Raw genomic sequence first — 143,399 nt, 5'->3', positions numbered from 1 at the left:
GAGGTCAGTTTCCTGCTGCTCACATGTACACAGCAGCACGCGAGAGGAAAACGATGAAGCCTGCCAAGGAAAGTACCAATAAAGACAGCAATACAGACACCAACGACGACGAAAAAGAGGAGCTGTGTGCCGGCTTTAAAGACGTGGACGCCTTCGTGAAAGTACGTGAGTCCGGGCGTAGAGGCTTTAATCTTAAGCTAGCCATCAGGTTAGCAACGTGGTTAAGCCTGTGCCTCTGGAGCTGAAACTTTACAACATCTGCGGGGTGAATGCAGTTCAATCGATCAGTTCACAGGATATTTAATACTTCAAATGTCAACTAAGTGCAGTGTAAAACGACAAACTGCATTCATGCACAATAACGAGCTTGAATCCACAACCCCAGCTGTGAAAAGGTTGAAATTAAGTGCTATAAAAAAAATGCCTCAAAATGACTCAAGTTACATTAAACATGTTGTTGGTAGTTGTTGTTGTTGTAAATGTATTGTTAAAGTGGTCCCTGTCTTTCCTTTGCAGTATGGATTGGGTGCAGTATTATCAGCCACCAAAGCCTCTGCAGGCCTGCCTAAAACTGGAGATGAATATGATTTCTACCGGAGCTTCCCGGGATTCCAAGAGTTCTGTGAAAGTCAAGGAGATAAACTCCTCCATAGGTGAGAGTGGTTAATGTTACAGCTCGGTCAGGCTTCTCTGCACTCAGTCTAGTTCATTTTCCCAGAAGTCAAAACAAACAATAATTTTGACAATATGTTTACTCCTCTGTTTAAAAAGTAATCTTCCGTTGGATCATCCATTTTCTATGCAGCTTCCTCTAACTCAGTGGTTCTCAATTATTTTCTGTCACGCCCCCCCTAGAGGACAGAATTTTTTTCAGGGCCCCCCCCCCCCTCGAATTGTACTACCATTGAGAACTTGATAATATTTATTTATTTATCTGTATAAACCACTGTATGAGTTGCTGGCACCAGCATTCTGCATACAATCGCCTGATTATCAAAATAAATCTGCTATGGTGTGAGGTTTTATGCACCTTGTGATGTGGTGGGCAACTTTGTAAGAGGCTAACAGGGCTTTTTTGTTTACTGATGCCGCGCTGACGAAATGAGCGGCTTGTTGGCGATACTCATGGAGTTTACGATGAAAAAACTCCAGTGGCTTACTGACATAATGGGTGTATGGTCTCCAGGTGTATGGTGTATGGTCTCCAGGTACCGTCTTAATTTATTTGGTTTCATGCTGTCCGCTGCCAGAGTTTTTAGGCATAAAACACAAACGGGTGTTTCCTCGTTTCCGACCGTGTTCACGGTAAACCCAGGGGCTATGTAGGCATCGTCATATCTCCTGCTCTTACTAGGTTTATGTTTACTCTCACCTGTTTTCTTTTCCTCTGACGCCTCATCCTTTTTTCTTTTCACTCCTGTCAGAAACTTCTCCACCTCTCCTCCTCCTCCGCCAGCTCTGTACACTGGTGTTCATGTGTAGTACTTCTTCTACTCTACTGGGTTGAACAGGCAGCCTGTTGATTAGTTTGAGCACTGCTGCCACCTAGTGGCTGGAGGCCCTTTTTTTAATCCTTCAAGCATGAATAAAGACACTAATAGTCGCGCCCGCCTCGCCTCGCCTCACGCCCCCCCAGGGGGGCGCGCCCCACCATTTGAGAAGCACTGCTCTAACTTGTTTTTGGATTGTGGGAGAAAACCAGACAGTACTCGCAGAAAGTCCATACTTGCACAACAGAACAAGCAAACTCCACACACAACAACTCTTCGCACCAGGAATATTGTCATTGTGAGGCAATCACTTCATCACCTTACATCCTCTTCTATGAGATTGGGATGTATTTTTGTATCTAAACTACTGAAATAGTTTTTAAGCATCTCAACCCTGCTTACTTCATAACTTGTGTGTAGTGTTGGTCACAGGTGATGGAACGGAGGCTTCCGGGCTCACAACATTGGCTTTTCTTCATGTTGACGTACCGAACAACTCGTGTGCAAGATGTAAGGTGTATCCCCTATCGATTGAGACATTACTGCATTAAAAAGTGATCGTGCTCTGCATGAAATAGAGTTCATTCAAAGTTACCTGGTTTAGTTTTTTTTTGTGTGTTTTATTTTAGGACTTGTTATATACTATTGGGAACCTTTAACTATTTGTTTCCTGCGTTGTCTCTGCTGAAATAACTCAGCGTGTGCATTTCGCATAGCTGTGATTCTGAGACCGTTCATGGTTCGTAGAAATTCCATACTTTAAAAAAAGGCAGAGAAATAGATCTACATGTAGTCACCTTGTTGCCCATCAGTCATTTGTAACCTCTATCAGAAACACACAGTGATATTATATTGATAGAACTGTCATTTATTGAAACTTGGATGTGTCTTTAAAAAAGGAGCTGAATCAATTTTTCTACATAAGAATAAAAAAAAAAAAAGCCTCAAAATAAATCCAGGTGGTCTGAATACGATTTTAGTCATGAGGGTTAAGTTTTTATAAAACTGTTAAGAACCGACCAATAGAGGCAACATTTGAGCAGAGAGCCTGACCAAGCTGTGTCACTTGTCGCATGCTGCGCTTCGATTCAGAAAATTAATATGACTTGCTGTCTGTGTCCCCGTGGCAGCATGAGTCAGTTGATGCAGTACCACGGCCTCAGGTCCCACATGAGGGACCGAAACAAACTGACAGGACTCGAGGAGAGGTTTGACTTGGTTGTAGACTCGAATGATGTCATCCTGGAGAGAGCGGTAGGACCCACAGCTTTGTTATTCAACAAATGACTTCTTGGGGGAGGAAAAAGTCTTTGCAAACTTCTTGTATCTGATTTTCAGGGTATTCTTCTTGATGAAGCTGATGGGTTGAACAGAACCCAACAACCTGTTATGCCCGTGGGCTTTCAGCCTCCCAAAATTGTTGTTTCCAGCTGGAACCGCAAGGTTGGTGAATTAATCTCCCTTGGCATTACGCAGCAGATTTCATTCTCTGTTCTTGCTTCTCCTTCAAGTTTCCTGAAGCATTGAATTGCGTGTTCCTGTTGGAATGTCACACCTGTCTGAAAAGCGTGGTATTATTGATCAGGGTTCCAGCTCTGGAAGTCGTTCGGAGACGTTTCGATTGCTCCACGCCAAGAATGTGGCGAGACCTCAGCTGAAATTTAAGGAAAAAGTTGACAACAGCAACACACCTTTTATTCCCAAGATCTTCATCAAGCCCAACGCAATAAAGCCGCTTCCCCGTTGTGAGACATTCTTTTCACTCTCATCCTTAAATCTGATTCTCGTTGATAACATTCCCCGGCTAGGTATCTGACGTATTTCCTTCCTTGATTCCTTTTTGTAGATTTCACCAACAAGCAAGTGCGAAAAGAAAGGCCAGAGGATCTTGATGTGCCAGCCGCCCTGGCTGATTTCATTCACCACCAAAGAACTCAGGAGCATGTTGAAGATATGTACGGCCTGTTATTTATTTACCTTTTTATTCTTTTATCTTTTTTTTAGTTGACATTGTCGAAACTAACGCATTTGGTCCCTGCAGGTTTGCACACCCATACCAATATGAACTGGACCATCTGTCAGTGCCAGCGAGCCTCCTGTTGAAGCCAGATCCGCAGGTAAAGTAGTGTGAAATATTGATCCTCTAATATGTTATTATTTTCACACAACGTGCTATCTGTGGGTTCATTTTAGATGTACAAACCGATGACGGAGACCAAGCTCTCTTACATCGACGCCCTGGAGGATCTGGTGGCCCTGAATGAGAAGCTCTGCAAATTGTCTGAATTTGCTGTGGACCTTGAGGTAAGAAGATAAACCTTAATAATTTGACATGGCAATTTTGAATAATACCTTTTGTAAAGCTTATAATGCCATTTTGTATGATAAAGGCCTTGATTTGGTACTTTGATTATTTCTAAGTTGTTTGTGTTCCATCACAGCATCATTCCTACCGCAGCTTCCTCGGCCTCACGTGCCTCATGCAGATCTCCACCAGAGACGAAGACTTTATTATTGACACTCTGGAGCTCCGCAGCGAGATGTACATATTGAACGAGGCATTCACTGACCCGTCCATTGTCAAGGTAATGAAACTGCTCCACGAATCAATCCTTTGCTGGAGCCTGTTTCACGACTTTCACTGTGTAAAATTGAAGATGGGATGACACGAATGATTTGATTTGTTATTTGGTGAATGATTGCATTTTTTTTTTTTTGTTAATTTTGACTTAACATATCTCCTGTGGTGCAGTTGGTCTTGGTTTCCTCCAAACATACTTGGGTGCAGTTTGAATAAGCTTCAGTTGAAGGCTGAATGCAGCTGAACTAAACACCTTGAAACAAGGTAAAAGCTTTATGCGAGATTCTGTCCCTGCAATCCTAGTGCACAATGTTGCTGCTTTGAAGAGCTTCTCAAAACCATCAAACACACAGAGGTGAATTGAAATAAAAGCGGAGGTTATCTCTTGGGTGAACAAACTGAAACAGTTATTACACATCTTTTTGTGAAAATTTCAAAGCCATAAAACCCAATTCAGTGGAAGAATACTCCCAGAGAGCTGCTGCTATGGCACAAATTAGCATGAGCAAAATGCTTGTATGAAAGGCTTTGGGTAAGTTGGTTATTAGTTTACTTAAAAAAAATAGGACTGGGACTAATTTCAATTAATTACTGAACATGCCACTTAAAGGAAAAACAAAAAAAAACATGCCTGTCTTTTCTTAACTAATTTATCCACCAAAATTGGCTTCAATTAAAAAATGTGGCTTATTTGTATTAACTATAGAGATGGATAAATTAGAATTAATTAAAAGTAATTTCCTAATTTGTTACATTGATTAGCTTTTTCTAAATTGAGTCACATCAGTTGTAGAAATCCAACCCTGACGGGCTTGATGCAATGTTGACAATACAACAAACCTGACGAGAGTTATTTGGGGTTGTTTTTTTTCCTCTTTGGAAACCACACCAAGTTTAGACAGCCGTGGAGAATGATGACAATTAGTTGTGGTGTTTTCCTGTTAAGTTACTTTCAAGTAAAGCAGCTTAAACAGTGGCGCTGAGGATATTTATTTAAAGCGACATGAAGCAGAATCATCACATTTCCAAAACCTCTCTAATGAAAATGGAGTTGATATTTCCTTGAAACAATACGGTCCTCCCTCGATTATCAACACTGTTGGGCAGACGCACTTTGTCGTGTGTCTGGAGAACACCAAATAGTCTGGATCAAAAAGATGATGGCAACACAGTGTGTTAACATGCTCAACAACAGTGTGTTGTTCATTTGAAACTTTTTATTAAATGACAATAAATGTGCGCATTTAACAATACAGTATTCCTTATATGAATTGTTTATCATGGCTCTATTACATGGAGTAAGACCTCTTCAGACACTGTCCGGCCAGTCCAAAGAAAGATTATGTTGCTTAAAACCAACCTGTGGTGTTAAAAAGGTCAGTGACCGCTGATCTATAACACCTCTTGGCTAAAAGTTGGAACTACGTCTCGGCCACATGACCACAGGCGGTTAACACTTCGAGGTCTGGATATTGAAGGTGCTACTGTACTTGGATTTAATACTTCATCGATTCATCATTTAGAATTCATATAAATACCAAAAGAAGAACACCTCCTCGGGGGTAATAACTGAAGTTGGTTTCAGAGCCGAATCAGTTTGAGACATTTTTGACAAAGTTGGAAAGTGCCCAGCAGTGTGTGGGAGCCACAATGACTCATCCTCTATTGGACACTATTATTAAAAAAATTTTAAAAAACCTGCGTGAGCTTGAACGACTCAACAGATTTTGGGGGGAAAATGAGATTAGAGGAAGATCTTATCCTGAGTGGGTTGGGTTTGTTGGTCTGGCACAAGAATAAAAAGCCTTAGTGACAATAAATGTTACAACAATGGAAAGAATTGATTGTTTTCCTTTTTAAATGATGCCAAATCTCTGAGGAAGATGCATTTGTGGCATTGCCCGCAAAGCCAAGTATGTGGGTGTCACCAACGAATAATTGTACAAATCCTTTGCTAATGCCACACGGCGTGTGAAGAAACAAGGCGTATCGGCCGTGTAAAATACATGAACTTTTTAAATCAACGCTGAGGGTTGTAATCAGTGAAGAGGTTTCATTTGATATGTGCGGTCTGTCTTCTCCTCAGGTATTTCACGGTGCCGACTCTGACATGGAGTGGCTCCAGAGGGACCTGGGTCTCTATGTTGTCAACCTTTTCGACACACATCAGGCGAGCCGAGCTCTCAATCTGGCCAGACATTCCCTCGACCACTTGCTCAGGCACTTCTGCAGCGTGGAAGCGGACAAACGTTACCAGCTGGCTGACTGGAGAATCCGGTATGTTGGCACCACAACCGCATCATCTAATGCTTAACTTTGCAATTTCAAAAGCTGCATTGAGCCGATGTTCTTTTTTTGAACTAGAACAAAAAAAACACTTCGTGGTTTTAAGCTCGTGGGATTACTGAAAAAAGAAGTTTGATTTTGAGGAGCTGAAATAGAAATCTCTCTATAAAATGTCTTTCTAGGCCCCTGCCTGATGAAATGGTTGCGTACGCACGGGCAGACACCCATTACCTGCTCTACATCTACGACTGTGTGAGGGTGCAGCTGCTGGACTCTAACCACGGCCAGCCTGGCCTGCTTCAGTCTGTCTGGAACAAAAGCAAAGACATTTCTCTGAAGGTAGGCACAGATCTCACTTTACGCACCGCAATGATCACAAATGGTCAGATAATTCCACCGCGTTCGTTGTCACGTTACATATTGCGTCTCCTCTCTCTCTCTCTCTCTCTCCCCCTCCCTCCCTCCCTCCCCCCACAGAAATATGTGAAGCCTATATTCACAGAGGAGTCATACCTGGAGCTGCAGAGGAAGCAGAAAAAGTCTTTAAACACCCAGCAGCTTACTGCCTTCAGACTGCTGTTTGCCTGGAGGGACAAGCTAGCCAGGCAGGAAGATGAAAGCACAGGGTAGGAAGTCTGGAAATGGACGGACCAGCTGTTCTGGAAACGTGCCCCGGCTCTTGTCATAATTCACTTGCCGTTCAGCCATATTTTGTTTGTGGCCACCTCCTGGCGGTTAAAATTCACCCTTCTCGTTGTTTTTTGTTTTTTTGTAGATACGTTCTGCCCACTCACATGATGAGTAAAATATCCGAGGAGCTGCCCAAGTAAGTGGATGAGTGTTCCCACTTGACTTGTAATTCATTTTTAATGTTGGTTGCTCTCACGTCGGCGCTGATGAATTTATTGCTTTGATCCTTCTCTCGTTCAGAGAGCCTCAGGGCATCATCGCTTGCTGTAACCCCGTGCCCCCCCTGGTGAGGCAGCAGATCAACGAGCTTCATTTGTTAATGCAGCAGGCCAGGGAAATGCCCCTCCTGAAGGTGAGGAAAGACAAACGGCAGCAGTTGGAATTTGCACTTTTTTGTTTTTTCCGAGAGGTCTCTGCATTGTCAGTTGTAATCTGAGGTGCCCGTGTCTCCTCTCCGGTTTACACAGGCCGAGATTGCAGCTCAGAAGATGAAAGGGCTCACCCCCATTAAGAAGGTTGGCTTACACCTGATTGAATTTTCAGTCCTCCCTTGCAGTGGTTAAAGGAATGTCTGTTTAAATTTGAAATGACTACATTTGTGTTATTTTACAGCCAGAGGTCACACTGTTTGGTCCACATGATATATCAAGAATTTCTGTGATGGACCTCCCTGCGACATCCTCCGACGGTGAGCTGATCCTCTGCATTGAGGCGTTATACAAGTGGCATGTTTTTATAAGTGCTGTTATACTTGTAAAATGTTTAATAATAAAAGTCAGATGTGGACGACTCAAGCACTCGCTCATCTTCTACATCAGAGATTATGTTGTTCTTCTCCCAAACCGGTAGTGGAGGCGTAACTCTTCATTAGAGTGTTGATTTATATCAAAGTTAAGTCCACAGTACACCCTAGCCTTCCTTTGTTGAAACTGGCAATGGGAGTTTACCACACTTAAGATTTTAGCAGCGGTCCGTAGGTGCTTTAACTTTAACGTCAAGATAACACCCGGTTAAATTTAACCCAGTTTTGAACAAGACAACAGTGCTGTTAAAAGTTAACAGTCGGATAAATGTATTTAACGGCTGGTTGAAAGATGAACAGCCGGGCTCTGGTCAGAAAAGCGCTTCTAGATAGACAGCAGGGTGCGCTTCAGTGGTTGCTCATAAACTTCTGTTGTTTACCTGGTTTAAATTGATCACTGCAGTGGTGGTGTTGATCGTCAGCCCTCCGTCATCATGAATCGTCACAAAATAAGTCCATGTCAAATTTATTTAGCACCGTCTGCCGATAAACAACTGATGATTCTAATGTACATTATTTTAGAGGCACCAGTTAAACAAGGACAACTTTTCTCGGAGGAGGAGCACACGATGGACGTTGATTCAGAGAAAACAATTGGTCTTGTGGCAGCAGCTAAAATCACAATGTTTCAGGTAAACATCAACGTTTGGTTTGTTGTATCCATGGATACACGAGCACAGTAGCTAAAACGCTTGCTTCTCTTTGAAGGAACCAGAGATCAAAGATGACCAAGAATCAACCTCTGCAGCTCAAATGAAAGCCCGACGCATCATAGAGTCTTTTGAGAATCCTTTCAGAATGGTAAGTAATTAACCTGTGGTTGTTTGTCTTTAATTTACATGATCACACGTCATTTTTTTTTAAAAATCTCTGTGGAATTTCAGTATTTACCCTCCACTGGTGTGCACATCAACAAGAATGCCAAGTTCGACCCGTCTACAAAAATATTCGAGGTGATCAAAGTGCTGAAGTTATTGATCAACATGCCGTTTGCTGTTGACCTGCTCTCTCTCACTCTCTCTCTCACTCTCTCTCTGGATGTTCATTTCTCTGCTCTGCGTCTCTACAGATCAGTAAAAGGTGGAAGCTGCAAAGTATTGAACAGCAGCAGATGGAGCTGGATGCCAAGAAGAAAGCCAAGGCGGATGTGAAGGAAAAGGCAAAAAAAGAGTCAGGTATGGGGTTGAATTAATTTGTTCTTTATTGAAGTTTCTAAAGATTAGTTTAAGTGTATTTTTTTTATTTTATAATTCCACAGAGGCGAGAAACAAGGCTAAACAAAGCTACCAGGAGTCTCTCCAGAACGTCTCCACTGTTCGCCAACAGGCAGCGGTGAGTCATTCGCTGTCCCCTTCTTGTTTTTTTACTTTAAATGGGATTTGCACCCATGTCAGCATCACCATTGCTTTCCCTACTGGGGAAAGTATGACACTCATCCTAAAGTCACCCCTCAGCCCAACACAGAATATTGAACACAGTACATTATTAGCCAGTCTAACCCTCTGCTGTGCCCCCCCCCCCCATTTCCTTCAAGTGCTGTTGGTTTTCTTCACATAAATACGGTGACTCATAAGCGAGTGAACCACTGCTGTCAGTCCAGAGCATAGTAGTGCTTCTCTTAATATAATAATACCTGTTACACAATGTGTCTGGGGAGGAAGAAAGCCCAGCATGGGGCAGCAGCATTAAGTACGTGTCCTGTACCCATCAAACACTTCTCCGTTCTCCTGGGTAGCAACAACAGATACTTAATGCCCAGGAACTCATTTCCAGCTACCTTCATGTCTCAGGGGTGTGTTATGGCTCCCACATACGTAGTCCTACATTTTCTACCTTTTTGTCCACTGTGCTGGAGAACAAGGAAACACTCACATCTATCCCTGCCAGTGGCTCCTCTTCCACCACATCACAGTGTCTGAAGCTCCTGCAGTCATTCACTGGAGCACGCCTGCACAAGACTCCAGCGCTCTGATCATCGCTTGAGCTTTAACTCGTTTTAAAGCTGACATGGTAGCGGCTTCAATTCAGCATGTTTGCACCATCTGGTCGTGTGTATCACAGTCGGAAATGTTCGCAGTCGCTTTTCAAAGTAACAGGCGTTGGTTGTACCTGCCAACAGCATGCGAGTACCGGCTGCTGCAGCAAGCCATCATATTCAGCCTCCATTTTTGCTGTTGGGTTTTTTCTTTTTTTTTTTTTACTGCAAATTGAAACTTTCGTGGATTTGAACATTTCCTTTTGCTCTCATATTGTGTTCAGTATTGGGTTTGGGTTAGCTCCCCAAAGTTCCCCAAGCCTGGTCTCAAACAGGGGATTTTCTCACTGTGCACTCTGCATAAAAACTTACACTTCATGCCTTTTGTTTCTTTAATATCAGAATATTTTGTATTTCCTCAAATAGGGGATAGGAGAAATGCAGAAATGAAGTAAAGATTAAAAATGAACTCAAATCAAGATGTTAGACTGTATAATAAGTTCTAATATATTAAAAGTACAATATATACATTCGATAAAACAATGTTAGCATCTGACATGTTAGTGATACTCAATAGTGTACTCTGGTGGAATGAAGCTGACTGAAGGAGCTCTAGTGCAACGTCACAGGAAGTCATTCTTTAATGTTGCACGCAGCTTTGAAACGGTTTTCAAAGTGACCACCTCCTCTATCTAATTTAAATGGAGCGCCCCTTGACCTGCCACTCAATGGTGATCACAGAAGATTCATTCATACATTTACCTGCATATGAGAAGGAGAGGGTTGATACTGCTGGAGTAGAGCTATATCCAGCACGAGGCATGCGTGTGTTAAATTGTGTATTGTTTGTGTAGTACATAAAGTGATGTTACTCACCAACTTCATCAGGAATCTGCAAAAGGTGGAGGACCGAAAAGAGAGCACGTCACCAGTGAAACTGGAGAGTCGACTCCCAAACCAAGTAAGAAGCTGAAATCTGCAGAGACGCCCCAGAACACAGAAGAGACTCCACAAGGCAGCTTCAAACCCTTCGACTACAGTCAGTCAGACCTCAAAGTCTTTGCCGGTATGCATACCTAAGCATTACTATTGTAATTAATTTTTAAATAGACCAGTTCATGTTTTATTCTGTCAGTTTGTGTATAAATATAGAAATGAACTTGAAATCTTCCCTCCACAGGTTCCAAATCAAAAGACCATACACAGTTTGATCCCAACCGGCAAGGCCACAACTCGAAGAAAAAGGTACTTGTTAATTAACTTATTCAGTGTATTATTTGTCGTATAAGTGCTTCACAATATTCTATTTTGTCCAACAGAAAATGCCGAAGGGACAGAAAAACAACACGGGAGCTGGAAACCGAAGCATGTCGTACCTGGCTGGAAAATCAGACAAGTGAGTGATTATATTCAGGACACAGAGTTTTTCTTTGCTTCTCTTAAATGGAGTCGTATTATATTAACTGGCCTGCCTCTTTATTCCCCACAGAGGATTTCGACACAACTGGCCTAAACGGTAGATTCTTTTTTGACTGCGTCTTCTTTTAGATAGTTTTCATCTTTCAAAAACAACAGTTGACTTTTTTTTTTTTTTCATTTTTCAATTCAGTATTTAAAATCTGACTGAATTTCAAAGTGTATTTTTTCAGCTGTGGAATTGTTTAACATGTAAATATGTGGAAACACAGACCTCTTTATTAAAAATTAATTTAGAGGAAAAACTTGTCGACTTTTTTTTTTCTTCCCCCTTATTAATGCATGCTACTACTAATTTACCAAAACGTACAATGTGTGGAAACACTGATATGTTAGGGCTGCAAAAAGATAATTATTTTGATGGATTAACTTGCCAATTACTTTTGGGTCATCAGATCATAAAATTAGAAAACGGGTCGCTACTTTAATATTCTGATAAGATGATATTCAATACAGAAATCACTACACATTTCTCAAAAAGCTGCAACTGAAATCACCTCTCACAACTTCTCACTTGTACTCACTGAATTCTAATATACATGTGCACTTTTGTATTGTCATTAACCAGCCAACAAGCAAACAGACTGATGTGGAGCCGATGTGTCCATGCTGCCGCCATCTTCAATAGTTCCTCTCTTTTCTTGCGGTGCATTATTTCTATTGAAGAAGTAGGTCTGAAACAAAATGTTTCAAATGTAGAAAATCATCATACATCATATATATAGATAGATAGATGTATAAAGATATATATCACGGGGTGGACACGGGGATAGTCGGCACCAGGCAGCAGCTGCCTGCTCTGTCAGCTCTTTATTCCTGGACTGGAATGTGAAAGTTGGATATGAACATGACAGTCAATTCAGTCTTGCGCCTGGGAAGGGTCAAAGTGCGGCCCACAGTTTTCAGTGAGGACTGAAACTTAAAGTCGGGGAGGTTCTTTTGAACATTGCGCAATGGCCTTATTGGTGCATTCACACACACACCCTGAAACTTGATCAGCAATGGTTTCTTTGGGCTCGTCACCACTGACATCACCAAACTGGATAAACCGCTCCTGCATTCTGCTGCCACTGGTTTAATACAGGACATACGACACGAGGGTCGCGTTACTCGTCTTGGTGGCCAACTCAACAAAAAAAAAGTTTATACAGCGCTAAAGTACAACAGTCATCTCAAGGCACTTTTACAGAAGAAAAGAAAACCCAATAAATCCACATGAGAAAGCATAAGCGATGGTAGAAAGGAAAACCTCTTAACGGGAAGAAGCGTGCAGAACCAGACTCGAAGGTGGAGACTTCCTGCTGCTCTGGTTGGGGTGAAGAAATAAAAAGCGGGGAAAAGCAGAGGCCAGAGACGGCAACACACAGATTGTCATAAATCCACTCGCTGCAGACTGAATGGGTCCCCCCTCTGGCTTTATGGCCTCTGTCATCGCCCACCAACTGCATCTCGGGCCATTCCGAATTTTGCTGGATGTGCCCATTAACACTCAATCCTGACGATTGCGCGGAGGGCCGTCACACTCCGCCAGAAGCTCCAGCTCGTTTTCAGAATCTTCACTTTCATCATGCCCTTGAAATGTCAGCCGTTTCTATCCAAGAAACGTGACGAAACTGACGAGATGTTTCAGGATCTCTCTTTTGTGCCCAACCTTGTCATGTGTTGAACGGCACTGCTCATCCAGCTGAAGATCAATTCTTGTATTTCCAAAAGTTTTTAGACAGTTGTACTTCACAGTAATATTTTTTTTCTCCTGCACAATTCAGTTCACAATTTTTAGATCATTTTCTTGGAACAGTTTTTTTTTTTTTTTTTCCTCCCAGTGTTAACAGTTCCAGGAGACTGGAGTCTCTCCCAACTGCCAGCATACATTCTGGATGCACACATTCCCACCTACAGATCATTTTGTTGCCTGATGAACTCTCAAACACTCACAAGAAATGTTTCCTTCTCACAAAGTTCAAAGCAGATCCAAGTTGTGGGTGACAAATTTGACATGATGCAGTAAACCAAATCTGCTTTGAATTTGTTTTTTTTTTTTAAGTATGGTGTTTTTTGGCAAACGGCCTTAGTTTTGACTTTTACTTGCAGCCTTTTGCCACGGGTACCAGATGGAGTGTGAAATGTAACACTTTTTCTTGAAAACCACTTCTTCATCTGCTGTGATCTGAACTTTTTTTTTTCATTTTGGTCAAAAATACCAGTCAAATGGGTTTTAAAAAAAAATATAGATATATATTATGCTTACATCTTCAGATGTTTCCCCTTCATTCACTTTACTATATATTCTCTATCCTAAAATGTATAAATTATGTATTTCAAGAAAGATAAACTGCAGCGCAGTGTGAACCGCAGGATAATCTCCTTCATGTCTCTTTAGCCTTGGTAGTTTGTTCTGTGAAGATTTTATTCTCTCTATTTTTGCAGGAGCCCGCTGACTTTTTCACACCCTCCATCCAACGCGGGTCCTCGCACATGGCACGACAAAGTAGCGGCAGCGTATTAATCAAGCTTCATACCAACTGTGTGGCTGCCGCACAATGATGATCAAAACGAGTGGTGGTGTCCAACGAGAAAGTAACAGTTCTGTGAAGAATAATGACACGGACAATCACTTTCTCAACATCATTTAGCATCTGAGCGTCTGAATAAGTGGGTGGAAAGCAGCTGGAGGAGACGAAAATAGATGGGACAAAAGTTCTGGATATAAAAGAAGTTTGAACATGTGATTGTAGAAGATAAAAGTTGAGAGGACGTCTGCAAGTGGGGTCACAAAGTGGATGCTGAAGATGAAATCGGCATGTGACAGAAGCAAAACAAATGGATGTTCAACAGGATGTACAGACATTTAAGGATTAAGGTAGAATCAATCAATCAATCAATTAAGTCAGTCAATCAGAAATGGGAAAGATTAAAATGAAGGAAATCTTCAGTGAGACGTACACATGGCCTCGTATTTTTTTAAATAGATTATGGTCACACCTGAGAGTGGCGGGTAACGCTCACAGTGAGAATACCCCTTGTTTAAGTACAGCCTGATTCGAGGACAACTCGCCCACGAATGAAATCTCAGAATGTTTTTGAGAAAATAAATCCTGTATTGATATTTTAGATATGTTTCATATATCTAGTAAATGTCTATATATATTTAGTATAGTATCATATGGCTTTTTATTCTTGCGAAGAATGGCCGTTGCGCACATGACGCCTACTATATGAGGAGTTTTCACACGGTTCAAAAGCATACTTTTGAGGTCAACTGGTGACTCTATTAAAATTGTCCCTGAATGTGAATGCATGATTACCTGTTTGATCTATTTTGTAGATGGACGTATTAATCATGAACCTATTCATGGTCAAATACATTACGGAGTACAAATCTCTTACATTCATATAAGATAAATCAATGACGGTGTGGCTTCACAATAATCAAGCGTGATCATTGATCTTGGTTTCCATTTTTGTGTTCATTCTAATGTTTGATATTCTGTTTTTTTCTTTATATTTTGTGTGGTTCTTACAATTTTTTTTTTTTTTTAAAGGGAGTACTTGTCTGTATGCATTTTCTCTTTATTCTCATTGGAGAAATATTTATTTTTTTGTATTTAGGTTGCCATATTTAAAACAGGCCGGTGAAAACGGATAAAAGTTTAAAAACCCAAAGTTTGGGTTTATCATTAAACCAATAAGACAGTCCCCTTGCTGACGCTGGTTTTTGTTTTCAGCAGAAACAATAAATTTATCCCAGAGGCGGTTATGATTCAGCAAACATGTTGTCCAGCAGTCAAATAAATTACATGGAAATGCTCTAAAACAAAACATGAACAGAGGCCTTATTCAAAAAAGAAAAACAAAAGTAGCTTGTTCATGACTTTTTTTTTCTCCCGAGGAAAACTAGATCTTTAGATATGAGCAAAGAGCTCCATTGTGTTTTCTATCAGGGAAACGTTCTCTCTCATTCATGCTGTGCTCTACTGGGGAAGCAGCATTAATTTGCATGACAAAGACAGCACGAATAAAACCAGCAGGCTTAAAAATGATCAATACCATGGAGTTCATTTGCTTGCCACGGACATAGACAACAGGTCAAAAATTAATATCTTTTACTTATTTGTTTTGAATGGCCATAAAAATAAAAAAAATCTGTATGTGCCTGCTGATAACAGCTTCACACTAAGCAACTCAAAAGGTTATGAACCATAACTCACAGCAAGATTTCAAGGACCTTCAAATAAGAATTGTTCAATTGCTTAAATCTATAGAAAAATATAATCTTCTCAAAGGCTTAATCCACAGATCAAATGTTGACTGTACATCCTAAAATGGGGTAATTTAGTAAGATGTGTAGTCTTCCTATTTGGAGACACTCAAATTGACTCCAAAAGCACAATGCAAAACTCTGAAATAGGTAAAACAAAACAAAGAAGTTTACTGTTTATGAGTTCACTAACCTGCACTTTTGTTCATTGAGAATCTTGTGATCAACTGCACTGTGATTTAATTTTCTGATGAGTGAAAGTCTATTTTGAGAAATCACATGTCACTGGGGTCTTTTGTGTCCTAAAGACCGTATATCTCCTCTCAAGCCTCAGCATTGTGGGCAAACATATCAAGTTGTAGCAAGAAGATAAGACAAGATTAGTTCCATACGAATCATGTGAGCCTGCCTGCAAGTTGTCCTCTCCATGTACAATAGTCTGTTTCTGACAACCACCATGTTTGTGTTTGGTTAAATGCACAAAGTCAAAAGGATAAATACATCAAGAGCAACTGTGGTGAGCAGAATTGTACCTGCATTTGGCATACCTGATTCCAGCTCCAGTTCTAGTGTGCATTGGGAAATGTTCAATTGTCTCATCTATAAGCTCATATATAGCTGACTGAACCTTCCTGAGAACATTCTTCACAATACCTTTTTGGCAGCACTCAAAACTTCTATCTCCATTTTGTAGAATGGCTGAAGACCAATATTTTTTTTTTATGACTTAGTGCTTCAGAAAATTCTTCCCCCAGTTTATTTAGGTATCTGACAACATATTGTGATGGTGGCTTTCCACACAATGAAGCTCTTTAAAAGTTATTTGATGCCGCAAGACACGGATCCCAAATATGAAAGAGAATCTAGTGCAGAAAATGAAAGAAAAGAAACACCTTGAACATGTTGCGGAATGATTCTCAAGAGTTCACATTAGATTATTATCGATCCCAGATAACTTGAACAGACAGCAAAGCACCTTTTCAAACAGGCTGCTTCAGCTATGCTGACACGAGAACCACAAGAGAAGATATATTCTCCCAAATGCAATAACCCTACTTTTTTTTTTAACTGTCATGACTTTTAACATTATAGTCCACCCACTGACGTTGATATCAGAGTATAATAATAATTTTCTACGTTGTATATTGCACATATGTGCACTGATCATTGTAACTTCTTTCAATTTCATTTCTATTTTTGAGTCATTTCTTCTATGCACATTTCATTTCTGTGTACAGCTTCCAGCATCTGGAACCTGGAGTGTGAATGTGGGTATGTGTGCTGTTCAATTAAATTAAATTCACTTATATTTCTGTGGCAAACAAAATACAAGTCATTCGAAAGGCACTTTCACAAAGAAAAATCAAACAATTCTACATGAGCAAACATAAATGACCGTAAGAAGAAAATACACTCCCTTCTAGCAAGGATAAACCTGCAGAATCAGACTCACAGTGGAGACAAAAGGAGAAGACAGAAAGACAGATTCAAACTCTCCTTCGGGGAGGGGGAGGGATTCAAACTCTGCACTGCACAAGATACAAGCAGCATAGAGACCGGATGGATGGATGGATGGATGGATGGATGAACTTCAACCAGGTGATTTCATTCACTTTTTGCAAGCACAGAAAGTAAACAACTGTTTGATAAAGACATTAAATACTACATTTGTTTGCGTGTTGTTGGGTTGTGTACATTGCTGTTGTTGTTTTTTTTGTACAGCTGAGAGTTAGGATTTAGATTTCGTTTGTAGATTTTTTTTAAATTTTTTATTAGTGCTTCTTTTTCCATGCTCGGTGGTCTTGGTGTGTTATTTAAAGCTGCACTTTGCGCATGCGCACCGACGCCCCGTCGTGTTTTAGCTTCACGTGGGCTCTGGCTAACAGGGCGGTGCTGCCAGTGAAGTCAACCAAAACGACCACGGACCGGTACAATCCTGTAATCCTATTGGCTGATACGGCTGCGAGGCGGACACGTCAGCAGCGGCCCATTGGTTATAACTGGAGGCAGCAAGTTGCCCTGCGCGGTAACGGCTTTGTGGTAACTTCCAAACACGTTACTCTTCTGTTACTTTGTGGCTGCGAGCAGCTGAGATGGACCAGATTAAGGATGGGTGGTTCACCGAGTCCTGCACTCTGTGGCCGGGCCAGGCCATGAGCCTCCAGGTGGAGGAGGTCCTCTACCACAAGAAGTCCAAGTTTCAGGATGTTATGGTCTTCAAGAGGTGAGTGCGTTAGCCGCTAGCTGTTAGCACCGAGGAGCAACACAAGGCTCCTGGTCTCTCCCTCTGGGTCTACATGTGACTCCTCGCGTTGTCTCAGACAGGCTCAGCTGGCCGGCACAGATCGGTACACGAATCGGTACAGCTCCGACTGAATGACATAGTTAGTTACAGTTAATGCGAGTTAACGCAAATCAATGGAGCTATATTTTTACGATTGTTTTTTTTTTTTTTTTTACGATAGGAAGACAACGTGTTGGAGAATCTGCCTCCTGTGTAGCTTTTAGGTGTTTATCTACAGAGTGTGTAAGCTGGGCCTCACGCCGTTCTTTTTGCTGAATCATTACTTTCTAGTAAAACCTATGGGAATGTGTTGGTGCTGGATGGAGTGATCCAGTGCACAGAGAGAGATGAGTTTGCCTATCAAGAAATGATTGCCTACCTTCCTCTGTGCAGCCACCCATGCCCCAAGAAGGTAATAATAAAAAAAAAAATAAACAACATGAAACTGCGTGATGAGTAAATATTTGTCCCAAGACTCAGCAATGCTTCTCTCTCCTTTCATTTCTTTTACCCAAGGTGTTAATTATTGGTGGAGGTGATGGAGGCGTGCTCAGGGAGGTGGTGAAGAATCCGTTGGTGGAGTCGGTGGTCCTCTGTGAGATAGATGAGGTGGGAGCAACAAGACTGACACTGATTGAGTGAATATTCTCCATAGAGGGATACACAATCTGATTTTCTCCTCATTACTGTAACTGAATAGCAGGGATATTGGTCGCAGCACTCGCCACTCACATCTGCCTCTCTGCAGGACGTCATTAACGTATCAAAGAAGTACCTCCCAGGGATGGCCAAAGGATTCTTCAGCCCCAAGCTCACTCTCCATGTTGGAGACGGCTTTGAATTCATGAAGCAGAACCAGGATGCCTTCGACATCATTATAACAGATTCCTCAGACCCAGTCGGTTGGTGGCATTTTTTTGTGTGACTATTCTCCTTTTTTTATTAATTTTTTATTAGACTTAACCATGCACTCAATAATGAGCTGCTGTTCTTTCCCATAAGTTACCGGCATTATGTTTCAGCAATTCCATATTTTTTTTCAGCTCAAAGTTTAAAACCTCTGACATCAGAACAGTTTTATTCCGAGTCTTAACTCATTTTCATGCGTCTTTGTTGTTGCAGGACCTGCTGAGAGTTTGTTTAAGGAGTCTTACTATCAGCTGATGAAGGCAGCATTGAGAAGTGGGGGGATTCTTTGCTCTCAAGGTAACTCCAAAGTTGTGCGTTCAAAGTTAAAGGCTGGAATTAACAGCATGCAGTTTAGCAAGGACTTGATTATTTCCACATTGACTCAACATGCTTTTCTTTTTCTCTTGCTTATATCGTTTCTACAGGGGAGTGTCAGTGGCTCCATTTGGAGCTGATAAAGGAGATGCAAACCTTCTGCAAGACCCTATTCCCTGTGGTTGACTATGCCTACAGCACCATCCCCACGTACCCCAGTGGCCAAATTGGCTTCATGCTCTGCAGTAAAAATCCTGTAAGTGCGCTTGTCGTCCATTTGTGATCCATTAGACAGCCGGCTGTTTTTGGACCACCTCCCAAGGACTTTTAAGTTTATTTTTGTACCTTTCTACAGCGCAGTAATTCTTCTCTTTGTTCAGTAATAAAACTGAAGTCACTCGTGTCTCTCTCTTCATTTTCCAACTAGGAGACAAATTTCAAGGAACCAGTGAAGGCACTGACACAAGAAGAAATGGAAAATATGAATCTAAAATATTACAATCCTGAAATCCACAAAGCTTCATTTGTCCTCCCAGAGTTTGCAAGAAAGGTATGTGAATATTTGATTGGTACCCATTTGGTGCTCGAGAGAAATTAACTTTTGCAGATGTTATTGCTATTTTCTACTCAGCATCTTCTTGGCTGTTGGCAGGTCCTCAATGAAGCGTGACCAGCACCGACAGGCCCTCATTGTCTCCACCTGACCCTCAACCCACAGTGAACCTTGTCCTCCACCTCCTGTAACATAGTTCAGCATCACCCAAAAGAGGGAGCGTAATTGATGGGACATTGCTGAATTACTCAGATGAACCAAAAGTTTGGTTTTTCTTCTAACCTTTCATAATATCCTGATAAGTTATTGTCGTGGTCTGCTTTGTTTTTCCAATTTTACTCTGTAAATCTGTTATATCAGAATGTTATGAACAAAGTGATGCACAAATCCGAGTGGGTAGAGCATCAACATCATCACACCTGACGTCACTTTGTTTTATCTAAGTCATACATGTTGCATACCATATAGTTTTAAGTATATGTACTTTGTCAGTAATATAATGCTGCACATTTATTTGTAATGTTCCAGCATCTGCTTGTGCTCAATGGAAAGTTGGCAGTTGCCATTTGCCACGGCCGCTAATTCAGAATACTGATCCCTCTGCTAACCATGAACCCTACAGTGCCTGATCGAAGTTGTTAAAAAAGAAAACTAGTCCTTTTCATGGCAGTGTCCTCAGGAGTTGACTAAACGATCCTGTTAAAAATATCATTGAGTGACAATGAAGTCGATTTTAAAGTTGTCATTTTAGGATGGTAAAATGCATATTAAGTAAAATACATAGAGTGAAGAAATTAATGCAACGCCAGGTGTGTTGAGGTGTGAATTTTTTTTTTAATGCAAATATACCTCGCAGTGTTGGGTATTGACCACTGGTGGTAGTTAACTTGTACTGCACTCGGCCTGCTGTTGAGTCTTACTGCAGGACGAGGGTCATTTCTCTCAATGGAAAGCCAGTGTTTCAGTGTGGTTTGTTTGTTCTAGACCGAACTGTTCGTGGAGTCCACGTTGCGTCTTTATTGGGACATGTCATACCTAAGCAATGCATTTGTTTTTATAAGAAATATGAACTGTAATAAATTGGTAACACCAAAGGGATATCTGTGTGTCGGTGCATTTGTTTACATGAATACAAGAATTGGCCCAGAGAAGGATTTTACAAAAGGCCAGTCCTTAAAAAAGATTCTGGTAAGATTTGACTAAAACTGAGAGCACGGGTCTGTGATTTTCCCTAGTGTTCATGGGTTATTTCTGTGTTCTCACTTCTTTCAAGCCAAGGTTGTACTTGGGTTAATGGTTTACTCTCAGGCAATGTTCAACCTTGTGTAGCATTCCCCTGCTCTTTACTAAACTTTGCATTGGGGGCTCAGTGAGTGAGTGAATCACTCACTTTAGCACTTAAAATAAAAAAGGGAAAACATGCTGAACTGCAGTTGCACTGTACAAAAATGCAAAGTGAATGGACACAAGGAATCTCCTTGGTAAAGATCATTGTTTCTTCTTGGCACAATTTCAAACAGCTTTTGAAGATCCTCCTCAGGGAGGTTCCAATCGTCTTGTGTTTATAGCCTTCATGAAACTCCCGTTTCTTTGTGTAGCTTGAGATAAAGTCCCACCCCATTGAGACAGACCCTTTGTGGGGGCTGCACTCTTCCAGGACTCCCTTGTCTTTACACTGAGGATGGTTCTTGATATTGGCTGTATGTTGAGGGTCGCTGTTTTCGGTTGCGGAACATTTTTTGAAGTCTTATCATATTCAGATTTTTACATCACGATGTACAAGTGGCATCTTTTCCCATACATGCCTACAAGCCTTAGACAGAGCTGACTGTACATTACACAATATTCAACAAAGTTGTGAGTGGCACCAAGTGAAATGCATGATTATTATTTAGGTGGGATTTTTATCTGCCAAGAACTTAGATCATTGAAGGAGGAAATGATATGCAACTGTAAAAAGAATATATATATATTTTTTTTTTTTGGGGGGAGTAGTTGGATAGGTTCACAAATGACACTGGGAAGGTAGACCTTTTTCCATTCAAAAGGGGCCCAGATGCTTCCAACCTTTTAGATTTCTCTTCTCTCTTGTGTGACAGCTGATAAAATGTATCGAGGAGCTAAATTGTAGCAGGAATTCCTCCATATGCACTTTATTTTGTTTGTTTTTTGCAGCAAACCTCAAGAATGCATCTTGTTTTTGTTTATTCAAGCTCCACTTGAGTACATTTGCAAGTGAACCAACACCTACTTTATTCAAGCAGATTCGGCTGTCATTTCAGTGCGGTTGGTACCAAAGTTGTGAATACACCTTGTACTGCCTGAAGGTGTGCTGCGTGAACTGGTTGCTTTTCTGCTACGGGTTGGTGAACTGTTCTGGTCGTACCACACCCTTTGAACACTGGTGGCAAAATAACAGAAGATGGATGGATGGTAACTTTGAAAAGAACGATGTGTGACGGCAAAAAAATCAGTCCAACTGTGCTGGAGGACAAAATGAAAAAGTGAAGCTGTTTTAATGGGTCTCTTTCCAATACTCTGTAATGGTTGTGGGTAATTCATCTTCCAAAGGCAGTAATGCTGAGGATTGCCAAGCCATAGGTCGAACTCATTCCTGCCCATTATTAATATATCTCCTAATAAAATGTGGTACGTTACTTTCTCTGTTTGATGAGCTTCACGTTCCTGTTTGCATCAGTCAAATGCTTGATTTTTGTCTGGCAATGGTGATACAAGTTGTTGTCGTTCAACTCGGCTATCAATTATCCACAAACTAAATGTTTTTCATCGATTCCCCTAAATGAGTCTTTAGATACTTAAGTCTCATCAAAAATCCCCACATTTAACTTCTATCTTTCCTCTACTGTTCATTGCATTGTAACAATAAACTGCTGGTGCCAGTAAGAGTGGCGAGACTGTGCAGTGTCAGTATTCAAGCACAGGGTGGCATCCTTGACTCTGCAATGTTTCAGCCAGCCCGAGCTATTGTAGCACGAAAAAGGAGAACTCATTCATATGCATTTTGTTCATATTCTTTGAATTGAAATGAAAAGCCTGCTGGACTGCAGTGAATTGCTCAGTCAGTAATCCCGCTCTGCGAGGGGTCGCTGCAACACTATTGCTGTTCAGTTGCATCAACATTGTGTGTCAATCCTCACTGGTTTTCTAATAAAATATAAGCAACTTGTAACATGTGGTACACACTCTGTGTTACACAGCTTTTATCATCTGTTGCAAGGCAAGTTTATTTTGGAGAGCACCATTCATACATGTTACTGGAGCTTCACACAAAGCAATACTTCAAGGCTGTTTTTCCTGTAATAAGGAAAATGAAACATGTCTCCTCTGGTTTACAATAACACCACTGAACAATTAACCATAAATATTTAATTTGATGTTTCTGTATTTTAATAATGACATCTTATGTAAGTCTGATTTAAATGTGTTCAGTGCACTTCAAATGGACGCACCAACGTGTCTAGATCTGACTTGATCGTATAACTTCAGCATGGAGTCCTGAGGTTATCAGTGAGTCAGTGTTCCCCAGTGAACACTTTCATGCACGATGTCAAGGTGGCGCTGGATCATACTACGGCAGATGGAGAGAAAATACAGACTTCTACACACATTAGTACAATCTGAGAGCAGCAGGCCCGACTGCAGATACCTCCGAGGCAGCCCGTTGTTGTAGATTCTTCAAACACATTGAACTGCCAGTGAAACCGTATCAGCAAGTTGTCAAATCTTTGGATTGGCTTTGAGGCCCCTCTTCAGATCAGAGGAAAACACCCCAAAAACTGTTGTGGAAGCGTGACAAATCCATTGGAACATATCAAATGAGACGTATGGGAATGCCAGTTCTGTATGTTCCTTGCCAGCAGCAGCTCAGTAAACCCCGTAAACACTGCTAATTGTGCTATTTCAGCCATATGTCTGGGAGGTTGATGGCAGAACTTCAGACATTTCAGAGTGGCTCCACTCAACATTAATGGTTTTATACTGTAATCAACTCCACTCAGATTTGGAGGTTCCCTTGTGATTAACTGGATTCACTGGTGTTATTCAGCAACAAATATAAAATGTATTAGTCATATTTACAACACATTTTTATGCCAAATGTAACCTGTCAACCCAAAATCATCCAGTTGTAACTAAAGTTGTATTTGTTGTAAAGAGAGCAAAGCATAGTTTAATGTTATTTCTTTGCTGAGAACAAAGCTAATTTAACCACTTTGAATACAAACTCTGAGTGAGGAAAGGTTTCCTCACCTTCTGATACTAAACCGCGTCTTCAGCCTTAAGTGGAATATGAATAATTTTCAGTTCTTAGTATCTGTAGGATGAGATTCCATATACAAGCATGAATTTTAGGAAACCAAAATATTGAATAAACAATATTTAAAAAAACAAAAAAAACAAGCAGCAGTGTTTTGCTCTGAAATACAGCAGTGATATTCAGTCTAGTGTTTTCTGAATATGGTATCAAACAAGGTGAGCGATGTGCTCTGTCTCACATACAGCTCCACATTGCCAGACAATTGCTTATGCTTTTTATAGCCGCTGTGTTTACTGCAGCAGATTAGGTGATGTGCATTTCCTGAGGACCCCTCACCAAGCTTCAGGGAGTGTCAGACTGTTCAATTGTAGTATTTGACACCTGTAATCAGATGTCAAGGAGACAAACAGAAGCACTATGGCAGCAATCAGATGTGGCCTGAAGTAAAACAAACACTGTCCAGTGTTGATAGTGAAAGGTACTCGAGCTCATGCTCAATTTGCATTTCTTTTGGACTTCTTGATTGCTGCTGAGAGTGAAATTTGACAATTTGTTCTAAGTATCAAGGTTTGGATAGAGGTGGTTCATGAGTCGTGAAATTGTCCTTCTACCAGTAAAGGGAATTGTTAGGGCTGTCTCTCACACCTATCAATGCATTGATGCCAAAAATCTGGTTGCTGACGCCGACGGCCGCAGATATTTCCTGAATGAATCGAGCGTATCCACCTCACAATTTGTGAAAAAGGGTTAACTTTTAAATGCTTCCAATTGTTGTGTCCTGACCCCCTCGTCTCTTCCCTCCTCCTTCATGCTCACGCTCACACACACCCCCACAACATGCACACATACACCCTCCGCCCTCCGTCATACACCCACCACCCTCTACGTCAGTGGCAGACCAGGGGAGAGGCGTATAAAAGAGTGAGGGACTTTGGTGGAGGAGCAGAAGAAACACCTCTGGTTTCCAGACCTTATGAGCTGCTGCCTCCAACTGCGCTGCACTTTCTCCACCAGTCTCCTCTGGATCTCTGGCTGAGCTGCTCAGGCTTTCGCTCCACACTCTCTCTTTCACACACTGCTGTCTTTGCCAGCCTCCTGCTCCTGTGACTGTAGCCCTGGCCGGTCACCTGCTCACCTGTCACAGCATGCAACTCCTGGTGGTTTTAGCAGCTCTCATGGGGATCCTGTTCAGCGTTAGAGCAGCTGCCGTGCTTCCTGTGGAGGATAGGAGCTCCATCCATATGAACAGGGTGAGGCGATTATCATTGTTTATTTGCAGTTCATTGGAAGTTTCTGTATAAATCCAGCTGGATTTTTTTTTAATATGAAAAAATATGTGTTGTGGGAAAGTAATTTCAATAATTAGCTTTCACTCAAAAAATAATTCTGATATTTTTGGAAATCGTATTTGAATTTGAAGATGTTGGTGTTCACACCATTGCAGCTAAGAAAAGAAAATTGAGCTCCACTGTAATTTGTAAAATTCACATTTCCTTTCTTCTCGTCTCTAAACTAACACGCTCTCTTCCTTTCTGATCACCGGACAGGAGCTGAGCAAAGAGCGTAAGGAGCTGATCCTGAAGCTGGTGTCTGGCTTGCTGGATGGAGCCCTGGACACCAACATGCTGCCGGGGGAGGCGGCGCCTTTAGATCTGGAGGAGCCGCTGGAGTCTCGTCTGGAGGAGAGGGCCTTGTACAACAGGCTATCACTGCCTCAGCGTGACCGCAAAGCCCCCTGTAAAAACTTCTTTTGGAAAACTTTCACCTCCTGCTAACAGTGCCACAAAACCACCCCGGCTCTGCCTGCCTCCCAATGCCTCTAACCCCTCCGTCCCCGTCCCCGTCCCCGTCCCAGCTACATGAACTGTGGTGGACCTCAGCTGTACATATCATCTACACCTGTCAGTCATGTGCCATCGATGAACTTCACTGAGACAGTGTGTCTGTTTAAATATTCATAATTTATTAAACTATTTATGTATACTATATATGTATTTATGTATGTAACTGTTTCTTTCAGGGTCAATAAAGCATGGATAGACTATTTAAGATGGTAACAAAAGAAAATTGCTTTTGTAGATTGTTTGACAAACACAGACAGTCATGTTTTCCACCTGCTTCTACAATATAAATGCAAAGTTACATGTCTTGCAAATATTATGGCTGTATTTTTCTTTGTGACTTGAAACACCTACTTCACAAATATATATTTTTATCCCCCAGAAACTGAGCTGCGGTCGTGAATTGCACAGAGTGGACTCACACGCTGGCTTCATTCAAAGCCAATAAATCAGTGTATCTAATATTTCCAGTCTTTTTGGTTTGTCAGCATAGCACCAAAAGGAGAAGAAATATATTCTGCTCCATGCATCAAATTATTTTTACCAATTTTATGTTGAAGTGCCCATGAGTACGGTAAATGGCTTATGCAATAAAAAAAAAAATATAGTAACTTAATTCAGACAAATTCATATTATACCAAATGTTTTAAGAATATAAAGTATTGAATTTGAGAGTCTGCCAATGATGTACGAGAATTGCACATGCATGATTTATCAGTTGCCGAACTGTGTTCCTTATTAATTCCTCGTCACAGATTGAGGAAGCTGTTTCAGTGACTTATCACAAGCTGTAAAACATGTCAGTGAATCGGGGAACTAAATAAATCAGGAGCTCTGCCCTCTATTCAGCGTGTGCTGTCACTCGATGGCCGTTAGCAGTGACAGTGCACTAGCGGCCTGGAAAGTGGGAAAGCTGCTGCACAATGTAACCATAAAAATAAAACATTTGACAGCAAAGATGAAGAACTTCTCCGGTAATGCAGAAATGGAGAGATGGAATCTCGCCGCTGCTAATCTGACCTCGCTGTTCAGTGGAGAAAGCGTGCACTCCGGCTTCTGCTACATACGGAGATAATGAAGTGTTCCCTCTGTGACCCTATCAGCACGAGTTTATGATTCTTGCAGCAAACAAGATCTCGAACTGGCCACTGGCTGCTGAGTTCTCCATAAGTCACACTACAATTACTGCACACTCTCATAGCCGTACCAGGATGTGCGACCTTTGTGATATGTGAGTTGTTTTTTTTAAACCATTTACCGAGGGAAACTTGGAGTGGATGCTAGCTGCAATCATATATCGACTTTCAACCAAGGTCCATGGTCCCTATTAGAGAGAGCTGATGCATCTCATGTACTTAAATTGCATGCAAGGTGAAGCATCTTGCTGCTGTGGCCAGGTCAGGCAAATAAAGTTTTCCTCCGCCAGAGTCGAGAAAAGAAAGCATGAGCGATCATCACAGCTTTGTGTTTGGATGACGAATAATGGGAGTAGATTTCCAACAGTGAAAACTCAAATGAACCCTCTGAAGTCTGCGTAGTGTAATATTTTAAAAGTTCATACTTTCCCAGAGCTGGTACATTCATGATGAAACCAGCACTGCAGATTTGAACAAATACTCACCTTCATATATAACACAAAACAAAGTACACAAATAGCATAAAGACTACCGTCTCTTTTTTTTTCAGCTTTATAAAAAAATTTCAGGCATAGCAGGTGTCCTGCGCTGATGTCAATAAGAAGAAAATATATACAACTAATCCCTGGTGAATGTTCTGCCAGCAAGAATTAATCCCTATTTCTACGCAGAGATTTGGCACTGGGAAATAAATACATAAATAAATAGATAATAAATATATAAATGAAAGATTTGCTTTAAAATTTCAGAATTCCTAAATAAAGGCTACTAATGTATTTCCAGATTCCACAGAAATCCACTACAATCAGAGAAAAGGTGAATCAGTGGAGGAGTTTTCATGCTGTAATGGGTTACTGAACTCAAAGAATAGTGGTAAATGGCTGATAATGATGCCTATTTTAGAGATGCAGAGACGCAAGTTAACACCCATGGTCTTGATTCAAGTCCAGGTGGAGCTGGAAAGTGATGATATGTCGGCTGTTTCTTCTTGTTGTCTCATTCCTCAATTGTATGCAAGTTTTTTTTCTATTGATTTGGACAATGTAAAATCCCCAGAGGACACTAGTTGATGATGAGTAGCATGCGTTTCAGAGCAATTTAATTACATGGCTTTCACAACTCCTGGGAACTCTGCTCTCTCTCCCCCTGATGCAGTGCTGCATATAAAATCCTTCTGTGGGGTTACTTGATTACAGTTCAGCTTCATTTTTTCTGACGTAGCTACAGTTTCTTCCACAACAAAAAAAAATCACTCTGAAATAACACATTTTGAGGGTCACAACTAGTAAGAGAACTACTTGATGATAATCAGCTTAAATAATATCAATTTTGATTTAGAAAAAATAAAGGGTAAATGTCAAAAACAAGATACGGTTTCCCTCCTATAAACTGTATCTGACACCAATCCATATCTCAGGGCAAGAGGTTATGGACACAATACAATTTGATGTCAGTAAAGGTGCTGTCCACTTCTGACTTCATGCCGCGGGCATCAAATGAGCACGTAGAGAGGGAACATCAAAGCTGATGCCTGCAAGCCAAGCATTTTATTGGCTTTCCTTTTGATCTGAAGGAGGAGGTAAAGGAGTGCTCGGACCTGACTGTGCAAATCAAATTTAGATGTGACTTCGTATGTGTTTAAAAATAACAAAAACTTTGGCATTGTTGGTGCGTTTCATAGGAGAGAAAACAACTTCAAACACAACCTGCCATGGTTACTGTGCAGGAGGAGACTTGGAAACTTTAGATGTTTGGACTTATCATCATCATCGAATGATTTTGGTTGGTTGTTCATCGTGACATACGACATGAGTTTCTAGCGATTTAGTTTTGGACTATTTTTATCTCCCCAGTAAAAATAAATAAATAGATGGTGACCTCTACTGCCCTGGATTTATGTAACTGCTATCTCAATAGTATTTACCAACTCACAAGGAATGACACAAGTTTGAAATTTAATTTAATAAAATATCTTTCAAATAAACTTGCATCTAGTTTCTCATTAGCAACTACGCAAATTACAAATAAATATACTGAAATAGGCTACAGGACCTGTTGGCTGTAATAATAATTAATGTCATAAAGCTCAGTAATGTAATAGTATTGGCCACTATGAATGTAATGGAGTCACAAAAAAGAGAAGAGTCAAAAATGTAATAACTTGCCAATAATGGAATATATAGTAAAAAAAAAAGTTTTTTTATTTACAATTGAAAGACAACTATACAGTTACTCTAAGCTTTATTTCAAACAAATTAAGCTCTATTTATGTTACATTATAGGCAACCACATTTTAAAATGATTATTAAAGCTCTTCAATCATCTAATAACATATTTCATTATTAGCAAGTTACTGCATTTTGAACTTTATTACACTGAAAGAAATTACCACATAACTGGCAGTTATTACATTATTTCCCATTATTTATGGGCATTGGCTTTAAAAATGAGCTGTTAGCTTACTGGTGCTCTCCTGCTCATGAGGCCTGCACTGTCTTGGGAAACAGGAAACAATACATTTTGTGAGAAGACGTGACTCCTAAATAACGAGGCCTTTTCTGAAAAATAGATGAAAATCTGCACATGAACTGCATGTGCTATTTCTTTTCACAAGAAAAACATATTGTGCTTTTCACCCGACAACTGTGGGATCACTGTCTTTGTCCTTGTATTTCACCAAAGTGTCAGAGCTCATTTTCATCCTGCAGCGGTGACAATTTAGTTGCGGTTAACATCAAATGGATCCTTAACCTGCCCCCTCCCGTCACTCAGCCAAGACAGGCCAAATTAACACTCGGCGCTCGGCTCAATGCTTCATGTGAAGGTGTGAACAGGCAGGTTAACAGTGGCGATCGCCCCCTGAAAGCAAGGGTTTGCCCTCCTGTGTACAACATACACAAAGACACCACTGAAACAATGATTTACATCAAAGAAGCTGCAAATGAAATATTTTAACATCCATCCATTCAACAGGGAGTGCTGTGTAGGCCAAGCATGCAATGATGTAATGTACCGAAGTGGATGAGAGGTATAAAACGCTGTAGATGGATTAATTCAACAAGAATAAGAAAGCTCCATGCAGATATATTCACATGGAGTTTATTACGGCAGCATCGGCGGACTCACTGCCTACTGCAGCCTTATTCATCTCTGTCAAGCCTGGCTCAGTTTGTTTAGCCGAGTGATTTTATATTCAAGTATTCAGAGCCCAGAACAAATGCAGTACGGTTGAATAGCTGAGGCATCCTGAGGTAAAATAAATACAGAAAAAAAAAACAAACTAAGAGACTGTATTGGAAACAGGATATGCCCAGTAGGAATAATAGGCCAGTCTTTGTGTATGCACCAGGTTTGCCTCACTCAGTTCGCAGATCATTAGTGCCTTTCAGAGGGGGCTGTTCTCCCCTCAATAGAAAGTTATGCGACTTCATGACTTCCTGTTTTTGATCGCGCGCCGCTTCCCCCCCCCTTTTTTTTAAACCAAGAATTCAGCACAGTGAAGACTTGCAGGTGTTAACATAAACTGACACGCAGATGTTTCAGATTTATTGAATTGGGCTTTTCAGATGTACGATAAAGAGATTACATCAGCAGGAATACGACGTCTTTGACTGCTGAATGACACCCACTGCACACGAGTGAAGCATTCACACAAACGCACACACACACACCCACACGCTGAAGTGTCTCTGACGTATTTCTCCCAAAGAGTTCCCCTGTTTGGGAGCACCAGTAGGAATGAGGAGATTGTTTTCCCCAGCAGGGCCTAATGATGCCTGATGGCTTATTCAGCCGCCCAGTGGCAGCGCTAAAAGCTGATCATTACAGGGCCCCTCTCCTCTCTCAGTGCTGAAGCTGCGGCTCAGAAAATGAGCTGTCACCCTGCTCGAGGAAGGGATGCAGCACACTGCTGGTCACTTACGTGACCCTATTCGTTCTGGGTGCCACTGCTTTGGGAAGCTGCCCAGGTCTCTGACATGAAAGTAAAACACAGGGTTTAAAGGCTTTTCGTGGACTATGATGCTTAAATGCATGAAAGTGCCAACGACAGGCTACGTTTTTCATTGCAAATAAAGCCAGTAATAATATTTATGAAATGATGGAGAGTACTGTAAAAATACAGCGTATAAAGAAATTAAAATACTGGCTTACATGAAGATGCACACTGATTGATGAAAGTGCATGTGTGGTTGTTTGTTTGACCTGGAGATCATCTTGAGTGTGTCAGGGTGTTAATTATTGCTGAAGTAGACAAAAACAACCTCTAATTTCTAATTTATTTCATGTCTGGGAATTTAAGAGAAGGGAACAGGTTGAGGAGATCCTGGAAGGAGGACGGGGAAATGCTGAGGATGCAGGGAGAGGAGGTAGCAAAGAAAAGTTATGTGGGATCAAGAAGAGAGAACAGGACTTCAGACTTTTTTTTTCACACTGCATGAGATACATGAAAAATCCTAAATGACAAGGTAATAAATACTAGATCATACACAACACTTCTCAACCTTTATGAATCTTCTTATAACTTGTTATATATCATCATGAACAGTCCCAACCTCCTTTATAAAGCAATATGCATCATGCATCATAATGCTTTTCAGATGTGCTCATAATGAATTATACCATAGAGCTGCAGACACAATATTAATAAATCGGTTGATTTTAATAGTCAGCAGCGTCAACCGAAACACAGGAGATTGTCATGTAGGTGGCAGGTCTAAGGATGCTGATGTTTTGGACATGTTTTCAGAAGAGATGACAGGTAGGGAGAAGGATTCTGAAGAGGAAAAAAGATCGTTCTTGCAGTGCATTGACAAAGTGGAGAAGATGTGAAAACCCCAAACTGGAAAAAGGAGAAGTCTGTCTGTGAACTTATCATCAGACTGTGAGTCTGGCAAAAACATGCTTGTCACGTCAGTAAAACGTTGCTTCCAGACTCCACCTCAACCTACACACATGCGTCATCTTTATATCTGTAAACGGAACACACTTTACATTATAGTAATTTAAAAAACTTGAGCGAGAGAGAAGCAGGTGAACAAATGCTTTTCATGTGCTACATCCGGTTTGGTCATGGCATCCTGCACCTTTTATGCTCTACAGCCTATTTACAACCCTGTGGGGTGTAACTATTGGTGTAGCACTTTAGCTTAAAATTGCTCTGCTGACCACCGGTACTCTTTTGTGGATTTAACAGGTCGGGGCAATTTGATACTTACCAGACCTATAAAAACAGGCATATTGGGATTTATATTTGGATAAACCTGATGAACAAGGCCAATATAGAAAACCCACACACCTTCTTTCTCAGAAGACAAATGCTACCTACTGTTCCAACATGTCAAAACCAGTGAAATGACAAAATAATAATGCTTTACTTCAGGTTTAGACTTTTAACTTCTACAATTCTTGTCCATGCTGCTATCTGCTCTTTAGTTATGTGTCTCACTCTATTATATTTGCTCCTTCGCATAAAAGTGTGCGATTGCAGCTAAACAAATCTGTAACTGCAGTTATTTTTAATGAAAATATTCAATCAATGCCTCTTTTGTAATTCTTACACTTTGCAAAGTCATCCCATTGGACCTGAATGGCTCCTTTGTGGGCCGTTCATTTGGTGCATTAAAGAGTCTAAGGACTCAAGTTAAAAGATTACCTGATCTAAAACTAAATGACCTGAACTTTGTCAGTGTCTGGCAAACACTAGCGCCCAGTGAATACTATCTGAATGATGAAGCATGTGCCGTAACGGGAAATTAATATGGTGAGGCTTTTTAGAGGCAGAACATTGGTCTATGTAAGAGAAGAATAAACGTGGTTGAGAGAAAACTTGTAGCAGAACAAAAAGCCTAAACCTGGAAAGACAGTTCATCTGTCTGCTGTGAATTAAAGCATTCAGACATGGTCACGCTGGAGTGGCTTCAAGACGAGTCTCTGACTGCTCTTGAATTGTGTGGCCAAAGCCCAACCTTAAAAGATCTGGAGATCTTTGAGTTAACCTATTTGAAACTTTCACAGTATGTTTCTGTGCAAACTGTTAAAATCTAATCAAAGTTAGCCTACAATGTGGAGGCAGAGAAGCAGAGGCATTGCTGTGAGGAGTTGGGGTTGTGACTGGGTGACAGTACAAAAGATGTAAAGAATAATTGTTTTCTGCTTCATTGAACAAGTGAACGAATCTTGACATTTTTTAAGAAGGAAAAAAAAAATGTAATCCAGTAGTGTTATGATGACCACATTTCAAAGACTCCAGTGGACAGTGACCTCCAATTTTCTCTTTGGTGAATGAAATACTGTTAAAGTGAGAAAACGTCATAATCTTATGCCTTTCCTCTGGCCGGAATGACAAACAATTAAAACATTCTTGTGAAAAGCTGTTAAGGACACAGCCTTTAAATGCAGCAGGGCTGCTGTGTTTCGTAAAGTGTGCAAACTTGGATCACAGTAAGTGTAATCCATCACGAGAAAGTGGTGGGTGTTGCCATCACAGGTTCATTAGTTTGGTTTTTCTACCAAGTGTCACGACCACGAGCCAATCACGTTGACAGTATCATTAGAGGAATTGTCTGCAGAAAGGGGAAGAAAGTATCATACAATGATATTGACTCTCTTGTTGAAGTGCTGCATTGTGTACAATATAGGTCTCTAATCACAAAGGTGACCCTTCTTGTGATTAGCAACCAGAGCTGTCCTTGTTTGGCTTAGCCTTTGCACCTGTAATAGATTTGTTGCCACAGCAGCAGATGAGAATCTGAAGTAATGTTATTTTCTCCCAGCGTGTCGTCCTGCTTTTGACTATTTTCAGGACAATTGGACCCTTGTGGGATGGCAATACACCTGATTGCAGTTGCTCTAACAACATGAAATTCCCTCATGTCAAATGTCCGGGCCTCTATACTGAGGGAAAACAAGCGATATAAGCCATCAAGAACTTAAATGTCACCACAGCATTAAGGGTGACAGTGATGGGTTTTGGTTATTAATGGCATGTACAGTCCGTGCTGCTGCTTACAAGAGAGTCGTGCCATCACTCTTATTGGAAATCCATGTCTAATGTTCAGGCTGACAGTCATTCTTTCTCATGACTAACAAATGTTTAATCAATTATACACAAAATAACCCCTCATTAATATCACTATTGAAATCTTTTGAGTCCTGGCTAGTCAGCACTATTCTATTTGGGTGTGCTGATTGGGAGTCTGGCAGGAATATCAATTGAGGTTTGGAGGTATTTTGTGAGATTTAAAAAAAGTTTTTGTCTTGTTTAAGTGAAAAACAAAAAGTCACTTGCTTTTGAACTATCTGGAAGTAGGATTGTATAAATATATAAATAAATATCTAAACAAAAGAGCTGTTTGAAACACAATTAAGGAGAAAGCACGGCGCCGGTGGGATGCTGTAATGAAGGAAAGGATTCAGGCGCGAGTAGCAGCACCTGCGTGCCATTTCTCATCATTGCTTTCTCACATCGCCGTCACTGACTGCTTTACCGCCTTATGGCAGTCTGCTGAATTGCTGAAGCTGGAGCCTGTTTGAATTAGCAAGGAAATGACCATATTTGTTATCTGTGAAAAAGAGCCAAGCCGGGCCAAATTGAAAGAGTAATGGGCCTGACGTCAGGAACGAAATCCTGCACAAAAGGCTCAGCATCAATTCATCAGGAGACATTCTCAGTGATTAGCATCTGTGGATGCTGGGATCCAAGACGAACAATAAAGTCGGAGCGGAACATGTGGGTTTAATGTTTGGAGTACTTAAAAGCACTGAAGCGCATGCGTCTCCCTGTTTATATATCGTGCAAATTTTTTGAAGGTAAGTGATTACGATACTAAAAAAGCTCCATTGGCCCAGTCTGGAGAATATCTCGTTATACAGATATGCTTTCAGAACAAATGTGTGCCACTTTTTTTTTTTGGGTGGGTGGGGGGGTAAAAAAAACATTCATATACCTTCCACCATTTTTCATCGACCTTTGTCCAAAAGCAGGCTTGTTTGACCCTGGCTGGTACAGAAAAGCAAGTAAGTCGGTAAAAAATGTTCCCCAGTTGAAATAAAGGCACAAAACTCACTTGAACAAACAGAGGGGGAATTCTCTTTGAAAGCAACGCATTCAACTTTTACAGATTAAAGTTCAATATGATTGGAAGCTTTCCTGTTTTACCAAGTTTACACTGCTGATAGGAGAGGAAAGTTTAATATTTACTATTCACCTCCACGTTTTAAAATGTGTGGTCATGAGTAACTTTCTCCCTAAAAAACTTTGGCAAAGCATGTGCAGAAAGTATTTACTCTTTGTGATCATCTGATCGAATCATGCAAAAAAGTGACGTGTTTGTTTTTTTTCTTTCTTTCTCCCCCCCCCCACAAGAAATCACTGTGAGACATTTCCAGGTGCGTTTTTGTTGTATGCCATTTTTTTGTTCCTGCGCCCACACACAGGGAACAGGAACAATGGGCGTGTTGATGGAAACATTAAACTGAACTTGCTGCTCTCCTCAGAACAAAGAAAAATGTTAATATATATTGACTCATTCAATCAATTCTGTTTCTATAGCTAGCGAACATCTGGCCTTGGGGCTCAAGTGAAAGCAATTGTTTACGCGTATGAAAACAAGAGTCAGGCCCAGGAACTGAGTGGTCTTCAAAAACCTTTTCTATCCCCTCTTTCCTCAGAATTAAAAGGCTCATGTTTGTGCCGGCGGCATTTGATGTGTCTGCAGGAAATCGGAACCCGGAGAAAGAGTGAACCTGACAAAAGGAACCTCTTGGCCTGTGTTGCGTTTAAACTATCTGTTATTTGCAGCAGGTAGTGTACTGTGCAAGCCTAAACTGTCTTTTTTTTTTTTTTTTGCATAACTACAGTGGACGAGCAAATTACAGTGGATTAACTCCACATTGTTCCTCGGTGTTCAGCTCAACTGACACATCCCCACTTATTCAAGTCCTTAATTACAGTTTACAGCCTGTGGGTGGTTGGGACTGCTCTGATTGTCGCTGGTGGAAAGGAGAAAGAGGATGAGAGTGAGGATGAAGAGGCAGAGGGATGTCATAGTGGGGGTAAATACACTCACAGAGTGTACCAGCATGTCTAGTAGGAGAAGCACAAGATGTTCAGAGAGATTCTGTACCTTAGAAAAACTACAAGCAGCTTATTAAGGTCACAGAAAGACCAACGAAGAGATGAGTAAAATATGAAATAGGAAGGTTTCATCATGCTTCTCCTTCTAGTGTCTCATATATTACTGAATTAAAGCTCTATACATCCCTATTCACGTCTTTACTTGAGTCTCGAGGAACAAACAGCCGCCATCCAGTCCTCATTTCCACTGATCTCAAGTGGCCTATTCTTCTTTTAATGACTCACTGGCTTGCTATAAGGAAGCACTTCATTACTGCATGGCACAGCAAGCAGGTGGAGCAGCACTGTGGGGAAAGTGTTCATCCTGTGCACATGCAGGATTTGATCAAGCTGAAATCAAAACAGCCAGTGTCTTGTGTCTCTGCACGTTTTGAGTACATGCCCTGCTCTGTGTGTGTGTGTGTGTGTGAGCTGATTTTCTATGGTGCATGCACAAGCACAAAGCTGAATTTTATTCAATGTTCAGCAAATGTTTTACTTTCATGACGCACATGTACAAATACTTGACCCAGTATTAATATGTCCCCTGAAGCCATTGTATTGAAGATTGGTGCTTTAAGAATTGCATTTTCTTTTTGTCTGATTAAGTTATAGCAAATAAATGCTAAATGACTGATTATTATTTATTGACTTCATGTTATTGACTTCACTTCTCAATACAAGAGCAAATTTACTCTGATATTGGCTTGTCATTTGAAACACCTTCAGATTTGACTTTTCAACAGGTGACAATACGAAGGAATCAGCTGTTTTACAATGAAATCAAATCTGGGGACTTACGGACATCACGCATGAGACATTACATCCATCCCCAGTGCATCTTATTGAAATGAAAGTGTCCTTGCTGCGACTCATGATTCTATATATACTATAGAGTTGCTCCAGTTTTTTTTTGTCTACAGCTTCACCTCAGTTTTTATTTCTGTTATTTGGCCTAAAAAGGACTCTTGTTTATATGATATATGTGCACAGCTGTTTTATAGCATTTAATTAAATCAAAAGAAAAAAAAAAAATTTTTCTTGGTTTTTGCTTTCAATTATTTCATTTTGGCTTGCGGTTACGTGTATTTAAACTCCTCAAATGTTTGTCTCCATTTACGTTTAAGCTTTGTATGTTAATTGTGCTTTTCTTCTCTCATTTAATTTGTGTGCTCTGTAACAAAGGGTGTTGCTTCGGGTCCACGGTGAGCCATAATGAAAGGAAAGGTTTTTCACACCTTAAAGTTGTGACCTTAGGATGTGAAAAGGGTATAAAGCTGAGAAGCTATAAAAAGCCTGCATTGGAAAACATGAAAAGGTGCCAGGGTGTATACCTGTGGGCCAGGGACGAGTTTGCCTTTTATATTTCAAAATAGGCGGAGGATACCTTCTAAACACTAAGAAATCTTTTTCAAGTCAATAAGGCAAACAAGCAGCAAAATATGAAGGATTGGTTGGTTTGCAACTTCTAATTATGACAGCTATAGCATTTCAATGCCAATCACTGCAATGACATTTAAAATGCAGAAACACCCTCAGCAAAGGCTGAACTTAAAACACGCCTTCCAGTTCTCAATGCATGAATACATAATACAATTAATTGTAGCAAGAAAACAGGATTTTTTAAAAATGCAACATTTTTTTCCCATTTTGGTAACTACTTTATCTAATATATACTTTAGCTAATCTGAATAATAAAAGGATATGACAATAACCCTTAGTATTACAAGGACAAAAGAAAAAATTTGAAGAGGCCATCAACAACAAAGTCCCAAGTTGTGGTGTTTATTACACAGTAATGTAAAATTATGTGTGCCGGGTCTGAACATTAAAGTATACCAAAATCAAAAATTTTTATTCTCCCATTCATGTTACAAAAAAAGGAGGGGGGGGGGGTTACACATTTTATTATATATTTTATTACCTTTATCTTAATAAAGCTATTAATTACTTTACTCTTTTTATTTTATACTGTTTTGAATCATTTTGTTTTAATTAATTTCTTTTATTTCTTTGTAAAGCACTGCAAATTGCCTTGTGTTTGAATGGTGCTCTATAAAGACATTTCCCTGGCTTTTCCTTTATAAAGGCAACATATTGTTTCTTGAGTTAGTACAGAGAAGCTCTTTCTGATGCAGAGAGTAAAACGAGGGAAAAAATACATTTCAGCCTGGAGTACAAAGAAATACAGAGCCAAATATAAGAAAGCTGTCAGGATGTTGTGACAGGTGATTCAGCTCCTCAGAGAGTAAGAAGAAAAAAAACCAACAACTGAGGATATTTCTCGTTTGTCACCTTCGAGATCCATTTGAGTTCTCTAGAAAGCCACCTGGAGGCTTTATATCTCCCAAGCTCCATGAAACATAAACGCCATAGCAATTATTAATTGTTTCCATGCTGAAAGTAAATTTGTCGAAACGCTATGTTTAGGGGTCGTGGGTGGCATTTATGCCGGTGCGTCATACCGGCTCATGAAAGCCTGAGCAGCAGCTGGATGATTTTCGAGCGGAGAACATCTGCAGTAGAGTAGAGACTCCAGTGCGGCTCCACATCCCACCGGCACAACGTCAGAATGCAAAAAGGTTAGAGATGAAAAAGAGCACCGTAAAAAAAGCTCATTTGTACATGGAAATTAACATTGATGCTTATGTGGATGATTATTGTAATTCACTTCAAATAGTAGCCATTAGGGCCTTAAGTGTCAGGCAAAACAGAGGTTTGGTTATTATAAAGTATTTATTCTCCAACTGCTGCTGGCTGAAAGGCCCTGGTCACTTATGAATAACAATAATATCCACATTCCATCAAAAGAGACAGGACGGATACTCTGCAATGCCCCCATTATCATAGCTTTTACAACGAAGTCTGACCCTAAAGCACAAAGCAAAGTGCAGTTGCAGACATTAGAGGAGAGGAAAAATATAAAACAGAACGTGGAGCAATCTGGTTTCATTCATTGGTGAAAATGCTGTTGATTCAATGCTGTTTTTCTCGTTTTTAATCCCTGATACATTAATTAGGTGCACACAAAAGGGCCCGACTGACAAATATTGTGGGTATAGTGCATTTATTTTTTCCAATGCTTTTATCTATTAGGCTCACAGCTCAGCCATCACACGAGCAGGGTCTAAAATAATTAGATGCGTGAGTCGGCTCTGATCAGCCTCACTGTCTAAACAGGAATCACAGGGGGCTCGAGTGTTGGGGGGTGGGGAGTGTGGGGGGGGGGGGGGGGGGGGGTGAATATTCCTTCAGTGTTCAGGGTAAATCCAAGACATTTCACCTGATCAAAGGTGATGAAAACTGTGTGTTCTCAGACAACGATTGCTCGGGGAACTTCAATAGTTCAATAGACGCTATCATCAATTCCCGGTTAATGCAGTGACAAAAATAACATTGAGATAAAGGGGCTCGCAGATCATGAATGACAATAAATTGTTCTGGCATATATTAGTCTAATAGACTTCTGTGGGTGAACAAGGTGGAGAATGATGACAAAGTGATCATGTGCATGTCCCATTTGTTTACTTAAATGTCAGCCGGCCAGGACAGAGTTCATTTACCTTCAGCTCGGTGGGAGCGAGACGACCAAAGCACGGACTGTCTGAGGACTGAAGAGCCAGTATGGCAAGGTGAGTGTCACTTACTCATTTTGCAGCATTATCCTTGAAACGGCTCCCATCACACAGCTTTTTTCTCTCTCCAGTAACCTCTATGTATGTGTCCTTTTCTCCCTCCTCCATGTTTCACTGAGTGTGGAAATGGCAGGATTATACGGCAGCCTCACCTCCCCCGGTTACCCTCAGCCATACCCAAACAACCAGCGCATAGTGTGGAACATCACAGTCCCAAATGGCCACAGGGTCAAACTCTACTTCACCCACTTCAGCTTGGAATCCTCCGACCAGTGTGAATACGACTACATCCAGGTACACGCAGGAGAAACTGCTAGACCCTAGTTATCAGAGCTCGAGACAGGAGCGTGCTCACTTAAAACAAAAGCCCTCTGACCTTGTCAAATCAGGTTTTGGCAGAGGGGAATGAAACCTTGCGGTTCTGCGGAGAGGAAGAGAAGAACCATGAAAGCACCCCGAGGAACACCGTCATCCTGTCGGCCGGGAACCTCATGTCAGTGGTCTTTAGGAGTGACTACTCTAACGAGGGCCGATTCACCGGCTTCCAAGCATTTTACACCTCAGAAGGTGATGCAAAATAGTGACATTGGTTGCTAGAAGGCAGATACATTTTTGGAAAGGGGTTGGAGAGTCTCTACAGAAATAATACCACAATTTTAACTTCACAAGCAGTGAAGTAGGGGTTTTCAAACTGCGGGTGAATGCACCCCCCCTCACACAGAGGTACATTGCATCTTGATCCACCTATGTAGCTCTACCAAGTTACATGATTGGCTATCAATGGTAACAGCTGTATGAATCTATAGGCACAAATATTGCATAACGCCTCTTGCGATAGATGCTTTTCATTGAAAAGTAATTATACAGTGTAGTCTGAAACTGTAGCAGCTGTTACTCTGAAGGCGTTCCATTAAAACTAAAATGTTTATTTACTTTCATTCCATCATGATTTCCTTTCTAAAATCAAAAGAAAAAAAAAAATCAAGCTGGGACATGGCTTCACTCAGACCTCCAGCTTTTTCCTGCTGCTTATGTTTATCATTAAAAAAAACAAGCTTCTCCAACAAATGTTTATTCCCTCTGAATCTGAGATTGGCAACAACTGTTCCCTTGAACTTTTTGGTACAAGTCAAAGGGTGTGTGGAGTTAAGCATTTAGTTGGACTAGTTTCTCTCTCAATATGTGAGAAGAGACCGTGCTTACATTTTAAAAGCATTTATTTCCAAGGTTTTGTCTGCTCTGTGGAAGTATCACTATGTAGGATATCACTTTTTTCAGCAGAGAGGGGGTATATATCCCTTCAAATCATCCAAAGCACACCTTGCATTATAATAGTGACACAATATGGCAGTCAGGTGAAGCACACGCTAATAAAGAAAAAAGTCAAACATTCGGATGGCAGCTGAGTTTGAATTGTAGCTTCAAAAATCAAACTAAAATGTGAATTTCTTTACCTCTATTCTCTACTCTGTGGTTAATTTCTAAGGGAAATGCCATTGAAAGGAAAAAACAATTTCTAAATGTGGGGTATGTTTGTATCATTAGTTAATTTTTCAATGGAAACATAATTTAATTGGCTGTTAAAATAACACCTCAGACCCTTCTGCAGCCCCTTTGTTTGAATCATTTGTTTGGTCATACCTTCAGCCAAGCCAAAACTAAAATGAACCAGACTTAATTAGCTTCTGCTTGACTTGCAAAGGCGAAGCAAATAATCAAGCAAGAGAGGTAAATAATGACGCTAACTGAGGTATTACAAAATGTGAAGACAATTCCCCATCCTTTAATTTGAGTGGGCTCATGGAGAGAAAATGGAATGTTTACTTTGCTCTTTCCTGTGTCTGTCTGTCCCAGACATCGATGAGTGTCTGTCCAGGGTGGATGGGGAGAGAGTGTGCGATCACTTTTGCCACAATTACATAGGAGGCTATTACTGCACATGCAGACAAGGACACCTTCTCCATGACAACAAACGATCCTGCACAGGTAAGAGGGGAACACACCAGAGCTCAAGAGGCACGCTCATCTGAGTACAATCACAGGCAAGCTGGATGCCGAGGGGCACCGCTGAGAGTGTGGCCTACACGGTGTTTGACTGAGTATTGATCTCTGTAATTAGGGTATGCAGTGTTTCTCAAGGGAAATGCACTCGCGCTCAACTCCTCACATCCACACGTCACAGATATTTGGTGGCAATACAGCAAACTGGTTCTCATTATTGTGTATTGACCTGTGTGTGACTTTCGACCACACTTTTAATTTCCCACATTTACGGATGATATTTACATAAAAGTCTTTCAGCTGCCACAGCAAACTGTTAAAGTAGTTCTGACGTGTTATGGAGATAATTAGCATACATATTTGTGGGTCATTGCCGACTTTTTGAGGAGGAAATTAGATCTGGTTGCTGTGTTTGTAGAGACACTTAATTATCCCAAGGAAAAGCTATTTGTCCTTTTAAACGTGCTCATTATTCCTCTGATGCACTGTGAAAAGCGTCTTCATAAAACAATTTTGCAACATTTCACACAGGGCACGCATTACATATTGGATATTTATTCTGTCATCGCTGGCCAGTGCTAACTAATTTCAGGCTGAAGAGGCTGACTGATGCATAAAGTACTTGATCTCTGCCAGATGGAGTAAGGCAAGGTTAATTACTGTTGATTCCTGAGGGAAAAGCAACTTCAAAATGGCATTAAAAATTGATACCTGTGTGCAGCGCTAATAGTGTGCTGACAATTGGTAATTAATCACAATTACTAGCTGATGTGCCTCCGATGATTATTCTTTGCCAGAGGAAAAAAGGTGACAAAACAAATCATGCAACGAATAGGCAAAAAAATGATTATCTGCCTACAGATTGTTCTAATTATATGAATTACAGCAACTCTGCCTCTTTGCAATGCTCATTTGTTTCTGTCTCTAACAACATCTGCACATTTGCCAGCGCATTAACGCAAGGCCAAATGAATCCCATCATTCATGAAGTCGGCAAATGTTTCAAATGATGTGAAAGTATGATTTTATTCTGATCAGAAAACTTTTTATAGCCGACACTTCATAACCCAGCAGCTGTTGGTACAGGAGTGTGTTGTCAACCGTGTTAAAATGAGCAGGCAGTACTTTCCAGATGTCCAAACGTGCGTGTCTTCTGCACAGTGCCATGTCCTGGTCAGGTGTTGACATCACCGTCAGGAGTTTTGACCAGTCCAGGCTACCCGAGCCCCTACCCACCCATGAGTCGGTGTGATCACACCATCCTTCTGCCCCAGGGCTCCAGAATAATCCTGGACTTCCTGGAACCCTTCGACATAGAGGGACACCAGGACGTCCCCTGCCCGTACGATTCATTGAAGGTCAGTAGATTAACGCGAGCGTCCCTAATAGGCACAAGGCAATGTATTCCTCCTCATGCTTGTGGAGGCTGTTTGTCACCGACTCGTGTCTCCTTTGGTGATATACTGTATGCTCATACGGTTTCCTGCATATTGAACCTTGCAGAGACATCAGTCAGTGAGACAATCAATTAATCACCGTCCTTTTCTTTTATTATCTGTTTTGCCTTCTTAAGATTTCCACAGTGGGACAGGAATACGGGCCTTTCTGTGGCTCAACCCGACCGGGCCGCATCGACACAGGGAGCTACCAGGTACATGTCTCCTTCAGGTCGGACGCAAGTGGGAAAAACAACGGTTGGAAGATCCAGTACACCAGCACCAAGGTGGAAAGCCTCAGTTGATTTTCACCCCAAAATAAAATCGTATTCCAATTGTGATCAGATTTTCTTCTTTTTGTTGTTTCTCACAGAGAATGACCAAATGAAATTAACATCATAAGGCAGCGATCACATTATTAAATAAGCAGTACAACACTGTCTGGCTTCATGTATGGTCAGACAGCCACTGTGTCTGAAAGTGATTAAAGAGACACTGTTTTTTTTTTAATGTAAAAATGATTAATTTGTCGGGAAATCATTCTGCAAGTCAGTCAGTCAGTCATAAATTGTAGTTATTTAACCTTCATGCATTATGCAGCTTGTTCTAAGCAATCCAAGCTCTTCTCCTATCAAAACAGTCATTAAAGGGTTCTTCAGTCCTATGAAATTGCCTCTCGTTTGTCTCTTTTGCATTCACTTACTAATATTTCCACCATCTGTGTGCCCCCATGAGTGGCATAAAAGACCACGTCTGAATGTAGGAACGTGTGAAAGAAAAACACTTATGTTGGTGTTGCTTCTGTCATTCATTATAAAAAAAAAAGAAGGAATCTTCAAAATGACGCCTTCTTGAGGTCAGCACCATTTTGATGTGAACTCTATGACCTTATGAAGCCAGATTATTCCAACTTTGAATGAACTGTATTTGCTGCTCCATATGTTGAAGTTAGAAAGGACGAGACATGTGTTGACCCGTGTCTGACCCCAGCATTTGCTGTCCAGCAGAATCATCTCCGAGAGCCATGTGATAAAATTGGAAGAGCGTGGACTAAAGTAAGAAATGCTCAGACGGTCCTTGGGGTACGTGGGCGCTTACCGAGCAAACCTGCACCATTAAGTCATAATCTGATCCTCACAAACTGTGTGACACATGATAGTACAATTGACTGCTCCTGTGCCATATTGTACTCACCGCCAACAGTTCAGCTTCGTCGGCGTTCTCTTCCACAGGAATTACGCACAACATGAAACCCATTAAACAGCCGTTGGAGGAATATCCAGCAGCAGCATGCTGCCCACAGCAAGTATGAACACCTCTCATCTACTCCAGCAGGAGCTTAGTGTGATAGTGTAGAAAAACATGTACAGGTAAACAACTGTCACGCATTATTTATTATGATTAAATTATTTGTCGACAAAGAAAAGCTCTCAGTTTTAAGATCAGGGGTTTTCAATGTCATTCACCTTTGTCTCGGGACAAGTAGAGACTTTTGGTTGAATGCCGATTTTCTTTTTTCCCCAACCACAATAGAAATAAATAAACAAAACACAAAGTCAACAGAACAAACAAAGACAATAACAACGGAACGATTTAATGGAAGATTTGAACATGAAGTTTTATGTTTTTGACATGTTTTGTTAATAGCTCTATCAATTACATGGCAATAAAAGGCATGAATCTTTGTCTGCCTCTTTTTAATCCAAGAATAGTTGGCAACTCTTTATTTACACATAGCTTGGAACTGTGAAAACAGTTTGCACAAAAACTTAGTTTCAGTTATGCTTCCAATGAATTCAGTTTAGTAAATGATAATTTCAATAAAATAAATCAAGATCTTTTAAACTAAAAGCACATAGTTAATGCAGGTTAAAGTCATCCTCCTGACCCTCTGATTATTCCTGAACTGACCCCCAAGGTGGCCCATCCCAGACTTTGAGAGCGGCTACCCAATATGATCTTCAACTTTTGTTTTTTATTTTCTAAAGGTGACACAAGAACATTTCTCTCTTGAAGAGTGTGAAAATATGTAAGTAATAATAAAATATGACAATAAGGAGACTGAAAGCTCATTTATTAAAAAAAAAAAAAAAAGAAAGAAAATACCTTTATACAATAAAAATACTTTACCTCACATATTGTTGAATAAAAATCTTTAGCAAAAACAAATGGAATGTTCTGGGATAATTGCACAGCACAGTTCCCATAAAGTTGAATATGAAAATCCTGATGAAACTATGTCACGCTGCAGCTCCAAATTTTGTCTTGTACATAAACACAATACTGAGTAATAAAGAGATGTCTGGGATTGCTGTACTCTTCCCCAATAGTGAAATACAAGCAGACAGTGACATCTCAATTTCACCGCGGCACAAAAGAAAGAACTTTCCACGATCTGGAGTTCATCATTTGTATTCATTGTTCAAAGACGGATGGGATGACAGGCGATCTCCAACATGAGTCACACAGACCTGCACACATTGTCCACACGGTCTTACATCACACAGCCACCAGACTGATACATAACTTGTATAATACTATATAATAGACCGTCTTAAGGAGCGCTCATCCAGTAATATTGATTTAGAGATGACGCTCTCTCATTCTGACCCATAATGTTGGCTATAATGTGTTCAGCCAGGCTTATACGTACGAAGAGGTATACGTCTCATCCCGTCAAAGCCTGAATTGTTTGAATGATAAATTAATATGTGAAAGTCAGTGAAATGTTGCTATTCTAACCCACAGGAGGTTAGCTATTGTACAAAGTAGTTGCTGAGAATATCTCTCTCGAAAATGTGACACTGTGTGGCCTTTTCTGTACATTTTCTTTGGTGTGGTGCCCGGGATAGACAGTCTCTGCTCTCATCACGGTTCATTTCTCATCTGTTAATCTTTAAATTTCACACTCGCGTGCACATTTATTTTAAAATGTCAAAAAAAAAAAAAATTTTTTTAATTACACTGTGACATCCTCAAAGAAATTTCAAAATACAGTACTTGTACTTTTCATTAGTCAGGAAACTGCTTAATGACAGACAAGAGCAAACAGAAAAGCACAGTATTTGTCTGGCTGGCAATTGTAAATTGACTGCAACAACAACTGTAGTTATTTATTCTGATGCACATTGATAAGTTCCCTCTAGTTTCTTTTTTTTACATTTTTCTATCCCAACTGGCTGTGTTTAATGGACAAAGGATACTAAAATTAGAATTGATATGCAACAAATTATTATGCTAGTTCAAAACGTTTGGACAAATTTATTTTTGCTGCTGCCTCCGCGACCCGGCCCCGGATAAAGCGGTAGCCAATGGATGGATGGATGGAAATTTATTTTTGTCAATTGTAGGTCCCACATTATACAGTTTTTCAACAATTTTACACGGTTGTCAGAAATCCAACAACATTGTATTCAAAGGGTATTGCCCCAAATTCAGCCGGTCTCAAAGTCCCTCCTGTGAGCTCTACTGAGAACAGACCGTTTCTGTATCTGTACCTTTAAATGCTAATGAACGAGTCTGTCCACACATACTACCCCTCTGTTTTCCAGTATAGAAATGGCAGCAGTTTGTAATTTTAGAGGGCAGAGCTCATTTTTATCTGTGGAAGGGTCAAAATCCAGTATCCAGTAGCAGAGGGTGTGGTTATTTCCCTGCATGAGGTCATGAAGGGAAAAATCTGATTCTTGGGGCCTTTAAGACTACTTGCGTTGAGTCTGAAACTGAGGACTTGTACCTTGGAGTATCGTAAAGAATGGAAAACAGTAGAAACAGCAAGTCTGGATATTTCTAGTTGTAGACAGAAGAGGAGAAAAGCTCACAAAGGCTCATCAGTGGGTGAGTCATTTCATTTGGAAAACTTTTTTTTCTTCTTTTTTGGAGGTATAAGATTGTCGGACATGTATTATTGGATTTTTTTATACTTTGTTTTCCCTCTTTGAGAGATGTGCTTTGACCTTTAGCTTCTCGAGGTTCAGGATCTTCTTGTGCAGATCCTGTCATTTGGTGAGGTTAATGACGAACCAGCACATTTAACCCATGAGCTAAAGTTTGATCAACAATCACGAATAAAATTACTCTTTCACATGATGTTACACCATGGTTTTGAGTTCTCATGATATGTTTATCTGTACTCTTTTCGGCTCACCAAAACAAGTAAACAACCAACAAAAAAGCAAATGCCAGAGGTTAACGTCGCCATGTCTTTGATAAACATGACTGTGTAAATCACCCTGATTTCCTCTTGAGGCCAATAATTCCAAAAAGGTTAACTAGTTTTATAAAATGATGCAAATGCTCACATCTTCAGCATTCATGTATTCCACTACTAAAGACACCATCAGTAGCATGGGGACAAATCCCATTCTGCTGACCCCGAGGCAGGCCACGTGCATCCGTATCAGTCTCTGCTCAGGTGGAGCCTCAGCCTAGTCGCTAGCATGAGCCGGCACTTCAACGCCCTCCTCCTTGCTCTCCTCGCTGGGCGGCTGGCTGCTGTCCGGCTGTGAGCTGCTCCTAATGGACTGCACAGCCTGAATCTTCTGCAGACGCGTCTCCAGCTCAGCCTTGCAGGCCTGCACCAGCACAGTTGTCCTGGCTTTGTCCCAGCCGAGAACTCGCTGCATAGCCTCCGCGCCTTTTGTCACAACCACCTGAAAGGTTACATGAACAGGTGATTCACGTTAGAGATTTCATAGCTACTCAAATGTATTATCTGCATTCGTACTATGCTTGTTTTTACTCTCAGAGAATCTGATTTTAGTGACATGCCATATAATGAAGATTATTGCAAAATTTTTAAATACCACTGTATTGAAATGTGGGTGGGCCTGATGAGATTTAAGTAGGTCATTGCTTTTAGGTTTACATACTTGCTTTGTCATTTTAAAAGCTACTTGTTGATGTGGCGGCTCGTGTTACCATTGGCTTTGCGTCACAAGGAGTGATGTAAGAATATGATGACGTCCAAGATACCCCATAGGACAGAAGAGCTGGTACATGGTTCCTGACTTGGTAACATTGTTAAAATTGTTTGCTCGTGCTTAAATTTGATTTGAACTTTTCCGAGATTGCTTTCTTCCAGGAATTTCTGACTATATAGAATAGAAGTTGGGGTGGAGTACGAGTGCAGACTGGTACGAATACCTGCAGATCCTCAGTGGAAAGCCTGGTCTCGGGGCTGGTTTTGCCTTTCAGGACCATCAGCGTCCTGCGCATGAATCCAGATGCGGAGTCCACCTCTAATCCATCCAGCATGTCCACGTCAACGGCTCCTGAAACATTAAAGCAGGTTTACTCTTGGGATCAGGTTTTGTCTGAAAAGGTTTGTGGCTGGAAGACAGAGACAATTCAACAGCAACAACAGTTCCACCTAGTGACCAAAATATACGGCTGCAACTCATCTCTTGCAAACTAGAGAGGAACTGCTATAAAATGCATTTTTTTTTTTTTTTACAATCAAACTGTTCATTTCATTCATTTTGTTGTGTTTACTGTACATTTTTTCATTCTGCAATAACACAAACTAAAAGACAAATGCGCATTAAAAAACTTGCAAATTAAATATAAATACAGAGCTTTGCAACCACATTTTAATGCAACTATACACCAATAAAACTAATTTGGAAATGCACGTTGACTCGCTCGACATCACTGATCCTTGTTTAATGAACAACCATTTTTTTTTAACGGCTTTACCTTATGAAGTCATATCATAATGTGCATTATTTCACCGAGTTTTTATTGATCATAGTGATTGATTGGGGCTTTTTGATTAGCAGAGGAAGACATGAATTAATGTGAAAGTCACAGTTACCAAACACCATCAGTACTGTGACAACAAATAATTCAGTGTATTAATATCTTTACTGTTTATCAAACCACGTCTAAAACAAATGAAATATAGGATTACAAAATGTCAAATAAAACCTTCTCGTAAGCTCGAAGCAGCTTTATGACGACCTGAACATTTCTATTTACACTAGCGGATGTTGTAATAGAATAAGAGCAATAATTCTAGTAGTTATAGTCGATTTTCTTTGAGAACTTAAGATCACTGTGCCATTCAGTTCCTGAAGGGGGTTTAAAAGCCAATAGGTCTCAGAGACAACAAGGACATTTTAACAGAGACGATAAAAAAAAAGCCAGTGTGTAAATAATGACATCTCTTTGGAAGGAGAGTCAAGAATTAAACCTTAAAGATTTTTAACTGCTGTATAGAACACGGCCGTACCTCCCTGGGTCGACTGGTTGAGCGCTTCCTGTTGTCGGTCCTCTTTCTCCACAGCTTGGATGTAGAGCTGAAGCAGTTCCCTGGACTGTCTCTCCTCCTCTCTTCGATCCAAAACACTTTGCAGCGTCTCCTGGAGATCCGCGGCCTTCTTCTCTGGGAAGCCCAGAGCGGATGCCAGTTCGGGACACGGGGCATCCACTAAGCTCTGTAACAGCAGGGGGGGGGGGGTACAACTTATGTAATAGGTGGCTTTTTAAGCTCAGGATTCACACACTCCTGCGCACAGTGAATACAACATAAAACCTCCATCTATCGATCCATGTTCTCCACCCAATTTATCCGCTAATAACTGCAGCATCACGATAGATTTAACACATGTTGGATTTTTGGTTTTCACTACAAAATATCATCAGACTTATACCACTTTGAATTAACGTGACAACATGATAAATGGGAAATGGATACAGCACATTTCACATTATCTGTCATATTCAAAGCACTCACACATTCATGGAAACAGTCACATTTTGGTGATGACGGTAGCACACAGCTTCATTGTTCAGACACTTCTACACACTAACAGAGTGAGAATACATTTGAACTGTACACATTCCATTGGGTGATCATCCGATCTATCAAACGAGCAACAAGTTCACCTTTGGATGAAACTCCAGTTTGAAAAAAATTATAATCAAAAAGAGACACTCTTCTGGTCTTCACCTCGTAGCTGTGTTTGTCTGTACATGTTGCCACTTAATCAAAAAAAAAAAAAAATCTGCTGAAGCAGCTTTTCTATTACAAATCTTTGTCATGGGTGTTCAAATTGTTGTTTTTAAAGGCTAATAGTGAGCTGAGCCAACCTAAAGTAAAAAAACACCATAAGTCTTGTATAGAGCAGTTTTCCCAAAAACTCCCATAAAGTATTAACTACTTCTCAGTCGCATTTAATTCTAATGTCAATGGCCGGCATTCAGTTCAATTCACCCATAAAAACAAATCTATGCACAAAACACGTTTCTCAGTCAAAAATGACACAGTATCTTTAAATAGAGTAATAATGTTGGCACCTGAAGGTCTGCCTCAGACATGAGGATGATGCTAGCCAGGTCCTGCTTCAGCTGCTGGGCCAGGTACCAGAAAGGTGCACTCGAGGCATCCACAGCATCCGCCTCCAGCATCATCGAATCCCTGGCCATCCAAACTGTGCCACCTTCAACTACAATGAGAAGTAACAGTAGAAATGCATTTCTATTTCATCCTTTTTTTTTTAACAGACAGGAATCAGTCTGGATTATAGATGAGACAGAGGCAGAGGGGGAAAAAAAAGAAGAAAAATCTGCTTACACGTTCGAGCTGGAGACCACGTTTCTTTTTCTTGCAACAGCATGAACTTTGTGTTTGTGGGTAGACAGAGAAAGTAGGATTCATCTTCGACTATCGTCCCGTCGTTCTCGAGAACCAGCGTGACTGTATCGCTGGGCTTGTACCCAAGAAACTCACACCCTGGAGGAGAAACAGAGACAAAGCTTATACACTGAAGTTCAAATATGTCAGCTGCTCTTTGACCTAAGTGTTTATTTGCTTTAGTGCTGTTGAGTGTTTGTCCTGTTTACTCCTTTTGTACTGTCTTATGAGTAATGTCCTTTGAAAGAGCTGCGTTTTGTTGATTGTAGACCTAAAGGGAACAAAACACTTCCAAGAGCAGCGATCCCATTTAAGTTTTTTTTTCCTTTATCATTTTTAATATGTTAGTATTACTGACAATGTGAGTAATTTAAATATTGATTTTTCTTATTACTCAGCCAGGTGGAGGTAACAGATTACTGCTACAGTCATTACTGTGATTAGGTGGTGTGATCTCGCTGTCCAAGGTCTTCACTGTGCATCATGTGATATGAATGTTTGAGTTGGCATTTTTACACTGAATGCTTCTTGTTGATGCTCACTGAGTAAATGGGGGTTGCATGCTTGCTGATGATTCCTCAGCAGTGACTTGTCTGCAGAGGGATTCAAACTAGTGAACTTAAAGTGACCCCAAGACTGTAGCATTTTTTCTGTACTGGTACTTATACAAGTATTGTTCAAGTATGCAGTTTTATACAAACCTTTAAAGCATGAGACATTGACGAATTTATATTTTCAACAGGTTACCTGAATGAATCAAATGCTTTTTATTGACAACAGTGATAAAATAATCCAATGGTTAAAAGTAACTAAAACTAGTTTTGATAATAGAACTTCGACCTCCAACTTAGTTGTATTTCACTAGACATGATCAATTCTATTTCTCCCTCTGACATAGGCATTGATCAACCTAAAACACACATGTTTGTTGGACAGATGGGTCAGGACAGGCAGCAGTGATCTGGGAAACGCCTGCTGACTACTATTCAAGGAATGAGCAGAGGGAGAGTCAATTCATGTTCAGCTGCTGCAAGTTTGAACATGATGACGGAGGAGAGGTTGCGGGTGATGGCGACAGATAAATCAGCTCAGGTTGTGAATTCAAACCAATGTGGCTTTTAATAAATAAGCCCTGAAATTAACTTTACACAATCCACAGTTTCATTTATAAGCCAAAAAAAAAAACCCAATGCATTCCTCTCGAAGTTACAGCCATGACAACAACTCACCTTTCTGCTTGAGTTCATCCAGAGAGGGAACAACCAGACCGTAGGATTTCTGTCGTGTGAAATTGCACACCTTACAGGGTTTTCTATCTGCCATGGTGAGGTTTATGGAGAGGAATCGTTCACCTTTCTTTGACTAAATCCACTGAAAACACAAACAGGTCTCGACTCCCCTCTCCCTATGTCTCTCCAAGAATACGGAAGTGCTGCCGCGCCGCTATGAACTCTGGGATTTGTAGTTTTTTGCCCAAGCAGGCTCACGCAAGAGGGAAGTGGAAACTTCAAATGATTTGATGTACACACAGAAATAATCTTTTATAATGAACAATTACAATTGTAACTGAAGTATAAAAGTATAAAGTATAAAATCGTTACATAACACAAATAGTTTAGGGTGAATTAGATGCATTTCTCTAAAAAAAAAAGTAGGTGGACATGGAATCAAGATAAGCCATTCATATTTTTATTTTTGTTTTATTTGTAATAAGATTATAATAACATACATAGCATTTCTTGTGTGTGCTCATATGCAGTGTATGGTAAGTCCAAATGTTTCTAATTATTTCTAATTTCTAATTTTGTTTGGCAGGTCACCAGAGGACAAATACTGAGATACAGACACCACGTTTTCATGTAACACGATTTTGGCCAATTAGGTTTACAATCATTATCAGAGTGGTCATGTTTTTTACTCTTTTCTCAATTGACAGGAATTGTGGCAGCACCATCTTTGTGAGCTCGACCAATGCATGCTTCTCAGAAGCAATACTAGTAATAATTGTTGGAAGTGGATCAAAAAAGTGAGACAATGAAACGTTCACAGCACTGTCACACTTCACTTGGGAAATAAAACAGCAATTTCTTTCCATGAGCCATTGGGAGGTCTCAGTATCAAATTTCACCTCTTTTTATGTGACACTTGGCAGCTATTAAGGAAATTGATGCTCCATTAGTAAGTTATTACTCCTTCTATTGGGATATATCCATCACATTTGTCTTGATTGACAGTATTGTCTTGGAGCTGTCATGCTGTGAGGTTGTATTACTAAATGAATAAAAGGAAGAACTACTATGGGATTTAGACTCAGATTAGTCACACTACCACAGTAAATCTATTTTTTAAAATTATACACACATGTATATATATACATACACACACACACACACACACACACACACACACACACACACACACACACACACACACATATATATATATATAATAACTGGAGTTTAAAATGAAAACAAAAGTTGAAAAAGCAGAATTCTATGAAACAACATTGTATAAAATAATAGGCAAAAAAAACCCTGTATTTTTAGTATATGATGAGAACTTTGATCAATTAATTTGATATTGTATTGTTTTTTCCAAATGAACCTTTAACATAATGTCTGTATCCATCCATAATACTTGTATATTCCATTGTCAAGGAGAACGTTAACATTTTATATTATAATCACCTATGAAAAACGGGTTTAATATTTAAGGGCAAGGACATGCTATAATAAAAGAAAGATGCCTTGATGGTCAGTTGAAAAAAAAAAAATATATATATGTATGTATATATATATTCAGATATTATCTCATAAATAATCACTGCAGCACTCTCGACTTTATAAGATTATATCCTGAGGTGACTGTAAAGATAAGGAGTTTTCACCTACATAACATCTTCAGATAACAAGAGTGTCATTGAAGGTAATGATCTTTTAGGGAAAAGCAACAGTTTTGTTCTTAGAGTTTGCATTTTGAGTTTGCAAAAGTATCAACTTACTTGCATTCTAGCATGTTTTTAATCAATATTTTTTAATGAACTAATTAAACCCATCTTGTTGTGACTTTTTAAAGTTCAGTGTAATTAAATTGGTTTTGGCACGTTGGAGAAACCACATGGTCGCGGACGCGGACACGCGCACAAACCAGAGGAGGAAAGAGAAGAAGCAGTCGATCACAGAGCAGTCGAGCAGCCTCGATAGGAAGATGGCATCCACCGAGCCCCCTGCTTCACAAACACAGGTACAAACAAATATAACCCGCTGCTGTTGGTGTCCAGATACACACGCACACTCTGCTGCCATGAATGCATTACCCGTGACTCTTAAATGCCGTTCTTGTGTTCGGTGATGTTTACGATTGCTCATCCAGCAGAGCTTAGCAGGCTTGCTAGTTAGCATGGCTTACCATGTAGCTTTTAAAAAGTTGCTTCTAAAACAAACACACGAGGACAAGTTGACACTTTTGTTGTTTTGGGTTCAACATACGTCGCCCCAAATTATATGATTTGCATATGATGTCGAAGTTTAACCACGTCTTTGTCGTGGAGCTTCGTCTCTGTAACTGCAGGTGGAGGGGAAAGGTCACTTATTCTCCACACAACCATACTGCTTGCTTCACGTGTTTATTTAGCGTTCAAACACTAATCCTGTCCAATAAATACTTTAAAACTGGGGTGTCAAACTCATTGTATTTAACATGCAGCACAATTTGTCATCTCGTGTGGGCCCAACCAGTAAATAACAGCTTTATAATATATAAATAACTAGTACAGTATGATGTCTTTGTTTGATTGCAACAAACTATTAAGTTGTCATTATGAAATTCACATTTAATGAACTAGCTTTTGACCACATGTGACAAACCTGAGATTTGAGTTAAAAAAAAAAGCCCCTGCAATGTCCACAATATCATGCCTCAGTTCACCATCATCTTGATATTTTAGGATTAGGATTCATATTCATTATCATCACACATGTACGAATACAGTGGAATGAAAGGTAGTTTGACATGCTGAAGGGTATGAGGTACAATCTGATCCCAGCAAACTTAGACTTTTCAATATAAGTCTGGTTGCCAACCGGAAGCTGATAATGTCTCTATTAAAAATGTCCTAAAATAGTGATGCATGGGTGTTGTATTGTCCCATAGGGGCTGTGTGTTCTTGTTTGTAATTCCTGCTGTTGGTTTTTAATCTTTCAGGTCGTGGATCTCTCTCGAAACAACGATTTCTGCATTTCTGCAGAATTAGTAAGCTATCTCAGTCCACAATGACAAGTCTACATATACTGCGACCCAGATTATACCTCATACCCTTCAATCCAATCAAGAAGTGTAAAGTTATCTCAACAGGGTTTGTATGAATATAGACAAATTGTAGTTCCACAGGGCTTTTCACAATGAGAAGATAATGATCCTTTTTAAATGTACAGTGTATACACGTATACAGTGGGTGTGAATGTGTAGAGGAAAGTTCAGCAGGAGGAGGAGTTCAGATTGAGAACGGTTGTGGTGTGGGGTCTGCAGGGGTTAGACTTCAGAAGGTAGGCAACTCGGGGGGGGGGGGGGGGAATGCTGTTCCTAAGCTGTTCTGCTGGTTTTGGTCCGGAGGTACCTGGAGGTCTGCCTGAGGGCAGAAAGGGAAACAGTAAATGACCCGGGTATGAGGAGTCCTTCAAGATGTTGTGAGCGCGATGCAAGCAACGTTTCCTCTCAACGTCCTGTATCGCTGGCAGTGGAGTCTTTATTATCCTCTTACAGATCACAATGGATTTTTGTTATACTGTTAACATCTTCAAAGACACAAAACGTGTGGCCATATGTCGCTGGAATTCAAAAAAAGACAGCAGGCCAGTTTCTTACATTTCTACAGCTTTGTAGCTTTGTAGCTTTGTAATCCTGATCACCTGCACAGGCTCACCACATAAAATAATCTAAGGTGGAAAGAAGATAAGTTACCCCTGTGCAATACTGGTGGTCAAAAAAAGACAGTCTTGTTAATGTGATAATTTCTCACAGCTGTCAAATTTCATCTTTCGGGCTGGATTGGACTCTGACCCACGGGCCGTACGTTTAACACCGCTGCTTTAGAGGCTCCTACATTTGACCTAAGGCAGTTGTAACACTCTTGGCGTGTTTTACGTTCTGCTGGTACAATGCCACAAATGCCACCAAGAGGCAAATATATCTAGAGCTTTTGCATGAAAAAAATGTATCTGTAATGTATCTGAATAACTTATCCATGAGTCTAATGAAGGCACAGTTGCACTATACTAATAAAACTTTATTATGAGCTTAGGCAGACTTTCTCAGTTCTCATGCTTGGCACTAACCTTACAGCATGTCTCACAATCAATTATAACAGCGGAAAGTTATTTCTAAGCAAGATAATTACAACTTTTCACACATGTTAAGAGTTATTTGCAAGTATATCAACTGCTGCCCCATTGACATCAGAATTTATCGATGGACTTGTATCCAGTTTGTGTCGTTTGTGATGAGCAGTGGTGTCCTAGAGGTTCAAGAACCTGACAATGAAATGGGAGGCAGGAGACTTCCGATGGTTGTCACGTGTAATATTTGATGTTCAACGTGTGCATGTTTGTTTTCTTTATAACCTTTATACCGACAGTTCCTCTGTCCTCCACGAGATGGCAGTCTAATACTGATGTTGTTTATTTTGTCAGCACGACTATCCACCTGGAGATGATGCTGCAGCTCGTCCCAGAGAAGCGCTGGTAAGGATTCACTATTTAATTGAAATTACCTCCCTCATAATGCAAAATAGAGTAAAACAGGCATAAAGAAATTAGTTTTTTAGATTTGAGATAAGGTCAAAATCAGGATAATTGTGTTGGAGTTCTATTTGATCATATCTGTTTGATTGTGATTTAAAAAGATGCATAAATAAGAATTTCTGAACAGCTGAAATACTTTTGTTTGTCAATACCAATGCTTGTTTTCTTGGACATACAAGCTCTTCTGCAGCCACAGGGCAGATTTCACTCTTGATGGTCTCTGCCTTGCATTGTGTGCTGACCAGCAAAGTTGGTATCTGTAGCATTTTAAAAACTCAAAGTCTGGAAATTCTTTCCAAACGGAACATTAAATACTTCTTCCCTTGAGCCCCGGTAACTTTAAAGACCCTTATTTGTTCAGTCACTTGATATTACACCATCCCCTGAGACACCCAATGTTAAAGGCTTCCAATTAGCAGACAAGTCACTTTAAGCATAGCTATAGATGTAACTTCATGTTCTCAGTAGTATATCAGAGAATTGGAAACGTGTATTTTCATAATGGGCAGCTGTTTGACAGTTGTTTTCATCTCAAACTGAAAAAAAAAACTAACTTTGAAAACATACTTTCTTTAGTGTGTTGGTTTTCCAGGTTGTCTCTCTATGTCACATCCACAATCTGAATATTTACTGAAGTATTGTTTTTATTCTGGTGTTCTCCTTTGCAAACTGAATGAGTAATTCAAGATTTTAAAACTAGTAAAGAGCCACATTACCATTGTATGATTGTAAATGGACCCCTGTAGAATATGGACTCCAGGGTCCATTCCCCCAATCTTTGCACTGAAATGTGAATACATGTTAACCACATACATGAATATGTACATAGATGACAAAATACAGTAGGTATTGAATAGCATAGTTTAATAAATAGCTATTAGAGAGTGACAACAAGTTTGATGTGCTCACACATGTTCTTCAGGAACACGGCTTTGCCTGATGGTGCAGATAGAGTTGGCACATTTCTATGCCACAGGAAATGGACCCAGGTACAATAACTTACATTAAATACAAGGGATAAAGAGTCTATGTCATAGGAAATGGACCTAAGTACCATAATACACATTTTATATTGACATATCATATGTCATAGAAAACGGATCCGGGTTGTGCAAAATACATTAAATACCATGGGTACAGATTCTATGCCATAGAAAATGGTCATAGATAATATAATACACATTTTATGTAGGGGTCAAAAGCATTTCATATTAATGCAATAAAATGTTTCGAGATATGTTTATGTTAGCTGTACTTGGAATGATCCATTTCCAAGTCATTAAGATCTCTTTCCCAGTCAAGAACATCTTTCATATGCACATTTATATTGGGGGGGGGGGGGGGGGTCCATATCCTAAAAGGGGTGTCCATATGCCATTACTGAATTTGTACCCTGGGTCCATTTTCCAGGGTGTCCATATTCAATACTACACCGTCAATCCTGTATTTTCTGAATCATCTGTGTGCATATTGCACACAGATGTTATTTCTGGACTTTGTCACGAGGCTTTGCATGTAATAACTAGTTTTGTTTAATTGTTGTTGGTTTTTTTTTAATTAACCATCCAGTGTTTTCTATATACCTCTGGAACACTGAACTTCAGGTTAATCGTAATTCATAAGACAATTCTGGGTTTCCTTCCTATACATTGTTAGTAGTTCCATGTGAGTTAACTCTCTTTCCTTTCAGAATTACATTTCTTATTTACTATTCACAAAGCACATGCAGAACTTGGCAAAAAAAAAAGAAAGTATGTCATTCTTTGCCCTATCAGACTGCAAACAAATTTGAGTGAGTGTGTTGGTCTCTTTGAATGATTTAAAAGATGATAAACAGGAGGCTTCTGGTTGGAAATGATTTATTTATTATAATAGTTCTAAGCTATTCATTTTTTAGAGTCCCTTTTTTAATTTTCATTGTTCTACTCGGTATTACGAGCCGTGCTGTGATCACTCTTGTTTTTTTTATATCTTTTTTTTTTTTAATCTCTAAATAGATGTTTTTCTCTCAGTGAGATGTCCCAGGTTAAATGAAGGATAACAAATGCATAAATAAAAGGCAACATTTGACAATAATGAACACAAGCTGTTTTTTTCTTTATTTTGTAAAGTGTGCATGGATGTGTTACTATTAAATGCTTGGCCCCAGTGACGGGTATAACCAGGGATGTTGGGTTCTTGCTAAGTGGGATGAAATGCATCCCAGGTACATTGACTGTCCTTGTATGGGCACAGCTTCCAGGTTGGAGGAGAGCTGCATTGTTCAGCCTACATGTCTCAATGTCATTCACCACCATTCACTCTTCATCTTCCCCCCATCATCCCTTCATGCCAAGACTAATTTAATCCTGGGGTTATTGATTGTGGGAGCATTCTCCCAGGCTTTCTTTCAATTTACTTCAATTTCATCATCCCAGTTCGCTTCAAGACTGCCTCCTCAAAAAGGAAGAAATCCTTGTTACGAGGGTCCTGATTCAAGGCTGGTTGACAAGTCCCACTACCACCACCCTCACTTCCAGCCCCTTTTCTCCTTTCTCTTTTTGATGAGCTGCTCTTTCCCAGTTAAGTGGATTATTACAGTAGGGATAATTCTTGTCACATGGCATTATTTGGATGAGGTGAATAATTGAAATTTGTGTCTGAAAGGATTTTATCTGGATGAGAGGAAAGGGAGTGCTGGCAGGGTTGGGAGGGCAGACGCACGCACGCACGCACGCACGCGCACACGCTGAGAGTTTGTGTAACGTTTATGTGCACATGTGCATGTCAGACAAGCCAGTGTGTCAGTCTGGGGACACCAGTCATGTTAACAGGTTCTGACTCACCTCGCCCAGATCAGCGGGCCCTGGCACACAGCACGGCAAGGGCTCTCTTCAGTGGCAAGAAGGCCCAGCTCAGGGGCCGGAGCCACAGCCTTTGCCACCATGCAGGCCAGAGGGGGCAGATCTGGACCCACCATTTGAGAGGGGAGAAAGTGTGTGTGTGTCGTTCCATGATTGACTGGTACACCAGTCGTTGCCAGCCGCTGCTGTTGCCTCTGGCACTGCTGTTTGCTCGCTCTCACCCCAGCTCGCTCTGTCTATAATCCTCAGCCTCACCCCTCCTCCCACCTTCCTCTCATCCCTGCCATGGCCATTACCCCTGCCAGTCCTCTGTTGGTGTTTTCCCATATAGTCTTAGCGCCTTCCTCCCCCCCCCCCCCCCCCCCCCCCCCCCCCTTATCTCCATTGTCGGTGTATTGGATTCCAACCAAACACATGGCGGCGACAACAACTTGTACACACACAAATGTCTTTGATCACACAATGAAAACACAGAACATGATAAATATCTTGTTATGATATACAGTTGCTCAGAAGTATCATGTGAAATCAACGTAACTTTTTTTCCCCCTCCTCATTAATGTTTTTTGTTTAGACATTTTAAAGGCATTTTTGTTTGTATTGAGGCAAATAAAGATGAGACATCAAAACAGACATTACAGATTTATAGTATCACTTCCTGAATTGTCTTTATGATGTAATTAATAATTGATTCCGATATTTGTTTCTGGCTAACCAAATAATCAGATGATGCCAAGTTTACTGAAAAATACACCTTGTTTTTACTCATCATAGTTTGTGGTCTGGTCGTTTCACAATCACATTCCAGAGGGGAAAGTCTATAGAACACCAAATTAATAATAAAAAAAAAAACAACAACAAAAAACAAACAAACAAAAAAACTTAAGAGATTCATTGGCTTCTTTGAAATTTAGTTTTTTCTTTTTTCTTTTTTTTTTTTTACCAAATAAGCAAATATTTTCAAATCGATGCACAAAAAGTAACAAGGTGTGTTTAAACTGACGAGAAACATGGTTGCACGAGTGTGGAGAAGATGTTCCGTCGAGCAGACCTCATAACATAACAACCCACTTTTGGGTCTCCCTGCTTGTATTAAGCCTATTTAGTTTTTTTTTTTAACTGTGAGGAAATCCACAGGCCCCGAGTGAACAACGCATGTGCTTCACGAGGACAGGAGTTGCCTCTGTGCTCTTCGCACAGTTCGAGCCAGTGTGAACTGGGTGTGTGTTGAAGGTTTTAGGTTTGGGGAATTTAGCACAGCAGAGGGAGGGGGAAAAAGAATTGTAAGAAGAACATCCTCAGTCTCGCAGCAACTTCAAAAGCTCTGCTTCCCCAGGATATTAAGCGACTGTGATGAAAAATTTAGCAAGCGTTAAATAAGCTGCTTTGAAGTGATCTGTTTTGGCTCAGCAGTCTCCAAATTTCCGTAGCCCCACTGTAATCGCCATCTCAGAATGGAGCGGGAATGAAGGATCGGTATGTTAAATGCGGGACCTGGCTGGATGGTATAAGACACGCCGACTGTAACTGGTGCAGTAAAAAGACACAAAGCACTACAGCTGTCCACTTTGGTCGCTCTCCGCCCTGCTCTTCCCCTCATTTCACCTCTTCCTCTCTGATGGCACATGCAAGCAGATGTTGCTCACATGTTCGCTCCGAAAAGAGATTTTTCTCTTTCCTTACATGTGGGTGGAACATAAATGTATCACAGTGGCGATACCAGGAAGTCAGAGGCCGATCTCGGGTCTTGACTCCGTCATTTCTTCAGTCGTCAATGACTTTCTCCCTCGAGAGTGCATGCGTGTGTGTGTGTGTGTGTGTGTGTGTGTGTGTGCGTGTGTCTCCGCAGGATTGTACCGTTCGCACATATTTTCCTTGAAAATTCCATAGATTCTCAGTGATTGCACCCCTTTACACTTTAGCCACCATAAAGCAAGAATAACAAGAAGTTAATCTCTTGTTTGATAATTCATATTTCAATTCATTTCGCATTCATCACTTTTAAAACCATTATTTAAATTTTTGAGAACTCCAGGTTTCTACACGCTCCGAATTAATTATTGGGGCAGACTAAGAAATGGGGGGGCTTGTAATGAGTCTGGTATGGCAACTCCATTCTGTCAAGAAACTAGGCTACCATTTAGTTAGTCGAGGGAACCTTCTCCGAGATTTTCCTTTTTTTCCTCTTTGCTCATTACTTTAATTGTAATTGTAATCCTTTATTGGAGCTGTCTGCAGTAAAGGAGAATTATGGTCCGAGTGGGGGCGCGAGTCATAGAGATATTTCATGATTATTGGGAAAGACGGTCACTAGGTGGCAGCCACTAGTTCGGCCTCGCTGTAATTACTGAGTGGGAAGTGATGGTGAGAAATTTAAAGTGTGTGTGTGTGTGTGTGTGTGTGTGTGTGGGAAGTGATGGTGAGAAATTTAAAGTGTGTGTGTGTGTGTGTGGGAAGTGATGGTGAGAAATTTAAAGTGTGTGTGTGTGTGTGTGTGTGTGTGTGTGTGTGTGTGTGTGTGTGTGTGTGTGTGTGTGTGTGTGTGTGTGTGTGTGTGTGTGTGTGTGTGTGTGTGTGTGTGTGTGTGTGTGTGTGTGTGTGTGTGTGTGTGTGTGTGTGTGTGTGTGTGTGTTGGGAAGAGAGTTTTTTGAGATTGTGATGCAGTCCTCGAAAGAGAAACTTTGAATAAATCTCATCACCTGCCATTTCAAAGCCAATAGATCCTGTGTCCCGTCATGTAGACTACGAACGTGCTCCTGCAGATGTCCGAATCAAGAGTCGTGTTTCCGAGTATGTTCATGGTGTATTTGTACGGCTTTTGATATTGAGGACTGCGGCTGTGTGACATCCGTGGAAGGAAGCGGGATTGTTGCGGTACCGGAAACGGCAGCGCGCCAGATTGTTTCGCTGGAAGTTTTTTTTTTCCCCATTTGAAAAGCACGAAAGGCCAATTCTTGGTTTCACATCCCGCACAGCGCATCATGCGCTGTTTGTTTCAGTGGTTAATGACACAGGAAGGGCCCTCCGTTTTATTGTTGCTGTGTTGCACTTTTTCCCCTCCTCGCCCAACCCGGCAGCGAGCCTCCTTAGAGGACTCTGTATGAATTCTCACTGTCATGTCCAAGGACGAGTGGCGCAGGGTCAGCTAATTGCTTTTATGATTATGATTTCACGTCAGATTTATCGTGCATGCTCGGAGCACATCTTCCAGGTCCTGCCGACGTTGCTGGCTTGGATGGGGGGGGGGGGGGGGGGGGTGGGGGTGGTGGGGGGGGGGATGAGTTTACAGCTCCTGGCTGTGACTTCTTGTTTAAGTGCAGGTCACAGTTTTTGACTCATTACAGTTGAATGCAGAAGGGTGAATCATACTGGCTTTTCCTGTAAATGGCCCCCGTTTCCTATGCTGGTAATTGTGTGTGTTTTTCTCATATTTCACCGCAAAAAGAGTATTTTCATACTTTGTTGTCAACATCTGCTGAAGTTTGGAGGTCACTCGCGAGGAATGACACAGAGAGACAGACTTTGGTTTTTCTGTCGTTTGAACTTTTCACAAGTGATACATCTCTCATCTTGATGTCTGCTTGCAGATGAAATCATTACACTTATTGCTTTCACAGAATGCCAGATTTATCAGTTGAGTCTTTTTTTGATGTTGGTGACTTTTTTTTTTTCTTTTTTTTTTCCACCCACATCCTTGAAACGGATGAGCACAGATGAGTCCAGCCCATTTTATAAATGATCTTTACTTTGTGGTTTCTGCCTGGCGTGCTCAGCCAGACATGTTCTGCATTGCCCACCCAGACAAAGCATTTTCATTTAGTTTTAGATAGATCTCCTTCTTTTTGTTTCCCCTCAACATAAGCTTTCAGATTCCTTTAATTTGCTATAAAGTTCACAGCAAATAAAGACGTGCTCGCCACTGTGTGTTAATGATGCACCTCGTCCATGTAGATGGATTTTTGTGTCATATTGTACAACTCTGGATCTGACCTCAGTCTGACCTTCTCAGCCCGGCCGCGGTGTGACAGAAGCAGCCTGGGAATATGGTTTGGCTCGTGTTCCACTACTTGGAGGAATGCCGCAGCTAGTTTCAGGCAAAGTTCATTTTGGAGATGTATGTAAAGTCTGTGATTAAATCGAATCCAATGTGGTTTAATGAATACTTAGGACTGTATTTGGATGGACTTTGTCCCAGCGAGTATATTAATGTAAACAGCCTGGTAACAGAGCTGTAATTTCCTATTCTCCCGCAATTTAGTGAACTGTCACTATGTGTTTACTCAAGAAATGATAGAAATACGACACCAGTTTAATTACATCGCAGTCATTTTGCCTCAATATACTTGGGAAAGTGGTCTTATTGAGCCGAGCTTCCTTTATACTCTCCATTCTGCTTTGTAATTACTTCAGCTTGATTTATCGTCTTTTCTTTGTGTTTATGGTTGTAAACTGCTTGACTGAGTAACTTGGTCTGAGAGTGGCTTGTCTCCTTGCAGCGAGGCTGGAAATCTCCCGATGAATCTGAGATGTCTCTGCTGTCAAGACTGCTCACATCGCTCTCAGCCTCCAATGTCACTTTCAAGGCATAATTACACAAGTTGTGTTGATTAGTATGAGAAGCAATTACGGTGGCTTTCCGCCGCAAATGGAGAATGTGATGGCTCTTGATTGACAGGAAGCATCCTGGCTTTAATAAGTAAATGACTATGGTAATTCAGGTACTGAGACCCTTTGATTTGTCAGCATCTTTCTAATTTTTGTGATGTCCTCTGATTTTAATGAACATGAATTTGATTGAATCCCTCTTCATTTCCCCCGTCCCTGCACCTGTCTGTCTGCCTCCTTTCAGACCAGCCCGTACCCTCGGCAGAGACTCGCACACTAATGCTTTCAGAGCTGAATAGTCCTGCCGCTGTGGCTGAAATTTCTCTCAGTGTGACTCCAGCTTGTAAAACTATAAAATAGGGGGGGGGAAAGAAGAGAGAATGGACAATTTGCTATCTCGGCACCCTGTTAAAAGGGCCTTTTAGCATGCAATGCTTTCACAAGAGCAGGAATCAGAGGAAAAATGATTTTGTAATTGACACTTTGGGGAACATTTTTTTCCTCTTTTTATCTGGCTTCCCAGTAAGTTATTAGCTGTTAATTGGTCGGCAAGCTCCCCTACAGCGCTAGATATTTGTTCAAATGCCGGGATCCCCTCAGTGCATTTGTAACTACACTTCTGAAAACGCTGCTCTGTCTAATTATGTAATAGAATACTGCCTTTTAGGCAAGTTTCTTTTAATTGAAAAATATTAATGCCAGCTCAGGGTAAGCTATCAGAACGAGAACACCTCAAAGAGCACGCATTGGTGAGAACCTCGTAGCACTATGGCGTACAGTGATGGAACAATCAAAAGCTTTTATAATAAGATCTGTGTGTTTTAGATATTTGAATGAGAGCCAAGCATTTCCGCTCAAATGTGATTGGCTTAACCCTCGCTCTCGTATTTCTTTCTTTGTTAACCACTGTCGGCCTAATCAACTAATTCCCTGTTTGTCTTAGTAACCCCCTATAGAGTCATACATGCATACATATAATAAAATAATTTGCTCTTGCACTCCCTAGCCCAGCTGTAATTTATATGGATTGAATGAGTGCTGCATTGTGGAAAAGCACGACTGGACCAAATGCTCGTTTGTCACCTCTAATAAATGTTGGAATGTAAATTATGAACTTATGCTTCAGATGTAAATGCACTTTATTCCAGTCCTTTAATGTAAACAGCCCACTCCAATACATTAAGGGGTACGAGGGGGAGAGCAGAGGGGTATTAGATGTGAAATTTTGACTGTTTTCACAATCAATAATAAACACAGAAGAGCCTAGATGGGGAAGGTTATAACGTATCTGAAGTCGCCTTCATAAATTATTGCATGAAAGCAGGCTTGTACACCAAAAATGTAAATACATTAATGTTATTAATAATGTAGTGACTAATAGTTCTATCAAGACTGTAATAGCAGTTTAATGGAATATGACAGCAAGAATGTATTACACTTCTTACGTTTAGACGGGACCTCACATGACATTTATCAGAGATTTCTGTTACAATTTTTTTGATTATTTTGTTAAGTTAATTGCTTCTTTTCCCCCCCGAACGTCTTCTTGGGGAGAGGGGCAAAAAACTGGTAATGGATATTAATTAATATGTGTCAGTTTTCTGGGTTTGATTAAAAATAATGAAAGCGAAATGCTAATGGGATTTCATAGTTTCTCTGTGTGTGGCACCCTGAGATTGTGGCTTTATCAGTGGAATCTGTAAGAAAAAAGAAAAAAAAAAAGATAGTGTGCTACTCTCTAGGCTACAATGGAAGCGACAGAATACAGAAACTGAGATAAATTATCTCAAAACCTCCTGAAATAAACCACTTAAGTGAATTTAATCAACTCTAATTAGACTAACTTTTAAAGTGTGGTCCCGAAATGTGATTTCTCTCTTCTTCTTTTTTTTTTTTTTAAGCTTTTAAACTCGAGCCTCAGTTGCAGATTCATCTCCTCTTCTCAAAGTAACTTCACCCTGCAGCTGAAGGAGTTTTATTTTCCTGATGAAAGAAACACGTGAATCATTTCTGACAAGTGACAGTCTTGGCAAGTTTTTTCTTTTTTCTTTTTCTGGCTACTGTGATGTACATTTAATATGCTGCTGTTTGCCAGACACATTGTATGGACTTGTTTTTTGTAAAGGTTACATAGCTCTGTTTTGTTTCACAGTTTTTTTTGTTTTTTTTCTTTCTTCCTTCAGCCTATCATTTACTCTAAACTGTCCTCGTGCGTCTTACTTTAGCTGCACTTCGCTTGGCACCGACTACACCTGCACCTCTGTGACTTTATCCACAGTCCACCACAGTCAGCATGCTGCCTTGCACAAAAAGGAGACTTTTTTTCAAAGCTGTGATTAAGTTTAAGGTCACAAGTGTGGACCAGCACAGTGATGGAGGGAAAGGAGAAAAAAAAAAAAAAAAAACCTTTCGTCTGTGGTACAACTGACAATTATCTTAACACCTGGAATGGCTCCCCTCCCTTGCATGTGCGTCAACACTGTCTACTTCTTGTTAATGCAGTGATTAACAGGGAGATCGCATTTGTTTTCCTGTGCAGCTCTCCTGGCAGCAATGCTTTGCTTTCTCTTTGATTAAAATAGTAGATGGATGGATGCACCGTAGCTCTGTCATGAACTTCAAAAGAAAGGGCGAGAGGGAGACGGTGGGAATGGCATAAACAGAGATGGGGCTGAGGCTTTTCTGCCCTCTTTAGGTTGTGTTAATTGTGTCATCGGGGGGGGGGGGGGGGGGGCCTGCAGTCATGTCTTAAAGTGCCAGCCAGCATGGGCAGTTGCCAAACGGTCTCTTCTTATACCTCCATATAATTCAATTTCATTTACATGGCGCTAAAAACAACGCGGTCAATCTCGAGGCACTTTGACAAACAGAGCCATCTATTCCACATGAGCAAGTCCATGCAACAGTCAGACCCCTCCGCAGGACCTGACTCAGAGATGGCAGCTGTGGTTAGAGAACAGAAATAGAGAAAAGTAAAAGATAGAAACAGAAAGAAGCAAGCAAAAAAAAAACAGAAGTCAACAAATGACTAACTCTCAATCTTCCTTGAAGTTGGACTTTTTTTCATGGTTATCTCTACATCTGTTGCAGCGCTTGCATGATGGTTGCAGTGTGTGGAAAGTGGTTTTTAGGTACGTAACTTGGGGATGTGAAAAAAGGAAGTGAAGGGGCTTCGTCAAGCAGCCTGTACTTCTGAAATGCACAGAGTGGCATTGTCATGTGTTTTCCGTGTCAAGGTCGACAGAAAATGTCAGAACAGGTGTGCATCTGCCGCTGAGCTGCTTGCCAACTCAGCCCCTTTGCTGTAACACGCCACCCTCCGTGACATTATAGTGGTTCACCGCGGGTTGCCTCCTGTACTCATTCTTCTGGAGGAGCCTGGTAAAAACATGTTGTTTTTTTGGTTTTTTTTATCCTCCCATCGCCATGTGACTTGATGCAGAGTTGCGATGGGTGTTGACAACCAAACAATGACCGCTGCCTTTAAATGTCACATCGTCATAAAAAAGTATGAGCAGTGACGCGCAACATTCCTCTCTGATTACTACCTCTTTGAGTTTTTGGCATCTGAAATAAACCTTTTATAATTGTTTGGAAGGGTGAATTTATTCAATGAAGGCTTCTTCAGAAATTTAGACACCCATTAAAGATCAAAATCTGATTTTATTAGGAGGGGAAAAAACCCATTCATGACTTGAAAACAGCGGTCGATAGATGTTTGTTGTCTGTTGATGTTTTCTTTTTATCATGGTAACATCCTCTGAATCTTGACAGCCATGTAGCAAAACCTGAAAATTGTGTCTCAACTTCTCAGAAGAGGTGGATTATTATGTTGAGGTGGGGCATCTATAAAAACATGGTACACATGCTTTTGTGTCTTTGGCATTTTATAACCAACGAATTCTTCAGTGTGCCGCCCAACTTGTTTTCAAAGGGTGAAACAAAGAATTATTATTTGATCTGTGAAACTCCCCTGATGTTCTCTGTGACTTCAGTTTGAAATGAGAGGAAAGACACGTGCTGCTTGCTGGACGCTGAGGATTGTGGTTTTCTAATGCTGTCGCCACTCTCTCCATACTTGTCTGACTCTTGAGGTTAGATTCTTCGCGTTAAGTTGGACGCCTCCACAAAAAGAGAATGAATCAACATTTTTCTTTGTCATTTAGTGTGATCAGGAACAGACCGTGCTGGCTCTCTTTCTCCAATCAAACAAAGGACGACCGCCTTAAGTTTCCTCCATCAGTTGATGGTGACTTCAGTCTGACACTGTAGATGTGTGGCCCATTGTCTTGGCAAGTGTGTCTAAATGTTTCTGACAGGTCTCTGTGAAAGGCAGGCCGCAAGGGTAAAGAAGCCAGCCTTTCAACCCCCCCCCCTCTCCTTTTGACTTCGCTTGTACAACCCCTTGCCAGTAGATGGCGATGTTCATCTTCTCTTGCTCTGCTCCTGCCTCGACGCGCCTCGTTCGAGCCATTCTTCGCCATTGCCTTTTCTCTGTGGCACTCGCTGTGGAAAGAGGGGTCTCACCCTGTGCGTAGGGTCATGCCACCAATTCCTGCCCCCCCCCCCCCCCCTCCTTTTTTTTTGAAGACCATGAAATTGCTGATCCAAGACACATGATTAGTGCATTCAGCCTATTGACTGAAGAAGAGTTGACACACGATTACAATGTCACTGGAATGTCACAATCTGCCCAAGTTGTCTTTGTGAGCGTGCTCTCATCCAGTGGCACGGTGTACCCACCAAGGAATAATTTGATCAATAAAAGGACACCTCTCTCACTATTGTCACTGGCCTCTCTATTCTGGTTTTATTAGGCAATTTGGCAGGCTGGCAAAGGCTGCACACAAATGCGATGCCAACTCGGTGCATCTTCACCCGTGCTCTCCCTGCCTTATTTGCGTATTGTAGTAGGTCAATTGAACGTGCGTGCGTGCGCGTGTGTGTGTGTGTGTGTATATGTGCGTGTGTGCGCGCGTGTGTGCGCGCGTGTGTGTGTGCGTGTGTGTGTGTATATGTGCGTGTGTGCGCGCGTGTTTTTCAGTCAGTCAGTGGGTGGATGCCTCCTCAGTGCGAGGAGCACTCCAGATCAACAGAGGAGGATAGGCTTGTCACTGTAAGTTGCTTGTGACGGGGGCGGCTCTTCTCCTGACACCACAACACAACTTCTGTGGTGTGTCGCTTGGACACAAGCTCCACGTTGTTTGCTGCTGGTGCCGCTTGCATTTTGCCTCAATCAACTAATTGAATGTGAAAGGCTGGCGGGCCTTGATGATATGAAGGACAACGCACACAGAGCGCCGGCAGTTTAAAGAAAGGACTTTGCGTTTGTTTATGTTACCGTCGCCAGGCACCTCTCCCATTTCTTTTCACAAAAGAACTTCACGTGAGCTTGTACAGACCTATTGAAAGGTTAAAAGTGGGATATCAAGAGGAAAAGTGTTGCACCGATTTCTGTAGTCCTCATTGCATTTATTTAAAAGAATAAAAATCGACATTTGTTGTGTATTTATAAAATCCCCCAAACACCAAATATTCTGAAATTTTGGTATGTTTTTTGGTCGATATTTAACAGATGTATTTTCATTACAATTTGTGCTGTTTAAGTTTAGTTTAGACACAACTAAAAACATACACACTTTCTGTACAGGTGTAAGTTTGATTAAATTTCATGTAAAAAAATGTTCCGTATTTTCTCATTTGTGTGAAATACAATTCTGGACTTGGCAAATTTTCAAACCCCATTACGACCACCCGTTGTAGTGCATGCCATCAATGTACAGTTGCACTGTGGATCTGTTGTAACACACCATGGAGCTGCTTGTCACTGAATGTCATCACAGACTGCAAACGGAAAAAAGAAAAATAAAAGCTTTGAATTACAGGAAAGAGGTACTGCATTAAAGAACAAAGGAGATCGATGGCAGTACATTAAATTTTATGCGAATGAAAAAAAAAATCAACTAATTAAAATTGATTACTCCTGCTTTGTAAATGTGTTTCTGAATTAAATTATTGTATGAAAACATTTTGACCAATCGTGGAGCTGAGGAAGTATCCATTACTCGATTGCAGCTGAGAAGGGGCTGGAATGTTTTGTGGTAGCTAAGTAGTTTGTTGTGCTCCGCTGCGACTCCCCTCTTGCACCCCCACTGCTAAAGTGCCACGGGTTAATCTCTGATGACCCTCATCTCTCAGAGCAGCCCCAGCCTCATGGTTTGGGCCTTTTACCTGAATTAAAAGGAATGTGTGTGCTCTATAAGTATTTTTTTTTTTTTTGCCTAAAGTGGGCGAATGCGAGGTGTCACCGACTGAGACACTCCTCTTTAGTCATCGGGGCTCTCAGAGCCCCACTGGGGATGTCCTTATCTAAACAGTCATCTGTCTCGCTAGTTTAGCAAGGGCAACCCCAGGCAGCATCACTGACAGTTACACATTAAGAAATGTCAGACTCGGCTTTATACCGTATCTCTCAAGCTGGTTTTGAATTGGCTGGGTGCCACATGTTGTTTTTTTTCTTCTTTTGAATATATATCTCACAAGAACGGAAAAAAGAATGCCTTTGTTGTCTCAAGTTATTTTTAAAACACCTGTTGTTATCATGATATGCTGTTTCTTCATGCTTCACTAAAATGTTTTTTTTTTTTGTTTTTTTTTTGGTACTTTCATCCTGCGTATCCTCATCTCAAAAGGACCCACATTTATTTTCTGGTTTTCACAAACTCGAACATTAAATACAGAAGAAGCATCCAACTTCTTGTTTGACCCCGTTTCTTCTTGTGTTTCTTTTAGACATATTGCAACTTAAACACGCTCTGAAGGACTCAAATGACATCATCACACATACTCAGTAAATTGAACCATAAAATATGGTCACGGTTTTCATTATTGTAAAATGTGTTTGTCTTCTCATGGGAATGAGACAACTCTTTTTTTTCTTTTTTTTTCTTCCTGCGAGTCTGACTTTCAGAGCTGCATCATATGCAGTTTTTACTCTCAGTGAAAATTTACTGTCTTGATGTTTCTCACCAGCAAGCCTGCTCAACTTTATTATGTTCACGATGACAGACGTCTGATAGTTCAATGCAGTTGAGTGGAAAGTTTGGTTTGTACGTGCAGTGGTCTTGAAAAAAAAAAAAAAAGCACAATTTCCGCCCCCACCCTTACAAAAATTGCATAATGTCCTTTTGATGTCATGATCGTAGCCTTGCCCATGGCTCTGACACTGATACAATGCTGTATGTTATTTTTAAACCTTTGCATAGCAAATGTCAATGCAGTTTTCCATGACCCTTTTCTCATCTGCTGAAATGTCGACTCTGACCTTTAAATTTCAAAAGTTAGGATCATTCAATAAAGATCGAATACATTCAGAGAATATAATGCACAAAAAAATGTCTCGCTAATTTACTGTTTGTACAAGCTGCAGCATTTAAAGGGACGTAAACGTAGTTAGTCACCTTGTAGTTTTTCCTGGAGATTGGAAAAAAAGCCCACATTTTACCAGCACTCCCATCAGATTTTAGTTGAGTTTCAGTAATGGCTGCTGATTTGATTTTCCCACATTGTGTCTCTCTGTGAAAAGCTGCACTGCACAAAAATAAAGACGGGAAACAATGAAGCAAGAAACAAAAGGTTCTTTCTCTTTCTGTACAGTCATTGTCGGAGCGGTTTGTCTCCAGCAGGGCCCTCGAAACTCCTGCAGTGTCAGAACAAGTGTGGATGTGAGCTCAATGCTCAGGCCTGCACCTCACTTCCTGATGTCTCTCAGGGTCAATAATTCCCTATAGCTGCTCCCATGAGGCCTTGCTTCCTCCACTAAAGGTCACATTAAGGCAGGCAAGATGTCACAATTAGAAGGGCATTTGAAGCTCCTCTTTTAAAAAAGATTAAAAAGCACTGTTGGCCACATCAAGCAGTCAGGCGACTAAAGGAAATACAATAATTGCATTAAAACTTAATTCCTTTCTGGCAGGGCTCTGATATCAGAAAGGTATAGGGTTAAGTCATTTAAGACAGCTGCCCCTGATAGCAAATCATCCATGAAAGCACCAAATTAATAAAGGGCTTCATTTTTCGCTGTCTCTCACTTTCTCTCGCTTTTGGTCCTTCAAACGTGTGTTTGGGGGGGAAATTTGAGACTCGCCTAACACAATCTTTGCTCATGTCTATCAGTCTGTTATTATATCAGGGGCACTTCTCCTCGAATGTACAGGCCGGGGCAATTTGGAATGAATTGATTCACAGTGAGACTGAATCTTATACTTGCTAATGATTTCCTTTTAGCCCCTCCAGTGCATCCCCCACCCAACTTCAGGTTCCATCGTACCCTCCAAATGTCTTCATTGCCACAGGCAACATTTGTATATAGTCTTTTAGATTAGAGAGTGTGGAATAAACACTTGCCTTACATGTGACTATCTTTCTGTTACAAAAAAAAAAAAAAGAAAGATTATGAGATAATCTAAAATGTTCTCTCAAAATGGCATCAAGGATCCATAATATGCAACAAACCGCTGGAAACTCACAGTTTGAGTTTGCCTCAGTAATTTGGATCGAGTCCATCCAATGTGGTTTTGGTTAATTTTATTTTAAAGCTGAAAATAGCTTCATATTCAGAGACGATCATAAAAATACAAATACACAGTGCAGTGCTATTTCCGTATAATATATATATCCTGATCCGTTTTCCCCTCCTTCTGAATTCCCATAATTCACCCGTAAAACATCCATAGGTCTAACAGCATCCTATAGTTGAGTGCTATTACTAGTTAGAGTAAAAATATACAACTGGTTACATGGTTTCCCTCCGGCCTTTATCTACGTGGCTCGAACATAATTGGATTTCACCCTCATTTCTCACAATTCAAGGCATCACAATTGCAATTTTCAGACAAGTGGGCTGCGAAGACTTGTCCAATTCAAACTCAATAACATTTCTGTAATCTTGTCCGTTCATCAAGTTCACTCTCTTTAAGTGTGTTGGTTAATGTTATCTCTTGGTGTGATTGAGTTTTCACCTCTTTTTCAGCTTTACCTGACACTCCCATTGGTTATCTGGTTTGCAAAGATTATTACTCTTAACATAAAGCACTCTGGTGCATTAGCAGTCAAACCTTGACAAGAAGAGCCGGGATTATTATTGCAACCAAGAGGATTTTGCAAGTTTCCCATGAGTTACGAAGAAAATTCCCCCATTTTTCAAAAAATTATTTTAGATAGTCACTCAGCCGGCCCAGACGCGCATTGTACTGCTATCTATCATGTGTTCCTAAAAGCCCAGTTGTGTGCTACCCAACACTGTAACTGGGGTGATCTATAAGTCAATAACAAGACTGAAATCTGTGCAATGTGGTTATAATTGATTGAGATGTCTAGATGGAACTTGTGCAAAGCATTTATGTCATCTGCTAAGAAGTGCACTTTTCCTCTCCCTGAAGATCTACCACTACAGTTTTAACCAAATGGACATTTGTCTCATTAGTTTGCCGCTGAGCTAGCTGCGGTCCTTACTAAGATGTCATCCTTATGCCTGTTAACATTGATACAATTTTCCTGTCAATATTGTGCTCCTGAAAATTTTCAGGGAATGTAAACAAGGATTGCTCATTCAGCATCTTCTTTCTCTATTAGGTCATTACCACTCACACCGGCTGCATCACCCCGCTTACTGGAATAATATTAAAACAATGGATTTTCAAGCCTTTATCTCCGTTCTCGCTCCTCCCCACTATCCTGGAACGGTGTGTTTTTCCAAGATCACATCTGCTTTGTCTTGTTATCGAAGGGATATTTTCTCAGTGTTTTTACAGTATCTTTATTCCCAGAACATCAGTTGGGGGTTCGCCATGCAAATGGTTTTATCTGGTTGTCACAATAAAGGTTCCGGGTGACTGACTTTAATAAGCCGTCAGCATATCGAGATCCAGAAAATTCCATACCCCATTGCATAACCCTTGTGTACATCAAGGTCACGGTTGTGTCTCCGGGAAATGGTAGATTAGTTGTGGCAAACATCTCAGGGGATCAATCTGGTGCATTTTGATAAAGTTCACTGTGGAAGTTTTATCGCTGCATAATTATCCCAGAAAATACGGTGAGCACGACGTATGTGGATGCACACAGTTGAATACGTTTCCAGAGGTCTCATTAAGACGGCTGTGCCGCGGTTCTCCACTGCGTTGCCCCGGTGTCGCAGAAATCTTGCTTTTTAAACAGCCTCTCCGCCACTCCCACCGCTTGGACAAGTTTAAACTGCAATTCTTTTGGATTGAAACAGCTTCATAGTATATGCAATGCATTACCTAAAATGAATTACCACTGGCAGGGCGCTCAATCACTTTGTATCTTTCAACACTAAGAGAAAAGAAGAGTAATCAAAACCTTTCAACCTATTAGAGGGATGACTTTTACAATTGAATCACGGGGACCACAGGTGCGATAATAAGTCATCGAAACCTCCCCTCCAGTGTGTTTCCCCTTTCTCCGTGTTCTTACATATTTATCTATTTTAGGAGGCGCCACTTCATGGCGCCCACTTCAAATTTATGTTTTAATGCCATTTGAGGAAGAATTTTTTTCCCCCTCTTCAATTCTTGGAAATGCATACTGGGGTGGAAAATTAAGGTGCATCTCGAAGGAAAACATAATAGAATCGATGAACGCAGTGCACTTAAAACTACTGATGTTCTGATGCTATTTAACGTTCTAGTGCATTAACGTTTCAAGTCATTACAACATTCAGGCTGGGTGATTTGATCATGGCAGGTTTTTAACTGGAAGAATTACAGAAGTTTTCAGCCTAGGATTCTCAAGTTATTAGATACAAATGATCACCTCTGCATTAAGTATAGATTTTCTTCCACTGCGCACTTAAGAATGGAAGTTTGTCTTTAAGAGGGTAATAGCAAATTAAGCTCCATACTCCATTTGTCCAGCACTCTTGATGGGCTAATTTTATAACTGCTGATTTGGTCATTCCCCACATTTAGCTGGAAAGTGGTCAGGTGGTCTTTTTCCTCACTGCTGGATATGGGGTGTGTGTAAAAGCAACTATCAAATGGAATCCATTTAAGGTTTTTGTCGGATTTATAATCAACCTTTTTCTTAAGGACGGTCTAGACTCTTGTTTGTCCTGTTAAAAGCATCAGTTTCCTGCCGAGCTTATCGTCTTCCTCTCATATGATCTCATTATGAGGAATAAAATCACATTTGTCTCCGCAGATTACCACAGCAGTACAATTTCTGCAGAACCCAAAAGTACGTCAGAGTCCCCTGGCCACCCGAAGAGCCTTCTTGAAGAAAAAAGGTGAGAAACTTTCAATTTGCTCCGTACATACACCGAAAACACACATTATCTCTTTATATGTATGAAGATAACTGTTTGAGATTCCAGTTGTGCTTTTTTTGTGTGTTTTTTTTGTTTTTTAGCAAAATGTGCACGGCCTGTTGTACTGCTATTGTCTTTCCTTTTATTTTGGGAAGAAAAATCTGTAAAGGTCAAAGGTTGTGGCCACAGCTCTTTGCCCTGGGGGGACTAATAAGGGGTCGATTTAGCTTCAGAGAACATGATTCAGGCCCTGTGAATAAATGACACACCAGTTGGGATGCTCCTTTGGGTTCAGGAAAATTAATATTGACAAACTCCCTCTGCGTTTTCAATGGAATTATCAATATTGCCTTCCAGCATTTTAACCCTTTTACTTAATTTAACTGTTCTCGTAAATTTGAGGCACGACAGAGCGGGGTCCTCTAAGCAGGGGGAGCTCCAACGTTTGCTGGCTCTTCACTTTCTTTGCAATTCATTGAGATATTTTCAACACATCGTAGAATATTGTCTATGCAATAAAACTTGCAAAAAGCTTTATTACTCCGAACTCATTTAAGTCGGTTCAATATGATGCAGTGGCGGAGTTGTGTGCTGTTGTGCCACGTCTTTCTCGCAGCGAGCCCATGGCTGAGCGGCGCCAGCATGGAGCTAAAGTGCGAGGCTTCACCTTAAATAAACACTTAATGCCTAATGTTTGCATCTGGGTTTGTTACGAGACAGCTCGGAGGGATGGCACCTCCACAGGGCCGCCGAGGGTCTTCGACTCCAGCATTAGTGTAGCCAAACGGTGAAAAGTGAGCCTAAAACCTCTGTGACTCGGACAGGTAACCTGAGACCAAATCCATGGTTGCCGGCTGTTGCTACACTCGTCTCATATGGCTCCAGTGAGCCTCGATATATTCTAAATGTTTTCTTTGGCTTTTTGTGTCATTATTGACAACAGAGGTATGCTTATAATGCGCTGTCTGTTACTTCCTAATCTATTAAATCCACTTCTTTACCAACTGATGTCCTTCTGCACTTTGATTTTGTCCTACTTTTCGCTTTGTTGCAAACTTCATAGAACTCCTCTCACCAAAATGCTTTTCTCTTGCTGCACTTTAGATGCATGAAATATGTATGATGCTTTAATGCAGATTTATTTAGGAAAATCGGTTCCACTGTAGGTCTAAACAAGAACTGTTGATTTGCATGAAGGCATTGATCTCACGGAAGAAGAGAGAGGAGATAGATATAAGCAATCAAACACTAAGCGCAAAGTATGTTAGAGAAGCACTCTGCAGTATTTCTTTGATAACTCTTGACTTGTATTGTACAGCCACGTTGTCGGGAGCCAGTAAATCTTTTACATTTATTTTTCTGTTTAAGGAAAGTGCTTCATTGTTGCCCCATGCTTCATCATATCAGCTGGTTGATTTCACCTCAACACTGTCATTCTGAGCTGAGAGCTGCATTTCAAGATGTTAATCTTACAAAGAAATCTTGGGAAAGCTCTTTGAAATACATACTGAATGATGATGTGACATCAGTTTTAACCAGATATAGTTTGAGAGGTTTGTGAGTTGATCAATTGTGTGTCTCATATCCAATTTGTAATATTTACCCATTCCTTCCAAGCCCTTCATTTCCTGATTAGTGCCTTCGTTTTTTTAAAAGTTTTTAAACAATTGTAAAACAAGTGCTTGAGGAGTTTTAAGCACTTTGTGTTTGTCTGTACTTGTGATTTGCATGTTGGTCAGATTGTCAGGTTGGACCTCCTTTATATAACTTCAAACAGGCTCACGTATTCATCGGATGTTTTGCGTGAATGGTTCCCTTTACGTGATTTCATTGTGTCTCTCTTGGTTCTAGCACTGGGATTTGACTGTGTCACTCCAAAAGTCTCTGAATCAGATGTTTGTGCAAGTGCCTTTGGCTTAAGTGAGACCAAAAACAAACAGAGCAGTACTGCAACTTCATTCGTTTCTGCACCCAACGTGTATTGTCCTCTCAACCTTTTGACAGAAAAATGCAATCATCCTCCTCCTCCCACAGTCACCACAGCAAATGTGTCAGTCTTAATTTCTAATACGGTTTAATGTCATATTTATGTAAATACTTCTGGATTTTACTCTATATTAACAGCCAGAAATGTCAAAGCACACATAAAATGAAACAATACCATCTCCCGGTAGAGTGGAATTTAAATTGGATTCCTCTTGCTGCCAGTACTTACGCTGGACAGCTGATGAAGGGGAAAATAGGGCCCACTTTGATTGCATGTTGCAGAATCTTTACACAATAATCTCAGTCGTGCATATTATTTCCTGGCGCATTTGTACCCTAATCTGCACTGAATGATGCCTCTCTGGTTACATCTCCTTTTTTCCCAAAGAGATCCTAATAGCGTGGTTTATTTCAATATTCATTGAAAAATATAATTTTCTGTTTTCCTTCAACTGTCAATTTCAGGGTATGAATTGGCAATTATGCAGTCCAATATTTCGAGCTGCCCTTCTTGAGTCCTTGAAGTTGAATAAACTGGATGAAATATTGAAACTTTGTCACTTTGTAATATAAATCAAAATTTAAACCCAGAGAAGCTGTCTCTTTCTTTTACTGAGGAGTGAGGAAATGAATTGCATTTTAAACTGTCATACAGCAATCTTGAAGCAATTTTGCTTTACTTGTCCCTTGCCAAGATCCAGTAAATTTTATTGTGTTTGAGTGAAATATAATGTGCTACATTCTCATCTAGTGAATTGTGCCGTCTGTGTCGCCTTCAATTAAGAGATGCAACAACTAAAGAGCATTGGGCCCCATTTTGTCACCGCCATTTAGACCAGACAATTAACAGTTACACACATAATTACCCCCCAAAAAATCCAATTCTCGGGACAAAGTCAACAACACTTTCCAGCTTTCAGTGTGTCACTTCGACCGTAGTCCCGGTGCCGACATCAGTCAGCAGCTCCCGTATTCCCGAAATGAATGCAGTTTGTTAGGGAAAAGTCAAGCTCGGAGAAGCGCATACATTGTTGCGATGTCGGTAAATTCAGTACGTGAAACAGCCACAGTACTTTCCCTGTCAGTGAAACTTAAATGATGGTTTGACTTATTCACTTTTTATACTGTCCTGGTTGTTATCGACCTGAATAAAAAATGCTAATAGATTTCACCCTGAGCAAAGGCGATCTCCGGACCGCCGATCGAGGGTCACAGGAAACACAGGTAGGCTTTTGGTCTATTACCATACCTGGTATGAAGGTAAGGGTAAGGTTCATCATCCCAGATATTAATAGGATGCTGTTTGTAAGTGGGGTTATGTGACTCACCTCTCGGACAAAAATGACAATGACCAAGGCCTGCATGGAAGGTAAAGGGATTGATGTGGTTATAAATAACTCCACGGCGCCACCTAGCCGAGGCCTTGCCTAGTTTGTCATCAGTACAAGGCGATAAAGCAGGGAAATGAGAGCAGAGTCTCCTTTTTTTAATACATAAATGAATACTCTATGAGAGTGGTCATTATTTAGGGCATGCCATTTTCAAGCCATTGAATGGAGCCAAATGACATGTAGAATCTCCCTCGCCAGTACAGCGTGAGAAACAGGTTGAACTTCTTCTTAATAACCCATTGACCTCCATCTATTTATGACCCCTGCCATACATTTTTTTTTTCTTTTTCTAAATACGATATTCAAAATGTAAGTAGTTTTCACTCAAGGGCAACTTCATAATTCAGGCCTTGGAGGACAGTAAAGAAAGCATTCACCTTTTACCACCCAAAATATTTTAGTAAGCAATTTTTATAATTGGCTGTCCGAGCTAGGTCTTGACCCATAAAGTCCAGAAGTGCCAGAATTGGAGAAATAGATTTAATGCAAGAGCCTTGCTGCCTCTTTGCCCTTAAAAAATGCCTCGCGAATACGAGCCTCTGAAAATAGAGCTGTAAATAACCTGACGAGCAATGGGTTTTCCTTTAAATAAATACCGATCAGGTTTATGTTGAAAGACAATAGAAAACGTAGCCCAGATATGCAGTTTACAGTATTTATAGCTGTAATATCGAGGTGCCAGCACCGTAATTTCATGCCCCAATGAGAATGGCAAGGTCAAAGCAAATGCTTTGGCAGAGCATCTGCTAATACGGTGACTCATAAACAGGCACTGCGTGTATCAGGTGCACCAAATAATACAGTATAATGAAATACAGAATAGCTTTCCATTATTGTTCTTTTTTATGGTGTCGTCATTAGATGTAATTTATGTCTTAAAAAATTCATCTCCCCACAGGTCGATCTGAAATGGGGGTCCAGGGGTCATTCCACAGGTTTTGGAACCCATAATAAATTTCACAATCCCTTTTTTGTCTTTTCCTTTTATATGTAAAACTCACTTTCACCTTGTTCCTTTTTCTTTTGGATCTAAGGGCCCTTTCATTTGCTGTTGTCTTTCCCTAAACAATAAACAGATCAGAGCCGGGAACACAACTTGGCAAGCTGTAATTTGACTAGAAAACAGCTTTAGGAATTTCCATGTATTTTATTTTGATGCGAGGTGAAAAACCTTTCATTTGCTGCATAAACAACATAACGACATCAAAGATGTAACCATCCATTAAGATGTACATATATTATTGTCAATGGCTGCTTAAATGTAGAAAAAAAAGACTTTACATTTCAAGGTGAAGGGAAGTGTTTTTATTTATTTAATTTTTTTTCTCCCCCCCCCTTTATTTGGTGAAACCGAGATCACTGCATGTCTCACTCAATAGTCTGTCACCATGTAGTCTGCGGTGGTCAGATGAATCAGGAGTCCGGGGACACGTTATTGCTTATTTGACAGTGCAGTCTGACTGCACAAAGTCAGCACATGGCGCTCGCCACTTCCTGGCACTCTGGACCTGCTGGAGACGACAAGCTGGCCAATATTTGCCTTCAATTATTCAACAATTTTCACGGCCATTCCTTTGAGCGTTTCAATAGGTGACAGTGGCATGAACCTTTTGATAGATTATAAAAGAATTGGACTGCTGTAACATGGACAGGTTATAGGGTAATCTATGATTACGATTAAACCCGCTGTTCACATGTGACCCACAATTAAACCAGTACAAAGACGGGACTTGCTTTGATTCAAGTATTCCGATTATATCTTTGTTTTTCCAGTTTATTCGAGCACATATTGGTCGCAGTCCATGTTGATGTCACTGTGCGCTTGTCTTGTGAGATCACTACTAAAAATATTTTTATATGACTCTTTCTGGTGTAACTCGCTGGAAAATCTACTGAATCCTGAAGGAAAACTTCAAGTCAGAACCTCGGTTATAAAAGGACTTTTCTGACTGTGAAAGAAGGGAAGCGTATTAAAAAAAAATGAAAGAAAACAAACTCATGTTAAATTGCTAACAGAGACACTATTAAGCTGTAGTGAGAGGTTTACAACATTATAATGTAAATGTAGCTGATTCTTCATCATGAGACAAGCCGGAGTTCTTCACTTCTCAGTTGTGCATTATGTTCCAGTTTTGGTTCTTTGTCTTTGGCTTTCTCTTAATCATTTTGCCATAAATGGGTTAATGTTGTTTTTTTAATTGTTCTTCATCAAAAGTTGTAATTATTTCCGTTGTTTAGACAAAGATGCTCATTAAAAGATGAGACCCACAGCAATGGCAGCATATGGCATCTGAAATAAAATCCTTTCTTGCCACAAAAGGAGATGTTCATATTAGATTTTTTTTTTTTCTCCTCCCACTCTGATTCTCCATCAGGGAGCCCTTTGCAATTTAATCATCACTAAAATCATTAAAAAGATCTGAAGATTAAATTATATTGGCATTTGCAAAATTATGTAATACATTTACATTACAATGAAGAAATTAAAATAATGCATTTTCGCTGTCTGGGGTGTATGAAATCTCCACATGGGAAATATAACTGGAGAAGTGGACAGACTCTTATTTTCTTTGCCTTTGGTGGCAGTTAATAGGCTAGCAGGGTTTCAGATTTCATTTTGTGAACCTTTCCGCACTATCTTCCTTTGATGGATGTCCCTGAAACAGAAACTCTCAGTGGAATTTTTGAATTATGAAGTGAAAATACATTTCCAAGAAGACGGCTGGTAAAACAGAATGGGAGTTGACGTACTTTCGCAAAATTGTACTTAAAAGATTTGTGGAGAGCTTGGGAAGTATTTAAGCCTACTTTATGACGGCCAGGGAACCTTTCGGTGTATTCCATTATCGCATAGTCACCGCACGTCCCCCGGATGTCTTAAAGGTGTGCGTCTTGATTTCAGGACTGACTGATGAAGAGGTGGAGTTGGCCATTCAGCGCTCTGGCAGCACAGAAGAAGTCCTCCCTGTCATCCCAGTGGTGCCCCCACATCAACTCCACGCAGCGCACCTCGCCCCTGTGCCACTCAGTGAGTACATGCCTCCTCTCCTCCTCTTATGACACTGTGCATATATGTGCACTGGTTGAGTTGGACTTCAAACTCAGATCCAAGTCCAACATATGTTTTCCATCCTGCTTTTTAAAAATGTGTACGCACACACACACTGCACTAAACTTTCCAACTACTTCAATCTGTAAACGTGAACAATCGCTTGTACCTGATAGTATTTGGCATGGTTGTGAATTCCCGACACGGGGAGTATGGCATCGCACTGCAGTCTTATGAAGTCTCTTTTGCCATTCTGTTTCAAGAGGTTCCACCCTGGCAAGACCCCACACCGCAACCTGTATCTTTATTACTCCAGGAGGTTATGAGTGCTGTCCACTGATTTACCAATGCAGAATGAAGTCCGCGTAATGCTTAACCCATATGACAATGATTCCAGATGTATTCCACCCTCATTTATTACCACACTGTCCTTGACTCCCCCAGCATCTCATGTTTTGTAATGAAAGTGATGTTGATGGGATGGCCATGTAGTTAGGGAGACTCGCAGCTCTCTGTCCATAGTGGGGGGTTTTATATCAAAGCTGCTATAAGGGAGCTGCATAATGAGGTGAGAGCGGGGTGTCTTGTATGGGGGGTCATGCCGAAAAGAGGGGGCTACCTCCCTTTGATGTCCTTCTTATGGGGACGGTGTACAGGGACCCGCATCCATCTCTGTCGAAGTAATGGATACTCTGATCTCTATTTCCACACGGTAGAAGGACAGGAAGGCCTCCACTGAACCCAATAAATTTGAGAGGAGATTGGAAAAACGGGGGATGGAGACCACAGTTCCACAGCTTAAGTGACCAAATAAAAAAAGGAAGATGGCAGAATGGAAGTGGTGTAGAAAAAGGGAGAGACAGAGGAAGAATGGGAGGTCCTGACGGAGGGGGGAAAGAGCAAGTGAAGACCCCTGGTGATGCAGTGAGGCTTGTTCAGGGTCAACCACCCATCCCAAGGACTCCAAGGCCTTTGAGATGCATGGTATTCTGGGATAGGTGGCAGTCTATCTCAGCTATAATGTTGATGAAGACCCAAATTTATGTGGTTACCATATGGATGTTGGGGGGAATGATTCAAAATTTTCGATAGGAAAGGTTACGGGTTCATTGCTGAATGCTGCCACAGCAATGAGGCATGCCCTTGAGTAGAGGATAAAAAAAAAAAAAGCTTTCACCTTGAAAATGTACCATATCGTCTTGTATGACAGTGGGCCTTTCATTTTATTTGCATGTAAAATCACACAGGGGCTACGGCACAAGATCAATCTGGTTTGCTTACTTCAAACCAGTAAACATGTACCGCATAACCCATTAGGTGGAATCAGACCTGTAATAGAATATCAATGGTGTGCTTCAGTGGCCCAGCATCAAATCATTTCCTATTCATTTTCGAACCACCAAAGTAAATAAAAGAAAAGAAACCCTCATATTTCCTGCAGACCTGTTTGTTGTTTAGTGACATTTTCAGTTGAATGCCTCTCTTAAGTGGGGAATTTCCACCTTGACAGACAGTTGGCCTACCAAGATGACAGCTTGCACAATGACACACTTTCACATTATCTGTCACTCAGCAAGACAGTCAACTCCTCAACGCACAAATACTCGCTCTCTTACCTCTCTGTTTATTTTACAAGGTTTATACACAAATGCTCTACTTCCCACCCCACCAAGAGTAAAAAAAAGGAAAAGGAAGAAAAATGTGGAAGACAATGGGTGTCCTTTATGAAACAGCAGGATGGGGAGTGCTTGTTTGCGCTGATGCTTAACCCTTATGGTTCACATAATCTGTGTAAATATAGATGATTACCGCCGCACGCAGAGAAAACATGTGGTGCACATTTAAAAAGTATATTTTTATCATTGCTGAATTTGTTTCATTAAATTTGATTAGTTTTTACACATTTTGTATAATTTCCCACAAATTGTGAATACGTTTGGGTTTTTTTTTTTCTTCTTCTTTTTTTTTTTAAACAAATGCATATTGTATAAATCAATGAGCTTTAATAGCATCTATTATTGCATAATATTGTGTGGGTACCTAATTTAGAGCCTTATACAGAACAAACTGTATATTCTGACATCCTTCTGTCAGAATCAGTGTGAACTTGAGCACCAATTTCAGCTTGACCTTCTCATCTGTTGGTTCAGTCAGCCTCCATGCTCTATGTACATCAATGATTCGGCCGCCAGTTCACGACTTTTCCTTCCCTGGGACACCTTTCAAATGATACTGACAAACATAGACCACACAAAAGCTTTAGATTTGGAGACGCCCTACTCAGTCAGTCAAACTAGCTTAGACCCTTGTGGTTTCCAATTTCTTTTTCTGCTCCCTAAACTTTGAAGCAAAATTGCATGTTATGTCTTATACATCCCATCTACTAACTAATAATGTGTTATTCAGAGCATGCCTCCCATACAGTCAACAGAGAAGGTGTAGGTCAAAGCCGATGCTGGTTAAATCTACCATTATCATACAATATTTAACCGTGTTTGAGTTTGTACAAGCATCAGACATCACAACCAGTCATTTCTTCAATGGTGGAGCTGGGTTTTCCGACGTATGGTCAATGTATTTTCCTGTCATTTCACACATCTGTGGGCTTTCATTGATTTGATTTCTATACAGTGTGAAAATCAATTGGCTGACGCGTGCTTGTGAAACTTGCTTGTGTTGCGTAATCCATCACACTGAACACTTGCATTACTCATGCAACTACAAGTTACATTATCACAGTGGCCTAATGTGGCGTGCCTGATTTGTTGTTTCCAAAGATCAGTATTTGACCCTGTTTCTTTGCCACGTCCAGGCCCTGCAGGCTACAGATGGAGAGATTACGGCGCGCTCGCCATCATCATGGCGGGCATTACTTTCGGCTTTTATCAGCTCTACAAGGCAAGTTACAGCGCTCTCGTTCGAGCAGGTTTCATTCTCTGATTTTGTTTTCACATTGATTCTTTTTTTTTTTTCTTTTCTTTTTTTCTTACACCCTACACGTGTCTGTTCTACCTCTGCTGTATATTGCATTAAATTGGTGGGCATCAGGTTTTGATAAATCGTGGTGCTGGAATAGCAGACGCCTCTGCACTACGTAACAACACTCTGGTCTTGTTATTAAAGCTCGCCTGCTTTACGTCAAAGCATGATCTCATTTGAACTCTCTCTTTTTAACTTCCCCATCCCTCCTCCTCTCAGTTAATGATTTTTTTTTTTTTTCCTTTAAAAAATAAATTTGCTAACGCAAGCACACCACAATTTTTTTTTTGACGTCCACCAGTCTAAAAATAATCACCCCGGTTTTTATCGGGCTCCGCAGCCCTTGAACATGAGCTCATGACGCCCCTTGTCCCCGGTGACATTAATCCCATAGTGGTTGTTAGTAGTAGTGTGAGTGGCATGTGGAAGCCATTACTCTCGTTTTAGAGGAGAACAGGAGCTCCAGCAGTAGCTCTTGGCCTCGATGACAGGCTGCTCTCCTTTGTGCGCAGGAGAGACGGGGAGCACCTACCATGTTCGTACATATGCCTCCCTGACCCTGTCAGACGTCCTCGCCTCTCTTCAGATCCTGTTATGTCCGATTATTTTATCCTTCTTTTCATAAAGCTCTGTCTCGGCAGACAAAAACACACTCCGCAGCAGTCACTGTTTCCCCACATACAGCAGGGCTTGCCAGCCACGAGTCACCTGGGAGGTGGGATTCCCTGGTGGGACGGCACAGGTTGCTGTCATGTCACTAGAGTGTAGCGCCAGCCGCACCATATGTCCAAGCTTCTGGCCATACTTTATTTATGTTATGGTGCACCTTGTAAACACCACACTCCCAGCAACCCACTTATTAATTACCACGTGTTGACACCCATTTAATCTTTTTCTCTAAAAAGTGTTTATTACTTGCGCTGGTGTGGCTGCGTGCCACCTGAGCTGGAGAGAAAACCCGGCAGAGAGCCTGGAACGGGCCGCTAGCGACGGAGTCATTCAGCTCTAAGCAAAAGGCAGGCAAAAGAAAACAACACACTTTTATGATTTTGAAAGCAGTTCAGTTCATTCTATTTGGTGAACTTGGCTCCTCGCACACATCATCAGGGTTACGCTCACACTGGATAACAAATGTCCTCATTTGGCTGTCAAACATGCATATCATTTGGTAGCATTCTGTTTATCGAGTAGGCGTAAGAAGATAAACATGACATTGTTTTGGTTTTTTTTTTCTTCCATATTTTTTTTCCTGTCGGCATTCCATAACTTTTTTTTCTGTTCATTTAATTTTTATTGCTGCAATCAGTTCATTCACAAACATATATTATTGGTGTAAATTCCAAACACATTGTAACAATCAAATAAAACTCAGAAATAACTTTATGTATTTAAACGTTCATAAAATGTGTTGATTATTGTTTTAAACCAACGCATGGTTTCGTCTTAATATGCGTGCTCATACGTGTCTGATCAGTCCGTATCTGTATTGCTCTAATGCTATTGTGGGAAATGCATGCTCCTATTCATTCAATTCAGACCGTGAGGCTGGAGTCCAGTAAAACAATGCCCGTGATCCTCTCCTGCCAAGTCTATGTGGCCTTGTCTTTTCCTCATCTTTCTGCTCCTTTCCACCAAAGAGAGAAGTGTAATATTGTGCCATGCTTTTAATTGCAGAAATACATCCTTCCCCTCATTATGGGGAGACGAGAGGACAAGCAGCATCTGCAGAGGATGGAAAGCAACATTGCGGCAATGAGTGGCACGCTGACACAGACAGGTGAAGATTAATATCTTCATCACTTTCTCCCTCCTTAACATTTTCCCTCATTTATCTGTCGCCAAAATCGGGGGGCCCCGCACGTTTTTAACAAATGACGCCGCTGTCATTTCGCTTTAATTTGAAATTGCTTGTTTACTGTCAGGCTCGGGCTCAATTAATTACGTTTCGCTGAAAAGCTCTTAACCTCGGAATATTAATGAGTTGGGAAATGACAACTTTTCTTCCACCCCCAACCCATCCCCTCTCACTCCCCCTTTCCATCCGTCTCCCCCTCCCTTCAGCAGCCTCACCCCCCCCCCCCCCCCCCTCCATCCAAACCTCCATCGCCATCATCATCATCCACCCTCTTCCCCGTAGGTGGGCAGAAAGTTCATTTTAATTTTGTGTGCATGTAGGCACACATTTGTGTTTGTAAGCCGGCTGTACGTGTGTGTTTGTGTGCGTGCAGTACGGCACTGTGTGGCGTCTGGGCTCAGCACTGGCCCTAGTGTGATTAAGTGCACAGTGACAGGTGCGGCTCCCATGTTGGACAGGTGAGGAATCTCAACCTGGCTGTCAGACGTGGAGAGAGAGAGAGCGAGGGAGATGCTTTCCGAGCTCTTCGTCAGTATAATTAAAAATCCAGGGAGGCGTAAATGAGAGAAGCACTCTGAGAAACTTTGGTCTCGTTAGCGAAAGTGTTGAACTTGGTGTGTGTTTTCACCTGAAAGGTACCAGCACTAAAAAAAAAAACCTGGCTCAAATATGAGTTTTATTATTACTGAGAATCATTTTACCAGTAGTTAATGTTTATATGTTTTCTGAGATACACAAGCATTGTTTAAGTTAAATATAATAAGCAGATTAAAGACAAAAGGTACCGGCACATTTATACAATGAAAACATTTCAAACAAATATTACAAGCTTGTACAGAATTCACATAATCGATTGCCTTTATATTTTATGTATTTTAATCAAGTTGATTCCTTTTCTAAGTTTTAATACGTTTCTGACTTTGTAATACATTAAGCTTCCTGCAGAAGTATTTAATTTCTCAAATGAATGACAGAAAAGTATTTGCCTTTCTTTTTTTTCTTTTCCAACCCGCCACCGCGTCAACCTGTGTTTTCCAGGATCTCTGGGAAAGCTGTGTAAACTCGTAGCGGACTTGTGTTTAGCTAAAGAGGAACAAAGTGGAGCCAAACTTGTGTCATAAATTTGATCTCATCAGTTAAATGCAGGCATCCTTTGTTTGATTGTCCCTCCGTCTACGAAGTAAAACAAATTGAGAAGTTGAGTTTACGGCTCCTGTCACGGATCCGCGCAGAGCGGATGAAAATATGGCTGTTATCATTTTATCCAGTCACACCCATGCTATTGTTTTCTGGCAGGCTTCGGGTTAGAAGAGGGCAGCAGTTGCGTGTGATCACATGCGAGGTGTGCCGCCCTGAATCTGATTAACAAATATGTGCTCTTTTATGGTCATTTTCGCCCAACTATGCAAACACGTTTCCTCTGGCTCTTTCACTGCCCATTCTTGTTCTACTTATTACTTTTTGGAGGTTTGCCAACGTGCAAATCCTGTTTTGTTTGTCAGCAAAGGCAGAATTTCACAGTAAGCATCCTCTGGCGTTTTTCAAACAGTAGGTGAGACTTCCGTAGTGGAAAAGAAAAAAAACAAAAAAAACACGGGTCTTTTCTTCAGCCAATGTGGGGAACTAATTTGCTATGACTGCAGTAGCCAAGCTGCTATTGTAGTTAATGACTGTTGTAGTTAACAGTTGGGGAGAGGGGTTGCAATTACACTGAGAGTTTTCTCCCCTTTTGCTTTCCCTTTGTCTTTTTCTCCCTCTCTCTCCCCCTTCTCTCTCTCTCTCTCTCTCCCTCTCTCTCTGCTGCACTGAGTAATAGCGACCGACTGCCTCACCGCTGCCAATTGCTTGAACCCCCTTTTGTTAAAGTTCATGTATTTCTCTAGTGCCAGGCGCAATGAGGTGATGTATCCTTTTGAATGGGGACTACATTAGTCTCTCTCGCCAGCCCCAGCTCAAGAGTAAGGGCCTTGACTCCCATTATGATTTGCCTACAACTTCACACAGACAATTAATGAATGGATCTTGGATCTACTTCAGCGTGCCCAGGCTGTAATGGAATTGTGCGGCTGTTTGGGCGCTCTTTGTTGGTGGGAGCCATATTGGTGACCAGCTGGCCATTAAAGACAGGGACAGGCCTGGACATATGTAGTGTACATTATATCGAGGTATTTACTGAATAATTTACTGAATACACAATGTGCGCCCTCCTCACAGCAGCTGCAAGACTCGCACATCATCTTGTCTCTGATTCTCTCTCTCTCACTCTCACTCTCTCTCTCTCTCTTTCTCTCATATACACACACACTCACACACAGTTCAGCTACAGCTTCTTCCGATTCAAGCCCGGCCAAAGTCATTGACTTTATTATTATTCTTGGCTTCATATCTGTGATAACTGAGAGTGAAGAGTTATGCATTTTTGTCAAGTGTCTGAGCAGTACAAAGGACTCAACTTTGTGGAGGGACATGAAAAGAGCTGGGCTGTGGACAGTTTGGCTGAAGTGGCTGAAAAAGTGGTGCCAATGGTAATTCGGGAGGCTGGCAGTGTGACCCACACATCTGGAGAAGCCGTTTTGTGGCGAGATGGAATCAACGACTAATAGGGCAGCTCTTGGTTTTGGAGCATTTAGAGCACACACCCTGTCATAGTAACACCTTTTTAAGCATGGATAGCCACAGTATTTTACTTTTATTGCCTTCTCAACTCAGGTTTTTCAGCCCTGGGATCTGAAAGCGAGTAGCAAACTGAAATTGTTTGCACATTTGACCAACAATCCTGCTCAAACTCATTTTTCTGTCGGATTCAACATGCATGAAAAGATCAAACGTTTCTGCACCCCACCTATATTGATACAACTCCACCCATTTAAACACAGGTGCCACTGCAAGATATTAACGTCTTTGAAAGATCAAATATTTTGTCTGTGTTGGTTTTTTCAAAAGAAACACAGCTCCCAGCCGGGCTCTGTCTTTTGTCCGGGCCTGGGTTAATGTGAGAGGAGGGTTCTTTACATCCCGTCCAGCCGGCTGCAGCTCAGGCTTTTAACCACTGGCCTGACAACCTCAGCAGCAGACCACCACAATATCTGTTGATGTTAATCCTATTAGGCTTGATTTAACACTTTACACGCCCATGATTTATATGAATGTTTATTGGTTTTCTGTAATATAATCAGCTCGGGGAAACTTAATGCATTGTTTGGTAATACACGCGTGACTGGAAGCAGGGGGCAACAAACTGTGCCCGGTGTTATTTGAAATCATACACCTTCGTCCAACACCAACACTTGAACTAATTCAATCTTCAAAGTCAATGGAAAAAGAACAATATTTATTAGGATTAGGGGGGACATTTTGTCTGGCAGCCTCCTCCCAAATGAGAGCCTTGTTTTTTCCTTTGTTGATCGTTTGAGGATTTAAGATGCATTAGAAGGCAGTGTCTGGGTGGATAATGGAAGGTTAGAGACTGTTATTTGATTTAAGTTCAGACACTAGAGATTAATACCTCCATCCTATGTGCCGTGCTCCCCCCCCCCCCCCCCCCCCCCCACCTTCTACCCCCGATGCCTCGGACCAAAAAGCCACGACTAAAGTTACCGGGTATTAGCTTTGATTACAATTCTTAGAGGACGGCTTTGATCAGCGACACAAGTTGAGTTCTGTCGTCGTCTCTGGTGAGAAACTGTTTCAGATCGGGAGCTTCAAAATAACCCCCATCGTGCAATTTCACTCCTTTTTCTTCTTTATGAATTTACTGTCTGTGTTTCTGCTTGGGGTTTTTTTTTTTCTTTTCCCACAGTCACCCAGCTGCAGCAGACCCTGGCATCTGTTCAGGAGCTTCTGATCCAGCAGCAGCAGAAAATCCAGGCGCTCACACAGGAGCTAACTTCAGCAGAGGTAACCGCCACCCCGCCAGCGGCCATCCAGAATGTACAAGATCATTGTTTCTACTCATTGAGAGTTCTGAGTTATTTTACATTTGCTCCGCTTTATGGTCTCACTCGTCTTACTGGTCAGTTTTCGTTGAGGTTGAGGATTGTCTCAACTTTCCCATTGTCCCAACAATTTCTTTCCTTTTATCATTTCAGTAAGTGACGTATTTGTGGTAGATGTGAAGCTTTCAACCTTTTGAGAGTTACACATTGCAACTTTAAGGTCCGATATTGTTTGATTGATGTTTTTCAGGAACGCTTGACAGGCTGTAACTTTGGAATTACTGAAGAGCTCGGTAAACGTGAAGTTGCGGGTTGAAAACATCTGATTGATGAGGACTGAAAAGAGGTTTCTGGAGGCCTCTGTGTACTAAAATCTTAAGCTATGCTGGAGTCGTAACTACCTAAGACAGACAGCCTTATTATACTGTATATCATCAGAACACAAGCTACAAAAAAGCATGGTGCATCTCATCATAGGACCATAATCCTTAGCCGTATCGTATCCCTTCGCCTTGATTTTTATAGACAGTGTCCATAATCTACTCAGAATTGTAAGTGTTTAGATGAATCCGACTGAGCCATTGTTCTTAAAACTTATGTGCTGGGATGAAATGTTGCTTGCTTTTTACAACACCGCCCATAAATCGCTTTATGATCTCCAGGCTCTAAAAATTGCCTTGGAAGAGACGATCTTAGACAATGTTTTATGTCCACAGCTTGTTAAGCACATGGGTGTGTAACTGCAGCATCTGGATACTGCAGGAAAACATATGCGGACACATCTGCCTGGGCACAAACGAGGAAGAAAAATACAGATTTTTTTCCCCGGACGAGCTTTATCAAAGGCTGACGGCTCATAGCTCATTTTCTGCCTCTTCCGGTTGCGAGCGTCCCGTTTTCTCCGTGTGTGGGATAAAAAACAGTGCAGGCCCGAGTCAGCGTGTGTGAACATACAGTACGCACTGGATCAATTAAACATTTTTTTTTTTCTCACAGCAAAGACAGGAGGTCCAATTTAAACAATGAGTTCCCCCCCCCCCCAGCCTAAAGGGATGTTATTTCTTTTCACTCGTCATCCCTAAATCACAGATTGAATTAAAAAGTGTCTACTTCATTTGCTATGAGTGCCTTGTTGGACAGCAGTAGTGTATAAAAAGTATATTTCCCATCAAAACACCCATTAAACAAATCATAAACTCTGCTTTATAGTTATAGCGTTGATCTTAAATTTTCTCTGCGAGTCGACACCGGGCCCTCTGTTGTCTCCGGCCATGGGGGAAATTGGGAAATTGTTTTCAGGTCTCGGGTATTTGATGAGAAACACATGTTTGAGCTGGGGAGCTACTTATCATTCACCGTTTGCGGCTTTCAGGGTTTGCTTCACCACGCTGCTCAAAGTGCGCCACGCTTAGCAATTATACCTCTCAACACGGAAATGTGCCTTTAACCCAAAACATATGGAGACTTCTGTTTCCTCAGCTGCTAAGTAAACATTTCTCCTAGTTTGAAACCGCTCAACTGCTGCGCGCGTCTGTCCCCAAACTGGGGACGTCATCATGGAAGCCAGTTGAGACGGACTGACTCATGTCCACACATTTCCAGACGGCAGAGATTTTCTCTTCTTTTGACTGTGGTATAGTTATACTGATTGCGTAAAGATGTGCTCGTGTGCTCTTCCAGTGGTGTTAATGATAGATTTGCCCCAGGATGATTCATCCCTGATGTTAAACAGCCAAGTGTATTTCTGCTCCATTATCATTACAAATCTGCCTGTTAACTGTGTTTGCCCCGCTGTCTCAACTCACTGATCGTTCTCTTTATTAGTGGATACTACATTGAAGATTAGAGACCGCCTCCTTGCTTGTGTGAGACGAACTGCCAGTGGGAAAGTGCATAAATAGAGTGAAATCAATTGCACTGTAGCAGTGTTTCCACTCAAAAACACTCCTCTGGGGACTTCCTTTTGAAACTAATTCCATCATAAATATACATGTGTTACACGAAAACACACTGTCTGCCGGCGGAATAACTGTGAATTAATTTGCCTTCAGACACTCTTAAACAAGGCTTGTTAAAGATCTTATCTTGTTGCTAATGGTCCACAAGCATTTATCTTCATTTAGCCAGATGCGCTGCCGTCCTTGGGTGCTGCGAGAGTTGATGGTCTTTTTTTTTCCCTTCCTCTTCCTTCGCTTGTAATATATATATATATATATATATATTACATTTTTTCCCTTTTTTTTTTCTGAAGCACTTAGTTAACCAGCAGAAATAGGCCGACCTCTATCACACCCAGGCACCCGCCTGAGACATATTAGTTACAAGGCTTTTGAACCAGTTAAGGGAAATCTTTACTGTGACCAGCGTTTACTTCGTGAAAGCACACAGGGAGGCAGCTCAGTGTGGGTGGATGATTTGATAGGTATAGCTCCTCTCTTGATTGGTTCACTGTGTGCTGTTTTTGCTTTTGCTGTTTGGTTTGTTTGTTTGCTCGTACATAAAGCTTTCTACGATGTGCAGTGCCAAGTGGAGACTTATATCCCCCCCCCTCTTCAGGCCACACAGATCCTTCAGAGCCCTGCACCTGTACACTAAGATGTGGAGTATACAACAAACATCAGAAATAAGATAGGAGATAACCACATTCAGAACTCTGAATCTGGATTTTTTTTATTTATTTTTTAAATTCCATATCATTTTTTTTCCACCAGAAAACTTTTGGATGTGAGATATTTGCTGTCTGAAAAGCTACATTTATATGACAGATCAGGAAGTTTGTACAAATAAGGGAAACAAGTAACTATAATAACTGAGTTTTGTTATCGTTAAGGAGTGCACTGAAAGGACAAACACGTGTTTACAAATATGCAGAATTTTAAGTTATATAAAATAAACTTGAGATAATGGTGCTTCAATTAGCCTTTAGAGTGACTTCATTTTGTACCTGAGCCTATGTCCACAATATTTATTTATTTTTAATCCTGTAAAACAACAGATCCATACTCATGTTTATTTATCATGGTGTGTAGCAACAGAGAGTCGCTCCAAACTATTGCCTAGCTTTTAAATAGGACATTAACACAGGGAAACACATGCATGTATTTACGTAGGTGTAAACATCTACAGGGAAAAGGAGTCTAACTAGCGACATTGTCGCGAGGACTTGTATCTTGAAATCCTCTTAAAAGGCCCTCATCTACTAATCATAGGTGGTGAATAACTGCAGAGGTTAAATGTTTGGATCAGCGTTTTGTTGAAACATCCCGACTTACACACCGCACGCTCTATTGGACACATGTCAGCACTTCAGGTGGGGCTTTTAAAGTTGACGCACTTCAATTCTCTGCCGTTACTGATACCCCCACCACTCAGCCGCCACCCAAGCACCTAGTGCACTTAACACACCATTCTGTGTGTGTGTGTGTGTGTGTGTGTGTGTGTGTGTGTGTGTGTGTGTGTGTGTGTGTGTGTGTGTGTGTGTGTGTGTGTGTGTGTGTGTGTGTGTGTGTGTGTGTGTGTGTGTGTGTGTGTGTGTGTGTGTGTGTGTGTGTGTGTGTGTGTGTGTGTGTGTGTACGTGTACGTGTACGTACACACTGACATAATGTATCTCTGAGCTGAAATTCAGCTCTGGCCCAACATTTAATTAGGTTTCTTCAGACTTAATAAGACATATGTCAGAGTTAGTGTTGTGTGACAAGCCTTGATGTGAGATATTATATGGGGCTGCTTTGTAGATAATGCATATTATGTATGTAGCTCGTGGTTAACAAGTCTGCACCAAAAGCCTTCTTTTCTTAGGCTGTGTCCTATAATTGTAGAGAAATGATCACATTTCACTTATTTGGAGAAATCAGCCTCTTTCTTAAGCTCATTCGGTGTCTCGGAAATCTTTTAGCGCAGCCTATGCAGCAATTAATTTTTTTCCCAGCATAAACTGAGAGAGAAGCAGGATCCAGCCTTATTATACGGGTGCCTTGGGGAGGCGAAGGATTAAGATGGTTCTAATGAGGTGACGGCTGTAATAAGAGTGTCTTCAGCAGGCCTCCAATGCAGCACCTCTAAAACCAGGCTCCCTTATCAACGGGGTTTAGGAACCGATAAGAGGCCAAAAAAGCCTCCTTACCCCCTCGCCTCCTCTTTCTGCCTCCCTTCACTTCTCCGCCGCTGCCTCCCACTACATCCACCGTAAATGAGTCTGATCCCTTTCAGATGTGATTCAATTAATTTCTCTTAGATTTAATTACAAGCGAAAGAGTCCAAGTTATCCCTCTCCCCTCGATAGGGGGTCTGCGCTTCCTAACAAGCTTCCCCTGGTGAGTCAGGAGAGTGTTAATTACAGTTTTTACTTTTCTTTTATCCCACTTTTCCCCTTGTCTGCTCCTTCTACTCCCCCTGGTCTCGTCAAAGTCTGTCCAATCTCACATAGGTTTGTGCTTTTTATTGGATGATGGACTAAAAACAAAGACCAGCCCTCGACTTCACTGTTTCCTAAACATTTTATTGTCAGAGCCAGAGCTTGTCTATTCTGAAATGGCAGCCATACGATTGGTTTGGATGTTTCGCACTCTTTTTAAACACTTATCTGGCAGACAACCATTTTGATGTCTACGAGATAGGCATTCAAGTTCTTCCGCATATTTTACCCTGATTGTCATTAGCTGAGAAAATATTCCAGCAGTGACTTATTCTCAGTATATCGTTGTTGTTGTTTTGTCTCTGCCTTTAGTGAAACCCATCGTATTTTAATCTCCCGTGACGAAAGTCCAACCCTTAAAAAGTGCCACACAGACAGATTTTCAGCAGCAATTTGCCATTCAAATGCTTTTCCGTTGAACCCTGTAGCATTTCACTGTGTGTGATAACACGTGCCTTTGATAAAAGACCAAAAGAACAAAACAAACTGCTAAGCTTTGGTCTGCCTTCATGAATGTGGCCATTGTCCAATATAGTCATTATCCAAAACACTGCACCCTGGCCTAATCTTTTCTAGATGGTATGGAAAATTATGTAAAAACTGCATGATTCCCACTCACTGGATTTTCTGGCTGCATAAAGGTGGCTGCATTAAATTTGTTTGTCCTCCTTTCTGTCATCAATGATCGGCAGTTTTACGATTGTTCTGGTGAAGGATGTCCTGACAACACAAAAACATGTGGTTTTTAATATTTGCATTTGCCACATTTGTTTACCCAGCCTCTCCCCTTTTTAAGCTTTTTAGAAAATAATAATAATTCTTCTATCATTTTATTAAGAGGATCTGTTGAAACACCTACAGTAAACTGACTTTGTGCTGCAACCCAGCATGTGACCTCAGAACCGTGTGTGTGTGTGTGTGCACGTTCTCTCTATCTCGCTTTGTGTTTTTTCCGACAGGCATCATCCTCAACCAACCGCATCCTGGACAACCAGACAGTGGCGGAGCTGAAGGCTGAGATCGCCTCTTTGAAGGGCTTACTGCTCAGCAGGTAACAAAGTCATCCAGACCCCTGACACATGAAACAGTCTGTGTGCGTGTGGGTGTGCGTCTCTGTGTGTGGAAAGCTTTAGGCCTTAGTGCTTTTGTACACTTTTGAGTTCCTCTGCGTCGTCCATTTTTATTCACTCTTTCAGTGTTAAACGAGTGCAAAGCCACATCAGCTTGAAAAAGCTAACAAGTATTGACCACGTTATATCATGCCAGATATTCAAATCCATTTCTGAAAGTTTATTCCCCTTCATTAAAGAAATTAGAAGAAGAAGAAAGAAAAAAAAAAACCCACACACCCCAGTTACATCACGGTTAAACTCCTTAAGCAGTAAGATGTTGCACCATAGAAAATGTCATGAAATTCTGTAATTTCCCTCGGGCATTTATGAAGTATTTCTATTCTATTCTAAAATAAACACAGACACAGCTTTCAATAAAGTGTTAGCAGCAGAACCACAGAAAGTTGCCCTGAACTGAAGGTGAGATTGCGCTTTTCTTTTTGTTTTCGGTCCATGACTTAGGCCGGAGGTTTTTCACAATATGGGAAAATGATTGCACCTTCTAAACTCCCAGGAGCCACATGTGTTGTCTCACACCAGGTATTTTGGGTTAAATGGCAAATGTCTAAATGCTGTTCACGTCATAGATATCATAGCTTGTCGCTGTTTGGAAAGCATACGTCTTTTCCTGGTCGTAAGTTAGTAAGTTGACCTTCAGTCAGAGCCTGTATGAGTTTAAAGAGAGATGATCAAGTACAGAACTGTCCCGATGCAATCATCTCTGCTCTCTGTTACACTCACCACACTGCCCTGAAAAGTTTGAATAAATGAAACAAAAGACACGTAATGTCCCATTGCTCTTGCAAATTGCTCACTTGATTGCACCATTTCTTTCTTTCTCACAACATGCCAATTAGCATACATCAACTGGTTGTCTGTGTTGTAATGCTTTTTATATGCTGTATATAGAATAACCACGCACACGTGCGCACACACACACACACACACATGCACGCACGCACGCACGCACACAGTATGGTTACTCCAGTTCAACTCCACCAGTTCAAATTAAAAGAGAAATCGGTAACGTGAGATGAGAAACGTGTGTTCTTAAAAATAAAATGTGGTTGTAGCTCCACTGTCTGAGGCACTTTGTGTTGCTATTGTGCTAAGGTCTCACTAGACACCGCCAGATATCTCCTCATTTTTACCAGCTTTGTTCTTCAATCTTGTCAGGCACAGCCCGGCTCAGCCGTGCCCATTAGCATGCATGATTATGTATCAGTGTCTATAATGAATCCTGCAGTAAGATTGTACATCAGAAAACCAGCAAGGACTAAAATTGCTTCAGAACTGTCTCGTTGAGCATGTTTTGTTCACCTCATACATTCTAATCAGCAATAATCCCCTTTGTCATTTGCTTTCTTGACTTGATTCTGATTCTCACAATGGGTTTCCAGGCAAAGGCTTGAATCACAGAATAAAAAGCTGCATGTCACCATCTGTCTCCAAACTCGATCCTGTCCTGTTCAAATGATCCGAATCATCTCCACACGGGTTTTTTTTCCCCTCCCTTCTAAACACCAATAAGTACTGAAACTATTCAACGTTGTCTTTTTGATCTTAAAAGCTGCAGTGGGTGTAATTAAAAAATCTTCAAGCAGTTTCACCAGGTGTGTTGAACATCTGGCTGTTTGGGGGAGAAAAGCTATTTTCTCTGCTGCAATTACCAGAATTAAATCATGTGCCGGATGCGCTGCTGTACGTGAACATGTAAACCAGTGTCGACTGTTTTACCAATATCGGATTTTTTTTTAATGACAGTATGAACAGCACAAACCACTTTTTTTTTTTTTTTTAATCACATTGAGTTCCCTGGATGCATATCTGATGGGTTTATTTTTCCTTTTTCGAGTCTGGAGGACGTAGAACATCAAATACACTACCAGTCAAAAGCGTGGGCACATCTTGTCAATGTTTTTTTTCTTTCATTTCATGGTTGTCTGCATAGGTTTCTGGTTGTATATCCACGTATATTTGGTCTCATTGCGAGGAAAAGTAATTTAAAGGATTTTTTTTTAAACGCTTAGTTTGATTCCATTCTCTTATCTGCCACCTCCCCTACAGGAAGCAGTTCCCCTCTACTCCCGCCATACCCAAGATCCCCTCGTGGCAGATTCCCCTGACGCCGCCGCCAACATCCGGCTCGCCCGGCGTGAACCACACCAACAGCAGCAGCGACATCTCCCCTCTCAGCCACGAGTCTGGCAACTCCTCCCCCATCAAAGATTCACTCCACAGCTCCCAAGATGCACTGGGAGGGCCTGATGGAGCTCACGTTCTCAATGGAGACATCAGCACAAAGCTGCCTCCAGACCAGGTGCGCATGGAGGTGCAGGGGGAGGAGGAGAAGAAGGAGGATGAGGATGAGGATGATGTCAACCATGTAGAGGAAGAAGAGGAGGAGGAGGAGGAGGAGGAGGAGGGGGGGGAGGGGGGTCTAAGCATTCAGACAGAAGATCGGCGAGGTGGCGACGGGCAGATTAACGAACAGGTGGACAAACTGAGGCGGCCTGAAGGTGCCAGCAACGAGAGCGAGGTCGACTAGACCGCCGCAGGAAGCACTGAAACACCTTCCGAGCCGCCCCGCCCCGTCTCTGCCGACGCCACGTTTCTCTCTGCTCACGCTCTCCGCGTTTTCTTCCACGATTCATCCGTTTTCCTCGCGTCTGTAACCCGTCACTGTTTATCGTCATTCTGCCCGTAGAGACCGAGGAGCAGGTGGGGGGGGGGGTTCGGAAGAAGATGCGAAAGTGACAAATATTGGAGTGCGTAGTGATAACACGGATTACCACGATTTACTTTCCATCTCGCGAAACTGAATTGAGTTCACCGCGAGCCAGGCGTCATGCCATTTCTTTGAGAGGAGAAAAATGAGGAGCAATAGTGTGATCAGACTGCCCGCGTGCAGCTCCGACCGTGTGACTTACTGCTTTTAATTTCCACGATTTAATCAGATAATTCACAGCTTTGCCTTAGTGTCCTTGTAATTGTACCGCGGCTCTCGTGCCGACCAAAGAGGCAGCAGCTGCACAACAATGTCTCTGCTGTAAAGTGCAGCTCTGGGTCAGGAATCATATGTTGGTACTTGAATCTCAAAGTTACTGTGAGCTTCAGGTGGAGCGTAAGCAGAGTTTGTCTCCCTGTTGACGGCAATAGGAGAGGACAAGCTCTTCCAGGGCCGGAGCTTTTAGCCTCTTTTATGTGTCCTTTCGCATTGCTGTCAGTCTGTCAATAATTCACAAGGCCAGCAGGGTGGCATTTGGGTGAAATAAAAGCCCTGAAATTTGAGATTAGAATGTGATGACGGGCTTTGTTCCACGCCGGTGTCAGAGTGCTCATACGCTCAAAGGAGGGGAAGATAAATGCTTTTTTTCCCCCGCTTTCCTTTTTCACCCAGGGCTTGAATTGTGCATCTCTCTCTCGCTCTCTCGCGCGCTCGTGTGTGTGTGTGTGTGTGTGTGTGTGTGTGTGTGTGTGTGTGTGTGTGTGTGTGTGTGTGTGTGTGTGTGTGTGTGTGTGTGTGTGTGTGTGTGTGTGTGTGTGTGTGTGTGTGTGTGTGTGTGTGTGTGTCAGGCAGGGGGAGAAAAAAAAATAAAACCCAGACTGTCTGCTGAGCTGTATCTGTGTCTCCAGCAGGGCAGCTGATTTGGTTTGTGAAGTATGTTAATAATCAAATGATCAACAAATAACAGATGTATTAGTTCATGCAGCTTGAAATGTCAAGGAGGCTAAAAGCGGAAATCTAATACAGAAAGCCCAGTTGCATTGTATCATTTTCTGTGACAAACCCTCTGGTCCAAATTATGTAGGGCTTCCTACAGTGAGTAATCTTTACAGAAAACGGCGCCAATATTTTGTAATTAAGCTGCGGTAAGGCGACGAGCGCTGCCACACGTGGAAGTTGCAGAACTTGTATTGCTGGGTTTTTGTTCTCTCTCCATGTGGAGGTGGATGGAGGGTAAGTAAAAAAAAAAAAAAAAGAAGAAGAAAAGAAAAGCCCCGTGATTGAAAAGGAAAGTAATAAATGAATACTTGACTTATTGAATTACTCACTCAGTGTGTGGCTGACAAGAGGAGTCCATGAGAGAGAAGAAGGAATTTCAGCTGTGGTGCCATTTCTTCTTCCATCAGAGGACAAAAGAGGAAAAGCTGGAGCGTTTGAATTGTTTGAGATCAGGTGAAAGTGCTGAGCGATACTGTAAAGTCTTTTTTTTTTTTTTTTTTTCTTTTGTGGATGTGATCTCTCATTAAATAAGGACTGAATCAATGTGTCAATACCTCTGTAGTTTAACTGACTGGTCCTCTGTAACCTGCTCAGCACTGTGTCCAAGTATCAGCCCGACCTGTAATAAACCTGGTTCAGCTACAGAAAAAGCTTTATGTTTGTTTGAAAGCATTCCGACATGAAACACACTCAACTCTTATTTAATGTGAACATTTATTACATATGCGACACAGAACGAGTCTTGATTTTCAGATATATTTGATCAATCTTTTTCAAAATTTTTATTGTTAGTTTTTGTTTTCAGGTGAATTTTTCTGTTGGCTTCTAAAGAGTTAGGTGATGATATTGCATGCTTCCTGAACAGGGTGCCCAATAGATCCTCTTTTTTTTCTTGTAATAAATTAATAATGTCCAGTTTTCATGTTTTTTTTTGTTTTTTTTATAAAGCATGTATTTGAATTGACAAGCGAGTACTTTGCAGGCTTTGCTGCATTTGAGGCAAGTTGAGTAAACCGTGAGTATCATTTCAAGTATTGCGAGGCCAAGCCGAGTGTACTTTTTTTGGGAACAAAATACTCTCCCTGTCATGCTGAATGCCGCAGAAAGTATGCAGCCTTGGGAAGCAACGAGCTGTAATTCTACAGTCCACTTGAGATCAGTTGGACACCACTGATACAAAGTATACAGAAGTTTCATAGTTTATAGAACAAAAATAACTTTAGTATGTTCAAGACCAAAAACTAGCATTTCATTATCTTTTAACTTTTTTTTTTTTTTTTTATTGCTTTTGAAAGCTTGACTTTGAATCATTTTAGCTGAAGGACTCGTATTTATCCGGGTGGTCCCCGGAGGCTTGTTTTTTTTTAAATATATGTATATTATTTGTTTTCTCCCTCAACCTGCTGTTATAACCAGCTAAATCCAGATAGCGATTAGAATCATGCAGTCTTTCTACATTATGCCACGTCATGAATCACCCTTTACTGGGTATTCTGAAAGCATGACGGGGCCGGGACTTTCAGCCATACTTCAGCTTTCCCTCCAGAAATGAGTAAGTGGCATGGTTTTACATTACCTGGGTGAAGGTTTGTTTATTTCTGTAGGTGGATTCTTATCATCAGTCTTAGTTTCTGCGGTGGGAGCAACGCTTTCTAAACTTGTTTCTTATACGACTTCAAGCACAGTGCAGAAATCCATCACAAATGTAGTTTATGATACTCTTCTGCAACTAATAGGTCCACAAAGTTCTTCAGGGGATGACTACAGTTTGACTAATTCTGTCTCATTTGCAGTTTTTCTTTTCTTCATTTGATGGATGAGCCTGCCACTGACGAATGATTAAATATAATTGTAGTGATTGACCTCAGCAGGCCTAATTTTGGCATTTATACTCATTTAAACACCAACAATAAAGCTGTTGTAAAATTGGGTAGACCTCAGCAACTTTTTGAGGTGGCAAATATCATCACGGCTTGGCTTGTCAGGCTCATCTTTACATCAGCAGACAGACTAAGCTGTTGTCATTTCCGGCTAAGCCGTTCTTTTCTGTTCGAAAGCTGCACATACTTCAACATTAAGCCCCGAGGGAAAATAAACTGCAGTTCTGCCCTCGCAAGGTTTCCCTCACAAACCTCCAGGCAGTGGTTAGAACTCTTTCTCATATTCCTTATCAGTTTATGTTGCCTACATTTCCCATGATGCAAACCGAAAGGCAAAAGTTGAGTCAGTGATTTAAGTAGCGCAGCGTCACCTGGACCGACAAAAGTCTCCATGCACCTTATTTGTACTGACTGAGTCTTACCTGTTTTCAGAGCTACCCCTCAAACTTGGACACATTCTTGAAGAACTACTCTGATGCCATTTACATTGTAAGGTATGCATTGTCATTGACTTGTTATGCACGAAGGATGGGCTTGAGAAATTCTTGATCTTTGTAGAGGCGCCTCCAGTCATCTGTGTATTTAGTAACAAAAGCCTTCTCACAAAGTTTTAGAAATGACTCCATATCTCAGTTTCAGTCACCCACTCTAACATAATGTTGTGTTCACACTCATGTTTGCCATGCTTGTACAGTTCATTTGCACTTGAGTGAATGCCATCATCTCAAGTCAGTTGGGAACCAAACACGTAAATCCAAGCAGTGTGAAACGCAGGCCCCTTCCTTCAACACGGACCAGTCACAGGATGTGACGGTCGGACTCACCTTGCAGCTCCGCTTCTTTGTAGATGTTTCCTCTGTTTTCTCAGCTCTTTCAAACATTTTTAAGATGTTGGTGAATTTTCAGATGGCGAGGCACCACCAATCCCATATGCACTGTGTTCTTCCTGCTTGGAGCAGCATAACATACTGACGGCATTTCCAGTCTTCCCGACGGCTCCAGATTTATGAAGGGCTGGGGTCTTTGTGTGCAGAGTTTGCATGTTGTGTGTGAGTAGGGTTCCTCCCAGTCCAACGGCATGTTTTTTGAGGACAGCTTTGTTTCCCTGTTTTTGCCCATATTCAGCTTAATGTCCCCAATTGTGTGTCACATAAACAGATGTAGAAGATGGATAGGTGTTTAGTTATGCACCTTGTCTGGAAACACAGGCTGGATTTGTGGCACTCACAACATCCCAGATCAAAACACGCTCTTGTTTTCTTAATGTATATTTTACCATGACTGGCCCAAAAGATCCTGATCCTGGACAGTTCCAATATCACCGTGTCTTATCAAGCGCATGAATTTAATTTATCAAGGCCTAAATGATCAATAGCATTTCACATATTGATGAGGTGTATAAACTTCTCCGAGGTTCGATACCACATCCCTTTGTAATCCATTAACCTCTCCCCGGAGTTCAGGCCAACCTTAGATTTATAGGGACCTACTGTAATAAATCCACTTGTACATCATTTAGTGTCTTGGGGGATTTGCAGCACATTCCTGTCCAGAAAGCGCCGTCGATCTCACCCTCATATTCTAATCTACATTTTAACACTCGGCGCAGTTTGCATGCGCCTTCAGAAATCATGTGCCTCTTGAAATGCGTTTCCTGGTTGGAGTTTCCGTGTTCACCTATAACCAGCGTCTCTCAGGGTAGCAGTGCAGGGAGGGGATTGTTTGTCCAAAGCAACACCTTGGTTTTGACACCATTTAGCTCCCCGGTTGGGAGCCTTAACCTCATCAATCTTGTTGCTAAACGGAGAGCACTCAATAGGATGGTGTATCGACGCGCTCTGAACTCCATTGTTCACTGGAACTGAGCACTCAGCAGGTTAGAGGGTTGAGTGTCTCCTTGGATCAATGCAAGAGTTGTTAGCCCATAGCCGCCCACGACAGCAGCCAGAGGACCACAGTGGCTCTGTCCGCACCGTCTCTGCTCATTTGAAACTCCTCCCCGACAGCTTCAGCGTTCATCCACCTTTTGTCTTTCAATCAGAAAGATCGCCAGTCCAGTTCTTTAAGCAACAAGCTCCTCCTAAACATCCGCCTCCAAGGGGAAGCGTCCTGTGATTTGCATAGGAAAGGTCGCCGACTCTGCAGGAAGAGGAGACCTCAGGATGAAACGCACATCCTTCCTCTTCCCTGTGAGATAAGATGAACGCAGCAAGTATCTGGGAGCAATCTGATGTTAATTCTTGATGTGAGATCAGGCTTGTGGAAACACCACTGGCCGCATTACCCTTCTGGAAATATCCTCTGACTCCACGGGAATCCATGTTTCTACTGGAGTCACCGGCATCTGCTTTAAAGATCACCAATCCTACTTTGGAGATTCCACAGTTTACTGTCTTTTGCATTTCATAATGTTTTGGTTAGTTTTTATCCACATGGGCAAAGCAGAACATAAACAATCCAGTAGATTGACGTGAAATGTATGACTGGGGTTATTTGCTATGCTCAAGTCTTTGTTTGTCCATTAAGACTTCCACCTGATGCATTGGCACAAACCTTTGAGCAGCATACACGTAGTTTCCAGACGACATATCCTTGAGTGATGCCCTCACTTTTCTTGATAATTGTGTGACAATGATTCGGGCAGCTGCATCTTTAATAGAAGTCTCCATTTCTTGAATGGGTCGTGGTGAAAGTTTGTACGCACGTGCACGTTCCTCGGAGGAAGTATTTTTAACTTCGGTGACCTCCTGCTTTTTACATAATGCATCATTAAGTTAAAGTTATGAGGTGTTTGACAGTTTATTGTCTGAAATGATTTCTGCAGTAACAATACCTCATAGTCGTCAATCTCACATTGTTTGCACAACCTCGCAGAAAATGGTAAAACTGGCTGGTTGTTGAGGAGAGTTTTAATGATCCAGTGGTGCAGGGGGTGACGAGCACAGTTTTTACTGTGCAGCTCATGCTGAGTATATGGAAATATTATCGAATTCTTTGAGGTAAACGGTTTTACCTCATAACAGCGCAGCATAATTGCTTGAAAAGCAGTCAAATTATACAATCAAATAATGTAGACATTCAGCTTCATGCCTTCCTGACAAACATCGACACAGAAGAGTGAACACTGGTTTGGTAGTCTCACATTAAAATGAGAATATCCCCGGACCCTGGTACAAGTCCCATTGGGGGGTTTTTTCTATGTGGGTTGCTTGTTCTCCCTGTGCACACATGGGTTTCCCAGTGTCCTCCCACAGTTCTAAAACATGTATTTGAGGTTAACTGTTGAGGCCCTTATGAAAATGACAAACTTACATATCATTGTGCACAGTACACATCAGATAGGACAACAGAAACTTAAATAAATGAGCTGTTTTGCATATTTATCAAAGAGGACCCATGATGGCTTGGGTGTTCCATCCTTTGTATATGTCAATTCGTGCAAATTAGGCAGTATGTGCTTTAAAAACACTCTTGCCATTTGGAGTTTTGGTTGAGTTGAGTCTACATCATTGTTACTTAGTATTTAGCTCAGAGTGTGCCGGGCATCAGAGACCAGCTAGCATGGCTGAACTTTTACTGTCTTTATATTTTAAATATTAATGGTTTAATATTCCACATAGGCTCGCTATTTAATGGTTTTTCTGCGACTGATGCATTTCCTCTATAGTGCTTCAGCAGTGTAAAGTAAGGAAGCATGGGTCACCTCCAAAAGCTCTCTGCGGCTGTCTCTCTAAAAGCAGCTCACCAGCTCTGAGCAGCCGCTGAACACCGGCTCCTTCCTGGTGAAAATGAGAACATTTGACAAGCCAAGGTCACCAGGGGGCTTTGCCTGTATAAGGCTTCAATCGCAGGGCCCAGCAAACACTGCAAAGTCATAAAGCACTTTGTCATCACTCGCTATATAAACTCTCAACAATCAAGTGGGATCACATTCCCTCCCTCTCACCCTCCCGCGCTGTGTGGCCTGTGTCACTTGATTTTTCTCCTGGCACTGTTTCAAATCCAAATGGAGTACGTAGACACTGGAAAGGCTGTCATGTGCAAGGCTGCAGGGCCTCTTTTGAACCTGAAGGAAAGCTTTACTCACCTCACTGACAGGTAAAGGAAGGTACCGATAAGGAGCAATGAGGGAAAAGAGCAGCAGGCTGTTAAAAAAAAAAAAAAAAGGACAAGGAGGTGGGTCCTGGCTGGTAGTATTTATGAATGGTTCAATAATGAGCCATCAGCAGCTTGGTGGCCATGAGAACATGAGGGGAGACAAGAGGCTGAAAAAACAAATGCCCTTGTCCTGCACCGGTGGAGAGATTGGATTATCCAAGGGAAGGCCTGTCAGCCTGCTGAGGGACCGCGGCTGCGGGAGGCGCAGGGGCAACAGGTGCGCCGCTCGCCAGCATTTGTGCAAATTAGACTAATCACAAGGCCCGACTGTGGAACACCTGAAGCATGCTTGTGACCAAGCGGGCGGGAGAGAGAGGGGGAGGAAATACAGCGTGAGAGCCACGCGGGGTCTTCTTAAAGCTTGAATTCAGACTTGGTATTATTTTCTGTTCCCTCCACTTTTAACTTAATTTAATGCAGTTTTTAGCATGTAAACACAGTGGGACGAACCATTGGAATTATAACATAAACGACAATTACTTCAAATGTTTTCCTGGTTTCAATGCATAGACCATTGAACAAAATTGTTCAAATGTAGTGTACTTTTCTTTTTCTTCTTGTAGAAGCCATTGGTATCCATTAGTTTATCATTTTTGGGTTAAAAAAATGCAATATGAGTACATTCTGGTTTGACAAGCACAGGTAAATTTGGATTCAATATATAATTCATGGAATATTTGTTAAAAATTGACTTAGTATGGAAAAAACCCCATAGAAATATGTTATTTACTTTGTTCTTTAGAAGACATGCATGTTGGTGGAGACACTAAATACAGAAAGCAGGACAGTGGAATTGGGACAAGGTTTTGTTGATTGTTTAACACATACAGTACATGAAGTTGCTTATGTTGTTCATTTTGGATCCATTAGGTCACTTTCGGAATCAATGGACTCTAATAAACAGGGAGAATGGATTTGGGAGTAATGTGATTACAGGGGAGGTGAATCAAAACCTCTCACCAACGACTAGTTTGTATTTTAAAGTGCAAAGTGCTGAAATGCTCTATGCCTCAGCGTGTCTCTATCCAACTAAGATAGCTCGCGTTCACTGCAGCAACTGGCCTCAATTCAACATTTCTGCGTCTCATTGTTGTTGGTATGGAGGCTAATCTCACAAAAACAATGGGAACAGTTGGAACAGCACTTACTCTTATTTCAACTATTGACCATTTATTTTGACCATGCAAGGTCATTCTGCAGGCTGGACTGGATCCTCTTGAGGGCTGGTTTTCAACCGTGGACCTTATGCCCCCCCCCCCCCCCCTAACGTGAACAGTCATACTTTCAACTGTGAGACTGCAATGTGTAGACACCATGGGGTTAAAAGGTAATTTATATTATGATATTGACATTGGTGAAGTAAATACCTTGGCAGAATGAAGCTTAAATCACAAGCAGACAACATACTCGCTCCACACGGCGGGAAAACTGAGGCCATTTCTGATTTACCAAATTAATAAGTTCTTAGTGGTCAATATAATTCCTGCCCTTTCTTCTCTAAATTTGTAATGGATTGCTTTTTGTGTTAAGTTTTAACAAAGATTAGAAAACTTACAGCCTAGTCGAACCAATTCCGGACAATTTTGCTCCAAATGGATAATAGTAGGCAGAACACAGGTCTTTGTATTATTATATTATATTATTATTAAGTGTAAAGGAAACGCTCATTTAAAATTTTTTTGATCACCTCATATACCAAAGCTACTTTCTCGATGAAGTGTTAATGATGTTATTTACATATGATTGAAGTGAAAAAGGCTAAAACAGAAGCCAGTTAGTCAGTTTTAAAGAGCGTATTCAGGAACTGATGTTGGCTGAATTCTTACTCATCAGTTAGATCATCCTACCCGAAAGACTTTGACTTGAGTTTTAAAATGAAAACTTAAATTCAAAGAAAAATCTATTTCCAACATGACGGTGTCGCTTATTAAATGCAGCCGCTGACTCACTTCTTCTGTAGCGTCCAAACGTCAGACATGTGTGAGGATTGATGGATAAAGAGGCTGCTCTGTGAAAAAGGGGGAAGGCTGTGCATTCAGCGACCTTGTCCTCCAAAATTGGCACGGATTGTCACAGCGAAACACAACCCACATTTTCATGCCCTTAGAGGGGAGGAGAGCAAGTTAAAAAAATAATCCCAAAATCCCTCAGTGGACGCCCAATGTCTTGTTTTGGAGGGTCTGCGGTCCTCAGAATTCTTCTGGTAACAGAAACCCAAAGTGAATGATGGACGTTTTCTATTATTAGCTGCAGCAGAATCTTCCCAACCTTTGCTTCTTCCATGCTACAAATATCACATTGCTGATGTATTCCATATTAAATTACTGCGTTTTAACTGAGCAGTGCTGTGCAGTGTCTGTTATCAACAACCATAATGTGGAAGATTAGCACACACATGATGCCCACCTGTTGCCCAGCTCTGTTTTATGAAGGTCACAGCTGTGATACTGAAACCGGTCTTTTTAAAGGCGCTCGTGATGTTCGTATGAGGCCGCTGTTATCCAAGAGTCATTCAACACAAATAAAGCTGACTGTGGTGCTTTAATTTTAAATGTATCTCAACAGTTGTGCCTCAATGTGACCAAACCGAGACACTACCAAACTCCTTTTAATACGTCTCAAAGACGAGAGCTCAGTTGTGATATTCCTGTTATTTACATCAACACACAAGAAATGTTGCATACATTTTCTGTGTTTCTATTGTATACATACTCTCTCACATAGAAGTGTTTTTCTTTTTTTTGGGTGTATTTGAAGCTCATGTCTAAGCCTGAGTGAGGGCAGGGTGTCATTCATTAACTGAAGCTAACTGGATTAACATGTTTTTAGGCAAACATTCACCATCTGCACTCTGATGCTATCACACAGGTGAGTTTCTTTCTTTACTTAATCTTTCTTAACCTTCACTGTCCACAGTATTAGGTACACCTTTGTGGTCATAGGTTTTTTTTTATTATCCACAATTCCACATCATCTACATTAGAACTCTCTTTATTTTAGTTTCCAAAGTTGTAAATGTGAAAATGTAAATCAACCGGCTGCTCAGTCAGATTGCGATCTGTTGATTTTGGGGGCTGTTTCATTCCCCCGCCAAAATAATTGTTGTTTAAGAATGGAATGGAGCAGGTCTGCAAAAATACTCACGAGGCTGTGAAGTTTAACCCTTTATGGAGCAAGTTCTTTCAGTTTTTCTTTGAATATCTCCAATGTCAACCTTTGCCTTTTTAAAGACAGTTTTAAAACTATAACTACTGAAATACATAATTTTGGACCTTTTTTTTTTAGTACATATGAAAAACATTTACATGTGTTTTTCTAAGACTGACTTTAGAAAGGTGGTAGAGCTGAGTGTCATCTGCAAAGCAATAAAACTGTCTATTACATTTAGGGTAAATGTGGCTTTCGAAGAAGATGGGACCCAGAACAGAGCCCTGGGAGACACCGGAGGAGAGGGGAGATGGCTGGGATGTGAAAGCCTTCTTTGATAGTGCAGTGGATGCCAATCGGCAGAGGAGTTCTGTGAATCTCAAACCTTAGATTATTCTCTCTTGCTGTCTGACTTATGTGCTTCCATGTAAAAAGTATTATGGACGATGATGGTGGTGGTCTATTATTGTCTAATTCGTCCCATTACAGTTTCTCAATAAACCTGAAGTCGTAATAAAGAAAAGAGACTGTTGATTTAACACTAATAACACTAATCTGACTCCAACTTAACGCTCATAACACCAAATCATATACAATTATCTTCATGAGAAAACCCAAGCTCAAGCAGTTAGTGTCACAAAATCACATTTAAATCGATACTGATGTTGTTTTATGTCAAATTCAGGTGCAGTTAAATTAAATAATGATCCAATAGTTTATCAGCTGAATTATGGTCATCCGACTTATTATTTGACTTTTCCATCTGTTTTGAGGTCTCCAATAGGCTTGTGATCCCTTGGCCTTCAACATTTTTCTTAATCTGTCGGTATCAATTTTCTTTTCCTCTCAAAGAGTTTAGTGTTTTATCTCAGTCTAATGAATCAAAACAAAGACAGCAAATTGTCAATAAAAAATTTTTTTATGTCATAATTGCAAAAATGCTACAGTTTTGGTGTAATTATCTAAACTACATGTCAAAGTTTCTACAGTTTTTATGGTTACATTTCAATGTGCGGCAAAAGAAGCTTCCAAGGTGCTACAGGTTGCAGACTAAGCTGCTCTCGATGGCCCATCCATTCATCCTTTATCATTGGCATCAAACTGTTTCCATGTATGAACTTACTTTACTTTCATTTTACGTCTCCTCTCAAACCTTCTTTTCCTGCAGCCTGACCTGGTACAGCTTTCTGTAGTGAGGAACTGGTGACATTTCCCACCTCCCGCAGCCAACGTGTTGCCTGTTTCTTCACGCAATTGAGACTTACAAGAAGAATTTATGAAGGTGAATTAATGCAGGTGCACGTGCACGCTCGGTAAATTCCAGCTTCTTTCTCACATGTACAAACAGACAAACCCTCCCCCTTTGAGCCACTCGGTCGTCCTTTTTCCTCCGCAGAAATTACCGCGGAGAGGCTTTCACACTATTAACATAAAAATGAGTCACACTGCGCCGGTGCCAGAGTCAAACGGTTTTACAGCTCTGTCAAACGCCGTCTGCTCTGTGTTCCAGCCGTCGTCGCCGAGCAGAAACACCATGTTGGACCATTTCAGCTTATTGTCAGCCAATATGCCAGGCTTTTTCCCTGAAAGAAAATGATCCCATTCCCCTCGGACTCACGTCAAATTAAGCAAATTTACAGCTTAGCACTTAAGAACTTCTCCGTTTGCCAAGAAACCCGCAGCAGCAGCAGCAGCAGCAGCGGCGGCAGTGGTGATGATAGCAGGCCTCTGTTGGCAGTTTGCAGTGCGGCGCGGCACTGTGGCAGCTCAAGTGGAATGAGAATGACTGAGGCTTCTCGTGCAAGACTGCCGGCCAGTTTGACTTTTTCTGCCCCGGGCTCTCCCCTTTTGGATCAAACTCATAAAGAGTGCAAACGCTCCCACTCGACTCTGTAGACCTCTGGTCCAAATGTGGAGCAGAGTACTTGGAGGGTGATGGCCGCATGGCAGCGAGCCAGCCGGGGATCAGACGCTTTTTCTTTCTTTCTTTCTTTTTTTTAATGCGCTTGTTTCTGGTTGCATGTCTGCTACTCGCTGTTTGTTCTGCTGGCAAACGCCTGTTGAACTCCTGTGGATGACTAATCGACGCAATGGGCAAACTTGAGGCAAAGTAAAACAAATAGAACACAATGTTTGGTATTTCTCAGTAAACATTTATGTGATAGCGGTTGACGCGGAGCTCGTTGTTCACAAGCTGTTTCAAAGGGCCTCCACTCTAATCTTTCCGCTGGATTCTGTTTGTGTTTGTAAGATGACGACTGCATGTTTACTGAATAACATCTCCCATGTAACATTACCCCCCCCCCCACCACTCCTCCCCTTTGTGAAAATGTGTTCACTTCAAACATGGCGCACTGAAACACGGGAACAGTTTCTGACGGATCCTCGCTGGAGGTCAGAGGGGTTCATTTGGGGTCAAGCGTCCGCCGGCTCAGCAAAGTCTCACATCTGAAGCACTTCTGCTCCTCGGCTGTCTTCATCAAACTCCTTCAAACTGAGTCGAAAAGCAAATCAACCCCTTTAATAAAGCAGGATGTTATAGAGTGGGAAGAAAAAAACCCCTTCAGCTCTCATGCTGTACATGCTTTGTTTCACAGAGAATAGTGTCTTCTGGTTAAATACCATACTTCCTTTTTCACAGCACTGTATACCGTGTTTAAATGTTCTGCATCCACAAGTAAATAAAACACTTCCTGTTTTATATTTCTGAAACTGTTGTGTTACAAGTTTTGCATGGAAGCCAGTCTTTCAATACTTTTAATACTTTTCTATTACACTAACAGCTGATCAAGATACTGAAATGCGTGTTTTGGTGTCATGTACTTAATTTTTGTTGTGTTTTTTTTCTTTTTTGTTCAATAATCAAAATTTTAAAAAAGAAAAGTGAGGGGGAAAATTCTTCCCGGGACATTTATTGTCTGCTGCTCCACCTGAAGCTTGAAGCGTTCTCCATGAGAAACCCAATTTGAACCACTATGGGTTCATGAGTCTAACAGTAAACCTGTCAAACGGGTGACCTCAGCACAGAAAAGTAACAAGCACTTCAAATGAAAAACAAAACAAAAAAAATCATGAAATTATCAGATTCTTCTGAATCTCATCAGCGGTTTTCCTGTGAGAACCTGCAGGTGAATCCAGTTTTTCTGGTTTTTAAAGTTAATAACATGCCACCGATGTTTGTTTTGACCACCTGAACGTTCCAGCCAAAACTGTGAGAAAAGAGTTCTTTGTTATCTGCATGCATTCTCTCAGGAAAAAGAAAGAAAAAAAGTGTTGAAAGGCAGAGATTTCGAGATACACCACCCCTGTGAAGAATGTGAGATGTGTTTATGGAAAAAAACCAAGAACATTTTTTTTTTTTTTCCCAACACACAGGTGTTGGTTGGACAGTCTGATTGGGATCTGCTGAGCCTACGACCAAGTGCTCGTGAGCTTTCTGCAGGGCCGGATCCTTCAAAAGATAATTATAGATTTCTTAATGTATGAAATCATGGAGGAGGATGAAGTCAATATCCATCTGACCAGCGGTTTTTATGTTGAAAAGCTTTACAACGAGCTAGTTCCTCCTCACGTGGTTGATTTAAATGTGGAAAATATGAAAAAGGGGATGTAAATCACTGGTTTTGGCAGATCTTTGTAGAGCAGTGTCGCTATTTGATGTTCGAAACTATCTCATAAATGTTTCTGGAACAGCTCGAAACACTCCTTCCTATTGAACTTCTTGATATGTTGAGTGAATGTTCAAAGATTCTCATGACTTTTTGATTGGAACAATCCACAATTTAGTTTAAGAATGATGAAATACAGGAAAGGAAATGAGCCTCTGGCACATAAGTCAGGTTTTAACTGAACAGCTTCTGCACTTCTTTTATGAGTTTGACAAACTAAATGACTGCGATGATCACATAATTGTCTATTTGCAAAATTGACTGCTGCACATATGTGAATGTTTGCCATCATTTCATCACACGTTCATGCAACATTCGCACAGCATTCACAGAATACCAATTCAAAGTTAATTTGCATTTCATTCTTGCACTTTTGCCTCTGAAACCAGTCACGACATGTTACAGTTCAGTGAAATAGGGGCTTAACTGCTTTGTTTTTATAGCATTTTAGCTTGAAGCTGATTGACAGACCGGAGATTATATCACATATCATACTTTGATCCCTGATCACAGATGCCAATAGTGCTGTAAACCCCAGTGACACAGACTGGGTGAAGAGCGGCAGTGGCACATCTAAACAGAGCCACATAAGGCAAAGCCACATGTTTCTGAGGCCCTGCATCCAATAAGGTCTTGTTAATAGTAAATTGGATGAGTGTGTGTCCAATTCTCCATTTCCTCTGAGGTGTCTCAGCAGCAACAGCTGCTACCAATGGCAAAGCGCCGTCTTTTTTCTTTTTCTTTTTTCTTTTTCCACACAGCCCCCTTTTCTGCAGTGTGACGGTGGTCTTTCCAAAATAAGCTCATACACATGCAAAAATAGATAAATGAACATCTATTGCAAAGGGCACCGGCTTTAAAGAGAGGTCTAACCGGGGCAGAGTGCTGAGAGAGATGAGAGAAGCATCTCATCCAAAAATGTGAACTATAAATGGGCCAATGAAGCAGTAAAATGAGCAGTGCAGACATGTCATATAAACACGACACCTGACATATTGAGTACCTGTGGAGCCCATCAACGACGCCACGCGAAGAATGACATGGGAGAGGTCGCTCATTTCGTGCAAAAGCCTTTTTCTACCACTGTCACGTTTCGGCGGAGGGGCTTCGGGGGATTACCGAGAAAACTTTTATCACCCCATTTAACACGATTGCACAAGATGAGTTTGACAACAACTGGAGGATTGGCGGTCATCTGCCAGTCTAAATCAGTCAGGTGTTAAGCTCCCATCTTCTCTCGGCACTTTATATTTGTGTTTATTGCATATTTTTATTGGGTATCGGCTGTGTTTGTGGGTAAAAGCTGTCCTGCTGTACTTTGTGAAGTTTAAAGATTGGCCACGATTAAGATGCAGAGATAAGGTTAGTCCATGTATGGATGGTTCAGTGTTTTCATACAAGATTCAGACTACATCCAATCATCCTGACGAACCTTCAACAATGTGTACGATGTGGTTTTCAGAGTGCTGGTTCATCGCACTACTAGCAGAAGATGGTTTGTTGTTGTTCGTCCTAAAAATGAGAGAATTCTTTCTTCTTGGTAAGAGTAAGGTTAAAATAATTCAATAATAAAGGATATTTCATCACAATAGATAATGTTTTGTTATATGATCAACTGCTCGTTTTCTGCTTTTGCTTGACCTTTCATGCTTATTCAGAATCTAATATCAGAGCTGAATCACTTCCAGATGTTTCAGTCATTACTAATAATTAACACTTAAACACTTATCGACATGTTGCCTCTTATTGTATGTCATTCTATTTTTGACATTTTCTTATCCAATGTTAACATACTGTCTTCCGTTTTGCCATTCATCCTTCAAATTGTATGTTTGTCTTCAAGCTTTAAATTTATTGCTGAAATATTGATTCAAATGTGGACATATTTGTACCTTTCAACATTTGTTACTATTTTTGGCAATTTTGAGAATATCTGAGCCTTGGGTGGATCTTTATGTCATTGTTTTTTTTTTCTTCATGGTTTTCATTTAATAATCCAGATATATGTCTTCAGCCTGACTATGTCCTGTGTGATTTTGACACATTTAAAAATGTAATATATGCATCTGTTTTGCTTTAAACCACATTTATCTCTTTAATGTTTCATAAACTGAAACCAAACAGAAAGCATACATTAAGCGTGATCCGGTGAGAAATAGACTGCGTTAGTTGCTGTCACAATTGACAATATCGATTATAATGTTGCATTTTCAGTCGGCCCGAGAGGGCGACTCGCTGATGCGCAGACTGGCAGATGAACAGACCAGGAACAGTCTGTTAGCTGCACTGTGCGCGTGCCTGGAGGCGGTGTGTGCAGACAGAGGTGGACTGAAGTGCACTGCAGACACAGCTCGCTGACGTATCCATGTCTGAGACACACACACACACACACACACACACACACACACACACTCACACACACACACACACACAAGCACTGTCGCTGCTCCTCCATGTTCACACTGTAAAGTACATACAGTCCAAACACACAGAGACTCGGAGACGTTGCAGCTGGTTCCTCTGGTTGGAGTTTCCTGAGGATTAATCTCAGATATGTTCAAGAACATGAAAGCATGTGTTGGCACTTTTCCTCGTATTTTACTTGCATAGCTGTGACATTGTTTTCTGTGTCAGTTGTAATCATACATCTGCGTCTGAACATACCATACTGACGCATATCACCGCGCATCCTTATGTCATTTCTTAGCTTTCCTCACACATACGTGGCGCTTTTCTCTGGTGCCCACATATTTCTTAAACCACTCCTGTCACACACCACCTGTCACTCCTTTTTTTTTCTTCTTCTCATACTTCACATTTTTGTGCTCGAAGGCTTATTCTACTTTTTGTTGTTGTAGCGACAGACCCTACACACAGGTATTATTGAGGCATGATCTCATCCCATATGATCACACTCTGTGCTTTAACGGCTGCCACATTTTTCTCTCCGAAGCTCCTCCAGCTCTCTATTACTGCAGGATGCGGGAACAGGCGGGCGGCGAGTCCAGGGTGGGCAAATCTCCATAAATCCTTCCACAGTGGCTCCCCTCTTCAGACTCCACTGTACAATATCTGTCTTCATCTAAGAGTGCACAGGCCCAGCCACCTGCTTTTCCTCTGTTCACCCCCCACCCTCCGCGCTCTGTGAACTTAATAAAAGCTGCCATTAAGCAGCGCTTCATCTGTTTGGGCCCTAATCTGCCTTATAGGCATCATGTGACCACATATGCAGCGCACACCTGTCGTGTGTGTTCCCAGCCCTCAACTGTTGCTTCTCCACACACACACACACACACACACACACACGCCTCGTACTCTCACTCAACCTGTTCCTGGCACATCAACCCACTGCGTGTCAGCCTTGGCTGGCACACACACGCATGTATAACCAACACACACACACACACACACACACACACACACACACACACACACACACACACACACACACACACACACACACACACACACACACGCAGTTGGCGTTTGTACTGTGAGCGTCTCAAAGGTGTTTTGTGAGAAGGCAGGCGGCATGCATGCACAGAGAGATGCGTCGCTCCCTCTAATTCAAAAACACACCGACACCGAAAGGAGGCCTAAAGTTATTCAGTTTGTTTTTGTTTTTATTTCACTGAGTGAAAAGCTCAATCTTTGCATTAGACATGCAGAAACAGAAGGAAATAAAAAAAACAACATAAATATAGCACAATGAAGATGAACAGCACTGTATCCGAGTGGAAATAAGCAATATGACTGGAATGAATAGTCGTGCTGAGGGCAACAAATTCAAGTGGAGACTTTAAAAAATTGCTTCATTGTCTACTTTTCATATAAAATGTCTCATAAATCGAGCCAAATTGAGCGCTATAGCGGGAGATGGCTTTTAGTCCAAAAGTGCAATATATTTTACAAAGTCTAAAATGTTGCTCTGTTTATCCACGACGCTGCAGTTCCTCTTTTTTTTTGTTAAATTTCACTCACAGCAGTGGAAATACATCTCTGTTTAGATCCAAGTCACTTTTTTATACCATCCTTTTTACTCTGTTAATTAAAACAGTAAAACGATCTGTCGTTTCTGCAGCAGCGTATGCAAGATTTGGAGGTCGTTTCCGTCTGGTTTTTGTGTAATATAATTTTCATGTTTATTCTTTCTTTTTTTTTCTTTTTTCTGGTAGATTATATACAGGATACCAGCTGGCTGACAGATGGTGATGCCCTTACCCATGTTTCCCCCCCCCCCTCTTTCTTTTTTTTTTCTTTTATTAAAAAAACATCACAAGGAGGAGAAGGAGGAAGGACAGGAACAGCTGTAGACGAGGGGACAGACAGTCAGAGCACCGGCCGCTGGGCGACAGGAGGGAGTGGGAGGAGAACCCGGCACATGGCTCAAGGTAAGAAAAAAAAAAAATTGATAATAGATGTGCCCTGTTAACACTGAGAAAGACACAAGCAGCCATCTTATTAGCAGTACCAGGCCTAATCTACCCAGCAGTCTACAGCTCTGACGAGTTCTCATGCCGGAACAGAACGAGTGAAGGACGGGCGAGCACAGCAACAAATATTGTTGATTTTTCTACCTGCACAAGTGCAGATGGTTCGTGTTTTTGTTTGTTTGCTTTCTGACCCGAAAAACTGTGTCTGAGTTGGAACAAAGCAGAGAAAAGAAGCACAGGATCAGCAGGCCGTGAAGTGAAGCTCCTACCACACAAACACAATTTTTTGTTTCTTAAGACACTGACTTACATTCACTTCCTGCAGACTGTTGCTCTAAACTCATTTAAATTCTCGTTTTAATTTAGTCTAACTTCACATTATGTATTCACCTAAACATTTTTCATTTTCTATATGTGGATTTAAATTTTGCGTGTGTGCAAAGCAAGTTGACACAAACTCTGACTTGGCTCACTGAAACTTAACTCTCCCCTTCCTCTGATCCTATAGCACGTCTTCACCGACAAGGTCAACTTGCCCCAATAATGTGAGTGTGTAGACAGATTTTTTTGTAATAAATACACATCCGCGTGTTGTTTCGGGACGTTGCATTGACTTACATTCATTTTCTGCAGCTACTCAAAACCCAGCTTGGATTGCTACGATGACCACAGTAATAAATACACACTTCAATAGTATCATTGACTGATATAAAAAAAGACAGTGACCTTTTCCTCCCCCCCATCATCCAGCAGCACCTTTACCCCACATAACCCCCCCCCCACCACCACCACCACCACCACCACCACCAATACCGCCAACGAAAGGGCCTGAAGCACTACCAAGCACTACATGTGTAATGTCATAATAATTATAGTTTCTTTATTTCAACTTTTTACAAATCCTGCTATTTTACACCCTCACAGACACACACACGTACACGCACACACAAACTGAATTCAAGTGCACGGCGTCTCCCGGCTCTACTACAGTTTAACTCGGCAAATGATGAGAACACAAAACAAACGGAGCATAAATTGCCTCCTGCTTTTGCAACAGAGTCCCGGGAGACGGCTCAGTCTGTGAACGAAAGCATGCCCACAGCAAAGTAAATACAAACCGAGAATTTCAGTTAATGAGGGGAAAAAAAACACACAAAAAAACACACGACAACAGAAACACTCACAGAAAAATGACAATGAGTAAAATGACTTGATAAATAAAACAGAAACATCAATGAATGAATTCAATCAGTGTATTTTAGTTTGAGCTTCTGAAAATGTTTGGAAAAAAAATAGATACTGCAAATAACACAATCTGCCACTGCTGGGGGTAAGTACAACCTCATGGGTCAAATTTAAAAAAAACAAAACAAAAGGTCACGCACACAAGCAAACTATGATGAGGCTATTTGAATTTTTAACTTTTTATTAATCATTTCTCCTTTTTTACGGTTTTCTTTTTAAAGGAAGCTGTTCATCAAAGAGCATTTTGTTCATATATAGTTATTTTTTACAGAGGAAAATACTGTACAAACTTTTTTTTTTTCCTTCTCAAAACAATATTCGGAGGAATATCATCTACACACATTATTATTCCCTATAGTCTGATCCTGTGATTTCCAATGTCAAGGTGTTTGATGATCGGTGTGTCCACTCCTCGGTCGCACACGTTCGCTCCTTAAATTCCAGAGGGTGGTTCTACAGATTGAATAATTTAGCGCTAACAGTAGAGTGAGCTATGAACGTCTTAGGAATTAATTTAATATCACAGTCCATATTAGTGTTTCTTATTCTGGAGCGGTGGTTTTTGTGGCGCCCCGTGTTTGCTTTTTTGTTTTTCTCCGTTTCTCTACCCGTCCAATCACAGAAGCAAAAAAAAAAATAAAAAAAATAAAAACCAGTCTTTAAATAAACCACAGAACAACAGTTCTTAGTCACACTAACATCTATTTGTGCATCAAAGCAAAAGTGAACTAAAACATATCGTTAAAGCAAATTCCCTGTTAAAAGATATATCGCATTCTTTTTGTTTTATTTTCTTGTTTTTTTCTCTTTTCTTTTTCTTCTCAGACGGTAAAAATGAACCTAAAAAGTGCAAAAACACCCTAAAAATGTTCTCATTGGAAGGTCACATAAATATTAAATAAAAACCGTTACAACAGGAGCTCAACCACAGCCATAGTGAATGGAAAACAAAATGCCGCAGGGACATTTTTATCGGTCTGTACATTTTTCGACATGAAACACACCCCGCCGGCGCTCCCTCCACGGCCCCCCGCACCCACCCCCTCGCCCACCCACCCTCGCCCCTCCCTGACACACTCATCATTTTCCACCTCCCCCTTCCCCACGTCAACTCATCCAACCCCACTACGATTTCGTTAATCACCCCCACCCCACCCCAACCCCAGCCGATTACAGATCGATATGCTTCTGAGTTAACAAAACAAAACAAAAAAAACCCAACAATTTTATGCAAAGATGCAAACGGTAACAAAAATAGTTTTTTTTAATCGTTTTTTTTTTCTATCCTCGCCCGAAACGTCATGGTCAGCTATTATCAAAGTGCACTATCAACGCACGAACTCCGTCCCTCCACAGAGGCGTGGGCAGGAGGGCTGTCTTAGCTTGGTTTTGGTGCTTAGTTGAAGAGTTTTTTTTTTTTTTCCCATTTTTTTCTCTCTCTCTCTCTTTTTTTTTTAACAGAATGTCAGAGAAAACTGTGGAGGCGGGCGGCTGGACGCCCAAATGCAGCTGAGACTGACCCGACAGTTACTGGTCAACACCACGTGTCACTGAGAGCGGGAACAAGCAGAGTGTAGCCCCTTTCTCTCAGTGTCTCATATTGATAATTAATCAATAATAATAATAATAATAATACAGAAAAAAATCATCATAGGTTTGAAAGACATCCCCTCTTAAGTGATTCGTGTCCCTTTTCTTCTCTGTTTCCACGGCCCTGCATTTCGCCTGTGCCAATTTTCTTTTGAATATTGTCTCTCTCACGCACACACACCCACACACACACGCACTTACATATATAGTTATATAGAGAGATTTGTTTTTGTTTTTCCAACGTGTTTTTTTTTTTTCACACACAAAAAAGTGGAAAAAAAAATAAAATAAAAATAAATTAAAGTCAAACATGCACGCACACGAAAAGACTGATGTGTAGTAATAAAATGCTTTACATTGCTGCCCTTACGTGTAAAACAGGGCCTAACTCTGTGTGTCTTCGTTCATATTTTTTAATGCATAATTGAATTAATAATGTTGGTCATCTTGTAAACATCATAATAAATCATTTCGGGCCGTCATTTTCTCCACGCTGTTGTTTTTTTTCTGTTGTCATCTGAAGTCTCTGGACATGATAAATGAGGCCACTTTCATTTTTGTTAATTCATAGTACACAGGATTTTCTGCAGTTCCTACAGTCTCTGTTTTTTCATTGTTTTTGTTCATGTTTCTTAATTTTTCACGGGTCAGCGTCTTGTTTTTCCAGTTGGGAAGTATCAGTGTGGTTAACGGAAGCATCAAAGCTCTCGCCATTGTCCTTCTCGCCGTCGGGCTCCGCCGTCGAATCGTCGTTCGAGTCAGAGTTCATATCGTCCTCGGGCTCCTCTTCCTCATCCTCTTCCTCCTCGTCCTCCTCCTCCACATGCGCCTCCTCCTCCGGCGACATGTCGTCTTCGGCCTCCCCGGACGTTCCCGTGGTGTCGTCCTGAGCGGCCGGCAGACCCAACGGGGCGATGGGGCTGTTGCGGCCCGGCCGGGCGGCGTCGTGGTACATCTTCTTGCTGAGGTCCAGCGAGTCGCTGAGGCCAAGGCCGGCGGCGTTCTTCAGGAAGAACAGGGAGCTGCTGGTGTCGGTGCCCAGATTGAGGGAGCCGTCCAGGCTGATGGAGGACGGCGGGTACGAGTGGTTATAGTCAGAAGTGATGGCGGCTGTTTGGTAGAGCATGGCGGAGGCGCTGCTGCTGATGTGGGACAAGCTGTGGAGGCCCCCGTGAGAAGAAGTGGAAAGACCCATGGAGGACGGTGGAACCGCCGCCACGCTGCCTCCCAGGAGGTGTGCGTTGTCCTGTTTCGGTGACACGGATGGCAGCTCCCCCCGTTCCTGCTTCTCGTGCTTTCTCTTGTGGGAGTCCATCTGGGACATGCCTACCACCGTGTGTTTGCACTCGGGGAAGGTGCAGTGGAAGTGCGAGCACTTGAGCTTATATTTGCAGTCAGGGACCTCGCAGTCGACGCTGGAGCTGAACTGACAGAACCCGGCCGCACTGATCACATCTTGCTTGCCGTGGTGCTTGCGGTGGGCCGTCACCTTGGTGCTGTCGGTGCAGCGGAAGCCGCAGCGCAGACAGTGGAAGTGGGTGCTGTTGCCTGAGAACTGGCAGTCAGGGAAGTTGCAGCTGAGCGAGGATTTGAAGCGCTTGAAGTCATCCAGGACCAGGTTGTCCACGCGGTCGTGGTGCTGCGCATGCTTGTACATGTGGGTTCGGCCGCAGAACTTGTAGCCGCAGTTCTCCCGGGTGCAGTGGTAGTGGGTGACCTTCAGGGAAAACTGGCAGCTGGAGTCCTTGCAATTCTCGTAGAGGTCGTAGCGCCGGAAGCCCTCCAGCATCATCCCCTCGTCCAGCATCTTTCGAGACGACGCCGTCTTGCGCCGCTTGCCAAACGGTGACATGTCCTCGATGATCCAAAAGCGCTTCTTTGCACCGGTGGCCGTGGGAATGGAGATTGTGTTGCCTAAAAGAAAAGAAGTGCACTTATTAAATATTTATCAGCTGGATCACAAAGTAAAACCCACAAACTGCAAGCAAATGACTGTCCTGGATAAAAGTCTAACATCCAACCATACTCAGCCAGAAGTGGATCACAGCTGAGTAAGCACAGAGAGCCACAAGTTTTTATTCCTAATTCCCAGAATGATTAAAAGAGGGGGGGGGGGGGATGATAGATTGACTGTGGGACATGGCACTTTTACAGGGTGCCTCCAGCCTCCAAACAGAGGCGGAGCTGTGAGTCTTAACCAACCCTCTTATCTCCATGTTGTTTTACGAGGGGCACCCACCTTTTGCAACACCCTGGGGTCACTGCTAATGATGTGATCCCTGTTCTGCAAGACAGGAAGCAGTGGGCCTCGATAAAACTTGAGGCGTGATTAAAATAAGAGGCTGCTGATGCAGCCTTGTTAATGGAGACTAAACAAGGATCGGGCTTCATAGAGCAGGTGCCAAATTTACTGCTCCATCTCTAAATCCTAATAATATTAAAAGTGAAAGTACACACAAAGGTACAAGTCAATTACTTGTACCAATGTTCTGTTACTTTACCCACACTGGAGGCATGCACACATCATCACTTCAACATAAATGTTTTGGCATGCTGGGAGGGCCGTTTTTTTTTTTTTTTGTTTTTTTTTTTAATACATTTTATTCACAGAAATACTGAAGAGAAAGGCTGAATCACACAGTTAAATGCTGCACAGGACTCAATAATTGAGAGTGACAGCTGCAGTGTTGGTTTGCGCCGGGGATAAGTACCTGCAGCATCCTGCACTATAGGGACGTCATTTTTAACCGGAGACGGTGTGGCAATGATGGGGCTGAAAGCTGGTGTGTTGGTTGGCATGACAACACTCCGAGTGGCTCCCAGAGAGGCGCTGAGCAGAGAGTATGACAGACAGGATGGAGAGAGGAGGTATGGGAGTGAGGAGAGAGGAGGTCGGAGGAGAGCGGGAGAGAGGGATGGAGTTTGGGACTGGAGGCCAGGCTGAGGAGCGGAGAGAGGTGGTGGTGGTGGAGGAGGATGATGATGATAGGGAAGGGGGTGGGCTGGAGGAGAGGAAGAAGGAGGTGCGTTTTGGGTTGCGCTAGTGTCAGCAGGGGTGGTAGGAGCAGAAGTGGTGGCGGGGCAGCCTTGTCCTGGAGAGACAGGTTGACCAGAAAGGGTGAAGGACAGGCAGGAGGGAGGGGGAAACACACACACACACACACACACACACACACACACACACACACACACACACACACACACACACACACACACACACACACACACACACACACACAAACAGAGTCCACAATGCACACACACAAGTGCCCACACGCACACGGACACACACACACGCACACACACACACACACACACACACACACACACACACACACACACACACACACACACACACACACACACACACACACACACACACACACACACACACACACACACACACACACACACACACACACACACACATACACACAGGGATGGGAGGTAAAAAGGGAAAGATAAAAGATAAGAGAATGATACAAAATGAGGCCCATTCAAGACAAGAACCCCAATCACCAGCCAAAACAACAATGATGAGAGTAGTGGATAATACTGGCAACATGTGAAGAAAGGTGAAAATCACAAGACAGGCTTAGATTCAGATAATTAAAAAATAAAAATAATAATAATAAAAAATAAAAAAATAGAGGAGCATCAATTTATTCCGCAAGTTTGAGGCAAAAAGAGGCTGTTTCTCATTTCCTTCCCTTTCTCCCACAATTCAACCCACTAAAAGTGCTAAAGTAGACATAAAGCCACAGGGGTGATCTCTGGCCAAAGGAAAATGTAATAAGCTACGTACAGTGCAATAACTCAAACCACTGATGTACAAAATGGAGGTTTTATGAGGATGACCAGGCAAACTGCGAAGTGTCTTGTCCACGACTCAACATAAGAATAGAGCATTGTCATCAACCTCATATATTCTGACTAATGTGTCTGTGACTGGAAGTCAAAGTACTGAATCATGAAACACATGATTGAAGGATGTGTGAGATGACACGTTGCTGCCTTTCTGGGTGAGCTAGGTGATTTTGGATTGAGTGAAGCCTGACGTTCATTGCGGAATGTAGGAGTGGAAAAACCTTTATTGCACTATTCACCTTTACAGCAAACTATATTAAAGATCCACATGCTGACCCGTCGGGTCTCTTTCGCACTATCTCACCTGCCGGAGAGCTGTCGATGCCCACAGGGGTGCTGGTGCAGCTTCGGTCCTGGTTGGAGGACTCGGAGGAGAGGCCCAAGGGGCTACCCCCTCCCCCCATGTAGTCCATGTAGTCGTCGGTCTCGTCCATGCCGGTGGAGAAGTTGGAGGCGAGGCCGTGCTGGGCGGCAAGATGCCCGGACACCATACCGGACGAATGGTGCATCTCATCTCGCCTCTGGCCAAGCGACATGACCTGGAAAACAAACAATTTTAATTGTACAGGGCTGAAACGGATATTTCTGGGCATGAAGTGTCACTAATGCAGGTGCAGCCTTTTGGCATGTCTGCAGATGTCAAAAGTAGAAGAAGAATACCTAGAAGAATGAACGCTGTATTTAATTATGATGCAAAGGCAATGGAATAGAGACAGAACAAAGAGAACTTGATAGACCTGATGTTTCAATCCACAATGTACAGCAGTCGTTAAGAAAATATGAATGCTCAGTGTGGAATTTTCAATAAAAATATGTCAGGAGTGATTTGTCGTGACTTGTGTGACAGGATGTGAGTGATACTCTCTCTTTTAGGACAGCAAATAAACTTGTTAGTCCTTTCTCGAAATCTGAGTCAGACCAGGAAACACAACTTTGAATGAATGACAACAATAAGAAAACAGTCAAACCAGCACACCTGATTCAAACTAATAACTGAAAAAGTAAGAACATTATTAAGAATTATACAATTCTTTTGGCTGCATGGATTCTTTTTGACATGCTACATTTTGCTTTAAAAGTGCTGGTCTTTACTTCACACTTTAAGATGTGTTCTAAACGTACGCACGTTAGAAAAACAGCTCAAGAATTTTTTTTTTTCCGTTTTATGAGAAACTAGTATGACTGCACGTATTTGTTAACACAAGAAAAATACAGATGAAAAAACTTCCAAAATGAAACATTTCAAATTGCAAATTGAAATAATTTAGCTAAAAAGAAGATCAGATTAAGTCTAACCGTTTCATGTAGCAGCTGAAAGGGAAAAAAAAAAAAAAAAAGGCTTTCCCTGTTTAATATCTCCCTAAAAGGGTGTGTGAGCTTTGTTGGCATTTGTTTCAATAAACTGTTCAACACCTGCTATAGTTCAACCAGGCACCCAACCTGTATTTTCCTATAATTATCCTCCCTAAACTGGCCTGTGTCACGCGCCGCTGCTCGTGCGTTTGTACCTGTGACGGGACTCTGTCGAAGTTCTTCCCCAACATCCGCCTCATGTGTTTGCGCGCGTGAGAGGTCATCTGGTGCTTGAGCAGGAAGGAGAACTGGCAACCATCGCGGATGCAGTGGAAGTGGCTGTTGACTTGGTTGTACTTGCAGCCTATGAAACAACAAAAACAAAACAAAAGAAACAGCCGTCAAAAGTCTGCGGATTCATTCGTCTCGCGTTCACCGCGAGGCGATCCCAATACGGAGACGGCGTTGTGATTACATCAAACGCAAGGGGAAATATTTTTAGGTTTTCCTAATTTCATGATATAACTCCGACAAAAGAGGGATCGAGTTTCAAAGTGTTTGGGAGTGTACATGTAGGAGGAATATTAGATCACTCGGGTGTCACACTGAGCAAGTCAAGGCTTCTATGCACTAAACCTGTGGAGCTCTTTTATTACACTGACATGCTTTATTCAATTAGGAATTTACATAAATAAATTCTCATTTTCTGTGGGCCAATAATGCACACACCCCTGCAAACCAAAGTAAATATACAATTATTACCATATTAAATTCATTTTTCAAAGTATCTCCATTGTCATTTGTCCTTTTGTTCTCCATTGTAGCTCTGTCTGCTTCATATTCTTCGCTTCTTTTTCCCCTGTTTTAACCGCTCCGGCTCTAATTGCTTTATGATTTCAAATTAAATGAATGTTCTGTTTTGTGCCTGTTAATCAAATACCATTATATAAAAGCAGGCAGAAATAATTGAAAGAGTAACATGCTGGGCAGGTGCTAGCATGTCAGTAACCATGGCACCCAGTTTAGGAGAAAAACATGTCTGTGTCATCACATAGCTTTCACGCACACAATGTTTTTAAACGCGCAAAGTTGAGCAAATAACAGTAACCCCCCCGTGACACGGAGGGCCTTTTGTGAGACAGAAACCAGGTAACATCATCAGCGGTGTTCAGTTTAATGTGGCTGCCATGGATACTGGCAACCCATCAATTCTTTATGACTGGAGTGCGCGCGATGGTAATCCTTTCAGTTTTTTTTCCCCCCCAAGCCCAAACAATACAGTTGGCAGATCAGGCTGGGGACAAAAAACAGCTGTTTAGGGCCTGGTTTTGTTTGCTTTGTTTCTGTGCGCTGAAAAGCTTGTGTAACCGCCTGAAAAAAAAAAAAGGGAAAAAAAAAAACACAGATCACTTCTAATTCATTTCTGTGTGATGGCAGCGGTGGCTGAAAGGCGCAGCTTCGCAACACAAACAGGCTAAACCAGACAAGCCAGATAATTAACAAACACAAACCTAATTGCTCATTTCTGACAGGGGTAAAAGAAAGAAGAAAACAACCTGGATGTGATTGCCCTTTTTGACATTATTGCTCGTATAGTTATGGGCAGCACTGCCTCTGGGACCCGAGGTGCCATTGTGAATATGCAAAACGCAGCGACAAAACCTGCAAGGCGGACTTGAATCATGTCTTCGAAACTGTGTTTGCCAACGCTGGTCTCTCTCCCTTTGCAAACACAGAGAAAATCCTCTTGCTACAACCAGCACAACATGATTCTCCGAGTAACACCTTTAATTCAGGTGTTTGTCAATGCACTGGAACAGGTGGACTGAAGCCTAAAACTTGAGACAGGAGCAGTAGCGGTTTCATTTCTCTTACCCAGCCTCCCGCACTCCTCTCTCTTAGTGAAGTATTTGAAGCCATTGGCGGCGCGGCGCTCTGCCTTCTCGTGCTTCTTGACGTGCCACGGCAGCTTGGTGGTGATGTTAGTGACAAAGAAGCAGCCGGGCCGCAGACAGTGATAGTGGCCCCTCATTCTGAACTCGCAGTGCTGCAGAGGGAGACACGCCATTTACGATTTCATGAGTCAAATGTGGCAAATGTTTGAAAGCCATAGGAGCCCATTCATTTCATTCGATCTTCCTTGTGTGCAAAGTTAAACTGAACACTGCACAGTTTCTCCAAAAACATAATCAACACTCTTTCAACACCCAGCCTTTTACTTTTGGCTTTTTGGGAACATCCCACACTTTTAAGTACAACTACCTTGCTTTTCCAGGCTTCCTACAAGCACCCCTCCTTTCTAACATGTCTGTACACCACCATCTGTTTGTGAGGCCCAGATCCCAAAGGACCAGGCCAAATAAGATCGGCTCAGTTTAGGAGATGGAGACTTAGGGGAGGAGGGGAAGAGTGGGAGGAATAGGAGGAGGTGGTGGAGGAGGAAGGGGGGGGACTTTTTGTGAGAGGGGTGATTTTCGACACATTAATGAATTCATTTAAACGGTTTTCCAAATACGGGCTCATGAGAGCAGGCAGGGGCTGCCATTTAGGTTTCATTTGCGAAGCATTCCCCTGATTTTTGCCCTATTCCAGACAGCCTTGTTTACTGTGCGAGTGACAATGATTTATTGGGTAATATCAGCTAAATTGGCCTTTTCTGAGAGGAGAATGCGGCAGTCAAAATGACATCATTGACATATAAACAGGCATTACTGGGGTGAGTCGACTGTCTTTCTCAGCCGAGATGGAAGACGGGGAGCAGTGGTTGTGAAAGCCTTGAGTCAAATAACCTCAAATACTGGTCTAATAGATAGCATACTTCATGCTTAGAAACCTCTGGGGGATGACAGTAGGTGATTCAGCTCCTGAGTTATCAAGCCACACTCACCTGGTTGGGACAGAGACACTGAAGAGAGTAGTAGGAGAACTGGTCGCGGACGTTCACCAGGTTGTTGTTGGGGTTGATGTGGTCCAGACAGTGGGACTCGGCCTTTCCGGAGGTCTTGCACACGTACTTGCAGTTCCCAAACAAGCAATGGAAGTGGAACTTGTTGGAGTACTTGCAGTCAGTAGCCAAGCAGGGATCACTGGATGAGTGAAGCAAATGGAGAATACAGTATATTCTTTGAACTTTGAAAAAAAAAAAGTTGAAAAGGGGGCATTCTCTATTGTATTGGGCTCTTACTTTTCTTGGAATTGCAGAAAACCAGGTTTGACTTGTGGTTTAGCATTCTCCAAAGATGTGGTGGCCACAGGCGAGTTGGCAGGCAGGTTGGGCATGGAGGCAGGCATCTGAGGGATGCTGCCAGTCAGCTGCTTCCAGGCCAGCAGGGAGGGAGGAGGAGAACTGTAGCCCCCAGAGGAGGTGAGGTGTGCCACATCCAAAGAGGGGTTGTTAGCCATTGAGACGGGGGCAACGGGCTGCAGCGATGCTCCTTCGCCCGACTCTTTTCCCTCGCCGAAGGGAAACTCAGATTTGACTTTCATGGTTGCTCGGAGGTGGAAGCTGAAGGATAAGGCAGAAGCTCAATAAAGCCAGAGACTAAAATGCAAAAAGCATGCGTTTATTTTCAAATTGTCCATCGCACTGGCACTCACTTGGCATGCTTTATGGCCCCATCCACAGTGCTGAAGAGTGCACCGCAATCTTCTACCACGCAGTGAAAGTGAACCTTCTGTAGGAAATCACACTGAGCCTCACAGAAGTCATCGGTGTCAAACCTTGACAAGAGATAAGGAAGACTGTAAATGGATTGTTTTCTCACAAAATGTTAACTAAAGGGTTGATTATTTCTGACAGTAAATGCTTGCTTGAAGTTCCTGCAAAGCAAGATTCTTTATGCTGTGGGGAGATTTCGTTCGTACAATATGTGAGGCGTATTTACCAAGTATTTTCAAGAAAAGATCAAATTCCAGGAACCAAGCTGTCTGTTTTCTCACTATGAAAATGAGCCAGTGAGGTTAATCGCAGCATTTTCTACATGTTGAGTTCCCCCTTTTTACCTGCGGAGGTATGTCCTCCAGATCTCAGTGGATCTTTCTGGCAAAGGCCTCTTCAGCACTCTGCTCAGATGCTCCGAGGTGCTGTTGCCCTGGCCCGCCTCCAGCTCAGTCTTCAGGTTCATGGCACTGAAGAGGGCAGGGTTCACCTGTGACATCTACAAAACACACAGCACATAAAACCAGCAGCCACTGGGTTAGACGAGCAGACGCAAGCTGGGCATTTGCATATGTTGCCGAGAGTGCGGGAGAGAACACACACGCACACAAACACGCCGTTTGGCCGAGCGAAAAAGAGGAGCCGCATTCACAAACAAGCAGGCTTTAGCTTGAGAGCAGGCCAAACGTGTTTGCCAAGCATCCTCCGGGAGCAACTGTTAACCCTTTTATGTGATGTGGCGGCTTGAATCAACCCCGCAAATATCTGACGCGACAACATCTGAGCTGTTGGACATGACTTCTGCTTCAGTGTCCGGGTTTAACACGGCTACTCTTAAGTTAGTCCCCCCAAGAGAACGGCTTAAAAAAGACATGAAGGGGGTGTGGAGGACGTCTTGATCTGTTGGTGAGGGTAAAAAAAATGGAGTCCGATCTGCCATTACATCATCAATATGATGGAAACCACCTGGCTCATTTTTATCGGCCGCAAGAAGATATATGACTCAGACAATGTCCATTTTAATCTTGACAAAAAAAAAAAAAATCCACGCGCTTAAATTTCCATACGCGAACGTTTTAGACTTGTTAAAAAATGAGGGCAGCACCTTCTTATTTTTTTTTTCTCCTCTGGCTTTTTAATCAAACAATTTATAAACTCTATAAATAAATGTAGAATGAGGCAGGGGGAAGAAAAAGTATAAAGGCGGAGAAAAAAAATGAACGGTGAGTTCAAAACAGCTCATCAAAAAACAAACATCTCTATATATCTGGCATGGCACCCAGCTACTGCTTCATTATATTAATTTGTGAGAGGTGCAGTGAAAATTACACCGTATGAAAAATGGCTGGAAAATTTAAATGATACAAACTCATCTTATTAGTGGTGAAACATTAAAAAACAAACAGGCCCCTCCGTGTCCCGCTAATTTGTCTTGGGATGAAAGGCGTTTGATGGATGGATCTTACCTTATTCATAAGCGAGGATAAAAGAGATGTATTCCCTGGTACAGGGTGTCCGTTTGATTCATTACTGGAACAAGGAAAATGAACAATGTTTAGTCAAGATTTGCATGAGAACAGTAAATATTACTATTTATCACGCAAGGTGTGCCTGTATAATGAAGAAGAAAAATGCTGTCTTCTTAAGAAATAACATCTAGTGTGAGTTAGAGGGTTGGAGTTGACAGTTTATGTAAACACATCTCTTACAAAAAAAATGGACCCTTGCATGCCTGTGTGTGTTTATGTCGACAAAGACATGAACAAATACTGTATGTAGTGTGTTTAAATATACATTTTGTTGCTATATTTTGCAAACACATTTGTATTACAGTTACAATTTAGCTCAAGAATAAAAACTGAATTTCTTTCATTTTTTTTTTCTACTTTCTTTATTTTGAATAAATAAATAATGAAAACCCCCTCATTAAACTCTCAAAGAGCTGAGCAGCAGTACCTGTGGTCTTTCTTGCTCAGGTCCAGGCTGTGCTCCTGTGCAGAGCCTTGGGAGCCCCCGGAGTTGGCGTCCCCCGGCTCTTGCTTCACTTGAACCAGATTGAACTGGTTGGCTGAAGCCGGGTGCCCGTTCCCTGAGGATCAAGCCAGAGACGCAGAGGAGAGGAGAGACAACAAAGTTATTGTTGGTCAGCATTATTACCCTCTGACGAGATTCAATCTGACTTCTGTCCTGGCCCGAAAAGAATACTCCGAGTGATAATTATTGCGAAATTATGTCAGGCCGTCAAGCCTTTTAAATGGTGATTGAGAGGCGGGAGATATGAGGGAAAAAGACTCCTTTTTCTACAGCACTTGTCACAACTCATTTACCAGGCTGCCTCTTAACTGGCCATTAAGTGAGATGCTAATGCTGAGGGAAAGTGGCAGTCTCAGATTGGCCACCCCCCTCCCTTCCCACCTTCCCGGGCTCCTTGTTGGCCTGACAACGGACGGCAGCCAATGCCACTGAGCATACCCACAAGGAACAGGGGTGCTATGTCGGTCAGATTGGAGCTGACAGCCAATCAGATTGGTTCAAATAGCGTGACCTCTCGATCACATTCTCCCTCAGATAGGTATTCAGTGAGTGCTGTGAGTGAGGAGAGGAGCGTTGGATTGAAATAAATAAACACCAGGCCAGGGGACAACCTGGGGTAAAAATGCTGACAGGAAGGTGAATTCTGTCCCCCCCCCCTCTTTTCCAATCTCAGGGGATTGAAATATTAATTTGTCCTGGAGCAATACACTGAAAGCTGAGTCTTTGGTTGACAATAAGTGGTGGTTTACTTAAAAGAAAAAAAAAAAAATTATGTCATAGGACGTGGGAGACCCTCCGTGAAATGTTTGAGACACTAAAACTGGACAGTCGTGATTGGTTTGGTGCGAAATCTGTTGTTTAGGAACTGAGGCTGGAGTTGAGGGATAGTGACAGGCAAGGTCATGGGCAACCAAGTGTGCACCCTTGGCCCTCAGCCTGGTCAGGATCCTCTCCTGTTTTTTTTTCTTCTTCTTTTTTTTTTTCCCGAGCTGTGGAGAAAACAAGACCAGCCGACGTAAGGGGGAGACCAGAGTTCCGCCCCTCGCAACAAGATGACCCAAAGACATATCAGGCAGAATAGGAGTGGAAAAGCCAGTCTTGGGCCTTGTCAGCTGAAAGCCAGGAGACGAGGAAGTGTCAGTGTCAGTGTCAGCTCAGTTTGACAATGGCTGAGGTTGGAGAGGCTCGGGGGGGTTGGGCGGGGGTGGGGCTAAAGGAAAACAGCAGTCAAATAATTTTGCGTCTGGTTTGAGGTCACTGGCTGCTTACGAGTCCCCCCTACCCCCCCACACCCCCCAACCAACTTGTTAAGAGTCGCAACCCCCCCAAAAAAATTAACTACCCAGACAAATCCTGCCTTGTCATTGACAATTAAATCAACTCTCAGAGAAAATGAGAGCACATCACATCAAAAGCAGCCCCTCTCTATATGATCTACACATGATTGCCAGGACGAATGCAGCATTCCTTCACTAAATCACTGGAGAAGGTGACTGAAGGCGGATTAGAACACTAAATTCTTATTCTAATGCACATAGCAAATTATTATTATTTATTTTTTTACCATCTTTTCACTTCCCAAGGAGGGAGAACAAATGAGTTTGACTCAAAGCAGCTTCTTTCTGGAAATTATCCAGGAATAATGTACCACCATGTAATTACTCCGGATAAGATACAGAGCTTGTGAAAGATCATTTGTACTGTGTGTCTAATTAGTAAACCCTTCAGATGCTTGAATCTCTGGGAAAAACACTTAAGGGTAAATTAGAGCGGAACATTAATATAAAAAAAAAAAAAATACTGAGAATATGAAAATGCTACATTTACTGCAAAAGGGCAAAGTTTCACAGTGCAACAAAAGAAAACTAACCACGGAATAAAATGACCACAAACACGGCAAATTTTCTCACACCTTTTTAACAAACAAGCACAAACCACTTCCTCCTCATTTTAGCCTTAAATGCCCTGTTCGCACATGTTTTGAAACAAATATGAGAAACCACAGCGGCCCTCCATCCTGTGTCTGCACTCTACAGCGACTTAAAAAAAAAAAAGGTGTGTGTGAACAGAAAAGCACATTTTATTTTTGGTTGCTTCCCCAGCAAAGAGCTCTGAGCTGCAGTCTTTGAGCAAACTGATGAGAAGGGGTGGTGAAGACACCATCTGTGGAGGCCCCACCCTCAGCGGGGGCCTTCCTAGTCTTCAGACTACCTGCTGGAAGCCCAGAGGTGGAGCTCAGCCTGACAGCCTGGGCTCAGCTCGGCTCCCCGGAGCAGCTGCCCCGGCTCTCTCAGGGCCCGTCCTGCTCCAGGAGCACCACCAGGAATTATAATCCTTCCCAGTCCCAACATCCGGAGCAGTCCCACTTTCAATCCACACCCCACCTGCTCGGGCTGTGCACGGGAGGATCCGCCACGACTCAGTGCGAGACGACGCTCTGCCATGCATTATCAGCGGAATATTTCACCTTTGTTTTCATTTCAGGGGGTTTTGTTTAGAGGAATATGATAAACCTAGACAAGCCAATTACCTCCAAAATTTATGTGAATTATGTTTATGCTAAACAGACAATAATGTGTTTTCACAGAAACAGAAGGTTTCTGAAAATCCAAGAAGTGTCTTTGTTGATGCATGCCACAGTTCTTGTATCAATGAAAAAAAAAAGCCTGTTTTCTTAGCTCTGGAGCATTGAGTCATTTCTGCCTGAGTGATTTCTAGTATTTTTTTTTCTTTCGTTCTTTTTTTTTTTTTTATCGGTTTGCATGGAGGATACGGAAAAAAAAGCCAAAACATTTTTTTTTTGTTCTCGTAATTTCTGAACTTAATTTCATTCCACCTCCATTTGCTTGGAACGGCGCAGACAGAGATAAGAGACCAATGATGAGGAAACATGTTCAACACAAGCCCCAGGAGCCCCCACTCTGAACATCATAAGAGACTTTTACAGGCTCTACTCTCCCCTGTCAGCGCATTTATCTCCAAATGGATTGTGGGTATCTAACAAACGATCAACACAATAACAAGCCCCGAGCAGAGGACCATGCCTCCAGTATGTCCCTTTAAGCCTGAAAGCGGCAGTTTTCCCTGTCTTTCTCTCTGTTGTGGGAGAGTTAGAGAAATGACCTCTGAGTGCACTCTGGCCGTTCTGTCCACGCACAGAGAAGAATGTAGCTTTTCATTCACGTCAAGCCGATTCTCTTTACACATGACGGCTGAAACTGTTACTGTGTTCTTGAAAATAACACCAGGAGGGATAAGAAGAGACACAGTAGTATTTAATTTATCAATAAGTGACCCTAACACAGGACCACGGGATAAACATAATTGCTGGATGTTTTATTTTATGCTTTGTTTGCAAGCAAATTATTATTTTCCCGTGTGTAATTGTTAGCTGCACAAAATACAATAATGACTGTTTGTGAAGTGACTGACCTGTGTCTGGACTGTTGGAGGGCTTCAGTGCAGCTGCCGCCAGCCTGGCCATCATGGGGGATATCAGACCTTTGCTCGCAGAGATCTTCTCCATGATGGAGGAGGAGGCAAAGGAGGTCGGGGTGGTCGCCATGGCTCCGTCTGCTCCCACTGTGGAGCAGCCTTGGGTCAGTGAGTCGGTGGGCATGGAGTGGGCCCCAGAGGATGCAGCTGAGATGAGACTAGCAGCTGGTGGAGGCGGCTGGAGGGGCAGCCTGGGCATGAGGGGGAAGAAAGGGTTGGAGGTAGCCAGGGCGCTGTTGGAGAGAGCGAGGGCGACCGGCATGTTGCTGGGCAGGGCCTGAGACAGGAGGCTGGACATACGTTGCCCCGCGCTGGGCAGCGAAGTGGTGGGCTTGAGGGCGTGGCCCGACGCGGAGGAGGAGGAGGAGACAGCGGTGGTGGCCGTGGCCAACAGGTGCGGTCCAGCGGTGGACTGTTGGGTCGTAGGCGAGGCACTCAGGCTGGAGTTCTTGCTGCTGATGGCTGAGAAGTCTATCAGGTCGTCATTGCTCGATTCCTCCGGCTCATCCTTCACCGCCAGGAAGGCAGAAGAGAGGCCCATGACACCGGAGGAGCGGATGTGCCGGCGCTCGTGTTTGCGCTTGTGGGAGGTCATCTGGCTGGTGGAGGTAAATGTGAAGCCACAGCCTGAGCGGATACAGTGGAAGTGGTTGGTGGCCTTGCTGTACACGCAGCCCTCGTACTTGCATTCCTCGTACTTGTAAAACTTCTTGAAGCCATCTTTGGCATAAGCGTCATCCTTAATGTGGTAGCTTTTGTGCTTCTCAATGTCACACTTGTTCTTGAAGGTGAATGTGCAGCCCGGGCGCCTGGAAAATTGAGGGGGGAAAAAATTGCGATCAGGTATGATGCTCTGTCACAAAGCCTCAGTTACCTCAGTACAGAGGGGAGTCATGGAGACGGTTCACATAATTCAAATATTTCAGGAGGAATGATAGCTGAGCTGGTTTTAGTGAGACAGCAGCAGCTCATTGACACGTCACCGCCATCAACCTCTGCCAGACGGGGACATTCCTGAGAGGAACAAACGAGTGATTCTGTCGCCCACCGACAATATGTATGCGGTGCAAATTTCAATTGAAAGCATTGATGCTATACTGAAATTTTCCATCACTTCTTTGAAGACTGATGAAGTGCTATATTTTATATACATGATGGAGTTTAATAATAATTTGCTCAGTTTCAACCTTAATTCCGGACCTTTTAGAAGAAAAGTTATCTATGAGATCTGCCCGATCTTATATTGACTCCATTCATCCACCTTTTATATCATTTAATTAAAATGATCCCATCTGTCTAAAGGCAAAGGCAGACAACACCCAAGACAGATCTCCAGTCACACAATGAGACACTCACAAGAAGTTTTACAGACAGCGGTTACCTCAAATACTTGTTTTTGGACTGTGGGAGCCCAAACACGACATACCACTACTATACCATGTGGCCTGATTTCCTGATTCGTTAAGGTTAAGTGCTCATATGTGTGTCCCAATAAATGATGGTAATAATAATTCATTTAAAAGTAAAAAAATAAAAATCATAAAAGAATAAAATAAACAAAAGAATGAAACATATATCGTGGGGGTTTTCATGCTTGAATGTGGTTTTACTAATGTAAAAGAACATTTTAGAATAATGAGATTCCATATTGAGTCCGGCTCACCTGCAGTGGAAGTGAGTGGTCTTCTGCCCATAGAACTGACACCCCACTGTGCCACAGTCCTCAGTGGCACGGAATCTCTGGAAGCCATCGTTGATCAGCTGGGCGTTCTTTTTATGGAAGTTTTCATGCGTCATGACATCTGAGGTGCTGGTGTACACCTTGCTGCACCCCACCTGCAAAGTAAAGACAAGAGCATGACAGCCATAAGTTGGAGATCTCAGCCTCCCATATGCATGTGAGTTTAGAGTGAACAACTGCAGTTGTGCTTCTATAAAAAGAAAGAAAGAAAAAAAAAGCCTCTGCAAGGCTGTACTTTAAGAAGCTCTGATAAAGTGTACAATCTAAAGAAAAAGAAGCTCATTGTGGTTAAGTAAGCACGTATGGCCTAGAAATGAGTATGAGAAGGCTGCTTTCTCACATTGACGATTTAATTTGTGGTGATGCACACTGTTACAAGTTTCGTGTCAAACGTGACTTGGAAACAATCTTGTCATTGTGGAAAAAGAGAAAAAAAGCGACACAGTTGTCACAGAAAGGTGCTGAAACTACAGTGAGTTCCTGTCAAGGCAGGCTTTTTAAAAACAAAAATTCATATTTGGAGTGCGACGAGAGACTCGCCTCAAACTTACTGTAACTTTAAGGGCAAATTTCAGTGGTGGAGGGGGCAGGGGAAAAAGCAGACGCAACGCAAGTAAGATGACTGTCTTAAACTTTGGTTTAAAATGTTCTGGCACACAGACATCTTTAGAGCCAACAAAGGGGGGGGGGGGGGGGGGGGCAGGTAATGTTTGAAATAAAAGCTGTGATTGTATATCATTCATGGCACTTTTCGCCGGTGCAAACCGGGCAACTTCTCCATACTGAGTCAAACAATGAAAAAAATGCCACTCTGTTTTTTTCCCCCTTAAATCAAGAGAGCCGATGCCAACATCTGCAGGTTCTCAGGGACTGTTAAAACAAGGGCTGAAATGTCCTAATAACAATTACGCAGTTAGAGGGGTTTAAAGAAGAATAGATCTCAGGCCATCCTCTGCTGCGCTGCTGCCCTGCCGGCGAGAAAGCTCTCGGCACAATGACACATTGAAAATAAGCAGATGTAAAAAATTAAACAAATCCAGCGAGGGGGAATAATCTTCAACTGGCTGCTTGATACTAAAAGATGAAAAATGTGAAGTTTATATAAACACCTGACTGAATTTTATCCATGCCAATTAAGGAGTGAGAGAGTGAAGAGGTGGGGGAAGCAGAAGCAGTCTCATTTGGATTCACCCTTTTTTTTTTTTTTACTTTTCTTTTATTCACTTGAGGATTATTTTTGCCAAAATGACCTTTAAAGCCACAATGGAAAATGTTTGAAGTTTATAATTAATGTTTCCAATCCAAGTAAACTGTGTGACTCTCAAACATCTTCAAGTTGTGTAAGTCTCGACCGTTTACTAAAAACCTAATGAAACATAAAATATATGTTATGTGGCTACAAAATATAAACTCAATCATGATTTCCATTTTTTCATCAGCATAAGCGTGACATAAGTTATTTGGATTGTATGTTTGAATTGAGCACATGGAACTGTATTTGCGGATGCTCCCTTATGCATTCATAGCTACTGTACATGTTTGTGGGTTTATTGTGTGTAGGTGTAGGAAGAACTGTGACTGTGTAATGTACCTGCATGCAGTGGTAATGGGTGCTTTTTCCATTGAGGTGGCAGCCATGGTAGTAGACACTGCAGTCGTCCAGAGGGCTGAAGCGCATGAAGCCATGCTGCAGGGAGTTGTCCCTCTTCTTGTGCATGTTGTAGTGCCTGATTACATCCTGCTTACTGGTAAACCTCTGCAAAAGGGGAGGGGGAGAATGTACGGCAACAGGTTGGTGTTTATTTAAACCAGTCACAGATTCAGCAACAAGTCACTTTATCTCTGTGGAGGCAGCAGCTGCAACATGCAGGAGCCAATTGGCAGTTGGGGAGGGATGTGCACATTGCAATGGAGAGGGTAATGGTGTCTTTAAAGATGACGTGTTCTGTGGTTATTGATTTACTCCACATATCTCGGAGTTGTGACCTATCAAAATGCAACACCAAAGGCTCCGGGATTTTTCTAAGCGCAGCAGAAGCTTCGACATGAAACACAAAGTACGTTCCCCATACACCACTTGTCTCTGTCTCCACCCCCTCCCATTCTAACTAAATGTATTTTTCAAATTAAGATGAATCAATTGACATGCAAGATCGCAGTTCTGATGTTTTTGGCTCTGGAAAAAATTCTGTTCCATGCAGATGGTTTCTCAGACGTGCACAGGGGAAAACAGGAGACAACAGAAACAAACAAACAAACAAGTCAACCAAAAAACATTTTCGCTTTCAATTCACTGAGATATGATTCCCGTTTTAATTAAAGCATTAACACTTGCTTTTGGCTTTTCGCCTGTAATGATGAGAGAATATGCTAAGAGACCCCCGCCTTCTAAAATTACAAAATAAATAAATAAATGAGGAAAAATCCCTCCCACACCCAGGAGTCAGGAAGGGGAAACACAAAAGTCACTCCACAGAGACCCGCCGCAACCAAATCTGCTGTAATTGGGTTTAAGCTGATGTTACAGAAACTGTAACAGGAGAAGCTTAAATCAATGAGACAGTTCTGTCTTCAATCCATATTTATCTCCAGTTGAGGGAAAAACATCAGAAAGAAGTATTCTAAAAAGCAACTAATTGCTGTACAAAGTAGGGTAATTGCTTTGTGTCATGTGTTCCACTTGCGCACGAGCAAAAAGCGAGGATCTCACACAGCTGTTCATTCCTTTGCTCTTGGCCTGTTTCCCACTGTATATTTCAGAGATATTTCACTACTAAAGGAGCAGTCGCTTCATTCAGATTTTTCGTATCATTGATAAGAGCCCCATATTTATCAGTTTTCAGTGTTTCGTGATCAAACATGCAGATTCCAGTCCTGCGCTGTGAGCTTTGGGTTATCTAATGATGTTGATGATGACCGGAAGACAAGTTGAGCTGCGGTCATGGTACATTCGATCCAACAAGCCGTCCAAAATAGGCCATGGAGAGAGAGCTGACTGGGAAAAAGATCTCATTTTCAGTTGAGTGGTGATGAAGGTTGGGAGCCACTTGCTACATTTATTTTAGGATTCCCACTAGTGTGGCAAGATGCACACTCTCCCTCATGTACAAGCCCATGAAAGGAGAATGTTAAGACTCAGCCAATTGCCCGGAGGCTGGCAGTGGGATAATATTCCAGGAGTGTGTGTCATGTAACAATTCATGAGTTATCGCTTTGAAAGGGGACTGCTCATCACTGCCTGCCTGTTTTTTTTCCCTGTATTGACATCCTGGGAGCTGGCTTCCAAAGCATATCTGTGTTTCCACGCAACGCCAGGGCAACAGAGAAATGTGGACCTCACCGTGGAAATTGCCATGATAACCTGAACTAACGCTCTAAATAATGACATGAAATGATTTTCCTTTGTATTCCTCAAAGAATGTGTCTCATCAGACTGTGAAGCGGGAATCATGCAGAAAATGAAAGCTTGGATCTGTAATGCTTTTCACGACATAAACAACATTTATCGAGCGGTAATCTCTCTTGATCAGGAGCAGACAGGAGATTACATCTGAAGATGGCTTAATTCAGAAAATGGTGAGGATCGGAGGAAAAACACACACACACACAGAGTTCTAGCAGCGCATGGATTTTTTCGACGTCTGCGACAAATCTACCCGTGTTTATCTAACTCTCTCGGGCCATATGCTACAGCAAACACACGCATGGCTGTACGATGATCTGCTTTGTGTTTTTTTCTCCTTCCTGTGCCATACATGACATCTCAAGGGAACAGGACGAGATTAATAATGTGAAAGTGGATTAAAGGCAGACCCCTTAAGGTGGCAGTGTCTTCAGAAGAAAGAAAAAAGAACAAACAGATAAAAAAAAGAGCCATATTTCAAACATACTTATAATTAACCTTTGTAATAAAAGGCCAACTGTCTAACATCAACTCGACCTGAAGACGCCTAAAAAAATGAATAAATATAAACACTCCCTGCTTATTTGACAGACCGAAGACAACTTTTCATCTGTGCAAACTTTGGCCGCTGATGAAAGGAGGATCTGTTTTCCTGTTCATCTACATCCGATCAAATCTCCTTCATTTTATCATAAAACAGAAGGTGCTTGGCTTTAAATCTCCAAACCCAGCATTTGAAATGTCCACGATTAAAAAAGATTTTTCCATTTCAAGAAAATAGTGTAGAATGATAATACAGCTTAAGTTACAATAGAAATAAAGTGGGGTTTTTTCAGAACAAAGACGAGAGGGAATTTACAACAACTTTCCCAGAAAACACATGTTTACAAGTTATAGTAATGTAGAGTAAGAAATATTTCTTTTTTTAAATCACCCTAAATGCATGAGAGTTTGCTCTCTGCGAACATTACTCATTGTTAAAGAAAGATATTATTATATTATTTGACATCACCCGCCCACATAGTAAATGAGAAGGAGGGATAAGTAAAGGTAGTGGCTCCCACCAGCATCCTGTATATAAAAAAGAAATCTTATAGTAAATTCAAGAAATGTAATCAATGTTAATATTTTCAACAATAATTTGTTTGATATTAACTTATTCATTGGATCCACAGTTTGCATATTGCTATCCTAAGAAGTGGAGGACGCCCTGAAAACAAACAGATTGACTTACTTTTTTTCCTCGCCTGTGAACGCTTACCAGACAAATCCACATTAATTCAACTGATGCTGTAATAATAGTGCTGGTGCTCACCTGGTAGTTACACTCAGGGTCCATGCAGTGATAATGCTCTCTGTACTGGTAGGCACAGTGCACGTGTCCACAGTGTTGACTGCCCGAGAATCTGAAAACAAAGTTACAGCACACATTTCAACAGTGACAGATTTGTAGCAGCTGCACAGAGCAGTAAACAGAGACTGGTTCAAAAACCTGGAAAGACATCAGAGCTTATTGCGCACGCCGAACAATCACGAGGATGAAAAAGCTGAATAATGAGGCAGCTCAGGAAGATGTCAGTGTGATTGAAAAATGATCAACAGCAAATCAGGAGCGATTAGCGGTGAAATTATTTAAAATACCACGAACGGATCAAAATAAAACAGGTGAAGGAGTTTTAAAAGGCATTCTGCTCATCTCATCATCTCACCTTCAGAGCAACGCAGCTCACACCTTCAAACCCACTCTGGTTTTCCACACTGTTGCAACAATTTACCCGTCTGTCACACCAATTTCAGCCAAATTATCTCAATTTATTTCTAAAGCAGCCGTAAGAGACACTTATTACACAGAAACCCTTTCTCTTCACACGCATCCACACAGCCACTCAATCATCGGGAGCCCAATGACTACTTTAATTCTCATTGCTGTGAAAATCCTTGTTATATCAATGCACAGTTCCTTCAGGTTAACCACAGTTTTGCTCTATGAGATAAAGGGTCATGGTTCCTGAGATGCAGGGGCAGCACAGTCTACCTTTCCCCTCTTAAACCCTTCCTTTGCTCTTCAGAAATCTAGATATCAGTGTGTTAATTGTTTTTTTTTTGTTTGTTTTTTTTCAAAGAAAAGGCTTGCTACAGTACAGCCAGTTTTACAGTGGTGATTATAAGCCTGACGATGATGACTGTTAAAATCCTCCAATTACCAGTGAAAACACACAAATAAACATTTGCGCTGCTGCTGCCAAGAATTCCATCTGGTAGAGCGGAGGAGAGGGGGAAAAGGGGGCGAAGTAATATTTTTTTCCGTCTCCCTTTCTGTTTTTTCCTTGTTAGGATTATCCCAGAGCTGCATTTACAGATCACTTTGCTGAGTTCATTAAGTTAATTGAACGGCATATCCACCACTGTTTTTAAGTTGGCTGTGCGAGCGAGTCTGGAAAATACTGATGAGGTGCTGAGGGCTTTTGCAGAGGTCTGATGGCTCTTTCAGAAGAGATAAAGTCAAGCTCCATGCACGTAGCGTATAGCCAACATATGTCCCAACTATTAATGTTTTCTATACGGCTTGTTCACGCGCACACACATTCACACCGATGAACACACAAAGCCCCCCCCCCCCTTCTTTTCGTCCCCATGAGACTACGGCCCACCCCTCTGCTCTCATTGCCCAGCTGTATCACTTTGCCTCTGGACAATTCCCACTTGCGCGTCAGGGGGCCTAATGGGCCTCTGCTATTCAGCAGCAGATTAAATATTAATATCGCCACGATACAGAGATTGCAGCGCATCTCCAGTTACAATAGAGATACACAGATCAAAGTGCCGAGGCAATGGCGGGTGCATGAAAGCATTTAAAGAGTGAAAACTGCAACTAACCACGGCCAGGGAAGCTCTTTAAAACATCAAAACGTGGTGCGCTGAAGAGATGCACAACTTTTTTCCCCCCCCTCTTTTGCAAGGATTGGATGCGAACACATTTACAAAGCAGGTTTTTAGTATTACTGTGCACTCATTAGCCTCGGCTCTAAAGAGGACCCTCCCCCGCTTCTACCTCCCCTCTCGGTGCTACATTTGCCCTTTTTATGAGCCCTCCTTTTCCATTTTTTTTTCCCTCCCTCCTCTTCTTTCCTTTCTCTTTTTTTCTCAACCCCAACACGGAAATTGAAACTGTATCTGGGCTTATCTGCAACCTCCCCGTGCATCAACTGCCGAGATGTTTAGACAAATTTTATGCATTATGCAGCGCAAATATCAAAACAGTTCTTGGCAGTGCCAGCAGAAGCCTCATTAAAAATTCCTTAATTAAATCTTCTTGCAAAATGTAATCAGTCCAAGGAAGGGGTTTTGTGTGCGTGTGTGTGTGTGTGTGTGTGTGTGTGTGTGTGAACGTGTGTGCAGAAGAGGATGTGTGTATGCGTGCGTCTGTCAGTGCCAAGGCTTTGATTTGTGCCCTTCATGTTATGGCTTGGAGAAGTAATCATTAACGCCAAAGCCACTTTGGCTTTTCAAATGCTGTTTTTCTTTCTTTTTAAACGGAATAAACAAACAAGTGATAATCACCTTTCTAGTGTCGGCTAAAGATGAATCCAGGATGGGCTAATATTGTTCTGTGTCCACTGAAACACAAGCTGCCTCCCCTCCCCTGATGCTTTTGTCTCCGTTGGTGTGAATGACTGACTTTTGTTTCTTTTGCGTCAGTCCACCATGGTTTCAAGGCAGAACTCGAGAAAGGCTCAGTCTGGTCTCATATCCTCTCAGTGTCAGTCACAGCTCATGATACAGAGTTGCACAGAATTATGTTCTTAATGTTCTTAGTGCTACACACACTGCGAGCATCCATTCAGCCGCTTACTGTGGGCTGCCATCAAACCATTTCTCTTTCATTACCGCTCATTCTTTGACTTTCACTCAGCACATAAATTGATGTCTTTTCTTAATCAATTTACTGCACATAAAACATCCTCTACAATGTAGTTATATCACAAAATAAAACGCCCCATCGGCAAATAAAAAAAAAAACGGATTCGCCTCTGTGTTTTGAGAATGTATTTTCATTGGTGTAGCACA

General features: G+C 41.7%; 7 protein-coding genes across 12 annotated transcripts in view; 5 read left to right on the top strand and 2 right to left on the bottom strand.

Annotated features, from left to right (window-relative positions):
- Nucleotides 1-34: 34 nt before the first annotated feature.
- On the top strand, nucleotides 35-11,506 carry exosc10 (exosome component 10). 2 transcript variants are annotated; one of them, XM_080496073.1, is made up of 25 exons: nucleotides 35-161; nucleotides 517-653; nucleotides 2,621-2,744; nucleotides 2,829-2,933; nucleotides 3,076-3,235; nucleotides 3,337-3,445; nucleotides 3,532-3,607; nucleotides 3,684-3,794; nucleotides 3,932-4,075; nucleotides 6,158-6,348; nucleotides 6,540-6,696; nucleotides 6,835-6,983; nucleotides 7,133-7,183; nucleotides 7,288-7,399; nucleotides 7,515-7,562; nucleotides 7,660-7,735; nucleotides 8,372-8,481; nucleotides 8,558-8,650; nucleotides 8,734-8,802; nucleotides 8,919-9,024; nucleotides 9,108-9,181; nucleotides 10,713-10,890; nucleotides 11,005-11,069; nucleotides 11,144-11,220; nucleotides 11,345-11,506. In XM_080496073.1, the coding sequence occupies exons 1-25, from the start codon at nucleotides 54-56 to the stop codon at nucleotides 11,370-11,372; spliced, it is 2,658 nt and encodes an 885-aa protein (XP_080352199.1). In that variant the 5' UTR covers nucleotides 35-53; the 3' UTR covers nucleotides 11,373-11,506. The 2 variants fall into 2 exon arrangements, with proteins under 2 accessions (XP_080352199.1, XP_080352198.1); XM_080496072.1 differs by having other exon boundaries at nucleotides 11,314-11,482.
- Nucleotides 11,507-17,597: 6,091 nt separating this feature from the next.
- srm (spermidine synthase) lies at nucleotides 17,598-20,707 on the top strand. The gene is made up of 8 exons (XM_080496074.1): nucleotides 17,598-17,782; nucleotides 18,134-18,254; nucleotides 18,359-18,451; nucleotides 18,591-18,744; nucleotides 18,965-19,048; nucleotides 19,177-19,322; nucleotides 19,494-19,616; nucleotides 19,719-20,707. The coding sequence occupies exons 1-8, from the start codon at nucleotides 17,652-17,654 to the stop codon at nucleotides 19,734-19,736; spliced, it is 870 nt and encodes a 289-aa protein (XP_080352200.1). The 5' UTR covers nucleotides 17,598-17,651; the 3' UTR covers nucleotides 19,737-20,707.
- Nucleotides 20,708-25,040: 4,333 nt separating this feature from the next.
- On the top strand, nucleotides 25,041-25,670 carry sst6.1 (somatostatin family member 6.1; the record flags this gene model as incomplete). Its single annotated transcript, XM_080496215.1, has 2 exons — nucleotides 25,041-25,145; nucleotides 25,443-25,670. 2 exons carry the CDS (start codon nucleotides 25,041-25,043, stop codon nucleotides 25,668-25,670), a joined length of 333 nt encoding a protein of 110 aa, XP_080352341.1.
- A 13,941-nt stretch (nucleotides 25,671-39,611) lies between these two features.
- Nucleotides 39,612-43,364, top strand: masp2 (MBL associated serine protease 2; the record flags this gene model as incomplete). Its single annotated transcript, XM_080496898.1, has 6 exons — nucleotides 39,612-39,619; nucleotides 39,694-39,916; nucleotides 40,012-40,189; nucleotides 41,477-41,608; nucleotides 42,785-42,981; nucleotides 43,197-43,364. 6 exons carry the CDS (start codon nucleotides 39,612-39,614, stop codon nucleotides 43,362-43,364), a joined length of 906 nt encoding a protein of 301 aa, XP_080353024.1.
- Nucleotides 43,365-45,116: 1,752 nt separating this feature from the next.
- On the bottom strand, nucleotides 45,117-52,077 carry dffa (DNA fragmentation factor, alpha polypeptide). Its single transcript, XM_080496696.1, has 6 exons — nucleotides 51,925-52,077; nucleotides 50,636-50,794; nucleotides 50,359-50,507; nucleotides 49,292-49,496; nucleotides 48,205-48,332; nucleotides 45,117-47,711 (listed from the first exon to the last, which is right to left on the bottom strand). Exons 1-6 carry the CDS (start codon nucleotides 52,016-52,018, stop codon nucleotides 47,487-47,489), a joined length of 960 nt encoding a protein of 319 aa, XP_080352822.1. The 5' UTR covers nucleotides 52,019-52,077; the 3' UTR covers nucleotides 45,117-47,486.
- A 1,794-nt stretch (nucleotides 52,078-53,871) lies between these two features.
- On the top strand, nucleotides 53,872-100,330 carry pex14 (peroxisomal biogenesis factor 14). The gene is made up of 9 exons (XM_080497311.1): nucleotides 53,872-53,938; nucleotides 56,383-56,433; nucleotides 75,165-75,249; nucleotides 81,550-81,675; nucleotides 84,509-84,594; nucleotides 86,350-86,452; nucleotides 90,330-90,427; nucleotides 95,840-95,931; nucleotides 98,060-100,330. Exons 1-9 carry the CDS (start codon nucleotides 53,903-53,905, stop codon nucleotides 98,538-98,540), a joined length of 1,158 nt encoding a protein of 385 aa, XP_080353437.1. The 5' UTR covers nucleotides 53,872-53,902; the 3' UTR covers nucleotides 98,541-100,330.
- A 19,091-nt stretch (nucleotides 100,331-119,421) lies between these two features.
- casz1 (castor zinc finger 1) overlaps nucleotides 119,422-143,399 on the bottom strand; it is a 166,284-nt gene continuing 142,306 nt past the window's right edge. For 3 of the 5 annotated variants that reach the window (XM_080496761.1, XM_080496760.1, XM_080496759.1), the window contains 15 exons: nucleotides 140,647-140,737; nucleotides 137,520-137,684; nucleotides 135,851-136,023; nucleotides 134,125-134,996; nucleotides 130,615-130,747; nucleotides 130,125-130,188; nucleotides 129,003-129,157; nucleotides 128,598-128,720; nucleotides 128,185-128,505; nucleotides 127,888-128,086; nucleotides 126,876-127,047; nucleotides 125,216-125,364; nucleotides 124,012-124,246; nucleotides 122,552-122,932; nucleotides 119,422-121,754 (listed from right to left, as the gene is read on the bottom strand). In XM_080496761.1, the coding sequence (XP_080352887.1) occupies nucleotides 120,481-121,754; nucleotides 122,552-122,932; nucleotides 124,012-124,246; nucleotides 125,216-125,364; nucleotides 126,876-127,047; nucleotides 127,888-128,086; nucleotides 128,185-128,505; nucleotides 128,598-128,720; nucleotides 129,003-129,157; nucleotides 130,125-130,188; nucleotides 130,615-130,747; nucleotides 134,125-134,996; nucleotides 135,851-136,023; nucleotides 137,520-137,684; nucleotides 140,647-140,737 (4,507 nt within the window). In that variant the 3' untranslated portion in view covers nucleotides 119,422-120,480. The remainder of the gene's footprint in view (nucleotides 121,755-122,551; nucleotides 122,933-124,011; nucleotides 124,247-125,215; nucleotides 125,365-126,875; nucleotides 127,048-127,887; nucleotides 128,087-128,184; nucleotides 128,506-128,597; nucleotides 128,721-129,002; nucleotides 129,158-130,124; nucleotides 130,189-130,614; nucleotides 130,748-134,124; nucleotides 134,997-135,850; nucleotides 136,024-137,519; nucleotides 137,685-140,646; nucleotides 140,738-143,399) is intronic. The other 2 variants (XM_080496763.1, XM_080496762.1) reach the window with 2 other exon arrangements.

This window comes from Blennius ocellaris, assembly GCF_963422515.1.
Source record: "Blennius ocellaris genome assembly, chromosome: 5".
Taxonomy (NCBI): Eukaryota; Metazoa; Chordata; class Actinopteri; order Blenniiformes; family Blenniidae; genus Blennius; species Blennius ocellaris.
Note: the sequence above shows the minus strand (reverse complement) of the source record. Positions and strands in the feature narration are given on the sequence as shown.

Excerpts from the sequence above, each read along its gene's own strand:
- exosc10 (XM_080496072.1), top strand. The coding sequence starts at position 54 with ATGAAGCCTGCCAAGGAAAGTACCAATAAAGACAGCAATACAGACACC. Across the intron at positions 7,184-7,287 it reads ATATCCGAGGAGCTGCCCAA|AGAGCCTCAGGGCATCATCG; the intron begins GTAAGTGGATGA and ends TCTCTCGTTCAG. Across the intron at positions 11,070-11,143 it reads GCCACAACTCGAAGAAAAAG|AAAATGCCGAAGGGACAGAA; the intron begins GTACTTGTTAAT and ends TTTGTCCAACAG.
- srm (XM_080496074.1), top strand. The coding sequence starts at position 17,652 with ATGGACCAGATTAAGGATGGGTGGTTCACCGAGTCCTGCACTCTGTGG. Across the intron at positions 19,049-19,176 it reads GGGGATTCTTTGCTCTCAAG|GGGAGTGTCAGTGGCTCCAT; the intron begins GTAACTCCAAAG and ends TCGTTTCTACAG. Across the intron at positions 19,323-19,493 it reads TGCTCTGCAGTAAAAATCCT|GAGACAAATTTCAAGGAACC; the intron begins GTAAGTGCGCTT and ends TTTTCCAACTAG.
- dffa (XM_080496696.1), bottom strand. The coding sequence starts at position 52,018 with ATGGCAGATAGAAAACCCTGTAAGGTGTGCAATTTCACACGACAGAAA. Across the intron at positions 50,795-51,924 it reads GGATGAACTCAAGCAGAAAG|GGTGTGAGTTTCTTGGGTAC; the intron begins GTGAGTTGTTGT and ends TTTCTCCTCCAG. Across the intron at positions 49,497-50,358 it reads TGTCTGAGGCAGACCTTCAG|AGCTTAGTGGATGCCCCGTG; the intron begins GTGCCAACATTA and ends CTGCTGTTACAG.
- pex14 (XM_080497311.1), top strand. The coding sequence starts at position 53,903 with ATGGCATCCACCGAGCCCCCTGCTTCACAAACACAG. Across the intron at positions 56,434-75,164 it reads CTCGTCCCAGAGAAGCGCTG|ATTACCACAGCAGTACAATT; the intron begins GTAAGGATTCAC and ends TTGTCTCCGCAG. Across the intron at positions 75,250-81,549 it reads AGCCTTCTTGAAGAAAAAAG|GACTGACTGATGAAGAGGTG; the intron begins GTGAGAAACTTT and ends TCTTGATTTCAG.